Source organism: Somniosus microcephalus, chromosome 32 (genome assembly GCF_052327205.1).
Source record: "Somniosus microcephalus isolate GS21.2 chromosome 32, FLI_Smic_1.0, whole genome shotgun sequence".
Classification (NCBI taxonomy): Eukaryota; Metazoa; Chordata; class Chondrichthyes; order Squaliformes; family Somniosidae; genus Somniosus; species Somniosus microcephalus.
Window position 1 is genome coordinate 16,191,335 of NC_141018.1, and position 121,896 is coordinate 16,313,230.

Here is a 121,896-nt window from a genome sequence, read left to right on the forward strand (position 1 = left end):
GTTGGATGAATTGGGTGAGTTGGATGAGTTGAGTGCGTTGGGTGAGTTGTGTGAGTTGGGTGAGTTGGGTTGGGTGAGGTGGGTGAGTTGGGTGAGTTGGGTAATTTGGGTGGGTTGGTTGAGTTGGGTGAGTTGGCTGAGTTGGCTGAGTTGGGTTCAGTTAGTTGGTTGAGCTGGGTGGGTTGGGTGAGTTGGGTGAGTTGGGTATGTTGAGTGGGTTGGGTGAGTTGGGTGAGTTGAGTGAGTTGGGTTGGATGAGTTGGGTGAGTTGTGTGAGTTGAGTGAGTTGGGTGGTTTGGGTGAGTTGGGTCAGTTGGGTGGGTTGGGAGTGTTCGGTGAGTAGGGTAAGTTGGCTGAGTTGGGCGGGTTGGGCGAGTTGGGTGAGTTGGGTGCGTTGGGTGAGTTGGGAGAGATGGGTGAGTTGGGAGAGTTGAATGCGTTGTGTGAGTTGAGTGAGTTGGGTTTGGTTGGGTTGGATGAATTGGGTGAGTTGGATGAGTTGAGTGCGTTGGGTGAGTTGTGTGAGTTGGGTGAGTTGGGTTGGGTGAGTTGGGTGAGTTGGGTTGGGTGAGTTGGGTAAGTTGGGTGAGTTGGGTGAGTTGGGTGAGTTGGGTGTATAGAGTGAGTTGGGTGAGTTCGGTGGGTTGGGTGAGATGGTTGAGGTGGGTGGGTTGGGTGAGTTGGCTGAGTTGGCTGAGTTGGCTGAGTTGTGTAATTTGGGTGGGTTGGTTGAGTTGGGTGAGTTGGCTGAGTTGGGTGAGCTGGGTGGGTTGGCTGAGTTGGCTGAGTTGGCTGAGTTGGCTGAGTTGGGTAATTTGGGTGGGTTGGTTGAGTTGGCTGAGTTGGGTTCAGTTAGTTGGTTGAGCTGGGTGGGTTGGGTGAGTTGGGTGAGCTGGGTATGTTGAGTGGGTTGGGTGAGTTGGATGAATTGAGTGAGTTGGGTTAGGTTGGGTTGGATGAGTTGGGTGAGTTGTGTGAGTTGAGTGAGTTGGGTGGTTTGGGTGAGTTGGGTCAGTTGGGTGGGTTGGGAGTGTTCGGTGAGTTGGGTAAGTTGGCTGAGTTGGCTGAGTTGGGTGGGTTGGGCGAGTTGGGTGAGTTGGGTGAGTTGGGTGCGTTGGGTGAGTTGGGAGAGATGGGTGAGTTGGGAGAGTTGAATGCGTTGTGTGAGTTGAGTGAGTTGGGTTTGGTTGGGTTTAATGAATTGGGTGAGTTGGATGAGTTGAGTGCGTTGGGTGAGTTGTGTGAGTTGGGTGAGTTGGGTTGGGTGAGCTGGGTGAGTTGGGTGAGTTGGGTGAGTTGGGTTGGGTGAGTTGGGTGAGTTGGGTGAGTTGGGTGTATAGAGTGAGTTGGGTGAGTTCGGTGGGTTGGGTGAGTTAGGTGGGTTGGGTGAGATGGTTGAGGTGGGTGGGTTGGGTGGGTTTTGTGTGTTGGGTGAGTTGGGTGTGTTGGGTGTGTTGGATGTGTTGGGTGTGTTGGATGAGTTGGGTGGGTTGGGTGAGTTGAGTGCATTGAGTGAGTTGGGTGAGTTCGGTGGGTTGGGTGAGTTGGGTGAGTTGGGTGTGTTGGGTGAGTTGGGTGAGTTGGGTGAGTTGGGTTTGGTTGGGTTGGATGAGTTGGGCGAGTTGGGTGAGTTGTGTGAGTTGAGTGAGTTGGGTGGTTTGAGTGAGTTGGTTGAGTTGGATGGGTTGGGTGAGTTGGGTGAGTTGGGTGACTTGGCTGGGTTGGGTGAGCTGGGTGGGTTGGTTGAGTTGGGTGAGTTGGCTGAGTTGGGTTCAGTCAGTTGGTTGAGCTGGGTGGGTTGGGTGAGTTGGGTGAGTTGGGTATGTTGAGTGGGTTGGGTGAGTTGGGTGAGTTGAGTGAGTTGGGTTTGGTTGGGTTGGATGAGTTGAGTGAGTTGTGTGAGTTGAGTGAGTTGGGTGGTTTGAGTGAGTTGGGTCAGTTGGGTGGGTTGGGAGTGTTCGGTGAGTTGGGTAAGTTGGCTGAGTTGGTGGGTTGGGTGAGTTGAGTGAGTTGGGTGCGTTGGGTGAGATGGGTGAGTTGGGAGAGTTGAGTGCGTTGTGTGAGTTGAGTGAGTTGGGTTTGGTTGGGTTGGATGAGTTGGGTGAGTTGGATGAGTTGAGTGCGTTGGGTGAGTTGTGTGAGTTGGGTGAGTTGGGTTGGGTGAGTTGGGTGAGTTGGCTGAGTTGGGTGAGTTGGGTGGGTTGGGTGAGTTGGGTTGGGTGAGTTGGGTGAGTTGGGTGAGTTGGGTGAGTTGGGTGTATTGATAGGAGTTGGGTGAGTTCGGTGGGTTGGGTGAGTTAGGTGGGTTGGGTGAGATGGTTGAGGTGGGTGTGTTGGGTGAGTTGGGTGTGTTGGATGTGTTGGGTGTCTTGGATGAGTTGGGTGGGTTGGGTGAGTTGAGTGCATTGAGTGAGTTGGGTGAGTTGGGTGGGTTGGGTGAGTTGGGTGGGTTGGGTGGGTTGGGTGAGTTGGGTGTGTTGAGTGAGTTGGGTGGGTTGGGTGAGTTGGGTGAGTTGAGTGAGTTGGGTTTGGTTGGGTTGGATGAGTTGGGTGAGTTGTGTGAGTTGAGTGAGTTGGGTGGTTTGAGTGAGTTGGTTGAGTTGGGTGGGTTGGGTGAGTTGGGTGAGTTGGTCGGGTTGCATGAGTTGTGTTTGGTTGGGTAGGAGAGTTGGGTGAGTTGGGTGAGTTGGAAGAGTTGGGTGAGTTGGGAGAGTTAAGTGCGTTGTGTGAGTTGAGTGAGTTGGGTTGGATGAGTTGGGTGATTTGGATGAGTTGAGTGCGTTGGGTGAGTTGAGTGAGTTGGGTTAGGTTGGGTTGGGAGAGTTGAGTGTGTTGGGTGGGTTGGGTGTGTTCGGTGAGTTGGGTGATTTGGTTGAGTTGGGTGGGTTGGGTGAGTTGGGTGGGTTGCGTGAGTTGGGTTTGGTTGGGTTGGGAGAGTTGGGTGAGTTGGGTGAGTTGGGTGTGTTGGCTGAGTTGGGTGGGTTGGTGTGTTGGTGAGTTGGGTGAGTTGGGTGAGCTGGGTGTATTGGGTGAGTTGGGTCGGTTGGGTGTGTTGGGTGAGTTGGGTGGATTGGGTGAGTTGGGTGTGTTGGGTGGGTTGGGTGGGTTGGGTGTGTTGGTTGAGTTGGGTGAGTTGGCTGAGTTGGCTGAGTTGGCTGATTTGGGTGAGCTGGGTGGGTTGGGTGAGTTGGCTGAGTTGGGTGGGTTGGGTGAGTTGGGTGGGTTGGGTGAGTTGGGTGAGGTGAGTTGAGTGAGTTGGGTGGTTTGGGTGGGTTGGGTGGGTTGGGTGAGTTGGGTGAGTTGGTTGAGTTGGGTGAGTTGGGTGAGTTGGGTGAGTTGTGTGGGTTGGGTAGGGTTGGGAGAGTTGGGTGAGTTGAGTGAGTTGGGAGAGTTGGGTGAGTTGGGAGAGTTGAGTGCGTTGTGTGAGTTGAGTGAGTTGTGTTTGGCTGGGTTGGATGAGTTGGGTGAGTTGGATGAGTTGAGTGCATTGGGTGAGTTGAGTGAGTTGGGTTAGGTTGGGTTGGGAGAGTTGGTGTGTTGGGTGGGTTGTGTGAGTTGGGTGAGTTGAGTGAGTTGAGTGAGTTGGGTGAGTTGGGTGTGTTGGGTGGGATGGGTGTGTTGGGTGAGTTGGGTTGGGTGAGTTGGGCGAGTTGGATGAGTTGAGTGCATTGGGTGAGTTGGGTTAGGTTGGGTTGGGAGAGTTGGGTGTGTTGGGTGGGTTGTGTGAGTTGGGTGAGTTGAGTGAGTTGAGTGAGTTGGGTGAGTTGGGGTGAGTTGGGTGTGTTGGGTGGGATGGGTGTGTTGGGTGAGTTGAGTTGGGTGGGTTGGGTGAGTTGGGTGAGTTGGGTTTGGTTGGTTTGGATGAGTTGGGTGAGTTGGATGAGTTGAGTGCATTGGGTGAGTTGGGTTAGGTTGGGTTGGGAGAGTTGGGTGTGTTGGGTTGGGTGTGTTGGGTGTGTTGGGTGGGTTGGGTGAGTTGGGTGAGTTGAGTGGGTTGGGTGAGTTGGGTGAGTTGGGTGTGTTGGGTGTGTTGGATGTGTTGGGTGTGTTGGATGAGTTGGGTGGGCTGGGTGAGTTGGGTGTATTGAGTGAGTTGTGTCAGTTCGGTGTGTTGGGTGAGTTGGGTGGGTTGGGTGAGTTGGTTGATGTGGGTGGGTTGGGTGAGTTTTGTGTGTTTGGTGAGTTGGGAGTGTTGGGTGTGTTGGATGTGTTGGGTGTGTTGGATGAGTTGGGTGGGTTGGGTGAGTTGGGTGTATTGAGTGAGTTGGGTGAGTTCGGTGGGTTGGGTGAGTTGGGTAGGTTGGGTGAGTTGGGTGGGTTGGTTGAGTTGGCTGAGTTGGTTGAGTTGGCTGAGTTGGGTTCAGTTAGTTGGGTGAGCTGGGTGGGTTGGCTGAGTTGGGTGAGTTGCCTATGTTGTGTGAGTTGGGTGAGTTGGGTGAGTTGAGTGAGTTGGGTTTGGTTGGGTTGGATGAGTTGGGTGAGTTGGGTGAGCTGGGAGAGTTGTGTGAGTTGGGAGAGTTGAGTGCGTTGTGTGAGTTGAGTGAGTTGTGTTTGGTTGGGTTGGATGAGTTGGGTGAGTTGGATGAGTTGAGTGCTTTGGGTGAGTTGAGTGAGTTGGGTTAGGTTGGGTTGGGAGGGTTGGGTGTGTTGGGTGGGTTGTATGAGTTGGGTGTGTTGGGTGTGTTGGTGAGTTGGGTGAGTTGGGTGATTTGGGTGTGTTGGGTGAGGTCGGTGGGTTGGGTGTGTTGGGTGAGTTGGGTGGATTGGGCGTGTTGGGTGGGTTGGGAGGGTTGGGTGTGTTGGTTGAGTTGGGTGAGTTGTGTTTGGTTGGGTTGGATGAGTTGGGTGAGTTGGGGTGTTGGGAGAGTTGGATATGTTGTGTTTGGTTGGGTTGGATGAGTTGGGTGAGTTGGATGAGTTGAGTGCGTTGGGTGAGTTGAGTGAGTTGGGTTAGGTTGGGTTGGGAGAGTTGGGTGTGTTGGGTGGGTTGTGTGAGTTGGGTGAGTTGGGTGAGTTGGATGAGTTGGGTGGGTTGGTTGAGTTCGGTGAGTTGGGTGGGTTGGGTGTGTTGGGTGAGTTGGGTGGATTGGGTGAGTTGGGTGTGTTGGGTGGGTTGGGTGTGTTGGTTGAGTTGGGTGAGTTGGCTGAGTTGGGTGAGCTGGGTGGGTTGGGTGAGTTGGCTGAGTTGGCTGAGTTGGGTGAGTTGGGTGGGTTGGGTGAGTTGGGTGGGTTGGGTGAGTTGGGTGAGGTGAGTTGAGTGAGTTGGGTGGTTTGGGTGAGTTGGGTGAGTTGGGTGGGTTGGGTGAGTTGGGTGAGTTGGGTGGGTTGGGTGAGTTGGGTGAGGTGAGTTGAGTGAGTTGGGTGGTTTGGGTGGGTTGGGTGGGTTGGGTGAGTTGGGTGAGTTGGTTGAGTTGGGTGAGTTGGGTGAGTTGGGTGAGTTGTGTGGGTTGGGTAGGGTTGGGAGAGTTGGGTGAGTTGAGTGAGTTGGGAGAGTTGGGTGAGTTGGGAGAGTTGAGTGCGTTGTGTGAGTTGAGTGAGTTGTGTTTGGCTGGGTTGGATGAGTTGGGTGAGTTGGATGAGTTGAGTGCATTGGGTGAGTTGAGTGAGTTGGGTTAGGTTGGGTTGGGAGAGTTGGGTGTGTTGGGTGGGTTGTGTGAGTTGGGTGAGTTGAGTGAGTTGGGTGAGTTGGGTGAGTTGGGTGTGTTGGGTGGGATGGGTGTGTTGGGTGAGTTGGGTTGGGTGAGTTGGGCGAGTTGGATGAGTTGAGTGCATTGGGTGAGTTGGGTTAGGTTGGGTTGGGAGAGTTGGGTGTGTTGGGTGGGTTGTGTGAGTTGGGTGAGTTGAGTGAGTTGGGTGAGTTGGGTGAGTTGGGTGTGTTGGGTGGGATGGGTGTGTTGGGTGAGTTGAGTTGGGTGGGTTGGGTGAGTTGGGTGAGTTGGGTTTGGTTGGGTTGGATGAGTTGGGTGAGTTGGATGAGTTGAGTGCATTGGGTGAGTTGGGTTAGGTTGGGTTGGGAGAGTTGGGTGTGTTGGGTTGGGTGTGTTGGGTGTGTTGGGTGGGTTGGGTGCGTTGGGTGAGTTGAGTGGGTTGGGTGAGTTGGGTGAGTTGGGTGTGTTGGGTGTGTTGGATGTGTTGGGTGTGTTGGATGAGTTGGGTGGGCTGGGTGAGTTGGGTGTATTGAGTGAGTTGTGTCAGTTCGGTGGTTTGGGTGAGTTGGGTGGGTTGGGTGAGTTGGTTGATGTGGGTGGGTTGGGTGAGTTTTGTGTGTTTGGTGAGTTGGGAGTGTTGGGTGTGTTGGATGTGTTGGGTGTGTTGGATGAGTTGGGTGGGTTGGGTGAGTTGGGTGTATTGAGTGAGTTGGGTGAGTTCGGTGGGTTGGGTGAGTTGGGTAGGTTGGGTGAGTTGGGTGGGTTGGTTGAGTTGGCTGAGTTGGTTGAGTTGGCTGAGTTGGGTTCAGTTAGTTGGGTGAGCTGGGTGGGTTGGCTGAGTTGGGTGAGTTGCCTATGTTGTATGAGTTGGGTGAGTTGGGTGAGTTGAGTGAGTTGGGTTTGGTTGGGTTGGATGAGTTGGGTGAGTTGGGTGAGCTTGGAGAGTTGTGTGAGTTGGGAGAGTTGAGTGCGTTGTGTGAGTTGAGTGAGTTGTGTTTGGTTGGGTTGGATGAGTTGGGTGAGTTGGATGAGTTGAGTGCTTTGGGTGAGTTGAGTGAGTTGGGTTACGTTGGGTTGGGAGGGTTGGGTGTGTTGGGTGGGTTGTATGAGTTGGGTGTGTTGGGTGTGTTGGTGAGTTGGGTGAGTTGGGTGATTTGGGTGTGTTGGGTGAGGTCGGTGGGTTGGGTGTGTTGGGTGAGTTGGGTGGATTGGGCGTGTTGGGTGTGTTGGGTGGGTTGGGAGGGTTGGGTGTGTTGGTTGAGTTGGGTGAGTTGTGTTTGGTTGGGTTGGATGAGTTGGGTGAGTTGGGGGTGTTGGGAGAGTTGGATATGTTGTGTTTGGTTGGGTTGGATGAGTTGGGTGAGTTGGATGAGTTGAGTGCGTTGGGTGAGTTGAGTGAGTTGGGTTAGGTTGGGTTGGGAGAGTTGGGTGTGTTGGGTGGGTTGTGTGAGTTGGGTGAGTTGGGTGAGTTGGATGAGTTGGGTGGGTTGGTTGAGTTCGGTGAGTTGGGTGAGTTGGGTTGGGTGAGTTGGGTGAGTTGGGTGTGTTGGGTGAGTTGGGTGTGTTGGGTGTGCTGGGTGTGTTGGGTGGGTTGGGTGTGTTGGGTGAGTTGCGTTGGGTGAGTTGGATGAGTTGAGTGCGTTGGGTGAGTTGAGTGAGTTGGGTTACGTTGGGTTGTGTGTGTTGGTTGACTTGGGTTGGGTGAGTTGGCTGAGTGGGATGAGTTTTGTGTGTTGGGTGAGTTGGGAGTGTTGGGTGTGTTGAATGTGTTGGGTGTGTTGGATGAGTTGTGTGGGTTGGGTGAGTTGGGTGAGTTGGGTGAGTTGGGTGGGTTGGTTCAGTTGGGTGAGTTGGCTGAGTTGGGTTCAGTTAGTTGGGTGAGCTGGGTGGGTTCGGTGAGTTGGGGAGTTGCCTGTGTTGTGTGAGTTGGGTGGGTTGGGTGAGTTGGGTGAGTTGAGTGAGTTGGGTTTGGTTGGGTTGGATGAGTTGGGTGAGTTGGGAGAGTTGGTTGAGTTGGGTGGGTTGGGTGAGTTGGGTGGGTTGGGTGGGTTGCGTGAGTTGGGTTTGGTTGGGTTGGGAGAGTTGGGTGAGTTGGGTGAGTTGGGTGTGTTGGGTGAGTTGGGTGAGTTGGGTGGGTTGGTGAGTTGGGTGAGTTGGGTGAGCTGGGTGTGTTGGGTGAGTTGGGTGGGTTGGGTGTGTTGGGTGAGTTGGGTGGATTGGGTGAGTTGGGTGTGTTGGGTGTGTTGGGTGGGTTGGGTGTGTTGGTTGAGTTGGGTGAGTTGGCTGAGTTGGGTGAGCTGGGTGGGTTGGGTGAGTTGGCTGAGTTGGCTGAGTTGGGTGAGTTGGGTGGGTTGGGAGAGTTGGGTGGGTTGGGTGAGTTGGGTGAGGTGAGTTGAGTGAGTTGGGTGGTTTGGGTGAGTTGGGTGAGTTGGGTGGGTTGGGTGAGTTGGGTGAGTTGAGTGAGTTGGGAGAGTTGGGTGAGTTGGGAGAGTTGAGTGCGTTGTGTGAGTTGAGTGAGTTGTGTTTGGCTGGGTTGGATGAGTTGGGTGATTTGGATGAGTTGAGTGCATTGGGTGAATTGAGTGAGTTGGGTTAGGTTGGGTTGGGAGAGTTGGGTGTGTTGGGTGGGTTGTGTGAGTTGGGTGAGTTGAGTGAGTTGGGTGAGTTGGGTGAGTTGGGTGTGTTGGGTGGGATGGGTGTGTTGGGTGAGTTGGGTTGGGTGAGTTGGGTGAGTTGGGTGAGTTGGGTGAGTTGGTTGAGTTGGGTTTGGTTGGGTTGGATGAGTTGGGTGAGTTGGGTGAGTTGGGAGAGTTGGGTGAGTTGGGAGAGTTGAGTGCGTTGTGTGAGTTGAGTGAGTTGTGTTTGGTTCAGTTGGATGAGTTGGGTGAGTTGGATGAGTTGAGTGCTTTGGGTGAGTTGAGTGAGTTGGGTTAGGTTGGGTTGGGAGAGTTGGGTGTGTTGGGTGGGTTGTGTGAGTTGAGTGAGTTGGGTGAGTTGGGTGAGTTGGATGAGTTGGGTGTGTTGGGTGTGTTGGTGCGTTGGGTGAGTTGGGTGAGTTGGGTGTGTTGGGTGAGTTGGGTGAGTTGGGTGGGTTGGGTATGTTGGGTGAGTTGGGTGGATTGGGTGTGTTGGGTGGGTTGGGTGTGTTGGTTGAGTTGGGTGAGTTGTGCTGGTTGGGTTGGATGAGTTGGGTGAGTTGGGGGTGTTGGGAGAGTTGGGTGAGTTGTGTTTGGTTGGGTTGGATGAGTTGGGTGAGTTGGATGAGTTGAGTGCGTTGGGTGAGTTGAGTGAGTTGGGTTAGGTTGGGTTGGGAGAGTTGGGTGTGTTGGGTGGGTTGTGTGAGTTGGGTGAGTTGGGTGAGTTGGATGAGTTGGGTGGGTTGGTTGAGTTGGGTGAGTTGGGTGTGTTGGGTGAGTTGGGTGGGTTGGGTGTGTTGGTGAGTTGGGTGAGTTGGGTGAGTTGGGTGTGTTGGGTGAGTTGGGTGGGTTGGGTGTGTTGGGTGAGTTGGGTTGGGTGAGTTGGGTGAGTTGGGTTGGTTGGGTGAGTTGGGTGAGTTGGATGAGTTGAGTGCGTTGGGTGAGTTGGGTGAGTTGGGTTAGGTTGGGTTGTGTGTGCTGGGTGACTTGGGTTGGGTGAGTTGGCTGAGTTGGATGAGTTTTGTGTGTTGGATGTGTTGGGTGTGTTGGATGGGTTGGGTGGGTTGGGTGAGTTGGGTGAGTTGGGTGGGTTGGTTGAGTTGGGTGAGTTGGCTGAGTTGGGTTCAGTTAGTTGGGTGAGCTGGGTGGGTTGGGTGAGTTGAGGAGTTGCCTGTGTTGAGTGAGTTGGGTGGGTTGGGTGAGTTGGGTGAGGTGAGTTGAGTGAGTTGGGTGGTTTGGGTGAGTTGGGTGAGTTGGGTGGGTTGGGTGAGTTGGGTGAGTTGAGTGAGTTGGGAGAGTTGGGTGAGTTGGGAGAGTTGAGTGCGTTGTGTGAGTTGAGTGAGTTGTGTTTGGCTGGGTTGGATGAGTTGGGTGATTTGGATGAGTTGAGTGCATTGGGTGAATTGAGTGAGTTGGGTTAGGTTGGGTTGGGAGAGTTGGGTGTGTTGGGTGGGTTGTGTGAGTTGGGTGAGTTGAGTGAGTTGGGTGAGTTGGGTGAGTTGGGTGTGTTGGGTGGGATGGGTGTGTTGGGTGAGTTGGGTTGGGTGAGTTGGGTGAGTTGGGTGAGTTGGTTGAGTTGGGTTTGGTTGGGTTGGATGAGTTGGGTGAGTTGGGTGAGTTGGGAGAGTTGGGTGAGTTGGGAGAGTTGAGTGCGTTGTGTGAGTTGAGTGAGTTGTGTTTGGTTCAGTTGGATGAGTTGGGTGAGTTGGATGAGTTGAGTGCTTTGGGTGAGTTGAGTGAGTTGGGTTAGGTTGGGTTGGGAGAGTTGGGTGTGTTGGGTGGGTTGTGTGAGTTGAGTGAGTTGGGTGAGTTGGGTGAGTTGGATGAGTTGGGTGTGTTGGGTGTGTTGGTGCGTTGGGTGAGTTGGGTGAGTTGGGTGTGTTGGGTGAGTTGGGTGAGTTGGGTGGGTTGGGTATGTTGGGTGAGTTGGGTGGATTGGGTGTGTTGGGTGGGTTGGGTGTGTTGGTTGAGTTGGGTGAGTTGTGCTGGTTGGGTTGGATGAGTTGGGTGAGTTGGGGGTGTTGGGAGAGTTGGGTGAGTTGTGTTTGGTTGGGTTGGATGAGTTGGGTGAGTTGGATGAGTTGAGTGCGTTGGGTGAGTTGAGTGAGTTGGGTTAGGTTGGGTTGGGAGAGTTGGGTGTGTTGGGTGGGTTGTGTGAGTTGGGTGAGTTGGATGAGTTGGGTGGGTTGGTTGAGTTGGGTGAATTGGGTGTGTTGGGTGAGTTGGGTGGGTTGGGTGTGTTGGTGAGTTGGGTGAGTTGGGTGAGTTGGGTGTGTTGGGTGAGTTGGGTGGGTTGGGTGTGTTGGGTGAGTTGGGTTGGGTGAGTTGGGTGAGTTGGGTTGGTTGGGTGAGTTGGGTGAGTTGGATGAGTTGAGTGCGTTGGGTGAGTTGGGTGAGTTGGGTTAGGTTGGGTTGTGTGTGCTGGGTGACTTGGGTTGGGTGAGTTGGCTGAGTTGGATGAGTTTTGTGTGTTGGATGTGTTGGGTGTGTTGGATGGGTTGGGTGGGTTGGGTGAGTTGGGTGAGTTGGGTGGGTTGGTTGAGTTGGGTGAGTTGGCTGAGTTGGGTTCAGTTAGTTGGGTGAGCTGGGTGGGTTGGGTGAGTTGAGGAGTTGCCTGTGTTGAGTGAGTTGGGTGGGTTGGGTGAGTTGAGTGAGTTGGGTTTGGTTGGGTTGGATGAGTTGGGTGAGTTGGGTGAGTTGAGTGAGTTGGGTGTTTTGGGTGAGTTGGGTGAGTTGGGTGGGTTGGGTGGGTTGGGTGAGTTGGGTTCGTTGGGTGGTTTAGGTGAGTTGTGTTTGGTTGGGTGGGTTGGGTGGGTTGGGTATGTTGGGTGAGTTGTGTTGGGTGAGTTGGGTGAGTTGGGTGTGTTGGGTGAGTTGGGTGGGTTGGGTGTGTTGGTGAGTTGCGTGAGTTGGGTGAGTTGGGTGTGTTGGGTGTGTTGGGTGAGTTGGGTGGGTTGGGTGAGTTGGGTGTGTTGGGTGGGTTGGGTGGGTTGAGTGGGTTGGGTATGTTGGGTGAGTTGGGTGGATTGGGTGAGTTGGGTGAGTTGGGTGTGTTGGGTGTGTTGGGTGAGTTGGGTGGGTTGGGTGAGTTGGGTGTGTTGGGTGGGTTGGGTGGGTTGAGTGGGTTGGGTATGTTGGGTGAGTTGGGTGTGTTGGGTGAGTTGGATGGGTTGGGTGGGTTGGGTTTTTTGGGTGATTTGAGCTGGATGAGTTGGGTATGTTGGGTGAGTCGGGTTGGGTGGGTTGGATGAGTTGGGTGGGTTGGATGGGTTGGGTGAGTTGGGTGTATTGAGTGGGTTGGGTGAGTTGGTGGGTTGGGTGAGTTGGGTGAGTTGGGTGAGTTGGGTGGGTGAGTTGGGTGTGTTGGGTGAGTTGGGTGTGTTGGGTGGGTTGGGTGAATTGGGTGAGTTGCGTGTGTTGAGTGAGTTGGGTGGATTGGGTGAGTTGGGTGAGTTGGGTGGATTGGGTGAGTTGGGTGAGTTGGGTGGGTTGGTTGAGTTCGGTGAGTTGGGTGTGTTGGGTGTGTTGGATGTGTTGGGTGTGTTGGATGAGTTGGGTGGGTTGGGTGAGTTGGGTGTATTGAGTGAGTTGGGTGAGTTCGGTGGGTTGGGTGAGTTGGGTGAGTTGGGTGGGTTGGTTGAGTTGGGTAGGTTGGGTGAGTTGGGTGTGTTGGGTGAGTTGGGTGGGTTGGGTGAGTTGAGTGGGTTGGGTGATTTGGGTGGGTTGGGTGGGTTGGGTGAGTTGGGTGTGTTGGGTGGGTTGGGTGAGTTGGGTGAGTTGGGTGGGTAGGGTGAGTTGGGTGAGTTGGGTGAGTAGGGTTGGGTGAGTTGGGAGAGTTGGGTGAGTTGGTTTGTGTTGGGTTGGTGAGTTGGGCGAGTTGGGTGTGTTGAGTGAGTTGGGTGAGTTGAGTGGGTTGGGTGGGTTGGGTGAATTGGGTGAATTGAGTGAGTTGGGTGAGTTGGGTTGGGTGAGTTGGGTGAGTTGGGTTGGGTGAGTTGGGTGTGTTGGACTGGGTGAGTTGGGTGAGTTGGGTTGGGTGAGTTGAGTGAGCTGGGTGACTTGGGTGACTTGGGTGAGTTGAGTGAGTTGAGTGAGTTTGGTGACATGTGTGAGTTGGGTTGGGAGAGTTGGGTGAGTTGGGTAAGTTGGGTGGGTTGGTTGAGTTGGGTGAGTTGGCTGAGTTGGGTGGGTTCGGTGTGTTGAGTGAGTTGGGTGAGTTGGATGAGTTGGATGAGTTGGGTGGGTTGGGTGAGTTGGCTGAGTTGGTTTGAGTTGGGTGGGTTGGGTGAGTTGTGTTCGTTGGGTGAGTTGGGTGGGTTGAGTGGGTTGCGTGAGTTGGGTTTGGTTGGGTTGGGAGAGTTGGGTGAGTTGGGTGAGTTGGGAGAGTTGAGTGCGATGTGTGAGTTGAGTGAGTTGGGTTTGGGTGGGTTGGATGAGTTGGGTGAGTTGGATGAGTTGAGTGCGTTGGGTGAGTTGAGTGAGTTGGGTTAGGTTGGGTTGGGAGAGTTGGGTGTGTTGGGTTGGGTGTGTTCGGTGGGTTGGGTGAGTTGGGTGTGTTGGGTGTGTTGGGTGAGTTAGGTGGGTTGGGTTGGGTGAGTTGGGTTGGGTGAGTTGGGTGAGTTGGGTGGGTTGGGTGAGTTGGGTGATTTGGGTGAGGTGGGTAAGTTGTGTGAGTTGAGTGAGTTGGGTGAGTTGGGTTTGTTGAGTTGGGTAAGTTGGGTGAAGTGGGTGAGTTGAGTGAGTTGGGTGGTTTTGGGTGAGTTGGGTGAGTTGGGTGAGTTGGGTGGGTTGGTTGAGTTGGGTGAGTTGGCTGAGTTGGGTGGGTTGGGTGTGTTGAGTGAGTTGGGTGAGTTGGATGAGTTGGATGAGTTGGTTGGGTTGGGTGAGTTGGCTGAGTTGGCTGAGTTGGGTTGAGTTAGTTGGGTGGGCTGGGTGGGTTGGGTGTGTTGAGTGAGTTGGGTGGGTTGGGTGTGTTGGGCGAGTTGGGTGAGTTGGTTGAGTTGGGTGGGTTGGGTGAGTTGGGTGAGTTGTGTTCGTTGGGTGAGTTGGGTGGGTTGGGTGAGTTGGGAGAGTTGAGTGCGTTGTGTGAGTTGAGTGAGTTGGGTTTGGGTGGGTTGGATGAGTTGGGTGAGTTGAGTGCGTTGGGTGAGTTGAGTGAGTTGGGTTAGGTTGGGCTGGGAGAGTTGGGTGTGTTGGGTTGGGTGTGTTCGGTGGGTTGGGTGAGTTGGGTGTGTTGGGTGAGTTGGGTGAGTTAGGTGTGTTGGGTTGGGTGAGTTGGGTTGGGTGAGTTGGGTGAGTTGGGTGGGTTGGGTGAGTTGGGTGAGTTGGGTGAGGTGGGTGAGTTGTGTGAGTTGAGTGAGTTGGGTGAGTTGGGTTTGTTGAGTTGGGTCAGTTGGGTGGGTTGGTTGAGTTGGGTGAGTTGGGTGGGTTGGGTGAGTTGGGTGAGTTGGGTGAGTTGGGTGGGTTGTTTGGGTTGGGTGAGTTGGGTGTGTTGGGTGGGTTGGGTGGGTTGAGTGAGTTGGGTGAGTTGGATGAGTTGGCTGAGTTGTTTTCGGTGAGTTGGTTGTGTTGGGTTGGGTGAGTTGGGTGAGTTGGGTTGGGTGAGTTGGGTGAGTTGGGTTGGGTTGGGCGAGTTGGGTGAGTTGGATGAGTTGGCTGAGTTGTTTTCGGTGAGTTGGTTGTGTTGGGTTGGGTGAGTTGGGTGAGTTGGGTGAGTTGGGTTGGGTGAGTTGGGTGAGTTGGGTTGGGTTGGGCGAGTTGGGTGAGTTGGGTGATTTTGTTGAGTTGGTTGTTTTGGTGAGTTGGGTGGGTTAGGTGGGTTGGGTGAGTTGGGCCAGTTGGGTCAGTTGTGTGAGTTGGATGAGTAGGGTGGGTTGGGTGAGTTTTGTGAGTTGGGTGAGTTGAGTGATTTGGGTGAGCTGGGTGAGTTGGGTGTGTTGGGTGAGTTGGATGAGTAGAGTGAGTTGGGTGAGTTGTGTGAGTTGGGTGAGTTGTGTGAGTTGGATGTTTTGGGTGAGTTGGTTGAGTTGGGTGAGTATGGTGAGTTGAGTGAGTTGGGTGAGTAGGGTGGTTTGGGTGAGTTGGGTTGGGTGAGTTGAGTGGGTTGGGTGCGTTGGGTTGGGTGAGTTGGGTGAATTGGGTGAGTTGGTTGTGTTGAGTTGGGTGAGTTGGGTGAGTTTGGTGAGTTGGGTTGGGTGAGTTGGGTGAGTTGAGTTGGGTGACTTGGGTGAGTTTGGTGAGTTGGGTTGGGTGAGTTGGGTTGGGTGGGTTGGGTGAGTTGGGTTGGGTGGGTTGGGTGAGTTGGGTGAGTTGGGTGGGTTAGGTGAGTGGGGTAGGGAAGGGTTCAGCCGAAAAAGATCAGCATTCCAGTGATTGGGGGTTGGTGTGGGAATTAGGTGGGGTGTCTTGGGAACATTTGTGACATAAGAAAGTTATTCTAGCAGCGCACTGCTGTGGAGCGGGGAGCAAAGGTCAGGCTAGCGCAGTGTGTTTAACTGGAGGAGTGTGTTGGGCTCCTGGAATGGTGGATAGAGTTGGGGAAAGCAATTTGATTGAGTAGAACAGTGTATGAAGTCTGAATAAAATCTAAAACATAGCAGCTACTCAACATGGTCTGAAAACACAGCCTCAGAGCAGCATGCAAACAGATTGTAGATATTGCTCTAAATGATATGGAGCCAGTACAGTGCAGAGCGAATCCCCTCACCCCATTCTATCCCCGTGCGTACTGTACTGCAATGGATATACACAAGTCTTCCCCAAGTAGTCCCATAAATAAATATACAACTGATTATTAAAAGAGAGGAGAGGTTATCTAATTTCAGGAGATTGATGTCAGGGTAAATACATTTCATTGTTTGGATGTTTAGTTTGTAAAAGGGTTTGCATTCTGATAAAGATTTGAAGGAGCTGGAGTTCGCTGTCACAGCCTGACATTGATCAGACAGTTCTCACTGGGATTACTATGGAATTCTATTCTAGTTAGAGAGTAAGTGCCTCAGGGCTACATACTGGGTCTTCCATAAGGCAATGAACATGGGTGCAGTGAAAGAACCAATGCAATGAGCTTACTTACCCTTATTTTCCAAGCTGTCGAGAGACCACTCCTCTCCCTCTCCACCAGACTATCGCAGTTATTACCCAGTCTCTCTCCCCAGACCAGCTTGCAAACTGTTGCATCCATTGAGAATTAGAACCATTCTTGGCCAAGTTAAATCATCTCGCTCAAGTCAGATTTACTGAACTGATCCTGGCTCAGTGGGTAAGTGCACCACCTCTCGCAGAGGTCATTCAGCGGGTGCAGGAAACTAAGTTTTGACTAATTATGTGGTTGTTGCCATGCATCCTGTAATATCCCTGTGCTATTTTACTTCATCAAACTCTCCCCTTAAACTAATTGGTTGGGAGCAGCAAACCTGCACAAGTAACCTGCAACAAGCCAACAATAAGGCACTGCGAATTTCTGGGACAGTTCCTTTAATATGAGTAGAATGGAGGACACCTCAGAGTTGTCAGATGGTCAACTTGTAACCATGCAATGAGTAGCCAAAATCTCAGTACTTTGAGAGATTTCATTGGATTTCTTGGAACCAGACTGATTGCAACCTCGGAGCCCTAATTGACCCTGAGCTGAGCTTCTGATTCTCTATCCTCTCCCTCACAAAGACGGCCTACTTTCACCTCTGTAATATCACCCGTCTCCACCCCCACCTCAGCCCATCTGCTGTTGAAACCTTCATATATGCCTTTATTACCTCCAGACTCGACTATTCCAATTCTCTACTTGACGCCCTCCCATCTCCCACCTTCTATAAAAATGTCATCCAAAACTCTGCTGCCCGTATCCTAACTCACACCAAGTCCTGTTCACCCATCACCCCTGTGCTCACTGACCTACTTTAGCTCCCAGTCTGGCAACACCTTGATTTAAAAATTCTCATCCTCGTGTCAAATCTACCATGGCCTCGCCCCTCCCTATCTCTGTAACCTCTTCCAGCCCCACAACCCTCTGAAACTGTGTGTTCCTCCAACTCTGGCCTCTTGTGTATCTTACACTTCCTTCGCTCCATCATTGGCGGCCGTGCCTTCAGCTCCCTAGGCCCTAAGCTCGGGAATTCCCCCCTAAACCTCTCCGCCTCACCATCTCTCTCTCCTCCTTTAAGACACTCCTTAAAACCTATCTCATTGACCAAGCCTTTGCTCGCCTATTCTAATATCTTCTTATGTGGCTCGGTGTCAATTTTTATCTGATTATGTAACCCTACACTGGCTTCCAGGTTGATGGCCGCCACACCTGCTTTACTCTTCGGTTATTAGTTGATTGCCCATCCAAACTACTTCTCTGCACACTCCCCCTATCACCTGTGGATCACTGTTGTCAAATTTGGGTTTGTACCTTCTGTGTTCTCCAATAATATTCTGTACTAATTGTGCCCTCCACAGTGAGACTGGCTCCCAGTGCACGCTTTGTATTGCTTTAAGTGGCTATAAAGAGCAGGGTTCTTGCATTGACTTTGGGTTTGGCCATTCGTTTGCCGACTAGTTTTAAGACAACAAGCTTCCTGGAAAAGCATGGCACAAAGCTGGGCATTCCAGCAAATAGGTTGTTGCATGTAACAAGGGTACTACAGTAATCATGGGTGACTTTAATCTACATATAGACTGGCCAAACCAAATTAGCAATAATACTGTGGAGGATGAATTCCTGGAGTGTGCACAAGATGGTTTTTTAGATTATTACGTTGAGGAGCCAACTAGGGAACAGGCTATCCTAGATTGCGTATTGTGCAATGAGAAGGGGTTAATTAATAATCTTGTTGTGCGGGGTCCTTTAGGGAAGAGTGACCATAACATGATAGAATTCTTCATTAAGATGGAAAGTGAAGAAGTCCAATCCGAAACTAGGGTCTTCAATCTAAACAAAGGAAACTACGAAGGTATGAGGAGTGAGTTGGCTATGATAGATTGGGGAGCTTCATTAAAAGGCATGATGGTGGATAGACAATGGCTAACATTTAAGGAATGAATGCATGAATTGCAACAGTTATACATTCCTTTCTGGTGTAAAAACACAAAAGGAAAAGTGGCCCAACCATGGCTAATAAAAGAAATTAAGGATAGTATTAAATCCAAAGAGGAGTCATATAAAGTTGCCAGAAAAAGTAGCAAGCCTGAGGATTGGGAGCAGTTTAGAGTTCAGCAAAAAAGGACCAAGAGATTGATTAAGAGGGGAAAAATAGAGTATGAGAGTAAACTTGCAAGGAACATAAAAGCGGACTGTAAAAGTTTCTACAAGTATATAAAAAGAAAAAGATTAGTAAAGACAAATGTAGGTCCCTTACAGTCAGAAACAGGAGAATTTATAATGGGGAACAAGGAAATGGCAGAGCAATTAAACAAATACTTTGGTTCTGTCTTCACGGAAGAGGACACAAATAACTTCCCAGAAATGTTAGTGTTCTGGACTTATTACATGCAGATAGCACCCTCTGGTGGTAGTTATCATATAGCAGTGTTAGTATGCAGCAGAGGTCATTTGACCTTTCTTCCTGCTTGACCCCAGAAGTAGTTTCCCAGAAAGAAGCTTACTCAGTAATGGAGAATTCCATGTGAGAATCTCAATCTTATGCCATCTCATCTCATATGCTAGGCCAGACGCAATATCTGTGAGTATCCTTGTTTGTTAACATGATAGCAACTTTGTCAGTGTAGTATTTGACAATACTATGTTTATAAGAAGTAATAATTGGTATTTACAGAAGTCTAGCTCAAATGTTAGTTAGTTATACAATTAGTCTATTCTATTGTTATAAATATGTTTATATCTTATGTAACATCTAACGTACAGTACTCAGTTCTATGTACAAAACATACTTTGTCTTTGTTTACAGTTTCACAAATTTGTTCAAGTAAAGCTTCAAAACAGCAAACCGGCTTCTCGAGGAATTATTTGAATAAGTGTTTAACTTGCTGGATAACTAGATAGGAGCACGTCTAGCGAGACCAGTACAGTTAGGGAACCAAGGGTTTAGTGAGAAGGAGGAATTAAAGGAAATTAGTATTAGTAAAAAAAATAGTGCTGGAGAAATTAATGGGACTGAAAGCCGATAAATCCCCAGGGCTTGATAATCTGCATCCCAGAGTACTAAAAGAGGTAGCCATGGAAATAGTGGATGCATTGGTTGTCATCTTCAAAAATTCTATAGATTATGGAATAGTTCCTGCAGATTGGAGGGTGGCAAAAGTAACCCCACTATTTAAAAAAGGAGGGAGAGAGAAAGCAGGGAACTACAGACCAGTTAGTCTAACATCAGTAGTAGGTAAAATGCTAGAGTCTATTATAAAGGATGTGATAACAGGACACTTAGAAAATATCAACGGGATTAGATAAAGTCAACATGGATTTATGAAAGGGAAATCGTGTTTGACAAACCTACTGGAGTTTTTTGAGGATGTAACTGGTAGAATAGATAAGGGAGAACCAGTGGATGTGGTGTATTTGGATTTTCAGAAGTCCCACATAAGAGGTTAGTGTGCAAAATTAAAGCACATGGGATTAGGGGTAATATACTGGCATGGATTGAAAATTGGTTAACAGGCAGGAAACAGAGAATAGGAATAAATGGGCCTTTTTCGGGGTGGCAGGTGGTGACTAGTCGGGTACCACAGGGATCAATGCTTGGCCCCAGCTATTCACAATATATATCAATGATTTGGATGAGGGAACCAAATGTAATATTTCCAAGTTTGCTGATGGCACGGAGCTAGGTGGGATTGTGAGTTGTGAGGAGGATGCAAAGAGGCTTCAAGGTGATTTAGAGAAGTTGAGTGAGTGGGCAAATACATGGCAGACGCAGTATAACGTGAATAAATGTGAAGTTATCCACTTCGGTAGGAAAAACAGAAAGGCAGAGTATTATTTAAATGGTGATAGATTGGGAAATGTTGATGTACAGAGGGACCTGGGTGTCCTTGTATACCAATCACTGAAAGCAAACATGCAGGTGCAGCAAGCAGTTAGGAAGGCAAATGGTATGTTGGCCTTCATTGCAAGAGGATTTGAGTACAGGAGCAAGGATATCTTACTACAATTATACAGGGCCTTGGTGAGACCACACCTGGAGTACTGTGTGCAGTTTTGGTCTCCTTACCTAAGAAAGGATATACTTGCCGTTGAGAGAGTTCAGCGAAGGTTCACCAGATTGATTCCTGGGATGGCAGGACTGTCGTATGAGGAGAGATTGGGTCGACTAGGCCTGTATTCACTAGAGTTTAGAAGAATGAGAGGGGATCTCATTGAAAAGTATAAAATTCTGACAGGGCTAGACAGACCGGATGCAGGGAGGGTGTTTCCCCTGGCTGGGGGGTCTAGAACGAGGGGTCAGTGTCTCAGGATACGGGGTAGGACACTTAGGACTGATATGAGGAGAAATTTCTTCACTCAGAGGGTGGTGCACCTGTGGAATTCTCTACCACAGAAGGCTGTGGAGGCCAAGTCACTGAATATATTTAAGAAGGAGATAGATAGATTTCTAGACACAAAATGCATCAAGGGTATGGGGAGAGAGCGGGAATATGGTATTGAGATAGATGATCAGCCATGATCATATTGAATGGCGGAGCAGGCTCAAAGGGCCGAATGGCCGACTCCTGCTCTTATTTTTTCTATGCTTCTTTCTATGTTTCTATGTTAAAAAGGGCAAAAAGTACAGCCATTTGATGAAAAGTAATTTCAACACATTGTGCAATAAACAGACTGAAACGAGAAAGTGATATACTTTCTATAAATACATAAATCTAAGAAACAATTAAATCAGTGGCTACAGCTGTCTGAAGAATTGAAATCTTATCTCTCCAGTTAGGCTGAAAATGTCAGTGTGTGATTGAGAACCAATACTAGTGCCTCCTACCTTTATACAGATAACAGTGCTGATTCCACACAGCGTAACTACACGAGATAAAGTCACTTTGAACTAGGTCATTGGAAAGGAAATTTGAGTGCAGGACCCCAGTTCCTCTTCACCGTAACTCCCCCCACCGCCCCCCACCCCCCACCACCCCCCCCCCCACCTCACCCAGACAGGAAAATATAAAAAGCAAGATATACCCTTGTATTGGAATGCAGTGACTGATGAGGCGCTGTTTGTTGACCGCATCAAATATAATGTTTGATGAAAGCTGTTTGATCATTTGTCCTCGTTTACTCTGTAACTTCCTCCAGAACCTGCAATCCTCCGCGATCTCTGTGCTCCTCCAACTCTGGCCTCTTTCACATCCTGCGCTCCACCATTGGCGGCCATGCCTTTCAGCTGCCGAAGCCCGAAACCCTGGAATTATCTTCCTAAACATCTCCGCCTCTCTCTCTACCTTGAAGATGCTCCTTAAAACCTACCTCCTTGACCAAGTACCAACACCTCTGTCTTAATATCTCCTTATGTGGTTTGGTGTGAAATTTTGTCTGATAATGCTCCTGTGAAGCACCGAGGGATGTTTTACAACGTTAAAGGCGCTATAGAAATGCAAGTTGTCGTTGTTAATGTGTGAACAGAGACCAATATCAAATGATCTCAGCTCTGTTGTTTCTGGTTGTGGTACAGTGATTTATGTTAGCCGGTTATTCTGTGTGAATGTGATGGTTTATCATGGGCTCTGCACCCAGTATTACAAGGGAATCTGTCTTTGTCTGTCTAACCCAGGACTAGTTGGCAACTGAGGTGAAAAATAAAACTGAACAATAAGCCTTTTTAACTGGCCTTGGCTGAGAGTGGAAGATTCCTCTTTTTTTTAAATTGCATTCATCACGCCTCTCAGCAATGTCCCATCGGTTACATACAACAAATTGCTTTGAAGCGCATTTGCTGTTTTATGTAGGTAACCGTGACAGCCATTTTGCGCACAGCAAGATCTCACAAACAGCACTGAAACGAGTAACCAGTAATCTAGTGGTGTTGGTTGAGGGAAGAATGCTGGCCTGAACACTGGGCAAACTCCCTGTTCTTTGTTGAATAGTACCAAGGGATCTTTAACACGCTTTGCATTTTGCAGAGCTATGGGGAAACAGCAAGAGGAGTGTACAGCTCTTTCAAAAGAGCCAGCGCCGGCACAATGGGCCTCATGGCCTCACTTGGAGCTGTATAATTCTATCATTCTATGAATGCCCTCCGGAATCACTGGAACAGGCAGATTAAGTCTCCGACTGCGTTCCGAGCAGAAGCTCCAGGCTAATATCTTTATCTGAAAGATGGCACCTCTGACAATGTAGCACTCCTTCAGTACTGCAGCAGTGTGCAAGATTATTTATTGTGCTCAAGCTTTGGAGTGGGAGAGTTGAGCCCACAGCCTTCTCCATCAGAGATGGAACTTGCTATCAACTGAGCCAAGCTGACACTGGATAATTATATCTCATTAGTTCAAAAACTGTCAGAGATTTATGAATGTTGAACAAAATGCGAAATACTTCAGATGCTGGAAATCTGAAACCAAAATAGGGAAAACTCTCCGCAGGCCAGGCAGCATCAATGGAGAGAACAAAAGTTGCCGTCTTGGGCATAAACCCTTCCTCAGAACTGAAGGATACCACACAATGACCACATGTACAGGAAAAGAAATAGAATGAGCTGCAAAAAGTTTAGTTGGAGGACAGGAGCTGATTAAATGGCAAAAGTGATGAGACAAAAGGATGGAAAATGAGTGAAGTCTAAGAAATGAAAGACGTATATGGGACACAGAAAAAGTGTGAGTAGCTAAAGGGAGATAGCAAAGAGTCTGATAGGTAGAAGAGGTAGCATGATAAACTGGCAAAGGCTCTAGTGGACCCCTTCCCCACCTTCGGAACACTGCTGGCCGGGTGGGCTGCACCCTTGGCGTCGACCTGCTTTTTTTCTTCCACCATACTCCTGGATTACCGGAGCCTGCTTAGCTCTGCCAGTTTTTCAGACCTCTCTTTCTACTAAACAGGTTCAGATCACTAGTGTTGGCCTGATATTCTCCAACCATAGGCTCGCCCCTTAGTAGGGACCTGTGTCCACAATCGGGAGCTGAGGGGGTGGGCGGGTGATATGGAAATCCAGATGTTGGAATGGCCAAGAATTCATCGAGACCCTGTCACTGACCATTTTAGGTTTCCTCAGCCTTGCTGTCTTCAACTATCAGCTCCTCTTCACCAGATGCAAGGGCTACCGGCAACTTCTTCTGGGTGCCCCGACATTTGGATACTCACTTGCGCTCCTTCAGGAGAATTAGGTAGGTGTCCCCATTGAGACCTCTCACTTCATTACAGAAATATCCCACACAAGCATTCCACCTCTCTGGGCAATATAAAGGGGACAGAGATGCTGAGTCACAGGTCTCTGGCTCATTGTCTTCTCCTTTGTGTTTGGAAATTGACCATTCCCCAGACACCACAGAGGAGGAGAATCTACCTCATCAATGTCACGCTGACATCAAACCCTCTTTACTACCCAAGGGGGTGACAGAAAATGCACTGGCTCAAACTTCTGTACCAGATTGCAGACCATTCATAGCCAAAAGTATGAGCTAGTCGCGTGTTTCTAAACCTCTCCTAATGACATCCTACAACTGCCAGGAAGGTAGAACATGTTTTGACTTATTCCCCCTTCCTCTCTGTGAGGGAAATGCCTCATCTCCACAGGCTGCCTTTCCTGATTCCCAGTTAAGATTAAAATTGAAGTGTTTAATCCTCACTCTCTAACCATCCAAAGAAAAGGGAGCATCTCTCTCCTCTATACGCCCAAGGAAGACCAACATGTCTACCTTTTTGTTAATTCATTAGGATATGACCATCTCGAGCAAGGCCAGCATTTATTGCCCATCTCGAGTTGCCCTTGAGAAGGTGGTGATGGGCCTTCTTCTTGAACCACTGCAGCCTATGTGGTGAAGGTACTACCACAGTGCTGTTAAGCAGGGCGTTTCAGGATTTTGACTCAGTGACGATGAAGGAACAGTGATATATCTCCAAGTCAGGATAGTGTGTGATTTGGAGGAGAACGCAGAGGTGGTGGTGTTCCCATGTGCCTGCTGCCCTTGTCCTTCTAGGTGGAAGAGGTCGCAGGTTTGGGAGGTGCTGCCGAAGAAGCCTTGGCGAGTTGCTGCAGTACATCTTGTAGATGGTCGACACTGCAGCCATGGTACGCCGGTGGTGGAGGGAGTGGATGTTTAAGGTAGTGGATGGGGTGTCGATCAAACGGATTGTTTTGTCCAGCCTGGTGCTGAGCTTCTTGAGTGTTGTTGCAGCTGCACTCATCCAGGCAAGTGAAGAGAATTCCATCACACTGCTGACTTGTGCCTTGTAGGTGGCGAAGAGCCTTTGGGAAGTCATTTCTATATATTCCATTCCCTGGCAAAAGGCTGTGTCCCTGTCCCTCTCTATATAAATCTCAATGGAAATCTGTGAACAATTACATAAAAACATAGAAGATAGCAGCAGGAGTAGGCCATTCGGCCCTTCGAGCCTGCTCCGCCATTCAACGAGATCATGGCTGATCATCCAAACCCTAGCACCCGGTCCTTACACCGACAGTCATCCCACCCAAGCCCTATCCCCGTAACCCCACGTATTTAATCCCCCCTAACGCTAAGGGCCAAATTAGCGCATGAATTTATATTCTGTATCGCATCAGACTCCATGGAGAACAAATTCCCCATCATCGAAGTACCACAATACGATCATCTTCCATTGACCTCATCCCAAATCCTGAGGTTGGGGTCACTTAATAATAGGGGCAGGCACCTTCTGCTCCAAGAGGGGAGCTAGAGGTCTCGATTGGGCCAAGGAAAATGTCTTTGCCTCTCCCCTCAGGGTACAGGAGGGCCACACTGGTTGCTTCTTTTGTGCCGAGTCCTTCACTAGGCCCAGAATGGGACATACGTCTGTCGTCAGCAGATGTAGGTCGTTGCTGGGTTAACCAGAGGAGCTTTAGGTGGAATTCCCAAGGTAGCCCAGTAACACCGCCAGACACGGCTCCCTCGGAGTGTTGGAACTACATGTGGGGGAGTGAGGGGGGCAGAGAAGCGAACCCCTCCTAAGTATAATTTCTTTCAGAGTTCTCAATGGGGAAGTCCCTCCCCACCCCAGAATTAACCCTTTCATGTGAATGATTAAAAAAGTTGGCATAAATGAATTGAAACATTGAGAAAATCGCATGAACAAATAAACGTTATCTTTATTGTATTTATTACATTGACCTTTTTTGTTGAACAATGAGAAAAACAGATAAAAGATTTATGATGATCAAACTTGGCATCTCTCTGTTTCGAGTGTCAGTGCTCACAGAGCCCAAGTAATGAGTGCTCAGCTTATAGCTCACTCCCCATTTATGTTATAGTCTGTAGTATCTGATCATCAGAAATGTGTACTGTGCACACAAAAGGCTGTTGTAACCTCATACCATAATTGTGCAGTCACACTGTCCATTACATGTCTTCCTGTTATATCCAATCCCACCAGTCCTGCCAGTTCTATGCCCTCTTATCCTGCTCAGCATACACCATCTAATCGCTAAACTCCTCCGACCATACCCAGTGACAGATCATCTTGTCATGCATACTTCATATCTCCCCAACATTTTTTACCATTTCTATTACATGTCCTTCTGCCATTCTGTCTTCCTGCCATGCCATTCAGTAGATGTTCTCCTCTTAGATTTGTTATGCTCCCAGAAAGTGTCCCTCTCCCATTCGCTCCAGGACCTGTCCCTCTCCCATTCTCTCCAGGACCTGTCCCTCTCCCATTCTCTCCAGGACCTGTCCCTCTCCCATTCTCTCCAGGACCTGTCCCTCTCCCATTCTCTCCAGGACCGGTCCTTCTCCCATTCTCTCCAGCACCGGTCCTTCTCCCATTCTCTCCAGGGCCTGTCCTTCTCCCATTCTCTCCAGGAGCGGTCCCTCTCCCATTCTCTCCAGGACCTGTCCTTCTCCCATTCTCTCCAGGACCTGTCCCTCTCTCTCCAGGACCTGTCCCTCTCTCATTCTCTCCAGGACCTGTCCTTCTCCCATTCTCTCCAGGAGCAGTCCCTCTCCCATTCTCTCCAGGACCTGTCCTTCTCCCATTCTCTCCAGGACCAGTCCTTCTCCCATTCGCTCCAGGACCGGTCCTTCTCCCATTCTCGCCAGGACCAGTCCTTCTCCCATTCTCTCCAGGACCTGTCCCTCTCTCTCCAGGACCGGTCCTTCTCTCATTCTCTCCAGGACCTGTCCCTCTCTCATTTTCTCCAGGACCTGTCCCTCTCTCATTCTCTCCAGGACCTGTCCCTCTCTCATTCTCTCCAGGACCTGTCCCCCTCTCATTCTCTCCAGGACCGGTCCTTCTCCCATTCTCTCCAGGACCTGTCCCTCTCTCTCCAGGATCTGTCCTTCTCTCATTCTCTCCAGGACCTGTCCCTCTCTCATTCTCTCCAAGACCTGTCCTTCTCCCATTCTCTCCAGCACCTGTCCTTCTCCCATTCTCTCCAGGACATGTCCCCATGCCATATCATCCAATAGATGCTATCCCATTATATCGTTGAGCAAATATAATGCCTCGTTTTCATTATTGTAATGTTCATCTCAAAATCCCAAAATGGATCTTTTTATAATGTAAACAGTCACAAAAGTTTCTTCTCAGAAAGTGGAGTGTACAATAATATTCAATCAGCATCTGATAAGCAACGATTATAAATAAATTGAGGCAGTTTCTAGGCTATGTCAATGAGTAGCTTCTAGGAACAGTTAGATCAACGGTTGGTGGCTGAAACCTCTCTTTGTAAAGTGCAGACCAGGGCAATGTAGATTCCACCCCTTCAAGTGATGAAGTGCTGTCCGCGACACAGTCTGATGGATGAGACTGATACAGTCTCTTCTGCCACATCAGATAAAGTAGAGCTTTCTAGTGCTCAACCAACCCCAGTGCTCTCAATGAGCAGCACTAGAGATACCTTAGCATCAACAGCTTATCCTGGAGTTCTAAACACTGTTGTCCAATTTCCAATAGATGTAAGAACTAGTAAACCTCTCAAGTCCATTCCTACCCCAATGTTGGATCATCTGTTTCAGCTCAAGCATTGAGCTGGGACTAGGATCTCAGAAGTAAGCTCTGAAACATTTTAATCTTTTGAATGGGGTGCTATCCCAGATTGAAATTCCCTTGAAGTTATGTTTTAGATAGTCCAAAAAAAATAAATCAGGCTGCTCATCGGGTGCTATTGTCTAATTTCTACATCATAGTGAAGGCTTCGTGTTGTACATGAAGTACTGTCATCGTGCAATGGAAACACTGCTAGTCGTGGTCTCTCTGATAAAAGTAGGCAGGAAAGTGACGATGGTTTCGATCTACTCCCATCCAGAGAACCTGTGAGAGGCAATGGAGTCTCAGTGTTGCAGTGGCTTCCACCTTGCCCATTCCAGAGCCACTGTGAGCCGACAGTTTCAATGGAACCTCAAGGATGTGCTTTACCTGGAATGTAACGAGACGTGGAGGTGAGTACATCACACGGTAATGCAGCCGACATTCGAAAGGTCAATTTCAGCAAATTATTTAGTCATAGAGTCATAGAGTAATACAGCACGGATAGAGGCCCTTCGGCCCATCGTGTCCGCGCCGGCCATCAAGCCCTGTCTAATCTAATCCCATATTCCAGCATTTGGTCCGTAGCCTTGTATGCTATGGCATTTCAAGTGCTCATCCAAATGCTTCTTAAATGTTGTGAGGGTTTCTGCCTCCACAACCCTTTCAGGCAGTGAGTTCCAGACTCCAACCACCCTCTGGGTGAAAAAGTTCTTTCTCAAATCCCCTCTAAACCTCCCGTCCTTTACCTTGAATCTATGCCCCCTAGTTATTGACCCCTCTACTGAGGGAAAAAGCTCCTCAGCATCCATCCTATCTATGCCCCTCATAATTTTGTACACCTCAATCATGTCCCCCCTCAGCCTCCTCTGCTCCAAGGAAAACAAACCCAATCTGCCCAGTCTCTCTTCATAGCTGAAGCGCTCCAGCCCTGGTAACATCCTGGTGAACCTCCTCTGCACCCTCTCTAACGCGATCACATCCTCCCTGTAGTGTGGTGACCAGAACTGCACACAGTATTCCAGCTGTGGCCTAACCAGTGTTTTATACAGCTCCATCATAACCTCCTTGCTCTTATATTCAATGCCTCGGCTAATGAAGGCAAGTATCCCATATGCCTTTTTTACCACCTTATTCACCTGTTCCGCCGCCTTCAGGGATCTGTGTACTTGCACACCCAGATCCCTCTGACCCTCCGTCTTGCCTAGGGTCTTTCCATTCATTGTGTATTCCCTTGCCTTGTTAGTCCCCCCAAAGTGCATCACCTCGCACTTTTCCGGGTTAAATTCCATTTGCCACTGTTCCGCCCATCTGACCAACCCATCTATATCGTCCTGCAGACTGAGGCTACCCTCCTCGCTATTTACCACCCTACCAATTTTTGTATCATCCGCGAACTTACTGATCATACCTTTTACATTCATATCCAAGTCATTAATGTAGACCACAAACAGCAAGGGACCCAGCACCGATCCCTGTGGTACCCCACTGGCCACAGGCTTCCAGTCACAAAAACAACCTTCGACCATCACCCTCTGCCTTCTGCCACTAAGCCAGTTTTGTATCCAATGTGCCAAGGCACCCTGGATTCCATGGGCTCTTACCTTCTTGACCAGTCTCCTGTGCGGGACTTTATCGAAGGCCTTACTGAAATCCATGTGTACCACATCCACTGCGTTACCCTCATCCACACACCTAGTCACCCCCTCAAAAAATTCAATCAAATTAGTCAGACATGATCTTCCCTTGACAAAGCCATGCTGACTATCCCTGATTGATCCTTGCCTCTCCAAGTGGAGACAAATTTTGTCCCTCAGAATTTTTTCCAATAATTTTCCTACCACTGATGTTAGGCTCACTGGCCTGTAGTTCCCCGGTTTTTCCCTACTACCCTTCTTGAATAATGGTACTACATTAGCGGTTCTCCAGTCCTCTGGCACATCCCCTGTGGCCAGAGAGGTCCTGAATATATGTGTTAGAGCCCCCGCAATCTCTTCCTTTGCCTCACACAGCAGCCTGGGATACATTTCATCCGGGCCTGGGGATTTATCCATTTTTAGGCCAGCTAAAACCGCCAATACCTCCTCCCTCTCGATGTTAATATGTTCGAGCATATCACAGTCCCCCCGCCCTATTTCTATGTCTACATCGTCCTTCTCCATAGTGAAAACAGATGCAAAAAATTCATTTAGAACCCCTCCTACATCTTCCGGCTCCACACACAGATTGCCACTTTTGTCCCTAATGGGCCCTATTTTTTCCCTAGTTATCCTCTTACCCTTAATATACTTATAAAACATCTTAGGATTTTCCTTTATTTTGCTCGCCAGTGTTATTTCATGGCCCCTCCTTGATCTCCTAATTTCTTTTTTAAGTATCCCCCTGCACTTTTTGTACTCCTCTAGGGCTTCCTCTGTCTTTAGCCTTTTGTATCTACCAAAAGCCCTCCTTTTTTTCCTAATCCATTCACGTATATCCCCTGACATCCAAGGTTCCCTGTGGTTTTTGGAACCACTCTTGACCTTTACGGGAACATGTTGCCATTGTATGATCTCAATCTCCCTTCTGAAAGCCTCCCATTGCTCCGATGCGGATTTTCCTACAAGTAGCTGATCCCAGTCCATTTTGGCCAGATCCTGCCTTATCCTATTAAAATCGGCCTTCCCCCCAATTTAGAACCTTTATTTCCGGCCCATCCCTGTCCTTTTCCATGACCACCTTAAATCTTACCATATTATGGTCACTATCACCAAAGTGCTCACCTACTAGCACTTTTTCCACTTGGCCGGCCACATTCCCTAGAATTAGGTCCAGTACCACCCCCTCTCTTGTAGGACTTTCTACATGCTGGCTCAAAAAGCTCTCCTGGATGCACTTTAAGAATTCTACACCCTCTGAGCCTTTCACACTCTGACTATCCCAGTTAATATTGGGGAAGTTGAAATCCCCCATTATTATTACCCTATTATTTGCACATTTCTCTGAGATTTGCCTACATATCTGTTCCTCTATCTCCCCCTGACTGTTTGGAGGCCTATAGTACACTCCCAGCAAAGTGCTTGCCCCCTTTTTGTTTTTAAGCTCCACCCATATGGCCTCATTAGAGGAACCTGCTAATATATCATCCCTCCTTACTGCAGTAATTGACTCCTTAATTAATATTGCGACACCCCCTCCTCTTATACCTCCCCCTCTGTCTCGCCTGAAGATTCTGTACCCCGGAATATTGAGCTGCCAGTCTTGCCCCTCCCTCAACCATGCCTCCGTGATAGCAACAATATCATACTCCCATGTGTTTATCAACACCTTCAGTTCATCCACCTTATTTGCAAGACTCCTTGCATTAAAATAGATGCCATTCAGCCTTGCCCTTATATATTTGCCCTGTCTACCAAGCTGACTTGTTTTTTTCTCTATAATTGGCAGCACATCACCCCCTATTTCAGCTCCCCTCTGTATCCCATCCCCCTGCCAAGTTAGTTTAAACCCCCCCCAACAGTGCTAGCAAACCTCCCCGCAAGGATATTTGTCCCGCTCTGGTTCAGGTGCAACCCGTCCAACTTGTACAAGTCCCACCTTTCCCAGAAGCAGGCCCAGTGATCCAGGAAAGTAAAACCCTCCCCCCTACACCAACTCTTTAGCCACGCATTCATCTGCTCTATCCTCCCATTCCTATACTTACTAGCACGTGGCACTGGGAGTAATCCAGAGACTACAACCTTCCAGGTCCTGCTCTTTAATCTGTTACCTAGCTCCCTAAATTCTTGATGCAGGACCTCATCCCCCTTCCTTCCTATGTCGTTGGTCCCAATGTGGACCACGACCTCTGCCTGCTCACCCTCCCCCTTAAGAATGCCCTGTAGCCGCTCAGTGACATCCCAGACCCTGGCCCCAGGGAGGCAACAAACCATCCTGGAGTCACGTTTGCGGCCACAGAAACGCCTATCTGTTCCCCTTACGATAGAATCCCCTACCACTATTGCTCTCCCACTCTTTTTCCTCCCTTTGAGCAGCAGAAGCGTCCCTGGTGCCAGGAAGCTGGCTGCTGCTGCCTTCCCCTGGTGAGTCATCCCCCTCAACAGTATCCAACTTGGTATACTTGTTTGAAAGGGGGATGTCCGCAGCGGTTCCCTGCACTTCCTGCCTGCCTCTGTTGCTCCACCTGATGGTCACCCCCTGTGCAGCCCTACCCTGAGGCGTGAACAACTCGCTAAACGTGCTATCCACGACCCTCTCAGCATCGCGCATGCTCCAAAATTCATCCACCCGCAGCTCGAGCGCCGCAATGCGCTCTACAAGTAGCTGCAGCTGGATGCATTTCCCGCACACATGGTCGTCAGGGACACTGGCAGCGTCCCTGATTTCCCACATGGAGCAAGAGGAGCAGAACACGGGTCTGAACTCTCCTGCCATGACTTACTCCTTTAATTAATTTTAAAATTTATTCAATACCCCAGTTACAGGTATACTCTAGGGCGCTTTATTTACCAACTGTCCCCACTACACCAGAGACCCTAGAAATTTAACACCACTTAATTGCATTTTTATTATACAAATGTTAAACTAACAGAGTATACAGCCAATTATACAAAAATCAGACTCCCACAAAGGACCTCCAAATCCTAAACGCTACTGTGGCTGGGTGTCGCTGCACGAAGCCAGCAACCATCGGCATCAGGAAATTGTCAGATATCTCTTGGATCATGAAGTGAATGCTAATGATCTCGGCAGCCCCCCCCCCCCCCACCCTCTCACTGTGAAGGGATCACCCGCCTTCATGATACTTTCACCTGGAGAGGGTATCGAACAAGATTTTCTGTCCATTGATTTTAAAATTACCCCCGTATAAGTGTTCCTCTAGCTGATGATGTGGGAGTGGGCGTTGGACCAAAACCATTGCCTGATTACAGGGAGAGGCACCGGACCCATGTTCCATTGCCTGATTACAGGGAAAGGCACCGGACCCATGTTCCATTGCCTATTACAGGGAGTGGCACCGGACCCATGTTCCATTGCCTGATTACAGGGAGAGGCACCGGACCCATGTTCCATTGCCTGATTACAGGGAGTGGCACAGGACCCATGTTCCATTGCCTGATTACAGGGAGAGGCACCGGACCCATGTTCCATTGCCTGATTACAGGGCGAGGCACCGGACCCATGTTCCATTGCCTGATTACAGGGAGAGGCAGCGGACCCATGTTCCATTGCCTGACTACAGGGAGAGACACCGGACCCATGATCCATTGCCTGATTACAGGAGAGGCACCGGACCCATGTTCCATTGCCTGATTACAGGAGTGGCACTGGACCCATGATCCATTGCCTGATTACAGGAGAGGCACCGGACCCATGTTCCATTGCCTGATTACAGGGAGTGGCACCGGACCCATGTTCCATTGCCTGATTACAGGGAGGCACCGGACCCATGATCCATTGCCTGATTACAGGAATGGCATGGACCCATCCATTGCCTGATTACAGGAGAGGCACTGGACCCATGTTCCATTGCCTGATTACAGGGAGTGGCACCGGACCCATGTTCCATTGCCTGATTACAGGAGTGGCATGGACCCATGATCCATTGCCTGATTACAGGGAGTGGCACTGGACCCATGATCCATTGCCTGATTACAGGAGAGGCACCGGACCCATGTTCCATTGCCTGATTACAGGGAGTGGCACCGGACCCATGTTCCATTGCCTGATTACAGGGAGGCACCGGACCCATGATCCATTGCCTGATTACAGGAATGGCATGGACCCATGATCCATTGCCTGATTACAGGAGAGGCACTGGACCCATGTTCCATTGCCCGATTACAGGGAGAGGCACCGGACCCATGTTCCATTGCCCGATTACAGGGAGAGGCACCGGACCCATGTTCCATTGCCCGATTACAGGGAGAGACACCGGACCCATGTTCCATTGCCTGATTACAGGGAGAGGCACCAGTCCCATGTTCCATTGCCTGATTACAGGGGGAGGCACCGGACCCATGTTCCATTGCCTGGCTACGGAGAGTGGGCATTGGACCGATATTTTGGCCATCGATCAGATATTGGCCACTGGGCTTACCTCTTGTGGGCTGGTGACTGGGATACTGCGTCCAGGAGTCCCAGCTGTTGCTCCAGGGAGAAAACTCTGAACGTCATGTAAATCGACGATGCCAACAGAATAAGGACTCTAGAAAAACATACATTCGCCGTTTGATGAATCCACAGGATTTAAATTACACATATAACCCAACATTCCACACAGGAGTCAGTTTGAAATTAACTTCTTTCCTTAACAATAATAGCCAACTGCTTTTCAAACTTGGATAACCATCTACAATAGATCAAGGGATAAACTTTGTGCAACTCTGCACATATCGGAAAACCACAGGCGCATTGCCCGTGATTTTCTGTCTGTTGGAATCTTAAAGTCTTGCATATACTTGCTGTTCCTGTACGTGTCACTCCGGAATGCTGTTTCTGTTATGCCTGCCTGTCACAATTCTACATACCGACATAGGCCATACTTATACAAAAGCAAAATACTGCAGATGCTGGAAATCTGAAACAAAACCAGAAAATGCTGGGAATACTCAGCGGGTCAGGCAACATTTGCAGAGCGAGAAACAGAGTTAACATTTCAGGTCGATGACCTTTCGTCAGAGCTGGAAAAAGTTAGAGATGCAACCAATGTTCCCTCTTACATTTTTCCGTGCGCGGTCCCTTTAACTGGCTGCGCGGGGCCATTCAAATTTTCGCGCTTGCGCGGTTTCTTCTATATAAAAGCCGGTGAGCGGTCTGCGCGGGACCTCCAGACCGCTGCGTGGCCGTGCAGCTTAGCGGGAACGTTGGATGTAACAGGTTTTAAGCAAATGCAGAGGCAGGGGAAGGGGGCTGGGAGGAAAGAACAAAAGGGAAGGTCTGCAATAGGGTGGAAGGCAGGAGAGATTAAATGACAAAAGGGATGATGGTGCGAGGCGAAAGGAGACGGTAATGGGGCAAGTTAAGAAACAAAGGATGGGTCTAGAGGAGGTGTCAATGGGAACCGCAGAATCAACAGCTGCCATCCGAAAAACTGGGAGCAGTTATGATCTGAAATTGTTGAACTCAATGTTGAGCCCTTTTGTTCTTTCCTCCCCTCCCCCCTTTCCCTGCCTCCGTACTTGCTTAAAACCTGTTACATCTCTAAATGTTTCCAGTTCTGACGAAAGGTCATCGACCTGAAACGTTAACTCTGTTTCTCTCTCCACAGGTACTGCCTGGCCTGCTGAGTGTTTCCAGCATTTTCCTTTCTTTCTTTTAGGCCATACGGTAGCATAGTGGATATGTTACTGAACTAGTAATCCCGAGGCCTGGACTGAGAGATCCATGAGACGCGAGTTCAAATCCCACGACGGCAGCTGGGGAATTTAAATTCAGTTAATTAAATAAACCTGGAATAAAAAGCTAGTGTCAGTGATGGTGACCATGAAACTATCGGATTGTCGTAAAAACCCATCTGGTTCACTAATGTCCTTTAGGGAAGGAAATCTGCCGTCCTTACCCGGTCTGGCCTATATGTGACTCCAGACCCACAGCAATGTGGTTGACTCTTAACTGTCCTCTGAAATGGCCCAGCAAGTCACTCAGTTGTAACTAACTGCTGCTGCAACGGTTCAAGAGAGAGGCTCACCACCACCTTCTCGAGGGCCATTAGGGATGGGCAATAAATGCCAGCCTTGCCAGCGACTCCCACATGAACGAATAAAAAAAACGTACGCCTTATACTTACTGCCCATCGAGTCCTCCGAGGCAGGTGGCGACGCGCTCCACAAGGTCATGTGTCTACTAGAATTCTGCTCCGTGATCAGGGTTAGAGGAGAAAAATGAGCCCAAAAAAAGGCTTCAGCTTTCCCTTTAGGAGAACTACCAAGTGAACGGTCAGGAGAAAAAGAGGGTGAGAAAGGAGGACTCGCGGATGTGTAGAGAGACAGTGTTGGCAGGGAACCAGAAGGAACGATAGCTGGAAGGGCCACGAAGACAACATTTGACGATTCCTTTCAATAAGGTTACATTCAGCAGCTCCAACAGTGGACATTACGGGTAGAAATAAAATGGTCTTCAAACTGAGCAGGACAGTGGGTGGAATAGGCGGAGCCTTTACAAGACATGAAAGAATGACAGGCAGGGCTGAAGAAAAGATTCCACACCGAATCAGACAGGCAGAGAAGAGTGAGGTAGAAAACCCTGCAGACCAGTTAAAATAATATCCGTCACATCACTGGCCAAACAAGCCATAGATCTGAAGCTCCGACAGCATTTTCTTTATCAGCTCTTCATTTAGTCACTCGTTCAGTGAGGCTTCCTCATTCCCTTTAATAAAATAAGCCATTAAGCTACACCTTATACCGGAGAGCAACCAGCTCTTCCTTTGACAGCGCAGTTGAGATAGTTATCGACGGAAAACAGAAAATGCTGGAAATACTCAGCGGGTCAGTCAGGATCTCTGGCGAGAGAAACAAAGTTAACGTTTCAGGTCGATGACTTCTCATCAGAACATTAACTCTTGTTTCTCTCTCCACAGATGCTGCCTGACCTGCTGAGTATTTCCAGCATTGTCTGTTTTTATTTCAGATTTCCAGCAACCGCAGTTATTTTGCTTTAGTTATTGATGGGCTATGTGCACAGTAGGATATCGCCACAGTACAGATTGCACAGCAGCTGTACAGGGGCAAACACTTTAAGGTGTGGGATCTTCGTACTGGGGCACTTTTTCCACTTTAGGCAGCGTCAGTATCGGGTACAATGTGCAAAGTAAATCGCCATTGCTCTGCTCCAACAATGGGGTCGAGTGTCCGCCCTGGGCGTCATCGCCAATCCAGGCGCAAATGGCGGCCGTTTTGAGAAGTGTTTTTTTTAATCTCGAGTTCCCATTCAAACTCAATTGCATTTACATATCACCAAACGCAAAATCTGCCATGAACCAGCGCAATCGGGCAGCGTTTTAAAACGTAGTTTTTTTTTTTTTTAAATTGCTTCAAAAATATTCCTTGATATATTTAAAGAGCGGTAACCTGGTGCAGTGGGATCAATACAGCTGGAAAATGGGATTATCACAAAAAAAATAAGCATTTTGAATCACAGTGTGAACCCACCACCTGTGAGTAACCCGCTTTCAAATGACTTTTTAAAAATGTACAGAATCATTTGCTTGTTATATTGGGGTACAGCAGTCAGTTTCTTAGTAAATTTTTAAAAATTACATTTCTAAGCTTTTAAAACATGCCTCTTGGTGTCCTCACGCCCAAAAGAACCAGCTTGATTTTGGGATAGCAACAGAAAATGCTGGAAATACTCAGCAGGCCAGGCAGCATCCGTGGAGAGAGAAACAGAGTTAACGTTTCAGGTCTGGGACCCTTCATCAGAACTGGAAAAAGCTGGAGATGTGACAGATATTAAGCAGGTGCAGAGACAGGGGGGATTTAGGAGGGGAGGAAGGAATTGAAAGAACATACTGTGAAAATGTTGCAAATGGGAATGGCAAAATCACACAGCATGAAAAATGGGGGCAGGGATTATTATCTGAAATTGTTGAACTCGATATTGAGTCCGGAAGGCTGTAAAGTGCCCAATCGAAAGATGAGGTGCTGTTCCTCGAGCTTACGTTGAGCTTCACTGGAACAATGTAATAGGCCAAGGACAGAGAGATCAGAGTGGGAGTGAAGCGGTGAATTAAAGTGACAGGCGACCGGAAGCTCAGGGTCACCCTTACGGACTGAACGGAGGTGTTCCGCAAAGCGGTCGCCCAATCTGCGTTTGGTCTCCCCAGTGTAGAGGAGACCGCATCGTGAGCAGCGAATACAGTATACTAAATTGCAAGAAGTTGATTTTGGGAGCCTCCTCGAAGGCCTGCAAACGAGCGCAATGAACGGAAGCTCGCCGTGGCGATTCATTCACCCTGGGGATGCGGCCAGTTTTGTGCCTTAACACCAACCTCAGGACAGGGTTTGTTGGTCCTGACACACAACCACATTCCTTTCACACCGTATAACAAATGAAGCCGTGTCAATAACAACAGGATCCATTGTCTAATACTTACATGACAATTAATATCCTGAGGAGTCCATATTCCACTTTTCCAATCCCCTCAACAGAGTCCAATTCAAATATTTTTTCTTTCTTCGCCACTCTTTCTGAACAAAAGAAACACAGAGAATAAACACCTACTCAGTAGGAGTGAGAGGCAGTGAGGAGCCCATTTTACGTATTTTGTTGGTGAGGGTACATATGCCTCTACTTTATTTTTCAGATTATTTTCTCAGTTCTCCCTTAACCTCCATCCACCAACTGAAGCCAAGTGCAGAGGCTGTGAATCAGTTCCCACCCCGGTGCTTGCTGGCCTCCATTGGCTCCCGGTCCGGCAACACCTCGATTTAAAAATTCTCACCCTCGTGTTCAAATCCCTCCATGGCCTCACCCCCTTCTTATCTCTGTAACTTCCTCCAACCTTACACTCTGCATTCCTTCAACTCTGGACTCGTGCTCCCCCACTTCCTTCACCCCACCATTGGAGGCCGTGCCTTCAGCCACCTAGGCCCTAAGCTCTGGAATTCGCTCCCCAAACCTCTCCGCCTCGCCAGCTCTCGCTCGTAGAATGGTTACAGCGCAGAAGGAGGCCATTTGGCCCGGCGAGTCCTCCCATAAGATGCTCCTTAAAAGCCTACCTCTTTGGCCAAGCTTTTGGTCACCTGTCTTAACATCTTCCTCTTTGGTCCGGTGTCAACTTTTGTTTGATGACGCTCCTGTGAAGCGTCTTGGGATGTTTTACTACATTAAGGGCGCTATATAAATGCAAGTTGTAGTTGTTGTTGTTGATGATGCGGGCCTCCATTGATGCCGCGGTTAAGCCGGTTTCTAGGTGAAGATTGACTTGCCCGCTCCCGGTGAGCAAACACCTGACCTTGACTTGGAATCTTGCTACAGCAGTGCAGCCGAGATTGATGGCAAGTGAAGAAACGGAGTCCTGGTGCAAACCCGGCTCACCGCACCGTCGTGCAGCGGTGTGAGTTCGTGTGCCATGTTATTGCGCCACTTGCAATCCTCGGCTCTTACTTCACGTGTTTTTTTTCCCCGGATCTCTGTGTCCCTCTTCTTCCTCACTAAGAAGATGGACGAGCTTCCATTCGTCTGCCATTGGGCCTCAGAAACCAGCCACTAGGAGGAACTGAAGAGCAGTGTGCGGTGACTCACCCCTATCTGTGTGTCACCTGGTCACCGCTCAGCCGAGACCCAGTTCTTGCCACACTGAGGGGGCACAGTCATTCGCTTACACTGTCACACCATTCAGTAAATGACTGTGTTAACTGTTCCCAAAATATTACACCACTGGTTACCTCTGACAAGACTTTATATTACGTGCTTTTCCACTGGTTACCTCTGACAAGACTTTATATTACGTGCTTTTGTCTTGTCTGACTGCTTGACCAACATCCCGCTCTGAATGATCCGCAATTGCTTCCAGTTAAACTTTGGGATGACTCGAGCCATTGTCTTTAGCCCCCACCATAAATGCCATACCCTAGCCATCGATTCCATCCTTCTCCGAGGCCCACTGTTGAGCCACACTGATCGCAACCTCTGTGTTCTATTTGACCTCAAGCTAAGCTTCCAATTGCGTATCCTCTCCATTACAAAGACTGCCTGCTTCCACCTCCGTAACATCTCCTATCTCAGCCCAACCGCTGCTGAAACCCCCATCCATGTCTTTATTAGCTCCAGACTTGACTATTCCAATGCTCTCTTGGGTGACCTCCCACCCTCCATAAACTTCAGCTCATCCAAAAATCTGCTGCCCACATCCTGTCGCACATCACCCCTGTGTTTGCTGACATAAATTGGCTCCTGGTCCCCCAACACCTCAAATTTAAAATGTCCATCCTTGTGTTTAAATCCTTTCACGGCCTGTAGTCCTACAACCTTGTGAAAACTCTGTTCCTCCAACTCTGGCCCCTTGTACATCCCCCTTCGCCCACCATTGGTAGTTGTGCCTTCAGCCATCTAGGCCCTTTACGCTGCAATCCCCTTCCTAAACTTCTCCAGCTCCCTCTCTTCCTTTAAGACCCTCTGTAAAACCCACCTCGTTGACCAAGCTTTCAGTCAGCCTTACTAAAATCTCCTTCTTTTGCTCGGTGTCGATTTTTCTCTGATTACACTCCTGTGAAGAACCTGGGGACAGTTCCTGTTAAGGGCGCTGTATCTGCTGTTGTCCCTCCAGTACAGACAGTACTGGAGTGTAAAGCCAATGAGGATATTGGGCATAAAATATTGGCACCTCTCAAGTGGTTAATAATATTTCAACTTTGCCAAAAGGGGCACAACAATTAGGACAGGTGCTAAACTTTTACAAAATATGCCGTATTAGAATACCATGAACCAGCCAACACTAGGTGTAATAATCCTCGGGCAATTGCACAGTCTCAGCCACATAATTGCACAGATGCTCATATGTACTGAAGCACACTCGCAGATATACAAACACATAAGCACACACGCTAGCGTCCTCACACACACATCCCACACTCACACGGACACACATGCTGGTTGAAGCACAATGATGCACCATCGCCTATACATCACGTTTGGCACTAACCTCTAAAGGTGCGACTGCTGTAACTGGCGTGCTCGGCCTCTGGAGCACTTAAGCTGCTGGTGGAGTTCTCTAGCAGGGACTGGTACTCAGTTTCTGGTAGTGAGGAGGAGGAGCCGTTGGATAGTTTCCTCTTCCAGTCCAAATGTAACCTATAGTCTTCCTGAGAAACAGTAGAGAAAGTGCTTTCACCCAGTCACTCAATCACAGGCTCTAGGGGTTAGGACAACACCTCATCACTGTGGCCAACACAAATCTCCCATGGGGAAGGATGCACTATGGAAAAGTTAATAAATGCAAAACCAATCAAATTAAATATGGGGTAACTGCGATCCTGTGCTGCCCATTGGGAGTCATGCTCACACGGAGTGCGAGTAGGAGATAGGAGAATTGGGGCCAGATATTGTGGTCCTAACTCCGACCTGTGCCCCTTTCAGGCATGGAGTCCCCCTGGCCTCATGGAAACACCCCAATATACTGTTATTTACATTCTAGTTACGGTAAACTTTTCTCACACAGAGAGAGCAAAATGCCTGTTTGACGAGAGAATATTGAATCAAGTCAATGGAGTATTAAGGAGTATGCTACACTGTTGTATTTTGTCAGAAAGGCTTGGAACTTGGAGCAGTTGGTCCGATTCTCCACAAGGCGAGTCCCCAGGTTTATATGGGGAGCAGTGCTCGAGGTCAGTGCAGGGCAGGTACTTTTCCACAGGGAGGGCACGTCAACCTCAGGTGCTCTCACGAACCTCTCCAAGTTGAAATTCCACTGTGCTTTCACCGTCCCGTGTGTGTTATTTTAGTGATGTTGTCGGCCCATTTGTAATAAAGAGGTCAATGACTTTGTCAGAGTAGCGCACAGGAATTTGGCGCGTCAATTAAAAATGGGATTTCAACACCGTCAATGCACAGCCCAACAACAGCACTGGGAGAGGCCTGGGAGCAGAGCTCAGCTCAGCTATTGCAGTACCGATGAGAAGCACTTTACATAAGCTATATCGAAAGAGGGACTGTCACTGTACCCCAGAGGGACTTGCAGTTACAGTGACGTGGGGCCCACTCAGCTGTGGTGAGCTTTGAGGACAGGACTGTACCTGGATTCCACTCTTCCAGCGCTAACGGGCCACATACGATATGTTGCACTAGGACGTACTGCGTTACGTTGCACATATCCCCCACATGGCTGCTGTAATCATGCACTATATCTGTGGAAGCACTTTAATGTCACTATTATGATTGTCCTTTCAAGTTCTCTAACTTCTCCACATCCTCTTTACCTCAGACAGCCAGCTCACGTCTGGCAAACTTCTCTTTGAAAACATAAGAAATAGGAGCAGGAGTAGGCCATACGGCCCCTCGAGCCTGCTCCGCCATTCAATAAGATCATGGCTGATCTTCTACCTCATCTCCACTTTCCCGCCCGATCTCCATATCCCTTGATTCCCCTAGAGTCCAAAAATCTGTCAATCTCAGCCTTGAATATACTCAACGACTCAGCATTCACAGCCCTCTGGGGCAGAGAATTCCAAAGATTCGCCACCCTCTGAGTGAAGAAATTCCTCCTCGTCCCGGTCTTAAATGGCCGACCCCTTTTCCTGAGACTATGTCCCCTAGCTCTCGACTCTCCAGCCAGGGGAAACAACCTCTCAGCATCTACCCTGTCAAGCCCCTTCAGAACCTTGTAAACTCCACAGAGTACAGGGGAAGCTTAAATACGAATTTTAGTCATGACTGAGGCTCAAACCAGGCCTAGGCTAAGAGCTACCAGGCTGTCTAGAGTGAGAGGTGAACTCAGGACTCCTAGTTGATTACACAGGATATACGGCACAGAAACAGGCCATTCGGCCCAACCAGTCCATGCCGGCGTTTATGCTCCACTCGAGCCTCCTCCAGTCTTTCCTCATCTAACTCGATCAGCATAACCCTCTATTCCCTTCTCCCTCATATATTTGTCTAGCCTCCCCTTAAATGCATCTCTACTATTCGCTTCAACCACTCCCTGTGGTAGCGAGTTCCACATTCTCACCACTCTCTGGGTAAAGGGGTTTCTTCTGAATTTCCTGTTGAGAGTCTCAGGTCAAATCCAGGGTAGGATTCAAACACGGGACTCCCAGTTGAGACTCCAAGGCCATCCTAGATTGGTTGAGAGTCCCGCGTTCTCGTGTTGTACCGAGGACGGGGGGGTCGGGGGGGGGATCAATATTTCGAGACAGAAATTTGAATGCGTGTATTCTAGTTGAATTCTCGGCCAATGCTCTAGTGCTGTAGCTGTTGGCTCAGCACTAACATTCCAGCTTAGGGTTTCTTGAGAAAATGGAGGGAAGCGGCTCCAAAAATAGCTAAAGAACGTAGAAAATTTAAACCAATGGAAAACAACTTACCAAGGGTAGGGAATCACACGTGTCTGTGCACAGGCTCACACTCAAACTCTTCTTACTGTTATCCTGAAGGCAAAGAATGGCACAGCAAACCAAATATTAGGAAGAGAGCTTCCAAATCAACCATTGCGGTTGCTCCTCCTCCACTTCAATATGGAGACTGCAGCTCAGGACCGAGACTTGGACAACTTTATGATACGAATTAATTAAATTTCGCCAAAGTTCTCGAGTTTGGCCTTTTCAAAATCAGCTTGTGCCCTTTAAACTACCCAAATTTACATTAAAAAAAAATTCAACAGAGTGACAGACAGTTATAACAGACTAAGCCTGTAGGCGTCACTATTTGCAAATGTTTCTGACAAAAAGTGACAGCTACAAACCCGCTGTGTCACAACACACAACATCGAGCAAAGCGCGGCCACGGGGTCTTTGCCCCTTGTTGCTCTCGGAACGTTTGTAAATTTACAATATTGAAAATATAATACTGACACACACAATTCCACAGGGAAGGGAACAAGTAGGTGTTGTGGTGCCATATTGATCTCAATGGCAGTCACTCAGCGAATCTTCCACTCTGTGTTCTGGGCCTCCCCTAATGCGTCGGCCTGGATCTGAAGCGCAACACATGGAACTCCAGGAGGAGAAATGCACACGGTGCAATTAACTAACAGAGCGCGTTAGTGGGTTCGCAATACACATCCCCCCCGTCCCCCTCCCCCCACACCCCATAATTAACTAACAGAGCGCGTTAGTGTGTTAACAATACACATCCCCCCCCCCCCCCGGTTCCCACAGCCCCCCCCGTCCCCGGTCCCCCCCTGCACCCCGTAATTAACTAACAGAGCGCGTTAGTGTGTTAACAATACACACCCCCCCCCGGTTCCCACAGCCCCCCCCGTCCCCCCCCCCCATGTCCCCGTTCCCCCCCTGCACCCCGTAATTAACTAACAGAGCGCGTTAGTGTGTTAACAATACACAGCCCCCCCCCGTCCCCAGTCCCCACCCCCCGTAATTAACTAACAGAGCGCGTTAGTGGGTTCGCAATACACATCCCCCCCGTCCCCCTCCCCCCACACCCCATAATTAACTAACAGAGCGCGTTAGTGTGTTAACAATACACATCCCCCCCCCCACCCCGGTTCCCACAGCCCCCCCCCCCCGTGTCCCCGGCCCCCCCCCGCACCCCGTAATTAACTAACAGAGCGCGTTAGTGTGTTAACAATACACAGCCCCCCCCCCCGTCCCCAGTCCCCACCCCCCGTGTCCCCGTTCCCCCCCTGCACCCCGTAATTAACTAACAGAGCGCGTTAGTGTGTTAACAATACACATCCCCCCCCGGTTCCCACACCCCCCCCCCCCCCCGTGTCCCCGTTCCCCCCCCTGCACCCCGTAATTAACTAACAGAGCGCGTTAGTGTGTTAACAATACACATCCCCCGCCCCCCCCCCTCACAGTCACATCAATTCGTATGGACATTTACAGGGTTCACAATATAACACTGAGAATCGTAGGTTCATAGAGCTCATAACGAGGCCATTCGGCCCATCGAGCCTGTGCCTGCTCTTTTGAAAGAGCTCTCCAATTAGTCCCACTCACCCTGCTCTTCCCCCATAGCCCTGCAAATTTCTGCTTTTCAAATATATGTCCAATTCATCTTTAAAAGTTACTCTTGAATCTGCAGTGCATTTCAGATCATAATAACACACTGTGTAAAAAAATTCTCCTCATCTCCCCCCTGGTTCTTTGCCAATGATCTTAAATCTGCGTCCTCTGGTTACCGACCCTCCTGCCAGTGGAAACAGTTACTCCTTATTTACTCTTATCAAAACCCTGTCATAATTTTCAACACCTTTATTAAGTCTCCCCTGAACCTTCTCTGCTCTAAGGAGAACAATCCCAGCATTAAGAATTGCCCACCATCTGTTAGGTTCCTATACAGAAGCTTTCTGGCCTCAATAGAAACCAATCAGGCAGTCCTCACTGTACAGAATCCCATTGTTGGACTGGACCAAGCTCACAAGCTGCAGGGAGATGAATTCTCAGGAGTTTTGGACACACCAGCAATACATTTCTCATACACATCTGTGCCCAGGGTGTTCTGTCACAGCTTTCTGTTTAAGGGTTCCAAAATCCTGTAAGTTATTTTTTAATCTTCCATTATTTTTTCCAATTGCCCCCACATATTCTTTCTCACCAGGAGGTCCCGTCTGTGGCAACGGTGTGGGAGCCAATGCTCTTTTCTGTGTGACTTGTTCCAAATTGTGATCACCAAGTTTGACAAACCTTTAATTTATATTTATTTATAATAATGGAAACTGCCTCTGCCATCTTGCCATGGTGTAATTACAGCCTCCTACCAGTGGTGGAGCTCCAGTACCTTCACAGGGAGTGGGGGCATTTAAGGTGTGTCAAGTTCACATTATTTCTCTCTCCGGGGACTTGAGCTCATAAAGCTAGGCTGACACTCCCAGTGCAGTACTGAGGGAATGCTGCACTGTTGGAGGTGCCGTCTTTCAGATGAGACATTAAACCGAGGCCCCGTCTGCTCTCTCAGGTGGACGTAAAAGATCCCACGGCACTATTTCGAAGAAGAGCAGGGGGGAGTTATCCCCGGTGTCCTGGCCAATATTTATCCCTCAACCAACATAACAAAAAACAGATTATCTGGTCATTATCACATTGCTGTTTGTGGGACCTTGCTGTGCGCAAATTGGCTGCCGCGTTTCCCACATTACAACAGTGACTCCACTCCAAAAAATACTTCAATGGCTGTAAAGCGCTTTGAGATGTCCGGTGGTCGTGAAAGGCGCTATATAAATGCAAGTCTCTCTTTCTTTCTTTTACATTATAACAGTGACTCCATTTCAAACGAGCACTTCAGTGGCTGTGAAGTGCTTGAGGCCATCCTGAGGCTATGAAAGGTGCTGCAGAAATGCAAGTTCTGTCTTTTGTGCATGAGTGCTGAAATGTGAAAGGAGTGTCTTTGAACTTTCAGCGATCTGTACACTGATCTGCCTCAGTTCACATAGTGAGCAGAGAAATGGCATTTCAAATCAAAACACTGCAGTCATTTCTAGGTTATACTTTTCTCAATATGGTATATGTATCACTGTGTGAAACATATGCGGCTCCTATATGGTGTATGTATTGCTGTGTGAAATATATGCAGTTCCTATATGGTGTATGTATCGCTGTGTGAGATATATGCAGTTTCTATATGGTGTATATGTTATGTGTGAGCTATATGGAGTTCCTATATACTGAGTGTGTTACTGTATGGGCTGCCTCTATTTCCCATCACATGTATATATTTCATTACTAAATACTACACTTCTTTTCAATCATCGCTGTACTGCTGTGTGCCACAGTGAGTTGAAGCAGTGAATTGTTGAAGCAGTAGATTACTGTGATGGTGTGTCATCTTTAAACTCATCGGCCCAGAATTTGCTGGAGTGGGGTATCTCGGGACGTGCCTTGTTCGTTAGATTTTTTTTTTTTTCCCCTCACCCTTAAGCCCGTAAAAAATGTGCACCGCAAATTGCCAGAAGTGCGAGCTGATAGCAATGAGGGCAACGGGGTATCTGGGGCCTTAGTTAACGATGGTAATAGTCTATCTCCTTAACCAATGGGATTTATGGATGGAGAAAAAAAACAGAGGAACAATGGAGAAGGAAATAGGGTGAATTAGAGTCAAATCAGGTACAGAAAGAGAAATAAAGAGAGGGAAAGAAAGATTGGATTAAGAGGGAGAGAAGAAGAGACTGAAAGGAAAAATAAGAAAGAAATTAAACATTTTAATTTTAAAAACCTCTAGAGACAATTTACTACCTGCAGGAATGAGAGTCCACAGTTTCAACTGTTCCCTTTCTGGGCCGGAGAGGTTGAGCGGCATTGCAGGAACATAAATCTCATCATTTAAAGGGTCCTTAAGCTCTTAAGTACCAGTCTTAACTTGCCGTGGCGAGTTTCATTGGTAATTAATGTGCAAATGCAGCGACTGCTTGAAACTCACGGGAAGGTTGAGGGCGAGCTGCCGTTTCCGTCAGGCTAACAGCACAGCGGCGCAAACCATCCAAAAACTTGTGGCGATTTGCAACTCACAAGAGTATCTCTTCCGCGCAACAAGTGGCTGGGTTATTTATACATAATAACGGAGAGCGCGGCAAACTCGCCGTGACTTTCCCTGCAAATTCTGGCCTACTGTCTTTTTGACTGAGTAGATAAATCCAGCGGACAATGGGTTAACCTTTACTGGAACCTCGGCCACGTTCACCCGAAGCATTCTAACCTGTTACACCTTTGCAGTGCTGGAATGCACGCCACAGGGATACATCAATAATGAACTCACCTACCTCGTCTGTCCCAATAAATAATGTACACTCCACATCCAGCAAGAGTCCTTTACACCAGGAACCTTGCCACATGCGGAGTGTATGTTTGGGTACTGGTGCAGCCGGTTGGAGAACAATCTGTGTGAGTGTTCAGAGACGTGGAGAATCAAAGCCTGGTGCAATTTGCTTCAGTATCGAGGACACCATTAAAAGACTGCTCAACGCTCTTAAAATCTGAATTACTTTATTCTTAACTACAACCAACTGCATTTTACATAAATTAAATTAGACTGATACCTGGGATAGCAGGAATGACGTATGAGGAGAGATTGGGTCGATTGGGCTTATACTCACTGGAGTTTAGAAGAATGAGAGGGGATCTCATTGAAACTTATAAAATTCTAACAGGACTAGACAGACTAGATGCAGGAAGGATGTTCCCGATGGTGGGGGAGTCCAGAACCAGGGGTCACAGTCTAAGGATAAGGGGTAAGCCATTTAGGACAGAGATGAGGAGGAATTTCTTCACCCAGAGAGTGGTGAACCTGTGGAATTCTCTACCACAGAAGGCAGTTGAGGCCAATTCATTAAATATATTCAAGAAGGAGTTAGATATATTTCTTAAGGCTAAAGGGATCAAGGGATATGGGAAGAAGGCAGGAACAGGGTACTGAGTTTGGATGATCAGCCATGATCTCATTGAATGGCAGAGTAGGCTCGAGGGGCCGAATGGCCTACTCCTCCTATCTTCTATATACCATATAGGAACTGCATACGGCTCTCATAATAATCTATATGCCATGCAGGAACTGCATATACCCCACAGCAACACACACACCCCCCATGAAGGAACTGCATATACCCCACAGCAACACACACACCCCCATAAAGGAACTGCATATACCCCACAGCAACACACACACCCCCATGAAGGAACTGCATATACCCCACAGCAACACACACACACCCCCCATGTAGGAACTGCATATACCCCACAGCAACACACACACACCCCCCATGAAGGAACTGCATATACCCCACAGCAACACACACACCCCCCATGAAGGAACTGCATATACCCCACAGCAACACACACACACCCCCCATGTAGGAACTGCATATACCCCACAGCAACACACACACCCCCCATGAAGGAACTGCATATACCCCACAGCAACACACACACCCCCATGAAGGAACTGCATATATCTCACACAAATTTCACACCGTTCTTTCCTCCTCTTCTATAAGGTTATGAGTTTAGAGCCAGATTTCACATAGCAGTAAATTCAGTGCTCCCGGTGGGGAGCCAGGCGCAGGTCCTCACTCGTCTGGCTCAAAGCTCATAACCCTATAGACAATGAGGGAGGAAGTGTGTGAATTTGTGTGAGGCATATGCAGGTCCTATATGGTGTGTAGGTTATTGTGTGAGTTGTATGCAGTTCCCATCTGGTGGATATGTTGTGCGAGATATATGCAGTTCCTAAAAAGAAAGACTTGCATATATATCGTGCCTTTCACAACCTCAGGATTTCCCAAAGTGCTTTACAGCCAGTGAACTACTTTTTTTTTGAAGTGTAGTCACTGTTGTAATGTAGGAAACAGGAAACGCGGCAGACAATTTGCACACAGCAAGCTCCCACAAACAGCAACGTGATAATGACCAGATAATCTGTTTTAGTGATGTTGGTTGAGGGATGAATATTGGCAAGAACACCAGGGAGAACTCCCCTGCTCTTCTTTGAAATAGTGCCATGGGATCTTTTACGCCCATCTGAGAGAGCAGACGGGGCCTCGGTTTAACATCTCATCTGAAAGACGGCACTGCTGACAGTGCAGCACTCCCTCAGTACTGCACTGGGTGTGTCAGCCTAGATTTCTGTGCTCCAGTCTCTGGAGTGGGACTTGAACCCACAACCTCCTGACTCAGAGGCGAGTGCGCAGCCCACTGAGCCACGGCTAACACTTACATATCCGAAAGACAACTCCTTCGATATAGTTCCTATATGGTGTGACTGTTGCTGTGTGAGCTATATGCAGTTCCTATATGGTGTATATGTTGTGTGAGCTACATGCAGTTCTTATATGGTGTATATGTGTGAGCTATATGCAGTTCCTATACAGTGTGCATATTGCAGTGTGAGATATAGCATGTATGTTGCTGATAAAATAGGCAATCTGGACAATAACATGAACTGAGAGCCAACACATCGAAGCAGAGAGGAAAGGACTGAAGGGGCGTCGATGGAAGGTGTTGTGGTTTTGTCTTGGTTCAGTGGTAAGACTCACTGATCAGTCACTCTCGCATCCCGAGCCAGAACCCAGCAGCGTGTCTGGGGCAGGAAACGACCAGCTATGGTTCTATGAGTCAGATCCTACCTGTAAATGCGAGCAGACTTGCTTCAACACGTCATAGACGCTGTCTCTCGAGATGAAGGAGACAAAGATGTACTGCGGCAAAAAGCAGAGAGCCTCATTAAATAGGGCACAAATCAAAACAACAACTTGCATTTATACAGCGCTTTTAACGTAGTAAAACGTCCCAAGGCGCTTCACGGGAGCGTTCTCAAACAAAATTTGACACCGAGCCACATAAGGAGATATTAGATGAGGTAGGTTTTAAGGAGTGTCTTATAGAAAGAGAGAGGGGTAGAGAGGTTTAGGGAGGTAATTCCAGAGCTTAGGGCCTTGGCAGCTGAAGGCACGGCCGCCAATGGTGGAGCGATTAAAATCAGGGATGATCAAGTGGCCAGAATTGGAGGAACGCAGAGTTTGCGGAGGTTTGTAGGGCTGGAGGAGATTAGAGATAAGAGGTGAGGCCATGGAGGGATTTGAAAACAAGGATCAGAATTTTAAAATCGAGGCATTGCTTAACCAGGAGCCAATGTAGGCCAACGAGCACAGGGGTGAAGGGTGAACGGGACTTGCTGCGAGTTAGGACACGGGCAGATATTTAGATGAGCTTAAATTTATGTAGGGTAGAATGTGGGAGGCCAGCCAGGAGTGCATTGGAATAGTCAAGTCTAGAGGTAACAAAGACATAGATGAGGGTTTCAGCAGCAGATGAGCTGAGGCAGGGGTGGAGTCGGGCGATGTTACAGAGATGGAAATAGGTGGTCTTAGTGATGGAGCGGATATGTGGTCGGAAGCTCAGCTCGGGGTCAAATTTGACACCTTCTTTCAGTTGGTTGCAAAACTCACATCGTTGTCACATCTAGCTGCACTTCTTATTTTAAAATGTCTTATTCTTTATACAGGAAACTCTTTTTTTATCCGGCACCGACGTGGTGCCGGTTGATCAAAAAGTCCAGATTACAGAGAGGTATACTTACCAAGGTACGAGAGCCCCGTACACGGCCACAGGTGCAGGAGCCCCGGTTACACGCACTTGTGCAGGAGTCCTGGTTACACGGCCACAGATCCAGGAGTCCCTGTTGCACAGCTACAGATCCAGGAACCACGGTTACATGACCACTAATATATAGTAAAACTTACCTGAACCTACTCCTGAATTTTGCCGGTTAAGAGAGATTTCCAGATATTTAGGTGCCAGTAAAAAGAGAGTTTCCTGTCCATAGAATGACACACAATGTACAGCGCAGGAACAGGCCGTTCAGCCCAACAGGTCCATGCCGGTGTTTATTCTCCACATGAGCCTCTTCTTCATCTCACCCCATCAATATATCCTGCCATTCTTTGCTCCCTCCTCTGTTTATCGATCTTCTTTCCTTCCTTTCTGTCTCATCGCTTCTTCCTTCTAACCTCTCCCTGCTTCTTCTGATGTGGATCACTTCATTTTGTCTCTTTATTATATTTTATTACATTGTTAAATTTGAACAAAAAAAGATCCCCATTCTTTAATCCCTTTTCATCCTCATCATTTCTCTTTTACTTCCATCTGATTTTGTTTCTTTTTTGTATTCGCGTTTCTCTCGTTTATTGGGCCGATAATATGTCGTTGAGGTCTAGCAGTGCCACAGAGCTTCAAGCCCCAGGGTCCTGAGTAGTTGCCGAGGGTAAGAAACAGCTATTAGATTCATAGATGAAGTTTGACTCTTAGAACAGAGATTAAGCTGCAGTCAGGAACAGATGGGGGGAAGTGTCAGCAAAGCCAGTTAACAAACATCAAAATGATAAGAAGGTCGTAAAATGCAAAGAAACACGGGAGGATAGCACTAGCTAGACAATACGAAGCCATAAAATGCCCTTGAAGAAACTTGACAAAACATTCCTCAGAAAGATAAGAGGAAAGGGCTTGGCAGCCATGCAGAAAGAGACAGTGGGAGATGTTTTCCTGCATCACACTTGGGATATAGATGAGTATAGGTGATTGACATTAAATAAATCACAGCCCACCGAAATAACTATAAATATAGTGGGCTGAGAGCAGAAGACACACAGCGAGGGGCGAAGGCTTCTTCAAGGTGGAAATCAATGCTGGTTCAGGCCTAACACCTTGACTAAGTTTAGCCTCTGAGGTGGATCAACGCTGGCTTATGCCCAACACCTCCAACAGCTCGGGGGACGAATCAACAGAGGTGACCGCTGTTGCTGACTGCAGAGACCCGCTGACCCGAGACCTCCACACCGCCTCATCAGACGTCCAACCAACCATCCGTCTCGTCGTGGCGTTCCGATTCGGGAGTTGTAGATCACTTTCTACTGTCACGGGTTGTATGTCTATTATACTTAGCTTAAACCATATGTAATATCTGATTATGCTTTAAAACTGTAGCTCTTTAATAAAAAGCCTTACAACTTCTAAAGCCCTGTTGGGTAATCTGTGTGAGCCTGTGATCCTAATCTTACACGAGGATTGAGGTCCATTCAGCGCCTGCTGTACTCTGCGCTCCATAACGTGTGCTGCCTCAGTAACCTGCGCAGTGAATGTGCGCAGGGCTCATTAGGCGCCCCCCGTGTCCATACAAATGAGGCCGAGGCCCCACAACGAAGGGTCCTGACGAAGGGTTTCAACCTGAAACGTTGACTCTATTTCTCTCTCCACAGACGTTGCCTGGCCTGCTGAGTTTTCCCAACATTTTCTGTTATTTCTAAGGCCCCACAATGTGGCTGGGGTGCCCGAGTGCTGCTCCAGCCATTAGGAAGCCATGTGGAACAGGCACTTCAGGAGATGCCTATTGACAGTAATTTGACTCCTGCGTGTCCCACTCCTCGACAAGGGGCTTCCCTTCCTTTCTGCCACTGTTTTCTTTTAACCTCTAAATGTTACATCTCGCAGGGGGGAGGGGGAACTTAAATCCCCATCTGCAGGCCGAGAGGCCCAAGGCCCTGAATTTCCTCGGACTTCCTGCCGTAGCTTCGCTGGCAGCACGGCGGCAACCGATTGCACGCATGCGCAATGGCACTCCCGCCAGCGCAGGGGCAGAGCGTCCAAGAGAGTTCAGCGACCCAAAGGCTTTTCCTCGCGGACCTCCAACACTAGGGAATCAGCCTCATGGAACTGCTCGGAACTGGATCTAACCGCCTCTCTCCAAGGGGCTTTTATTTGCCACCAGCCACTCCACTCGAACCCGGAGAAGGGCCGAGAGGTCGAACAGGAGTTGGCCTCACCTTTTCGCTGGAGCTTGTCCTGATCACGAGACCATTGGGCAGCAGTCCGCCGGTCCGGTGCTTCTTGACGAGCACAACTGATGTAACCGAGACCCTGACCTGAAAAGAGTCGGAAGCAACGACCGTTAAGATTTGTCTGTCTGTTTTTGCTGCCTCGTGTCCGTGCCAGGGACTCCAGGGGGGAGGTGTGAAATTGAACACGGGCAGGCCAAAGAGCCAAATGACTTTTGCTGCCCGTTATACGACACGCCCAATATTCAGATCTATTGAAGTTAACGGGACTGAGTAGCAGGTGAGGCGTATAACAGACGACCAATGCAATACTGTCTGCTTTGCGTCCCCATCCATGTCTTATTTCACCTCCCTTCAGTACCCCTGACAAGTGATCAGCACTTATTTAAAAATATATAAAATGAACAGAACGTTGTTAAAGTTAATGGAAATTTCTCCTAATCGTTTAACTTCTTACGATGACCCTTTAAATCACGTGTGATTTTTTTCATCAGATTTTGGAGTTAATGGTGAAGCTCTAATAAACATAGAATAAGCTGAATGTCGCTCCGATAGGTCACACACCTTAATGTCTTTTCCAAAGAAGCTGGCATAGAAGCACAGCCAGTTGCTGGAGATGTAGAAACGACCTTGGATCAGGATGTCTTTCTGGAGAGCGCAGGAGTAGACTGCACAGGAAGCCAGAAGGAACAGAGAGATAGCGTCAAACATAAATCCCTCTATACATTTCTTGTTCTGGTCAACTTTGTGCCTTTCGAGCTGAGCACTGGAACACTTTTCCCAGTTATGGTCCCTTGGAGTTGTTATTTGGACAGTGAGGTCTCACACCAGGAATCAGCCTCTAACCTATAAAATTCTAACAGGACTAGACAGACTAGATGCAGGAAGGATGTTCCTGATGGCGGGGGAGTCCAGAACCAGGGGTCACAGTCTAAGGATAAGGGGTAAGCCATTTAGGACTGGGATGAGGAGGAATTTCTTCACCCAGAGAGTGGTGAACCTGTGGAATACTCTACCACAGAAGGCAGTTGAGGCCAATTCATTAAATATATTCAAGAAGGAGTTAGATATATTTCTTAAGGCTAAAGGGATCAAGGGATATGGGGAGAAAGCAGGGACAGGGTACTGAATTTGGATGATCAGCCATGATCTCATTAAATGGCGGAACAGGCTTGAGGGGCCGAATGGCCTACTCCTATCTTCTATGTTTCTATCCCTTCAGCCTTAAGAAATATATCTAACTCCTTCTTGAATATATTTAATGAATTGGCCTCAACTGCCTTTTGTGGTAGAGAATTCCACAGGTTCACCGCTCTCTGGGTGAAGAAATTCCTCCACATCCCAGTCCTAAATGGCTTACCCCTTATCCTTAGACTGTGACCCCTGGTTCTGGACTCCCCCGACATCGGGAACATCCTTCCTGCATCTAGTCTGTCTAGTCCTGTTAGAATTTTAAAAGTTTAAATGAGATCCCCTCTCATTCTTCTAAACTCTAGCGAATATAAGCCTAATCGACCCAATCTCTCCTCATACGTCATTCCTGCCATCCTAGGTATCAGTCTGGTGAATCTTCGCTGCACTCCCTCCATGGCAAGAACATCCTTCCTCAGATAAGGCGACCAAAACTGCACACAATACTCAAGGTGTGGTCTCACCAAGGCCCTGTATAACTGGCCCTAATCCAGGGATATGGGGAGAAAGCAGGGACATGGTACTGAATTTGGGTGATCAGCCAAGGTCTCATTAAATGGCGGAGCAGGCTCGAGGGGCCGAATGGCTGACTCCTTCTCCTACCTTCTATGTTTCTATGTTGTGTCATGGTAACTCACTCCTACATCTTGTATAAACGGCCTCTACTCTGTCCCAACAGCTGAGTCCCAAAGAGTACTTCATCTCAGGGCGACTGTGTAGCAATCATGGGTTCGAAGGCTACCGAACCATCTCTGGGACATGTGTTTGAATCTATCCCAGTTGTGTGAGATCAAAGTCTCCCCCTGCCAGCTGTAAGGGTCATTGGTGAGAAACAACATTCAGCAGCTTCAGCCAAACAGCCAGTGGGGACGGGCCAGCCACACGACTCAGCATAAATTGTCGCTAACTCGTGAGTCTCAATTTGGATCACAAGGATGGGAGGAGAAAAGTGGGAAACTTCAAACTAGGACGGCAATGGGTGCTCTTAGGCGGTTAGGGCTAAGGCACATTGGGCTAAGAATACGGTTGCTCGCTATGTGTAGCAGCATCGTAAATGTGTCTCAGCTGTCCTCTGCTTGGTACTTGTAATGAGTTTGCAGACGCGTCGTAAAAGATGTTCTCCCTGTTGTATCAATGGTATTCTTGATGTGGGAGCAAGCAATCTGGTGATGTTGGACAGCAGGGGGTCCAGAGGCCTGGCAACCCAGCACAAAATTTCCTAGCAACCTAGTTCCATTTACTTTCATTTTCTTCTCTTATGGTTTGTCGTGTACGACACATTTGAACAGAGGAAACTTTTGTAAACGCGTTTGTAAACCTCGTACAATCTTCCGAGAGCTCTGCGTCCCTCCAAATCTGGCCCATTTGTGCATCCCCCAATCTCTTCGTCACATCACTGGTGGCCGTGCATTTAGTCTTCTAGGCGTTAAACTCAAGAATTCTCTCCCTAAACCTCTCCGCCTTTAAGACGCTCCTTAAAGCCTATCTCTTCCACCATGTTTGTTCACCTGTCCCAATGTCTCCTTCTTTGGCTTGGTGTCAATTTCTGTCTGATTACCCTGCTGTGAAGAGCCTGGGAACAGTTTCTAAAGACGTTACATAAATGCAAGTAGTTGTTGTTGTTTATGATCTCGCTCCGTGGCCCAGTAATGAATTCTTGCAAATGTGCTCCCAGGACCCAGGGCCTCTCCTAGTGGGAGCGCCCAGCAGGAAATCGGATGTGCCTGCATTCTCCAAATGCACTCCCTCGCACACAAAGCTGTGTGCTGGGAATGTGAAGCTGTAACATTAACCCTTCGCTTTCCAGTCAAGTGGGCAGTGTCTATGACTGCATGGAGCAGGTATAATATCAAAAATATGCCATGAGTTAAGGCTCACACACATCCAGTCGATGGAGAGGCTTCACACAGAGGCCTGAATCATACAAAAACAGCCACCGAGCCAAAGAAGGAGATAGTTAGGAGGGGCGATCAAAAGCTTGGCCAAAGAGGTGGGTTTTAAGGAGGGTCTTAAAGGAGCGGAGTGAGGTGGAGAGGCTTAGGGTGTGAATTCCAGAGTGCGGGACCTATGCGACTGAAGGCACGGCCGCCAATGGGAGTGGGGGATGGACTAAACACTTTTTATGACAGTAAAGTGTGGCACTTGTAACAGGCAACTGGAATCTGATCTATGAAAGAGGGACAGGGGCTGTTAGTCTTTTCCTGTTTCTAAAAATTCTCATGCTCCGAGGAATTATTTATACAGCAACAACCTCGTTGCCTCTGTCCCATGAGAATGTTTTGCCGTCAACATCTTTCCGCGTGCAGTTAACCAAAGATTATATCCGCCTTCCCGACAGCTTGAAACCCCTGGGGAAAGGAGGAGCGACAGACAAATTCAACCCGTGACTCGGTATTTCTTTCTTCCACCTTTCCTTCCCCCGCAGTAACCCAGAGAGGATGGAGCACAGGTTGTGTAGGGTTGGAGTCATTTTTAAAGAGAAATCGGTTATGTGTGAGTAAGAGGAAGTAGTATTCACATAATAAAAACAAACAAAGGAAGAATAAGGGCTGAGCAGAAGTGCTAAAAATTCAGTTTTGATATTTTGGATTTTAATATTCTAGCAATAAGCCCACTGGCATTAGAGTAATAACGGCACAGAAGGAGGCCATTCGGCCCATCGAGTCCGTTACTTGAGCCATTTTATTACTGTAATATTAGGGTTTATTTCAACATCAGACGGAGACAAAAGCTTTCAAATCTGGCCAGCCCAGAGGGGCTTGACTTCCCCCGGGGAGGCCCCCAGTGTAATCATTAAGCAAAATTCATTTCAACATACTAACTTTATAATTTTTGGTTACGCAAGATTGCACACTAATTTCTCTGAACTATTTCGGTGCGAATATCGATTTCACTCTCTGTCCCAGCGACTGACTCTCACTGGACATCAGAGACTCACCTTTCCTCAAGGTCTCGTGCTCAGGGATATCCTTGAAGAGTTTGTGATACTGAGAATTGTATTTTTTTATTGTCTGAAAAGAAAGACAGACTTGCGTTTATACAACACCTTTCATCACCTCAGGGCGTTTCACAACCAATTAAGTACTTTTTTTTGGTAATGTAGGCAGCTACTTTGCGCACAGCAAGGTCCCACAAACAGGAATGAGATCATGACCAGATCATCTGTTTTAGTGATGTTGGTTTAGGGATAAATGTTGGCCAGGAACTTCCCTGCTCTTCTTCGAATAGTGCCGTGGGATCTTTTACGCCCACCTGAGAAGACGACGGGGGCCTCGTTTTAACGTCTCATCCGAAAGACGGCACCTCCGACAGTGCAGCACTCCCTCACTGGGAGTGTCGGCCTGGATTATGTGCTCAAGTCTCTGGAGTGGGACATCCTACTGCATGAACAGTGCATCAAAAAGACATAAATATATAAAATGGAGCACCGAGACTCAATTGTTTTATCTAAGACACCAGTCAGTTGTCATTGTGATCATTGGGGTTAATAATTGGAGAGTAATCAGTGAGATAGACTGAAACCACCAGATCCACCTGATTCTCCAACCACAATTGATTGTGAATTTCCTAACCTGTAAGGAGAGCCCAAACTGAAGCAAGGATTCAAATATGTAACTTTTTGGCAGGTGAGTAATATATGGGGAAAGGTCAGAGTCACAGCACTCTGTAATCAGAGGGGTGAGGGGTCAGGGGAGGGGTTAGAGTCACAGTGTTCTGCACTGTCGTGGAGTCGGGTGGGTCAGAGGGACAGAGCCTCTGCAGTGTGTGGGGTTGGGGGGTCAGAAGGTCAGCACACTAGTGTGGGAGATGCCGGAGGTCAGTGGGACAGCAATCTGTAGTATGGGAGGGATCGGGGGTCAGAGGGGCAGTGCTCTGTATTATGGGAGGGGTCGGGGTCGGGGTGGCAGTGCTCTGTAGTATGGGAGGGGTCGGGGGTCAGAGGGGCAGTGCTCTGTATTATGGGAGGGGTCGGGGTCGGGGTGGCAGTGCTCTGTAGTATGGGAGGGGTTGGGGGTCAGAGGGGCAGTGCTCTGTAGCTTTGCTTTTGGCCGCCATGGGGTGACGTCTCGGGGAGCTGCTCAGACAAGGCCTCGGCCTCCCCGGCTCCATTCCACATCTGGATTTCTCAGAGGGGCGTTCATGTCCCCAGATGTTTACACTGTCGTGTAGCCTCTCTAGGCCTAAAGTCAATATTCAGCTGTGGTTTTGCCTAGCAACGGAAGAGTTTGAGGAGGGAAAAATGGGGAACCGATAGCAACGAGGTGATTTCACTAGGATTTGTCTACGATCTCACAGCAGTATGTCATCTGTATGAGAATTGGCTCCAGGCCTTCACTGGCACACAGTAGATGTAGGAACTAGAGTTGCCAACTCTGGTTGGATATATTCCTGGAGGTTGCATCACATGACCTCCCCCCTCCAACCGCCCAGCCAGTTAAACAGCCATTTTCTGTATCCTTCAATATTTTTATAACTAATAAAATGAAAACTACACACAATCTTGTTTTTTTTTAATGTTCCTATGGCTTTCTCTCCCAGGCGTTGCTCACTGCAGTGTCCAGGAGATCCATCTACAGCTCCTGGAGACTCCAGGGCAATCCTGGAGGATTGGCAACCCTGGTGGGACCTCAGACTCGGCGACAGTGCAGAGTTTAACGGTGGGAGATCAGGACGGATACTCACAGATCCACGGTGAAACCTCTTGAAGTCGTCAGAGTTCAGGGACTCGTTTAACTTCACGTCTCTGAAATTAAACAAAGCGGAATGCTGATCGATTGTAAAGAGACAAATTGGCGAATCTACTTAACCAGGCTTGCTTCTCATTAATTCCGACACTGCCATTTAATTTGCCTGTGTGAGTACACATGTATACAGATGCTTATCTATCTGCATGAGATTACACATTTCTAATGTGAAAGCGTTTCATGTTACATCAAGGATTCTACACAAGGAAATAGGTTTTGATCTTATTTTAATATTCATTTCTATGTAAATTGAAATAAATATACCATCAACAGCCATCATCAGAATGAACCCTGTCTTTCGAAGGCTCAGTGGGCAGCACTCTGGCCTCAAAGTCAGAAAACTGTGGGTTCAAGCCCCACTCCAAGACGTGAGCTGCTAATCAAGGCTGGCCCCTCAGTGCAGTTACTCGGAGTGCTGCGCTGTCGGAGGCACTGCCTTTTGGAGAGATGATAAACTGAGGCCTGTTTGGGTGAAGATGAAAGGTCCCGTGGCATGAATCAAAGACTCGCTCAATCAACACCATCAGGAAAAAAAACGATTCATCTGCTCCCCCCCATTCATGGACAGGCTGGTGAAATGGGTGGACACGTGGCAGATGAAAATTAACGCAGAAAAGTGCAAAGTGATATATTTTGGTAGGAAGAATGAGGAGAGGCAATATAAACTAAAGGGTACAATTCTAAACCAGGTACATGATTAGAGAGCCCCGGGGGAATGTGTGCACAAATCGTTGAAGGTGGCAGGGCAGGTTGAGAAAACGGTTAAAAAAGCATACGGGATCCTGGGCTTCATAAATAGAGGCATAGAGTACAAAAGCAAGGAAGTTATGACGAACCTGTGTAAAACACTGGTTCGGCCTCAACTGGAGTATTGTGTCCAATTCTGGGCACCGCACTTTAGGAAGGATGTGAAGGCCTTAGAGAGGGTGCAGAAAAGATTTACAAGAATGGTTCCAGGGCTGAGGGACTTCAGTTACGTGGATAGACTGGAGAAGCTGGGGTTGTTCTCCTTGGAGCAGAGAAGATTGAGAGGAGATCGGATAGAGGTTCAAAATCATGAGGGGTCTGGACAGAGTAGATAGAGAGAAACTGTTCGCATTTGCAGAGGGGTCGAGAACCAGAGGACACAGATTTAAGGTGATTGGCAGAAGAACCAAAGGCGACATGAGGAAAAATGTTTTTACTCAGAGTGGTTAGGATCTGGAATTCACTGCCTGAAAGGGTGGTGGAGGCAGACTCAATCATGGCTTTCAAGAGAGAATTGGATAAGTAACTGAAGGAAAAAAATTGCAGAGCTGAAGTGCTCTTGCAGAGAGCTGGCACAGGCTCAATGGGCCAAATGACCTCGTTCTTTGCTGTAACCACTCCATGATTCTATGATTCTACTCAGCTGTGGCTCAGTGGGCAGCACCCTCGCCTCTGAGTCAGAAGGTTGTGGGTTTCAAGTCCCACTCTAGAGACTTGAGCACAAAAATTTAGGCTGACACTCCAGTGCAGTACTGAGGGAGCGCTGCACTGTCGGAGGTGCCGTCTTTCAGATGAGATGTTAAACCGATAGCCTGTCTGCTCTCTCAGGTGGACGTAAAAGATCCCATGGCACTATTTCAAGTAAGAGCAGGGGAGTTATCCCCGGCGTCCTGGCCAATATTTATCTCTCAATCACCATCACTAAAACAAAGATTATCTGGTCATTATCATATTGCTGTTTGTAAGAGTCATACGGCACAGAAGGAGGCCATTCGGCCCATCGAGTCCGTGCCAGCTCTCTGTAGAGCAATCCAGTCAGTCCCACTCCCCCGCTCTATCCCCGTAGCCCTGCAAGTTTATTTCCCTCAAGTGCCTATCCAGTCTCCCCTTGAAAACAGTGAGTGTCTCCACTTCCGCCACTTCCGTCGGCAGTGAGTTCCAGGTCATCACCACTCGCTGCGTAAAAAAGTTTTCCCTCACGTCCCCCCTGTATCTCTTGCCCAAAACCTTAAATCTGTGTCCCCTAGTCCTTGTACCATCAACTAGTGGGAACAGCCTTTCCCCGTCCAGCCGATCCAAAACCGTCATAATCTTGTACACCTCTATCAAATCACCCCTCAACCTCCTTTGCTCCAATGAAAACAAATCCAGTTTCTCCAACCTGTCCTTGTAGCTAAGATCCCCCATCCCCGGAACCATTCTGGTAAATCTCCTCTGCACCCTCTCAAGGGCCTTCACATCCTTCCTAAAGTGTGGTAACCAGAACTGGACGCAATACTCCAGTTGTGGCCTAACCAGTGCTTTATTAAGGTTCAGCATAACTTTTCTACTTTTGTACTCAATACCTCTATTTATGAAGCCCAAGATCCCATATGCTTTGCTAACCACTCTCTCAATATGTCCCGCCACCTTTAGGGACCTATGCACATTAACTCCCAGGTCCCTCTGTCCCTGCACACTCTTTAAAACTGTGCCATTAAGTGTATATTGCCTCTCCCTGTTCCTTCTGCCAAAATGCATCACCTCACACTTCTCTGTATTAAATTCCATCTGCCATTTGTCTGCCCATTCTGCTAGCCTTTCTATGTCCTGTTGCAGTCAATTGGTATCATCCTCACTGTTTGCCACACCCCCAAGTTTGGCGTCATCAGCAAATTTAGAAATTCTACTCTGTATTCCGATATCCAGGTCATTTATATATATCAAAAAAAGCAGTGGCCCCAGCACTGACCCTTGGGGAACATCACTGACTACCATCCTCCAGTCTGAAAAACAGCCATTTACCACAATTTGCTGTTTTCTGTCCTTAAGCCAATTCCTTATCCAAGCTATGTGCAAATTGGCTGCTGTGTTTCCTACATTACAACAGTAACTTCAAAAGTACTTCATTGGCTGTGAAGCGCTTCGAGACGTCCGGAGGTCCTGAAAGGTGCTACATAAATGCAAGTCTTTCGTTCTTTCTTACAGTACTGCTGGTGGAAGGTGGAACAGTTGACTGGGGACTTTTGACTTGTTCAGGCACAGCGGTGCAGAGATCAAGCTCACTCCTCGGCGGTGCTACCTTAGAGAGACAAAAGCCTCAAAATATCTCTGTGAATGACTTCCTGTTTTCATGTGGGGCATCGAATGAGATGTGGCCCGAAAACTCTCACATCAGCAACAGGCTGCAAGTTGGTGAGATCCAATCAGCCTCTTCACCAACCCACTACTTGGGTCACTGGAATAACAACAGAAAATGCTGGAAATACTCAGCAGGCCAGGCAGCATCCGTGGAGAGAGAAACAGAGTTAACGTTTCAGGTCTGGGACCCTTCGTCAGGACTGGAAAAAGCTGGAGATGTAACAGATATTAAGCAGGTGCAGAGACAGGGGGGTGGGGTTAGGAGGAGAGGAAGAAATAGAAAGAACATCCTGTACTTTTGTAAGAGTCAGGAAAGATAAAATGTTGCAAATGGGAATGGCAAAAATCATACTGCATGAAAAATGGGGGCAGGGATAATTATCTGAAATTGTTGAACTCAATGTTGAGTCCGGCAGGGCACTTTACAGCCTGCCGGACTCAACATTGAGTTCAACAATTTCAGATAATTATCCCTGCCCCCATTTTTCATGCAGTATGATTTTTGCCATTCCCATTTGCAACATTTTATCTTTCCTACCTCTTACAAAAGTACAGGATGTTTTTTCTATTTCTTCCTCCCCTCCTAAACCCCCCCCCCCCCCCCCCCCCGTCTCTGCACCTGCTTAATATCTGTTACATCTCCAGCTTTTTCCAGTTCTGATGAAGGGTCCCAGACCTGAAACGTTAACTCTGTTTCTCTCTCCACGGATGCTGCCTGGCCTGCTGAGTATTTCCAGCATTTTCTGTTGTTATTTCAGATTTCCAGCATCCGCAGTATTTTGCAATTATACTTGGGTCACTGGCTTCAGCTTACGACTACCCGTGATCTGTCTGAAGATCGTTGTACCATTGTCATCCCACAAGGTCTCAAAGACTTTTCCTTGTGGCCATGCGTCTCCTCGACGTCAGCACCCTTCTGTTGCTTACAGTGGAGGTGATCATTTTCAGAGTATAACAATTAAAAATTAATTGAGGGAACGCTCACAGGAGGAGAACTCTAATCAAGCATACACGATGGGGAATCCTCGATAGTTTCCTGCAACTTAACTTCCCAGTGAGAGTTAAACAATAACTACAGGGGCCTGGGATAGTGTAGGATTCTACAAAGTGCATTGATAAGGACCCAAATTAGTCCCCCATCCCCTCCCCTAATGCTGTCTGCCCCACTGTTGGCAATTTCTCAATTATATTATTTGAAAAGTTTTTTTATTTGTTTATTTGTTTAATTTGCCTCGCTGGCAAGGCCAGCATTTATTGCCCATCCCCAGTTGCCCTTGAGAAGGTGGTGGTGAGCAACCTTCTTGAAGCGCTGCAGTCCGTGTGGTGAAGGTGCTCCCACAGTGCTGTTAGGGAGGGAGTTCCAGGATTTTGACCCAGCGACGATGAAGGAACGGCCGATATATTTCCAGGTGTGTGTGACTTGGAGGGGAACTTGGAGGTGATGGTGTTCCCTTGATGGGTTACTCGATGGGTTTACTTGACGTTTGCTTATTCCCGTTACTCAAAGTGAAATATTACAATGTACTCTTTACGTGACCCACAGGATCGCACCTCTAATCTCGTCACTGTCTGTCTGGCAGTTTGACACGACAGCAACAACCCGCTGACCTTTGTCCTCAGAGAATCGTTCTAATTGAACTAATTAGGCAATGATTAACGTGAAGGTGTATGTATATTGGAGGCATAAAAAAAAGCTATAAGGAACATAGGAACAGGAGTAGGCCTTTCAGCCGCTCGAGCCAGTTCCACCATTCAATTAGATAATGGCTGATCTGTATCTTAACTCCATCTACCTGGTTCCGTAACCCTTAATACCCTTGTCTAACAAAAATCTATCAATCTGAGTTTTGAAATTTTCAATTGACCCCCCAGCCTCAACCGCTTTCTGGGGGAGAGTGTTCCAGATTTCCACCACCCTTTGTGTGAAGAGGTGCTTCCTGACATCACCCCTGAACGGCCTGGCTCTAATTTTAAGGTTCTGCCCCCTTGTTCTGGACTCCCCCCCCGCCAGAGGAAATAGTTGCTCCCTATCTACCCGATCAACTCCTTTAATCATCTTAAACATTGGAATACCGGGTTTTATGGCAAGAGGTATATAATTTAAAAGTTGAGATGTAATGATGAATCTATATAAAACTTTAGTAAGACCACAGTTGGAGTACTGCGTGCAGTTTAGGACACCACACTTTAAGAAGGAGATTGAGACAATAGATAAGGTACAGCGCAGAATCACACAGATTCACAGAAACCCCACAGTGCAGATAGAGGCCATTTCGGCCCATCGACCCTGCACCGACACATATCCCACCCGATCCCCGTAATCCCTACACCAACACATATCCCACCCTATCCCCGTAACCCCACGTATTTAATCCCCCTAACACTAAGGGTCAATTTATCATAGCCAATCAACCTAACCCGCACATCTTTGGACTGTGGGAGGAAACCGGAGCACCCGGAGGAAACCCACGCAAACACGGGGAGAATGTGCAAACTCCTGGGATGTTGCCTGATTTGAAAGGTTTTTAAAAATCAATCAGAGTTGTTTTCATTAGAACAAAGGCGATTCTGGGGTGATGTGTTAGACCGGTTTAAAATTATGAAGGGATGGGATAGGGCAGATAGGAACAGACTGTTTCCAAGTGATTGAGGGGGCATGGACACATGATTAAAAGGAAAGAGATTTAGGACAGACTGCAGGATACATCTTTTACACAGAGTGCGAGGATAAGGAGTGCACGATTGGTGTTAGTGATTGACGCAGAGACTGGCAGCATTTAAGAATAGGACAGATAAATGGTTGAAGAAAAGGGGGATAAAAGGATGTGGGTACAGGGCAGTATTTAGAATAGGACTACTGCTCACAGGAAGGATAAACATCAACACTGGTTGTGACAAAAGGCCTGTTTCCATGTTGTAATTTCTATATAATGCTATTTTTTTTGTCTTAAAATATTCCTGTGAAGCGCCTTGGGATGTTTTACTACATTGAAGGTGCTATATAAATACAAGTTGTTGTTGTAGCACTCCGATTCTTGCTCTGGCAGCAACTAACAGGTGCACCTTCTCATCCCTCCCTACCGTTGGACTTCGGTTTATAAACTAATATGCCAGAGCTTATGGCCCAGTCGTGCAAAACCTCCTTTCAAATGATGCGTGTGAATAGTTACTAAGTGTTAGTCCCAGCAGCTCTTGGCAGAGTGTGGTAGTGGAACTAGAAGAGCGCGGAGATTCCAATAGCACGCTCGGTCAGTGCACCAGGGCCTTTGCTGCATCAGCTATAGCCTCCCCATCTATTACTAACTTCCAACTGAAATCCTACCATTCAGGGCAGGAATGACCGGACTATGTCCCATGTGCCAAGTGTGCCCCCCGCCCCCACCGAGCCTCGTCACATAGAATTACACAGAATCTACAGCACAGGTACAGTCCATTCAGCCCAACTGGTCCACACAAACCTTCTCTCACTCTAATTGCCTCTTCCCACTCTACCCCTCCCCCCACCATCCTCACCGCTCTATTCCCTTCTACCACCCCCCCCACGTATGCATCAAGCCTCCCCTTAAATGGTCCGTCAATCCAGTCCGCAATGCCTTGGCAACTCAGTTCTACTGACGCTCATTTTATTTGCTTTGGGCTTTGTCCCCTTTGCCGTTTGTGGGATGGGATGTTTGGAAAGGGCTGTTTTTTTTTTTAGCACTGCTGCCTCATTGGGTGGATGAATGGATAAACGAGGTAGAGGCACAAAGGGATCTAGGGGTACAGATACACAAATCATAGCAACACAGTTTAACACAGCCATCAAAAGTGAAAACACAGCACTGGGATTCATTTCTAGAAGAATAGAATTCAAAAGCAGAGAAGTTATGTTAAGCTTATATAGAACCTTGGTTAGACCACACTTAGGGCCCGATCTTGCCAGCCCTGGGGAGGCGGGTATGGAGGCGAGACTGCCGGGAAAATGGCAGAATTTGGGGGCGGGTGCCCATCCCGCCCCAGACCCACCTCCTGGCCATCTTGCCAGGAGGCGGGTAGCCGACCCGCGCCGGGTCCCGTCTCCTTGGAGGCAGGAAGGGATTACAGCCACTTAACTGCCTGTTAACAGGTGGTTAACAGGCAGACAAGAGGATTATCCCCATTTTACCCACACAAGTGCGGGCTTCCTGAAGGCTGCGAACCCCGCCAGGGTCACCGAGGCGTGTTGTGGGTCTGCGGGGGTCGGAGGGGTGCAAAAGTGCGCTGTGAAGGTAAGTGATGGGTGCAAGTGTGGAGAGGTGAATATGTGAGATAAGTGGAAAGTATTAATAAAAGTTTACTTATCTTTGTTTCTTCCTGCAGGCTTCAAGAGTTGGGTATGCGGAGAGTCTCGCACCTCCACGGTAGAGATGACAGGTGGCCGTTGCATTCTCCAATGCAGCAACCATCTAATTTCTGCTAAATAAAGAGGTTTGATGAGTCTTGAATTCAAGAACTCATCAAACTACAGAGAATGTCAGTGTTTGACAGCTTCACAGAGCTGTCAAATGATGACAATTCATCTGTCAAAAGTTTTTGACAGATGAAACGTCATACGTTGACATGCTCTGTAACCGGCTTTTCCTTAATTGGCCTGCTCAGCCCGCTGGGTGGGCTCAACAAGGTCAACATAACATAAGAAATAGGAGCAGGTGTAGGCCAATCGGCCCCTCGAGCCTGCTCCGCCATTCAATAAGATCATGGCTGATCTGATCCTAACTGCCAATCTACTATCACTGAACCATCTCCTGAATCTAACAGAATTAGACACACGAAATAGGAGCAGGATCAGGCTACACGGCCTCTGGGCCCGCTCCGCTAACCACAGGGCCATGACCGATCCGAACCTAGACTCATGTCCAAATTCCTGCCCGTTCCCCATAACCCTTTATTCCCTTTACTTCTAGGAAACTGTCTATTTCTGTTTTAAATTTATGTAATGATGTAGCTTCTACAGCTTTTTGGGGCAGCATATTCCATGGACCTACCACCCTCTGAGTGAAGTAGTTCCTCCTCATCTCAGTTTTGAAAGAGCAGCCCCTTATTCTAAGACTATGCCCCCTAGTTCTAGTTTCACCCATCATCGGGAACAACCTCCCCGCATCCACCCGATCCAACCCCTTCACAATCTTATATGTTTCAATAAGATCGCCTCTCATTCTTCTGAACTCTAATGAGTAGAGTCCCAATCTACTCAACCTCTCCTCATATGTCCATCCCCTCATCCCCGGGATTAACCGAGTGAACCTTCTTTGTACTGACTCGAGAGCAAGTATGTCTTTTCTTAAGTATGAACACCAAAACTGTATGCAGTATTCCAGGTGCGGTCTCACCAATACCTTGTACAACTGAAGCAATACCTCCCTATTTTTATATTCTATCCCCCTAGCAATGAAAGCCAACATTCCATTGGCCTTCTTAATCACTTGCTACACCTGCATACTAACCTTTTGAGTTTCGTGCACCAGGACCCCCAGATCCCTTTGTACTACAGTACTTTCCAGTTTCTTGCCATTAAGATAATAACTTGCTCTACGATTTTTCCTGCCAAAGTGCATAACCTCACACTTTCCAGTATTAGCCTGTCTATGTCCCCTTGCAGGTTTTTTATGTCCTCCTCACTCACTACTTTCCGTCCCATCTTTGTATCATCTGCAAACTTTGATATGTTACACTCGGTCCCCTCCTCCAAATCGTTAATATAGATTGTAAAGAGTTGGGGACCCAGCACTGACCCCTGCGGAACACCACTAGTTACTGATTGCCAGTCTGAGAATGAACCATTTATCCCAACTCTCTGCCTTCTGTTAGATAGCCAATCCTCTATCCATGCCAGAATATTACCCCCAATCCCGTGATTTTTTATCTTAAGCAATAATCTTCTGTGTGGCACCTTGTCAAATGCCTTTTGGAAGTCTAAATACACTACGTCCACTGGTTCCCCTTTATCCACCCTATATGTTACTTCCTCAAAGAACTCCAGAAAATTTGTCAAACATGACTTCCCCTTCATAAAACCATGCTGACTTTGTCCTATTAAATTATGATTATCCAAATGTCCTGTTACTGTCTCCTTAATAATGGACTCCAAAATTTTACCTACCACAGATGTTAGGCTAACCGGTCTATAGTTTCCAGCCTTCTGTCTGCTGCCCTTTTTAAATAAGGGTGTTACATTAGCAGTTTTCCAGTCTGCCGGGACCTTTGCTGAGTCCAGGGAGTTTTGGAAAATTATTAGTAATGCATCCACAATCCCTACCGCCACTTCCCTCAAGACCCTAGGATGTAAGCCATCAGGTCCAGGTGATTTATCCGCCTTGAGTCCCATTATTTTACCGAGTACCACTTCCTTAGTGATTTTGATCGTGTTTAGCTCCTCCCCCCCTTTAGCCCCCTGTTTGTCCAGTGTTGGGATATTCTTAGTGTCCTCTACTGTAAAGACTGATACAAAATATTCATTCAGTGTTTTTGCCATCTCCATATTTCCCACCATTAATTTCCCGGTCTCATCCTCTAAGGGACCAACATTTACTTTAACCACCCTTTTTCTTTTTATATAACTATAAAAACTCTTACTATCTGTTTTTATATTTTTTGCTAATTTACTTTCATAATCTATCTTCCCTTTCTTAATCAATCTTTTTGTTATTTTTTGCTGTCTTTTAAAGTTTTCCCAATCCTCTATCCTCCCACTAGATTTGGCTACCTTATATGCCCTTGTTTTTAGTCGAATACTTTCCTTAATTTCTTTACTTAGCCACGGATGGCTGTCTTTTCTTTTACACCCTTTTCTTCTCAGTGGAATATATATTTTTTGGAAGTTGTAAAATAACTCCTTAAATGTACACCACTGATCATGTATCGTCTTACCCTTTAATCTATTTTCCCAATCCACTCTACTCAATTCCGCTCTCATACCTTCATAGTCTCCTTTATTCAAGCTTAGCACGCTTGTTTGAGATCCAACCTTCTCACCCTCTAATTGAATATGGAATTCAACCATGATATGGTCACTCATTCCAAGGGGATCCTTTACTAGGACATTTTTAATTAATCCTGTCTCGTTACACAGGACCAGATCTAAGGTTGCTTGCCCCCTGGTCAGTTCAGTTACATACTGCTCAAGAAACCCATCCCTAATACACTCAATGAACTCATCCTCAAGGCAGCCCTGCCCAATTTGATTTATCCAATTAATATGATAGTTAAAATCCCCCATAATTATAGATGTTCCCTTATTACAAGCCTCAACTATTTCCTGATTGATACTCCGTCCAACAGAGTTGCAACTGTTCGGAGGTCTATAGACTACGCCCACTAGTGGTTTTTTCCCCTTATTATTCCTTATCTCCACCCAAACTGTTTCATTATCCAGATCTTTTGACCCAATATCATTTCTCTGTATTACAGTGATTCCTTCCTTTATTAACATAGCCACCCCACCTCCCCTTCCTTCCTGCCTGTCCTTCCTGATCGTTAAATAACCTGGTATGTTTAATTCCCAGGCATTGTCACCCTGCAGCCATGTTTCTGTAATGGCCACAAGATCATACCGATATGTAGTTATTTGTGCCATTAACTCGTCTATTTTGTTACGAATGCTACGTGCATTCAGATAGAGAACTTTCAAATATGTTTTGTGACACTTAGTTCCTGCTTTTGCCCTTTTTATTACTTTACCTTTTACTCCATACCTTCTGCCCCTTCCTAACATGCTCTGTTTTTTAATTTCCCCACTGCTACCTAAGTCTATGACCTTCGCTGTTGTCATTTTTATTATTTGCTCTCTAGGAACCTCCCCCCCACTAGTTAGTTTAAAGCCCTCTCTACAGCCCTAGTTATATGATCCGCCAGGACTCTAGTCCCAGCACTGGCCAAGTGAAGCCCGTCCCAACGGAACAGCTCCCTCCTGCCCCAGTACTGGTGCCAGTGTCCCAGGAAGCAAAACCCATTTCTCCTACACCAGTCTTTGAGCCACACATTTAACTCTCTAATTTTATTTGTCCTAGCCAAATTCGCTCGTGGCTCAGGTAATAATCCAGAGATTATTACCCTTGAGGTCCTGTTTTTTAATTTGACCCCTAGCTGCTCAATCAAGGGAAAATAGCGTGGGTTGGCCAGAAGTTGATGGAGGCGGGACTGAAACCCGACAAGCGGGAGTCCCGCCTCCAAAAGCTCCCCATTGGCAAAATCCAGCCCATAGAGTGCCGTGTACAGATCTGGTCTCCATATTATAAAAAGGATCTCGAAGCCCTGGAGGAAGTGCCAAAAACATTTACAACGATGATACCAGAACTCAGAGGGTAGAACTATTAGGAAAAACTGAATAGGACAAGGGCTCTTTTCTCTAGAAGTGACTTGATAGAAGTTTTTAAAATATTTGGAGGGGGAGAATTCCAAACTTCTACTACCCTTGGTGTGAAGAAGTGCTTCCTGCTTTCATTCCTGAATGGCCTGGCTCTAATTTTAAGATTATGATCCCTCCCCAACCCTCAATTCTTGAATCCCCCACCAGAGGATATAGTTTCTCCGTTATCTACCCTATCGAATCCTTCTGGCGTTTTAAACACCTCGATCAGATCGCCCCCTCGATCTTCCATCCAGCCAGGTTTATGCAGCCTGTCCACATAATGGAGCCCTCTAAGCCCCGGTATCAGAATTAGAGAAGAGGTCCTGCTGCGGGATCAGTTCAGTGCAAGTCATGGGTCGGAGGGGATTTACCTATAGCGTGAGCGGGACTCGAAGCTCTCCTCTTCCACCGAGGTCTCAGGTGCATCCAGGTTTGGGGAGGGGCTGCAGTCAGTCTGCGGAGGCACCATTTCAGGTGGTGGTTTCGACCTGTGAGAAGAGAAGCAATTAACTGGTATTCCATCTGTTGATAGCCTCATTTCATTGGCTATAACCGATGCCTTATTTCAGCAACGACTTGCATTTATACAGCACCTTGTAACGTAGTAAAACGTCGCAAGGCGCTTCACAGGAGCATATTCAAACCAAAAAATTGACACTCGGCCACTTAAGGAGATATTAGGACAGGTGACCAAAAGCTGGGTCAAAGCGGTAGGTTTTAAGGAGGGTCTTAAAGGAGGAGAGAGAGATGGTGAGGCGGAGAGGTTTAGGGAGGGAATTCCAGAGCTTAGGGCCCAGGCAGAAGGAAGAGCCACCAATGGTGGAGCAAAGAAAGTAGGGGATGCACAAGGGGCCAGAGTTGGAGGGACGCAGAGATCTCGGAGGGTTGTAGGGCTGGAGGAGGTTACAGAGATAGGGATGAGTGACACATGGCAAATATCACACCGTCAGACCATTATGCCCAGGTTAAAACTAAGAGTTAAATTTATTTACAAGTAAGATAATTACACAGATATAGAATACAGAAAAAGAGCAAGAGTATAACACTTGATTTACACAGAAAATAAACTGTTCCAAAACAATAAGAAGTCCAAATGTAGCAGTTCTTTTCAATAACTTTTAACTATGAGCCTCTGATCAAACATTACATGGACGATGATTTCACAATTGGCTCTCGCAGGATGGGCCGTGCCAAGCATAGAAATGAGGACCACAGGGTTACTGCCTCATTCTAGATCTGTCTTTTCCTCAATGTTAAAGCTAGCTTAATGGGAAAAACAAGCAAATACTTCTCAATGGCCGGGCAATTAATCAATTGAAGTAGTTATGGTTAGATTGGCAGTCTCCTGGCCATTAACTGGTTCATTTGATTTTCCCTCCTGACCGCAACAGCAACTATGCGACGAGGGACTGTAAATAAAGTACACGTTGTCCTTCCAGGGATTTCTAATTCCATTACGCGCTTCGAAGCAAGCCACTGTATTCCATCTGATTTATCTAATCAATCAATCTGCCTGTTCTCACATAGACAATCATAAAAATGATGGATACCGTCCAGACGGTTTTGTAAAGTTGGCGGCTGCCTGGTGACGAAGGCAAAAGAACTTTCTTAAAGAGGTGCAGCCGACCAAAGTCTATTTTGGATCCAGAATAAAGCCACAGAAAGAAAAATCCAGATATTATCCTTACTTGGTGTGTGATGAAGGTTCATAGACTTTCCACACAATTGGAATACAAATTGACTGGTGTGTAGTTTCTAAGTATTTCTCTTGATCTTTTTTTAAACAGTCTTATTTACTTTCCAATTCTCAGAAATTTCTCCTGAATTTAGCGAACTTCCAACGAAAAAACGGTCATCTAAAGCTCCACTAATTTCGGTCACCAGATACTCTCGGGTGCAAGTTGAATGGAGCAGATACTTTGTCTATTTCTAAAAGAACGAACGAACTTGCATTTCGGTAGCGTCGGTGCATTGGTGTTTACCAAGAAAGAGGACATTGGTAAACAAGGAGGTTGCTGGGATACTGGATGAGATAAAACTAGATAAAGAGGAGGTAACAACAGAAAACGCTGGAAAAACTCAGCAGGCCAGGCAGCATCCGTGGAGAGAGACACAGAATCAACGTTTCAGGTCTGGGACCCTTCATCGAGGCTGGAGGTAATTAAAGTGGATGAGTCACTCAGTCCGAATGGGATTACTGAGGGAAATAGGGGTAGAAATTGTGGAGGTCCTGGCCACAATCTTCCAATCCTCCTTAGATACAGAGGTGGTGCCAAAGGACTGGAGGATTGGGAATGTTACACCCTTGTTCAAAAAAGGGGAGAAGGATAAACCTGGCAATTACAGGCCAGTCAGTTTAAAGTCAGTGGTGGGGTAGCTTTTAGAAATAATAATCCGGGAGAAAATTAACAGCCACTTGGACAAGCACGGACTAATAAAGGAGGGCCAGCACGGATTTGTTAATCATGTTTGACTAACTTGATTGAGTTTCTTGATGAGGTAACAGAGAGGGTGGATGAGGGCAGTGCAGTTGATGATGTGTACATGGACTTTGAAAAGGTGTTTGATAAAGTATCACATACTAGGCTGGTTAGCAAAATTGAAGCCCGTGGGATAAAAGGGGCAGTAGCAGCATGGATACAACATTGGCTAAGGAATAGAAAACAGAGAGTTGTGGTGAAAGACTGTTTTTAGACTGGAGGGAGGTATACAGTGGAGTACCCCAGGGTTCAGTACTAGGACCACTGCTGTTTTTGCTATACATTAATGACTTGGACATGAGGGTACATTGCACAATTTTGAAATTTGCAGATGACACGAAACTTGGAAGTGTAGTAAACAGTGAGGAAGATAGTAATAGACTTCAAGACTTAGACAGGCTGGTGGAATGGGCAGAGACATGGCAGATGAAATTTAATGCAGAGGAGTGTGAGGTGATACATTTTGGTAGGATGAATGAGGAGAGACTATACAAACTAAATGGTATCATTTAAAAGGGGGGGGTGAGAGGGGAGAGAGACCTGGGTGTGTTTGTGCACAAATCTTTGAAGGTGGCAGGACAGGTTAACAAAGCAATTAATGAAGCAGATGGGATCTTGGGTTTTATAAAGCAGGCATAGAGTACAAAGCCAGGAAGTTGTGCTAATCCTTTATAAAACACTAGTTCGGCCCCAGCTGGAGTATTGAGTCCCATTCTGGGCCCCACACTTTAGGATGTCAGGGCTTTAGAGAGGGTGCAGAAGAGATTTACTAGAATGGTTCCAGGGATGAAGGACATCAGTTATGTGGATAGACTGGAGAAGCTGGGGTTGTTCTCCTTGGAACAGAGAAGGCTAAGAGGAGATTTGATAGAGGTGTTTAAAATCATGAAGGGTTTAGATAGAGTAAATAAAGAGAAACTGTTTCCAATGGCTGAAGGTTCAATAACCAGAGGGCACAGATTTAAGGTGTTTGACAAAAGAACCAGAGGCGAGATGAGGGAAAACTTTTTTATGCAACGATTGGTTAGGATTTGGAACGCGCTGCCTGATAGGGTGATGGATACAGAGTCAAAAGGGAATTGGATAAATACTTGAAGGAGAAAAAATTGCATGGATATGGAGAAAGAGCGGGGGAGTGGGACTGACTGGATTGCTCTTCGAAAGAGCCGGCGCAGACTCGATGGGCCGAATGGCCTCCTTCTGTGCTGTACTATTCTGTGATTCTATGACACTTTTCAAGGCATCCCAAAGCACTTTACAGCCAATGAAGTACTTTTTGAAGTGTAGTCACTGTTGTAATGTAGGAAACGCGACAGCCAATTTGCGCACAGCAAGCTCCCACAAACAGCAATGTGATAATGACCAGATCATCTGTTTTACGTGATGTTGGTTGAGGGATAAATGTTGGCCAGGACACCGGGGAGAACGCCCCCGCTGTTCTTCAAAATAGTACCATGGGATCTTTTATGTTCCTCCGATAGGGCAGAGGGGGCTTCAGTTTTAATGTTGAATCTGAAAGACAGCACCTCCAACAGTGCAGCACTCCCTCAGCACTGCATTGGAGTGTCAGCCTGGTTTTTGTGCTCAGGTTTCTGCACCATTTAACCTTTTTAGAAGCCATATCCAACCACCAGGCTGCCCACATTCCAGCTCCTCCACTGCCATTCCTGGATATCTGAGGTAAAAGTTCATGAATGTGCCCTCCCAGTTTGGAGTCTTGCCCGCTGGGAGCAGATATTGAGAATTCCCCCCCAATGATTTTTTGGCCTTTAAAATGAATGCGATTTCTTGATACGCGCTCCGAGTGGGCGAGGCTCCACACAGGGAGCACCCTCTGATATCTGATTTCGGTGACTTTCTATCCTGTGTCAGCTGTGGCTCAGTGGGTCGCTCCCTCGCCTGAGTCAGAAGGTTGTGGGTTCAAGTCCCACTCCAGGGACTTGAGCACATAAAGCTAGGTTGACACTCCAGAGCAGTGCTGAGGGAGTGCTGCACTGTCGGAGGTGCCGTCTTTCGGATGAGACATTAAACTGAGGCCCCGACTGCCCTCTCAGGTGGACATATAAGATCCCATGGCACTATTTCGAAGAGGAGACGGGGAGTTCTCCCCGGTGTCCTGGCCAATATTTATCCCTCAACCAACATCACTAAAATTGATTATCTGGTCATCATCACATTGCTGTTTGTGGGAGCTTGCTGTGCGCAAATAGGCTGCCGCGTTTCCCACATTACAACAGTGACTCCACTTCAAAAGGTACTTCATTGGCTGTGAAGCGCTTTGAGAGGTCCAGTGGTTGCGAAAGGCGCTATAGAAATGCAAGTCTTTCTTTAATTAAACGCACGTTACAGAAAGAAAGACTTGCATTTATATAGCACCTTTCAGGACCGCCCAAAACCAAGTTACTTTTGAAGTGTAGTCACCGCTGTAATTTAGGAAACACAGCAACCAATTTGCAGGCAGCAAGATCTCACAAACAGCAATGTGATAACACACACAGACCATCTGTGTCAGCGATGTTGCTTAAGGGATCAATATTGGCCAGGACACCCGAGAGGGCAGACAGGGCCTCGGTTTAACAGCACTTCCTCAGGACTGCACTGGAGCGTCGGCCTAGATCTTGCGCCCAAGTCTCTTGAGGTGGGATTTGAACCCAACGACAAGAGGGCAACCGACTGAGCCACGGCTGACACCGCGGATAGGGAGGTAACAATATCGCACGTGATAGCAGACGTCACTAACAATGCAAAGTTTAAACTACAATGTTCAGCTAGAGACACACACAGATAACCAGGGCCTCAGCTCTTGGCAGCTGCACATCCTCCTGCTGATCCCAGCATCCTCCTACAATGGAGGAACCCACTTCACATTAAAGCAGCCAGCAGCTCCTTCCAAAGCACATTGCACACCAAATCTAAACAAACTGCAGGCCAGCTACCTGCATCAGGCTCAAACTTCAACTGATGGTATTAGCCCGACAAGCCCCATTTTAACCCTTGCACAGTGACACAACTAAAGTATTTCCAAATGTCTCCGGGCTACACTCCCAGCCTTCAACAATTCTCTATACAAAATGAACCAGCCATCTCTTATCTGTGCAACATCTCCCAGCTATCATTTACTCTCTATAGGCAACAGCGCTGGCCATCTGTTATTTGTACAACACCCCGTTATTCTGTGTAACGTGCTCTCTGTGGCTCAGTGGGTAGCACCCTCGCCTCTGGGTCAGAAGGCTGTGAGTTCATAGTCCCACTCCAGAGACTTGAGCACAGCATCTTGGCTGACACTCCCAGTGCAGTACTGAGGGAGTGCTGCACTGTCGGAGGTGCCGTCTTTCGGATGAGACGTTAAACCGAGGCCCCGTCTGCTCTCTCAGGTGGACGTAAAAGATCCCATGGCACTATTTCGAAGAAGAGCAAGGGAGTTATCCCTGGTGTCCTGGGCCAATATTTATCCCTCAATCAACATCATAACAAAAACAGATTATCTGGTCATTAACACATTGTTGTTTGTGGGAGCTTGCTGAGCACAAATTGGCTGCTGCGTTTCCCACATTACAACATGGACTACACTTCAAAAAGTAATTAATTGGCTGTAAAGCGCTTTAGGACATCTGGTGGTCGTTAAAGGCGCTATATAAATGCAAGTCTTTCTTTCTCTCTGCTGCCTGTTATTCGCTGTGTAGTGTGAGGTTTCAGAATAGCTCAGTTCCATGAATCCTTTGCACTCAGCACATTAGCAAGCCCTGTGCTGGAGCAGGCATCAGCTGCACTGTGAAATTTACAATGCGATTTTCAAGTTGCAGCATTGGGTTTTCCTGGAACAGGGCATCTTGCGCCGCATGTTAGACTTTTTCCTGCAACCTTCAACTCAAAAATGTTTTGCGCTGTAACTTGCTGGAACTGCGAGCTGACAACGGCGTGACGAGGGCCCAGAGTGAACGGCAGGGACCGATGATGCATCTCCATAACCAACAAGATTTAAAGATCGAGAAAGAAACAGTGGAACGATGGAGAAGGAAATAGAGTCAAATAGCCAGAGAAATAAAGAGAGGCCAAGATATATTGGATTGAGAGAAAAGAGACAGAAAGGAAAAATAAGGAAATGTAAAAATTTGAAACTTGACATTTTAAAAATCTCCAACAACAATTTACTACATACAGGAATAAAATTGAACTCTTTAAATTGTTCCCTTTCTGGGCCAGAGGTTGATTGGCTTTGCATTAACAATTGTCACGTTGTTAAAAGGGTACTTACGCTCTTAATTACCAGACTTAACTGTCTGTGGTGCATTTAATGGACAATTAATGTGCAAATGCAGCAAGTTCTTAAAAATAGCGGGGAAGCTAAGGGGGGGGGGGGTTGCCGTTTGTGCGAAGCAGATGGCGGAGCGACGTTAATCAACCAGTAAGTTCTGGAGATTCGCAACTCACGCCGTATCTCTTAATCCCCCTGAACTTGCTGGCCGATTTGTCCATTAATAACGGCGTGCTTCGTTAACACACCATTATTTTCCAGCAAGATCAGGCCCATTATGCTTTTTTTTAAGCAATGCTTTAAAAAAAAAATTTATCGCACATGATCACTGCGCACGAGGCTGAACGACATAATTAGGTGACAGATGGAGTCGCTCTTGCTGCATATCTGTTCACCGGGAAACTAAAACATGCCTTTAGTTAGAAGTACACAAATTCCTTTCTATAATACTTTCCAATAGAGCGTTCCAAATAGCTCAAACATAGTTTATCAAACAGCCATATCACGGTTACAGAAGCTCCTGGGGGGCGGGGGGGGGGGGGGGGGGGGGGGGAGGGGGGAAGAGGAGGGTCCGACAAAAGATCTAAGCATCATTCTCATCCCAAAGGGAGCATGAAAAGAAACACAATCATGGGTTTCATCATAAACTGTACCAGCACATCACAGCACTTGGCACACACAGAAAAGGATTTGCTAAACATGTCTCAATCGAGGCAGTTCCCCTTTAAATAGCGTGCCACATAAAATAACAAAGCGACTCGAATCAAATACAGCGACATTAAAAAGTGTCAAATAGCAGTAGATGAAGACGAATCAAGTATTTAAATCCGTCTCCTTCTCTCGGTACCTGTGAGTAACAGTGGAGGAGATTGGCCCCATTGTACTGATCCAGCGCTGCTGTACAATGGAACCAGTGTCCTCCCCGAAGCTCAGGCTCCCATCTGCTACCGAGGGTCCAATCAGAGCATGCAAAATGAGGAATAATCTATCATTCACTACTCAGAAGGGGGAGATGGAAATTTCCACTGCAACTGCATCTTAGAGAGGAGGGTTTTGTGTAAAGTTTCTATAGTGCACTGAAGCAGGGGTGATGTGCAAAAGGTTTTGCTAAGCTTTTTCTCAGTTGGAGATGCGGTAACCCAGAAGAGCCACAATCAGCGGTGTCATATGTGCAATTTATATATGGATCCAGTTTCCAATAATTTGCATAATCGCGCCGTGTGTGAGAAAAGGTTTGCCGAGCACCTTTTCATGGTGATGCCCCTCTAAACTGAAGGGTGCAAAACTCACCCCAACACAGGCATCCCGACACACATCATAACACTGAGCCAGCTGAGCTACTCCATTGTCTGTCCTAAGACCGAGTGCTGTGCTCCAATCTGCGGGGATGGATTGAGTGAGGTAGTGCTGCGAAGCCGCCTCCATTCAGTGCCGCTGATTCATGGAAATTAAAATGGTCAAAATTCCATTTTTTATTAGGTGGAATCACGGTACCTTTTGGAGATTCCATTCCATGCGGAAATCCGTGCAAGCATTCTTTTTTTTTTTAATTCGTTCCAGGGATGTGGGCGTCGTTGGCCAGGCCAGCATTTATTGCCCATCCCTAATTGCCCTTGAGAAGGTGGTGGTGAGCTGCCTTCTTGAACCGCTGCAGTCCGTGTGGTGAAGATGCTCCCACAGTGCTGTTAGGGAGGGAGTTCCAGGATTTTGACCCAGCGACGATGAAGGAACGGCGATATACTTCCAAGTCAGGATGGTGTATAACTTGGAGGTGGTGGTGTTCCCATGCGCCTGCTGCCCTTGTCCTTCTAGGTGGAAGAGGTCGCGGGTTTGGGAGGTGCTGTCGAAGAAGCCTTGGCGAGTTGCTGCAGTGCATCTTGTAGATGATGCACACTGCAGCCACAGTACGCCGGTGGTGGAGGGAGTGAATGTTTAAGGTGGTGGATGGGGTGCCAATCAAGCGGGCTGCTTTGCCCTGGATGGTGTCGAGTTACTTGAGTGTTGTTGGAGCTGCACTCATCCAGGTGTAGGTGCATCCAACATAGAAGCTGCTAAAAAGGCATTGGGGATCCTTGGCATTATAAATAGAGGTCTAGAGTGCAATCGCAAGGAAGTTATGCTAAACCTTTATAAAAGTGGTTACATAGACTTACATAGAACATACAGCACAGAAACAGGCCATTCAGCCCAACGAGTCTGTGCTGGTCTTTATACTCCACGTCAGTCTCCTCCTATTCCGTCTACCTCATCTCAGCCTTTCAGCATATCTTTCTATTCCCTTTTCTCTCATGTACTCGTCTAGTTTCCTTTTGAAAGCATCTAAGCTATTTGCTTCAAACACTACTTGGGGTAGCGAGTTCCACATTCTAATCACTCTGAGTAAAGAAATTTCTCCTTACTTCCCTATGGGATTTATTAGTAACTATCTTGTACTTATGGCCCCTAGTTTTGGATTCTCCCACAAGTGGAAACATTTGCTCCACATTTACCCCATCCAACCCATTCCTAATTTTGCAGACCTCCATCAGGTCATCTCGAAGTCTTCTCTTTTCTAAAGAAAAAAGCCGGAACCTGTTCAGTCTTTCCCGAGCTGTAATCTCTCAGTTCTGGTACCATCCTTGTAAATCTTTTTTTGCGCTTTCTCCAGGGCTTCTATGTCCTTGTTATAGTGTGGAGACCAGAACCGTGCACAGGACTCCAAGTGCGGCCTGACCAGACAAGATTAACATAACTTCACTACTTTTGAATTCTATACCCCTAGAAATAAATCCCAGTGCTTTGTTAGCATATTGATTTGCTTTGCTGACCTGTGATGCTGCTTTTAATGATTTGCTCACCTGTATTCCTAGATCCCTTTCCACTTCTACTCCATTCAGTTTTATTTATTTTCTAAGGTGCAGGAGATGTTTCTGCTTTTCCTACCAAAGTGCATCGCCTCATATTTATCTACGTTAACGTTCACTTGCCACTTAACTGCCCAATCTGCAAGTTTTCTAACATCTTCTGAGTTAGGCCCCATCTGGAGCAGTATGTTCGGTTCTGGGCACCACACTTTAGGAAGGATGCCAAGGTCTTAGAGAGGGTGCAGAGGAGATTTACTAGAATGGTACTGGGGTGAAAGACTTCAGTTACATGGAGAGACTGGAGAAGCTGAGGTTGTTCGCCTCAGAGCAGAGAAGATTAAGGGGAGATTTAATAGAGGTGTTCAAAATCATGAAGGGTTTGGATAGAGTAAATAAGGAGAGACTGTTTCCAGTGCCAGAAGGTTCGGTAACCAGAGGACACAGATTTAAGGTCATTGGCAAAGAACCAGAGGGGACACAAGGGGAAAAACATTTACGCAGCGAGTCATTATGATATGGAATGCTCTGCCTGAAAGGGTGGTGGAAGCAGATTCAGTAGTAACTTTCGAAAAGGAATTGGATAAAAATATGAAGTTGAAAAATTTGCAGGGACTAATTGGAGAGCTCTTTCAAAGAGCCGCACTGGCACGATGGGCCGAATGGCCTCCTTCTGTGCTGTATCATTCTAGGATTTTATGTATATGCATTCAACGTACATTTGCATAAATCTATCGTTTCTTCCAAAGAATTAATACAAGTGTCTCTTATACAGCCTAATAAACAGGTCGCCTCCGCATAAGCCATCTGTTATTCTCTATACTTCGTGTACACTTCTTAGCATGAGACTTCCCCAGCCTTTTATTACTCTCCTCATAACATGCTCCAGCCATGGATTGTTTTCAGTCTAACTCTTAGACAGCTATTAGACACTCCCATCCATCTATTCTCAGTATACACCTGCCCTTGGCTCTCTGTTTTTCTCAGTATAACAGCTTCCTCATCCATCTACTATTTCCAACTCTCGCTCAATAAGCCTAACTTATATTTTCAAATACAAAGATCCAATAGCACTTTTTTTTTTGAAGAGCTGGGGAATTCTCCCCAGAGTCCTGGCCCATTTTCATCTCAACCAAAACCATCAAAACAGATCAACTGCTGAATCATCTCACTGCGGTTTGTGGGAGCTTGCTGTGCGCAAATTGGCTGCCACGTTTCCCCTACGTTGCAACAGTGGCTACACTTCAAAAGTAATCTATTGGCTGTGAAGTGCTTTGGGATGTCCTGAGGTTATGAAAGGCACTAAATAAATACAAGTCCTTTTGTTATCGCATTTGAAATTAAATCTATTTGTTTAAGATTGAACAGAACGAACAAACAGTTTGGTACCAGTCCCTTTCGGAGTAGATTGGAGTATGTGGTAAAATACTAAACAAATTAAAACTAAAAATAATTACTGAAATTATCTGATTTTATAACTAGTAAAATCTGTTTAATTAATAATCATTAATAATGATTGATATTTAAATTGATATAAGATAGCAGTGTTTAAGATATATTTACATAGAAAACTTGCCTTTCTATAGCGCCCTTCACGATCTCAGGACGTCCCAAAGTACTTCACAGCCAATGAAGTACTTCTGGAGTGTAGTCACTGTTGTAATATAGGAAACGTGGCAGCCAATTTGCGCACAGCAAGCTTCCACAAACAGCAATGTGATAATAACCAGATCACCTGTTTTTGTTATGTTGAGGGATAAATATTGGCCAGAACACCAGGGATAACTCCCCTGCTCTTCTTCGAAATAGTGCCACGGGATCTTTTACGTCCACCTGAGAGGGCAGACGGGGCCTTGATTGAACGTCTCATCCGAAAGACAGCACCTCCGACAGTGCAGCACTCCCTCAGTACTGCACTGGAGTGTCAGCCTAGATTTATGTGCTCGTGCCCCTGGAGTGGGACTTGAACCCACAACCTTCTGACTCAGAGGCGAGTGTGCTGCCCACTGAGCCACGGCTGACACCTCACACCTATCCTGTGTAAATACCTGGGGTTCCACGGGACAATTGATGCCAGTGATGGGCCCTCAGTCGATCCTGCTGAGGTCCAGCGCTGACCCCACCACAATTTGCAGGGTCAACTTATTTGCATATCCTTTGGCAGTTCAATCGCGCACAAGCCGTGTACCAAGGGAGTATTGTGCTGGGGGAGCTTGGAAATCAGCAATTGAGCCTTTAGAAGACCAGGAATGAGTGACGATTGCAGCAGCAACAACCAGAGGGAGGGAGGGGGAAAGGAGGCTCTGCTCGGCAATGCAGAGAGCCCTGCAGGTGGAGAAGAATGTCAACCAGAGTCTGCTGGATCTGCACAAACTCTCCACTGGGAGCGCCGACCCTCATTTGTGTGAATTCCTGGAGACCCACTATCTGGATGAACAAGTGAAGATGATCAAGAAGCTTGGAGATCACATCACCAATTGAAGAGACTGCGACCCCTGCCTTGTAGGGAATGAGGGCTTGTGACTTTGTACAAAGAGCTGAGACTTGAGCTCTGTAAATGTCATTTACTGTAAAGAAAATGTTCAAATTTTAATTTTTTTTTAAAAACCAGAGGGAGCAGCAGGTTTGTGGTAAACCTGTTCTCAGACCGCGTAGACTGGTGTCCGTCGTAAAGGGCTCATGTGAGACTTTGTGTCACTTTTAAAGTGTGTCTTTAAGTGGAGAACCAGACACAGGCCAGTGGAGCGAGCACAGCATTGCAAGGGAAGAAGGGTTCAGCTTTTTACAGATGGTCCTGGAGGCTGTTTCGTACCTGTCCCTTGGAGGACAGTGTGGCAGGCTGTGATGTGAGTGCTCCTTCCATGGCCGTAACCATCTTTATACCAGCCGCTGGGGGCAGCAGGGGGGATTAGTGCTATACAGCGGGAGGGTTATATGGGCACCCACAACCTATACAAGGGGTCAGGGTGTGGGGGTGGGGGGGGGGGGGGGAGCGGTGTCACCCTCACTCGCCAGATGCGAGTATCCCACTGGATGTCAACCCGGATTTCAGAGTCTCGGAGCTCCGGTCTCGGCCTGCCGGCCTGTCTGGAGTGGGGTTCGAACCCCGTCCCCTTTCAATTAGGAGCGGGAATGCCACCAGTAAGCCAGAGCCTCACTCCTGGGTGCGGATTCAGCCAAGGAAAAAGAGCTCACGACCGATGAGAAACAGGCCATGGACCCGGCGGGGGAGGGCGAGACACACAGCCGCTGCCGTGATGGGACATGATGAGGTCGGTGGGAAAGTGCAGGCTGCAAGCTATTGGTAGTACACCTAGACAGTCGCTGTGGCATCCCTGTGACATGGCTGCCAATCACAAGCTTCCACACCGTTCTCTGTCTCCCTAATCCCAAGGGAGTAATGGTCGCCAACTGTCCATTTGTACCCACCATTCCTGCAGACCCATGACAGCAATGAGGGGCAGAGAAAGAGGAAGAGGAGCGGGAGGGCAGACATTCCTTCCTCGTTGACTATGCTGATGATGAGGAAGAGGATGATGAGGACCAGGTCACTCAAGAGTCCAAGATTTTCAGAAGGCCTTTGATGAAGTCCCACATAAGAGGTTAGTGTGCAAAATTAAAGCACATGGGATTGGGGGTAATATACTGGCATGGATTGAAAATTGGTTAACAGACAGGAAAGAGAGAGTAGGAATAAATGGGTCTTTTTCGGGGTGGCAGGCGGTGACTAGTGGGGTACCGCAGGGATCAGTGCTTGGGCCCCAGCTATTCACAATATACATCAATGATTTGGATGAGGGAACCAAATGTAATATTTCCAAGTTTGCTGGCGACACGAAACTAGGTGGGATTGTGAGTCGTGAGGAGGATGCAAAGAGGCTTCAAGGCGGTTTAGACAAGTTGAGTGAGTGGGCAAATACATGGCAGATGCAGTATAACGTGGATAAATGTGAAGTTATCCACTTCGGTGGGAAAAACAGAAAGGCAGAGTATTATTTAAATGGTGCTAGATTGGGAAATGTTGATGTACAAAGGGACCTGGGTGTCCTTGTACACCAGTCACTGAAAGCAAACATGCAGGTGCAGCAAGCAGTTAGGAAGGCAAATGGTATGTTGGCCTTCATTGCAAGAGGATTTGAGTACAGGAGCAAGGATGTCTTACTACAGTTATACAGGGCCTTGGTGAGGCCACACCTGGAGTACTGTGTGCAGTTTTGGTCTTCTTACCCAAGAAAGGATATACTTGCTATAGAGGGAGTGCAGCGAAGGTTCACCAGACTGATTCCTGGGATAGCAGGACTGTCGTATGAGGAGAGATTGGGTTGACTAGGCCTGTATTCACTAGAGTTCAGAAGAAGGAGAGGGGATCTCATTGAAACGTATAAAATTCTGACAGGGCTAGACAGACTGGATGCAGGGAGGATATTTCCCCTGGCTGGGGGGTCTAGAACGAGGGGTCACAGTCTCAGGATACGGGGTAGGACATTTAGGACTGAGTTAAAGGAGAAATTTCTTCACTCAGAGGGTGGTGAACCTGTGGAATTCTCTACCACAGAGGTTGTGGAGGCCAAGTCACTGAATATATTTAAGAAGGAGATAAGTAGATTTCTAGACACAAGAGGCATCAAGAGGTATGGGGAGAGAGTGGGAATATGGTATTGAGATAGAAGATCAGCCATGATCATATTGAATGGCAGAGCAGGCTCGAAGGGCCTACTCCTATTTTTCTATATTCTATGTGCAAACTCCTGCCCCATGTTCCTCTGTCTAACTACCCTCGATCTCACTCCCTGCGTCATCTGCTTTAGGCCCCCCAAGCATCAGCTCCGATACTGCCAGTCGCGCAGAACTAGGCAATGTTAGAGAAATGTGGCACCAGGTGATTTACAGAGCACAACAGAACTGGAGGAGTGAGGAGTGGGTGAGGAATCCAAGGAGGAGGATTCCTGTGGCTTCAGAGTCACGGGAACCAGAACACATGGGTTATGGCCACGGCTCTGTGGTAGCTCACTTGTCTCTGCGTCAGAGGGTTGTGGGTTCAAGTCCCACTCCAGATAGTCGAGCAGAAAATCCAGGCTGACACTCCCAGTGCAGTGCTGAGGGAGTGCTGCACAGTCGGAGGTGCCATCTTTCAGATGAGACTTTAAACCGAGGCCCTGTCTGTCCTCTCAGGTGGACATAAAAGATCCCATGGCAGTATTTCAAAGAACAACAACAACTTGCATTTAGATAGTGCCGTTAACATAGTAAAACATCCCAGGGTGCAATATCAGCGTGTAACAGGAGCGTTATCAAACAAAATTTGACACCGAGCCACGAGGAGATATTAGGACAGGTGACCAAAAGCTTGGTCAAAGAGGTTGGTTTTAAGGAGCGTCTTAAAAAGGAGGAAGGGGAGACTTAGGGAGGAGATTCCGCAGCCTAGGGCCCAGGAAACTGAAGGCACAGCCGCCAAAGGTGCAGCGATTAAAATCAGGAATGCGCAAGAAGCCAGTATTGGAGGATCGCAGAGTTCTCGGGAGGTTGTAGAGCTGGAAGAGGTTACAGAGATAGGGGGGTGAGGAAATGGAGGGATTTGAAAACAAGGATAGGAATTTTAAAATCAGTGTTGCTTAACTGGGAGCCAATGTAGGTCAGTTAGCACAGGGGTGATGGGTGAACGAGTCTTTTTTTTTCGTTCATGGGGTGTGGGTGTCGCTGGCAAGGCCAGCATTTATTGCCCATCCCTAGTTGCCCTTGAGAAGGTGGTGGTGAGCCACCTTCTTGAACCGCTGCAGTCCGTGTGGTGAAGGTGCTCCCACAGTGCTGTTAGGGAGGGAGTTCCAGGATTTTGACCCAGCGACAATGAAGGAATGGCGATATATTTCCAAGTCAGGAAGGTGCGTGACTTGAAGGGGAACTTGGAGGTGGTTGTGTTCCCATGCGCCTGCTGCCCTTGTCCTTCTAGGTGGAAGAGGTCGCGGGTTTGGGAGGTGCTGCCGAAGAAGCCTTGGCGAGTTGCTGCAGTGCATCTTGTAGATGGTACACACTGCAGCCACGGTACGCCGGTGGTGGAGGGAGTGAATGTTTAAGGTGGTGGATGGGGCGCCAATCAAGCGGGCTGCTTTGTCCTGGATGGTGTCGAGCTTCTTGAGTGTTGTTGGAGCTGCACTCATCCAGGCAAGGGGAGAGTATTCCATCACACTTGGTGCGAGTTAGGACACGGGCAGCAGAGTTTTGGAGGAGCTCAAGTTTAGGGTGGGTGGAATGTGGGAGGCCAGCCAGGACAGCGTTGGAATAATCAATTCTAGAGTAAACAGAGGCATGGATGAGGGTTTCAGCAGCAGATGAGCTGAGGCACAGGTGGAAAGATGCCATGGAAGTGGAACTAGGCGGTCTTGGTGATGCCGTGAATATGCGATCGGAAGCTCATTTCAGGGTCAAATAGGATGCCGAGGTTGCGAACAGTCTGGTTCAGCCTCAGACAGTGGCCAGGGAGAGGGATGGAGTCGGTGGCTAGGGAACGGAGATTGTGGCGTTTTCCAAAGAAAATGGCTTCGGTCTTCCCAATGTTTAATTGAAGTAAATTTCTGCTCATCCAGGACTGGATGTCGGACAAGCAGCGTGACAAATCAGAGACAGTGGAGGGGTCGAGAGAGGTGGTGGTGAGGTAGAGCTGGGTGTCGTCAGCGTACATGTGGAAACTGATGATGTGTTTTTGGATGACGTCGCCGAGGGGAAGAAGTGCTTGGCAATTGTCCACAGTAGTACGTTTGGAAAATTAGGGGTTCACTACACGGGGACACTCAGAGGCACAGAGCCATAACTTATTACTCCATAGTGTGACATTTCTGAAAGTCGCCCCTGAGCAAGGTATCGGTTGGGTAGGTAGCTGGGTAGTGAAGCTTTCATTACTGGCACCAGTACTTTGAGTCTCCGTGTGCGTTGCGGTTAATTAAGATCCAACACACCCCACCCTATACACCCTTCAGTCGGCAAGAGCCCAATTCCCACATACTCAAGTGACTTTTGAACCTTAACAGCAAACAAACATATGCTTTGCATGTCAAACATAAAATCTGAATTGAAAAGGGTTCGGAATGCAAATCCCTCCCGAGCAAGCTGGGAAACTAGTCAATAATTCATAGAATCAGAAGGCGGCCATTCGGCCCATCGTATCTGTACCAGCCGACAAAGAGCTATCCAGCCTAATCCCACTTTCCAGCTCTTGGTCCGTAGCCTTGTAGGTTACGGCACTTTAAGTGCATATCCAAGTACTTTTTAACTGTGATGAGGGTCTCTGCCTCTACCACCCTTTCAGGCAGTGAGTTCCAGACCCCCACCACCCTCTGGGTGAAAAAAGTTCTCCTCAACTCCCCTCTAATCCTTCTACCAATTACTTTAAATCTATGCCCCCTGGTTATTGACCTCTCTGCTAAGGGAAATAGGTCCTTGCTATCAACTCTATCTAGGCCCCTCCTAACTTTATACACCTCAATTAAGTCTCCCCTCAGCCTCCTCTGCTCCAAAGAAAACAACCCCAGCCTATCCAATCTTTCCTTAGAGCTAAAATTCCCCAGCCCAGGCAACATCCTCGTAAATCTCCTCTGCACCCTCTCTAATGCAATCACGTCTTTCCTGTAATGTGGTGACCAGAACTGTACACAGTATTCTTGCTGCGGCCTAACTAACGTTTCATACAGTTCAAACATAACCTCCCTGCTCTTGTATTCTATGCCTCGGCTAATATAAATCTGGTCATTTGTGGGCAAGCACCAGTTATAACAACCCAACTGGTTCACAAATGGTCTTCAGGGACGGACTTGCAACTCTTTCTCCAGTCTCACACTCAGTGATTCACTGTCAGCCGTGGCTCAGTGGGCAGCACTCACACCACTGGGTCAGAAGGTTGTGGGTTCACAGCCCACTCCAGGTGACTTAAGCACATTATCTCGGCTGCCCCCGCAGTGCAGTGCTGAGGGAGCGCTGTCAATGTCAGAGCTACTGTCTTTTGGAGGAGACATTAAACCGAGGCCCCGTCTGCCCTCTCAGGTGGACGTAAAAGATTCCATCGCACTATTCGAAGAAGAGCAAGGGAGTTATCCCAAGATGTCCTGGGGCCAATATTTATCCCTCAACCAACACGTAAAACAGATTATCTGGTCATTATCACGTTGCTGTTCGTGGGAGCTTGCTGTGCACAAATTGGCTGCAGTGATTCCTACATTACAACAGTGACTACACTTCAAAAAGTAATTAATTGGCAGTAAAGCGCTTCAGGATGTCCTGAGGTCATCAAAGGCGTTGTATAAATGCAAGTCTTTCTTTCTTTATGGTAAAGTCTGCACTGTCTGAGGTGGTCAAGCAAGCTACTCAATTGTAACACGACATGGTGGCTCATTGTCTTCTCAGGGCCACTAGGGGTGGGCCATAATGAAAGTGGAAATGTTATGTGTCCACTAAATGTCTCTCATCCCTGCGACTCTAATTCTTTCTGTGTCACTCTTCTGTTATCTTCCATTCTTTTTGCTCTCTATAAAGCTCAGACACACTTCTGCTTGTGTTGTCCATCTCTCTGTTTGTCTCCGACCCTTCCTCATTCTTTCTCTCACATTGTTATGTCTCTCTTTCCCTCGGTCTCTTCTCAGAGTTTCCCAACCTCTCCGTATAACACTCATACGTTTCTTCATCAATGGAGTATTGACAACTAGAGGGTTTGCAGGAAGATGACAGCATACATGTGGGGATCGGGGTCAGTGGGTATCCGGGTCAGTGGGGATCGGGGTCAGCGGGGATCGGGGATCAGGGTCAGCGGGGATCGGGGTCAGTGGGGATTGGGGTCAGTGGGTAAGATAGTTTGAAAGCTGTTGGGACACAGAGAGAAAGTGGAACAGTCTGGGAGGGCTTGGACTTGGAGTTTGTAGGGTTGGACTTTCACAGGTAGAAGTGGAGGGGGGCGGCCTGGCCTTGACGTGTTAGGGACAGAAGGGGTAAAGCCTGGGGGTACTTAGCTCTGGGGGAGCTAGTGTCTGGGGCTTGTCAGCACTTGTGGGTGCTGGGCCATTACAGGATGAAGTAGGAGACAGATAAAGACTGGGAGCACGCTTTAGTGATTGGGAGGAGGAGGTTGGGTTGGGATGGGATGGGGTGCATTGTAAGCAGTCAGGCTGGGAGCTGGGGTTTAGGAACACCTGGTGAGCTGATGTCTAGGAGTTCGGAGGTGGAGGGGGGAGGGAAGAGTCTGGAAGAACTTGGGGAGGGTCTGGAATCAGAGAACGCTGATCAGGTGTCAGCCATGGCTGAGTGGGTAGCACTCACATCTGAGTCAGAAGGTTGTGGGTTCAAGTCGCACTCCAGAGACCAGAGCACAAAAATCTAGGCTGGCAATCATGTGCAGTACTGAGGGAGTGCTGCTCTGTCAGAGGTGCCGTCTTTCGGATGAGACGTGAAACCAAGGCCCCGTCTGCTCTCAGGTGGACGTAAAAGATCCCACAGCACTTTTTCGAAGAAGAGCAGGGGGTGTTATCCCCGGTGTCCTGGCCTGTACTCATCCTTCAACCAACATCATCAAAACAGATTATGTGGTCATTTATCACATTGCTGTTTGTGGGAGCTTGCTGTGCGTTAATTGGCTGCCACGTTCCTTACATTACAACAGTGACTCCACTTCAAATGTACTTCATTCAATGAAAAGCGCTTTGGAACATCCTGAGCTTGTGAAAGGTGCTATATAAATGCAAGTCTTGAATTTTTAACAAAGGGAGCAGAGGTGTAGAACCACTCAAGGATTCAGAAGCTTGGACTTGGACTGGAGTCTGGATTCATGGGGATTGGTGCAAGGAGCACTCAGGGCTCCCTGGGTTCTGGGATTGGGAGTATTGCAGGCGTTTGGGAAGTGTAAGGATTTGGGAGCAAACTTGGAAGATTGGAGATTGGGAGCAATTTCAGGAGGGGGGGGGGGGGGGAGGTGGTTGACATCCGAGAAGACGGGGTGGGGAGTTGGAGGGTGGCGGTGGGAGGCCAGTGCACACCCAAGGCACAGGAGAAGAAAGCGTGGCTGGAGGGGCTTGGAGCAGTTGAAAGCGGAAAGCCAGGACATAGCTAAGCCACTGGGAGCAGAGATGGAGCAACAACCACCAAAAGGAGACAGGGACCAGGGGGACAGATCCATCCATAGCTGGCAGGAAGAACCGCTGGGAGCATTTCAGGGGGGAGGAGTGGACACATGAACAAACTCTCTCCCAATGTTTTAAGCTGAGGCACACATGCAAAGGACACTTCCCACAAACAGACCCACATGGCCTATGAAATTAAACTTGCTTCCTTATATGTGGCAGGGGTTCGAATAGCTGTAGGACAAACCGCTACCCTTTCACTTCAGTATTTCACAATGGAGATTATCTCTAATTTACCAATTTCACTCAAATAACCCACAGGCAGACTGGTTCAGGAAGTGGGAATGTGGCACAGGTAGAGTCTGAGATTGGAGTGAAGGTACACAGAGGGTCTATCTATCCTGGAACATTCGATTCTTTGTCTGGATACACAAAGTGAAAGAGTGTCTGTAATTCCTTAGAACCCAACGTTTGGACACAAACTTACGTTCCAAAAGAAAGAAGAAACACAGAAGGATTCTGAAACAAGCCCTATACTGTGCTCAGCCCTGGCTCAGTGGGTGGCACGGTCACCTCTGAGTCAGAAGGTTGTGGGTTCATAGTCTCCACTCCAGGGACTTGAGCACAGATTCCAGGCTGACACCTTCAGATGAGACGTTAAACCGAGGTCCTGTCTGCCCTCTCGGGTGGATGTAAAAGATGAAGTCGAGCGGGGGAGTTCTCTCCCCGGTGTCCTGGCCAATAGTTAGCCCTCCACCAACATCATTCAAACAGATTATCTGGTCATTGCTGTTTGCGGGAGCTTGCTGTGTGCAAATTGGCTGCTGAATTTCCTACATTACCACAGACTACACTTCAAAATTGGCTTTGGGATGTCCTGAGGTTGTGAAAAGCTATATGACGCAAGTCTTTTCTTTCATTATTTAAGGTGCGTTGTCTACATGAAAACAAAGTGTTTGGAGACGAGCCAACGAACCCTGGCATTGACGGCACCAGGTGATAATATGATCAGATATATTCTCTGTTTGACTCCTGAAGGCTGCGCCTTTTTTTCATGCATTATATTGAAACTTAGGCTAGCATTTGATGGTATGCCTCAGTCATGCTCAACCAGCACTCGCTGGTATTCTACGGAAAGGCCCAGTTGAAGATGTTTCCTGTATTTTACCGAAATCCCTTGCAAGCTCTCAAAATAGGTGAAAACAGAAGCCTACAAATCCACCACCTTAAACATTCACTCCCTCCACCACCAGCGCACCGTGGCTGCAGTGTGTACCATCTACAAGATGCACTGCAGCAACTCGCCAAGGCTTCTTCGGCAGCACCTCCCAAACCCGTGACTTCTACCACCTAGAAGGACAAGGGCAGCAGGCGCATGGGAACACCACCACCTCCAAGTAACCCTCCAAGTCACACACCATCCCGACTTGGAAATATAGCGCCGATCCTTCATCGCCGCTGGGTCAAAATCCTGGAACTCCCTCCCTAACAGCACTGTGGGAGCACCTTCACCACACGGACTGCAGCGGTTCAAGAAGGCGGCTCACCACCACCTTCTCAAGGGCAATTAGGGATGGGCAATAAATGCCGGCCTTGCCAGCGACACCCACATCCCAGGAATGAATTTTAAAAATTCCAGCAGCGAATCCCATTCGCCATCGCAATGGTGGTGAGGCAGAACTACTGCCCTGACCTCACCGTGACCCCATTCCAAATTCCAGGGATGGGATCGTTTAAATGACATGCACCGGTACCGGCACTCATGGGGGCTCATCCCGCAGATTGGCAAGATGTCGGTTTGGTGACTTACATAGAAACATAGAAGATAGGAGCAGGAGTAGGCCATTCGGCCCCTCGAGCCTGCTCTGCCATTCAATGCGATCATGGCTGATCATCCAAACTCAGTACCCTGCCCCTGCTTTCTCCCCATCTCCCTTGATCCCTTTAGCCTTAAGAAATATTTAACTCCTTCCTGAATATATTTAATGAATTGGCCTCAACTGCCTTCTGTGGTAGAGAATTCCACAGGTTCACCACTCTCTGGGTGAAGAAATTCCTCCTCATCTCTGTCCTAAATGGCTTACCCCTTATCCTTAGACTGTGACCCCTGGTTCTGGACTCCCCGACCATCGGGAACATCCTTCCTGCATCTAATCTGTCTAGTCCTGTTAGACTTGTCGCTCTGGAGGAAATGGGGGGAGTGGGTGGGAGAGCTGGTAGATCTGGCTGAAGACTTCACTGGACCACATCTTCACTGCTGCTGCTCCCTCGCTGGTAGCCCCCCACCCGCCACGCGCCCATATTCAACGATGTGGAGATGCCGGTGTTGGACTGGGGTGGACAAATGTGAGAAGTCACACAACACCAGGTTATAGTCCAACAGCTTTATTTGAAATCACAAGCTTTCGGAGCACTGCTCCTTCATCAGGTGACTTCACCTGACCAAGGAGCAGCGCTCCGAAAGCTTGTGATTTCAAATAAAGCTGTTGGACTATAACCTGGTGTTGTGTGACTTCTCACATATTCAACGAGGAATGCATCTTCCTGGGGTCGAATGCCATTTGAGTAGGGCATTGCAGGGTGCCCACCTATGGCCCTGTATGCAGGCGTACTTACTGCTGGCCCACAGGGGCAGCGTAACCTACGGGATTTCACGGGGTGCCCAGGAGCCTGCCCCCTAAAAGTGATGCTCGGACAGCGGAGGGAAGGGGATGGGCAGAAGGAGCGCCCTGACCCACTCCGCTGTGAGCTCCTGGTGCAGCGAGCAAGGGTCGAAACCGTCGCTCCAGCTCCACTGGGTTTCCGCCCCGAGCGAACAGCAGAATTTCCAAAATAACAACCGAAAATGCTGGAAAAACTCAGCAGGCCAGGCAACATCCGTGGAGAGAGAAATAGAGTCAACATTTTTTCGGATTTCCAGCATCTGCAGTATTTTGCTATGGTAGCAGAATTTCCATGCTGCTGCCGTCTTGCTGGACAAACCGGCTTGGCATAACGCTAAAGAACACGCTACAACACCTCCCCTTCAGCAGAAATACTTGCTGGGCTGCTCAGAGCTGTCAACGAGCCAATCTGAAAAGTCACATTCTGCTTGCAGCTAAAAGCACGCTCAGGCAAATGACATTAAAAAAAACTTTCTGGTTACAGCTGGAAGTGGGGCTGCTCGCGGCAAGAATGGGCCAGCTCAGAAAAGCCGAGTTTAATACCCACAGCAGCAGCACTGGGATTCAGAGACTCTGCTCCCCTCCTATGGTTCAGATCGGCCTCAGGAATCTATACTGCGGGGTCGCAACTTGAAATTTGTTCACACATTAGCTGATCTGTTCCCATTCTGGTACAATCTCTCGTCCCTAATCCTCCTCGCTAATCTCTCTCTCGCACTTTCCCCGGCTGGTTCTTGTTGTTAATCTCTCTACTTTATTTGATCTCATTTGTCTCGGTCGCTCCTTTTTTTCCTCTGATATCCATTTGGTCTCTTAGTAATGAATCCTCTCCCTGGTTGATTTCCCTCTTCTATTTGATCTCCCTCTCATCCGCTGTTGGCCCACTCTGCTGGGGAATCGTCAGTCCACAGAAATCACAGAAACCCCACAGTGCAGATAGAGGCCATTTCGGCCCATCGAGCCTGCACCGACACATATCCCACCCGATTCCCGTAACCCCTACACCAACACATATCCCACCCTATCCCCGTAACCCCAGGTATTTAATCCCCCTAACACTAAGGGTCAATTTATCATAGTCAATCAACCTAACCCGCACATCTTTGGACTGTGGGAGGAAACCGGAGCACCCGGAGGAAACCCACGCAAACACGGGGAGAATGTGCAAATTCCACACAGACAGTCACCTGAGGCCAGATTCGAACCCGGGTCCCTGGCGCTGTGAGGCAACAGTGCTAACCACTATGCCACCGTGCTGTCCTCTGTTCTTTTCACAGAGAGTCGTCGATTGCTGAACTGGATTGACCAGTTTGTGTGGTGTCAATGTGAATTCTCTGCAGGTTTCCAGAAGGGATCTGGATGAGTTCCTGCGGGTGGAGTTATAGAAGGTGGGCGGGTTAACTGGGGACTAGAGCCATCAAGCTTCATGGTCTCCTGGAGCTTCCTCGATTGCCTCTGGAGGGGAATTTCACAGAATGTCTTTTTCCTAAATTAGCCTAAGGTTTTTTTTTCCCACATCTCCCGGGAGATTGTATGAGTGGGACACTGAATGGAGGTGGTTTCCTAGCGGCGCAAACAGGACAACCTCACTCAATCCATCCCCGTAGATTGAAGCACAGCACTGGGTCTGAGGACAAACGAACAATGGAGTAGCAGAACTGGTTCAGTGGTCTGACGTGTGACGGGGTGCGGCTGTTGGGGTGAGTTTTGCGCCCTTCAATTTAAAGGGGCGTCATCATGAAAAAGTGCTTGGCAAAAAGAGAAAGAAAGAGCGAAAGAAAGAAAGAGAAAGAAAGAGAGAAAGAAGGAAAGAGAGAGAGAGAAAGAAAGATAGATAGAAAGATAGAAAGAAAGACTTGCACTTATACAACGCCTTTCATGATCTCAGGATGCCCCACAACACTTTGCTGCCAATGAAGTACTTTTTGAAGTGTAGTCATTGAATATATTCAAGGCGGAGATAGACAGATTTTTGAAAAACAGGGGAGTCGAGGGTTATGGGGAGCGGGCAGGGAAGTGGAGTTGAGGCCAAGATCAGATTAGCCATGATCTTATTGAATGGCGGAGCAGGCTCGAGGGGCCGAATGGCCGACTCCTGCTCCTATTTCTTATGTTCTTATGCCACTGTTGTAATGTAGGAAACGTTAAATGCACCCGTAAACTGCTGAAAAAACAGCCGCAAAAGTACAGAACTGTTAAAAATCCAGCCCCCGATTTCTAACTGTTAATACAATATTTCAGCAGGTCACTTTATTCCTCAGTAATATTGTGCCTCGGCATGGAGTCCATCAGCTGATTTGTTCAGAGGGCGTGACTTGTTCTTTCACAGATGAGAGCACAATGTAATTGTTAGGAATAGCCTGAACTGTATCAAACATTGTACAATCTCTCGCCCTTCCCAGGGTAGACAACACAGGGCCTTTCATACAAGTGACTGCCTCCTTCCCATTCCATGCTCTCTTGCTTTGTGACTGGATTTGTGTGTTAAACCTTGTTAGCACAAACCTATGGGAACCAGTAAAGTAGTTCTCATTACTGATTAGATCTGTGCTGTATAGTTCTTACTATTGTTTGTTCCTTTCTTAATTCCCTTCATCCTCTTTTTTCTCAGAATTCACATACTGAAGCTTATGACTCCTAATAAACTGATTTCAGGCAGGTAGCAGGGCCCCTCCTCTATTGTGTACAATTTAGGTCACCACACTTTAGGCAGGATGCCAAGGCCTTGGTGAGGGTGCAGAGAAGATTTACCAGAATGGTACCAGGGATGAGGGACTTCAGTTATGAGGAGAGACTCGAGAAACTGGGGTTGTTCTCCTTAGAGCAGAGAAGGTTAAGTAGGGATTTAATAGAGGCGTTCAAAATCATGAGGGGCTTTGATAGAGTAGATAAGGTGAAACTATTTCCAGTGGCAAAAGGGTTGATAACCAAAGGACACAGATTTAAGATAATTGGCAATTTTTTTAACACAGAGAGTTATGATAATCTGGAATGCACTGCCTGAAAGGGTGGTGGAAGCAGATTCAATAGTAACTTTCAAAAGGGAATTGGATAAATACTTGAAAAAGAAAAATTTGCAGGGCTATGGGGAAAGAGCAGGGGAGTGGGAGTAATTGGAGAGCCTCTTTCAAAGAGCCAGCACAGGCACGATGGGCCGAATGGCCCTCTGTGCTGTATCATTCTATGATTCTATATGCACCTCATATTTTATGGATAGTAAATTCTTGTGGAGTTGACAGTGAAGATCACAAACCACACAGCACAACTTCAATAAAAGCATCTATGTACTGTGTACATCAATAAATCATTAAAAAACTGCATGCACTTCTCATCTACAAAACATTTTTTCTGTTGTCACACCTCTTGTTTCCATGTTAAATTGTTACGTCCACATTTGTAATGGGAATGGCCTATGTAAACTTGTCACGGCGTAATTACACCCTCTCATCAGTGGTGGCGCTGTAGCACTTCAGTGTTGTGTCTCCCAGTGCCTCAATCTGTACTGCAGAGCAAACCCTGTGCTCTGACCAACTTTACAGTATTTACTCAACAGTAAATATCAAAATATTGTATCACAATACAGACAGAATGCATGATTTTCAAATGCGATTATGTCTGCACGCCCTGGTTCAATGAAAGAGCAGACGGGGCCTCGGTTTAATGTCACATCCAAAAGACGGCACCTCAGACAGTGCAGCACTCCCTCAGTCCTGTACTGAAGTGTCAGCCTAGATTTTTGTGCTGAAGTCCCTGGAGTGGGACTTGAACCCACAACCTTCTGACTCTGAGGTGAGGGTGCTACCCACTGAGCCACAGCTGACACCATAAACATAGAAACATAGAAGATAGGAGCAGGAGTAGGCCATTCGGCCCATCGAGCCTGCTCCGCCATTCAATGAGATCATGGCTGATCATCCAAATTCAGTACCCTGTCCCTGCCTTCTCCCCATATCCCTTGATCCCTTTAGCCTTAAGAAATATATCCAACTCCTTCTTGAATATATTTAATGAATTGGCCTCCACCGCCCTCTGTAGCAGAGAATTCCACAGGTTCACCACTTTCTGGGTGAAGAAATTCCTGCTCATTTCAGTCCTAAATGGCTTACCACTTATCCTTAGACGATGACCCCTGGTTCTGGACTCCCCGGCCATCAGAAACATCCTTCCTGCATCTAGTCTGTCCAGGCCTGACAGAATTTTATAGGTTTCGATGAGATCCCCTCTCAATCATCTAAACTCCAGTGAGTATAAACCCAATCGACACAATCTCTCCTCATATGTCATTCCTGCCATCCCAGGTATCAGCCTGGTGAATCTTCGCTGCACTCCTTCCATGGCAAGAACGTCCTTCCTCAGGTAAGGCGACCAAAACTGCACACGATACTCAAGGTGCAGTCTCACCAAGGCCCTGTACAACTGTAGCAAGACATCCTTGTTCCTGTACTCGAACCCTCTCGCTACGAAGGCCAACATACCATTTGCCTTCTTAACCGCCTGCTGCACCTGCATGCTTACCTTCAGCGACTGGTGCACAAGAACACCCAGGTCTCTTTGCACTTCCCCTTCTCCCAATCTATTGCCATTCAAATAATAATCTGCCTTCCGGTTTTTGCCACCAAAGTGGATAACCTCACATTTATCCACATTATAGTGCATTTGCCATGTTTCTGCCCAATCACCCAACCTGTCCAAATCGTACTGGAGTTTCACGACATCCTCCTCACAGCATACCCTCCCACCCAGCTTTGTGTCGTCTGCAAATTTGGAGATATTACATCCAATTCCTCGTCCAGATCATTAATATATATTGTGAACAGCTGGGGTCCTAGGACCGATCCTTGCGGTACCCCACTAGTCACTGCCTGCCACTCGGAAAACGACCCGTTTATTCCAACTCTTTGCTTTCTGTCCGCCAACCAGTTCTCTATCCAAGTCAATACCTTGCCCCCAATCCCATGTGCCTTAATTTTGCACACTAATCTCTTATGCGGGACCTTATCGAAAGCCTTCTGAAAGTCCAAATACACCACATCCACTGGTTCTCCCTTATCTATTTTACCAGTTACATCCTCAAAAAATTCCAGTAGATTAGTCAAGCACGATTTACCTTTTGTAAATCCATGTTGACTTCGTCCGATCCTGTCACTGCTTTCCAAGTGCTCTGCTGTTACATCTTTTATAATGGACTCTAGCATTTTCCCCACTACCGAGGTCAGGCTTACCGGTCTATAATTCCACGCTTTTTCTCTACCACCTTTTTTGAATAGTGGGGTAACATTAGCTACCCTCCAATCCATGGGTACTGTTCCAGAGTCTATCGAGTTCTGGAAGATGACCAGCAATGCATCTACTATTTCTAGGGCCACTTCCTTAAGTACCCTGGGATGTAGATTATCAGGCCCTGGGGATTTATCGGCCTTCAGTCCCATCAATTTTCCTAACACCATTTCCCTACAAATACTGATTTCTTTCAGTTCCACCCTTTCATCAGGCCCTATGTTCCCCGGCATCTCTGGGAGGTTATTTGTGTCCTCCTTTGTGAAGACAGAACCAAAATATGTATTTAGTTGGTCAGCCATTTCTTTGTTCCCCATTATAAATTCCCCTGATTTTGACTGCAAGGGACCTGCGCTTGACTTCACCAATCTTTTTCTCTTCACATATCTATAAAAGCTTTTACAGTCAGTTTTTATGTTCCCTGCAAGCTTACTCTCATATTCTATTTTCCCTTTCTTAATTAATCCCTTTGTCCTCCTTTGTTGAATCCTAAACTGCTCCCAATCCTCAGGATTATTGCTTTTTCTGACCAATTTATATGTCCTCTCCTTGGATCTTATGCTATCCCTAATTTCCCTTGTTAGCCACGGTAGAGTCACCTTTTTTGTTTTATTTTTATGCCAAACTGGGATGAACAAATTCTGTAGCTCATCCATTCGGTCTTTGAATGTTTGCCATTGCCTATCCACCGTCAACCCTTTGAGTGCCATTCCCCAATCAATCCTACCCAACTCACTCCTCAGACCATCGTAGTTTCCTTTATTTAAATTGAGGACCCTAGTCTCCGAGTCAACTACTTCATTCTCCATCTTAAATGAAGAATTCGATCATATTATGATCGCTCCGACCAAAGGGGCCTCGTACAACAAGTTTGCTAATTAATCCTTTCTCGTTACATAATACCCAGTCTAAGATGGCCTGATCTCTGGTTGGTTCCTCAACATATTGGTCCAGGAAACCATCCTGTAAACACTCCAGGAATTCCTCCTCCACAGTATTGTTGCTAATTTGGTTGGCCCAATCTATATGTAGATTAAAGTCACCCATGATGACTGCTGTGCCCTTATTGCACGCTTCTTTAATTTCCTTTTTAATGCCATCCCCAACCTCCGCCTTACTGTTTGGAGGTCTATATACCACTCCCACTAACGTTTTTTTCCCCTTAGTATTTCTCAATTCTACCCATACAGATTCCACATCATCAGAGCTAATATCCTTCATTACAATTGTGTTAATCCCTTCTTTAACCAGTAATGCTACCCCACCTCCCTTTCCTTTTTGCCTATCTTTCCTGAATATCGAATACCCCTGGATGTTGAGTTCCCAGTCTTGACCATCCTTGAGCCACGTTTCCATAATCCCAACCAAATTGTATTCGTTTACCTCTATTTGCGCAGCCAATATATCCACCTTATTACAAATGCTCCTCGCATTAAGACACAAAGCCTTCAGGCTTGTTTTTTTAACGCTCTTAGACCTATTAGAATTATTATTTACTGTGGCCACGTTTGATTTAAACCGTTGCTTTCTCTGACTGCCACTTTTGTTTTTCTCTTTCCTATCTTTTGCTTTTATCCTTGTTTCCCTTTCCTCTGTCTCCCTGCTCAGGTTCCCTACCCCCTGCCATTTTAGTTTAAACCCTCCCCCAGAGCACTAGCAAACACTACCCCTAGGACATCGGTTCCAGCCCTGCCCAGGTGCAAACCGTCCGGTTTGAACTGGTCCCACCTCCCCCAGAACCGGTTCCAATGTCCCAGGAACTTAAATCCCTCCCCCTGGCACCATTCCTCTAGCCACGTATTCATCTGAAGTATCCTTCTATTTCTACTCTGACTAACACGTGGCACTGGTAGCAATCCTGAGATTACTACCTTTGAGGTCCTGTTTTTTAATTTATCTCCTAACTCCCTATATTCCGCTTTTAGGACCTCATCCCGCTTTTTACCTAGATCGTTGGTGCCTATATGCACCACGACAACTGGCTGTTCACCCTCCCGTTCCAAGATGTTCTGCAGCCGCTCGGAGACATCCTTGACCCTTGCACCAGGGAGGCAACACACCATCCTGGAGTCTCGTTTGCGGCCGCAGAAACGCCTATCTATTCCCCTTGCAATAGAATCCCCTATTACTATAGCTCTACCCCTCTTTTTCCTCCCATTCTGTGCAGCAGAGCCACCCCTGGTGCCAGGAAGTTGGCAGCGGTGCAGGGGATTGGGGGGGGGGGGGGGGGGTGGGAAACAGCTTTAATAAATAATAAAACTGGGCGGTTGACGGTGAACTGAAGACAGTAATCCAATCTAGTGTCCAGCATTCAACACAAAGCACTTGAGCAGTGCGCTTGCTATTTATAATGTTGTCTGAATAATAGACTGACAGGCATCCAATACCTTCTATAGAGACAGCAGACTGTGACGCATCCAGCTTATTTCTCCTGTTCGATTGTTAATCGCAGCAAGAATCCATTTACAACATAATGGCCATCAGATTTCAGTCTGCTCTCAGGATAACATTGTGCAATAACTCAAGGTTCCAGCGTGTTGTCTAACATCAGAGAGCCCATTGGCCGTGGGTTCTGGGCTGTGCTCTAGAAACGATTCTATCGATGCAAACTGTGTTGATGGCACAGTTGGGGGAAAAAGATTTGCATTTTTTTCAAGCTCCAGTAACTTGAATTGAGAGCATCTGCCCTCCCCCATACAGCCTTAAATACAACAAATGGTTCTTTTAGTGATCACTGTCCATACCGACCATGTAGATATCAAACTCACATTGCTCTTCCCAACACCCATTTGCTTCCACTCTATGCCCTTTCCATCGGTTTTACTGGTCAGCTTTGTGCAGGGCTGTTTGCCCCACGCTGATAGCATTTCCTCCTCACAGCCACCTTCTGATATCGCGTCAGGGCGTTGCTGAGCAGATTGTAGAGCAGCTGATGGGTGCTCACAGAACTGTGTAAAAAACCCAATGTGCTTCTCAGCCTCTCCTCCCCAATGTGCCTCAGTCCCTCCTCCCCAATGTGCCTCAGTCCCTCCTCCCCAATGTGCCTCAGTCCCTCCTCCCCAATGTGCCTCAGTCCCTCCTCCCCAATGTGCCTCAGTCCCTCCTCCCCAATGTGCCTCAGTCCCTCCTCCCCAATGTGCCTCAGTCCCTCCTCCCCAATGTGCCTCTCAGTCCCTCCTCCCCAATGTGCTTCAGTCCCTCCTCCCCAATGTGCCTCAGTCCCTCCTCCCCAATGTGCCTCAGTCCCTCCTCCCCAATGTGCCTCAGTCCCTCCTCCCCAATGTGCCTCAGTCCCTCCTCCCCAATGTGCCTCCGTCTCTCCTCCCCAATGTGCCTCTCAGTCCCTCCCCCGCAATGTGCCTCTCAGTCCCTCCCCCCCAATGTGCCTCAGTCCCTCCTCCCCAATGTGCCTCAGTCCCTCCTCCCCAATGTGCCTCAGTCCCTCCTCCCCAATGTGCCTCAGTCCCTCCTCCCCAATGTGCCTCAGTCCCTCCTCCCCAATGTGCCTCAGTCCCTCCTCCCCAATGTGCTTCTCAGTCCCTCCCCCCCAATGTGCTGTCCAGTCATTTTGAAACAATGTCAGTGCTATAGAAGCAATTTGACCTTTGGCTTTTATGTTCCATTCATTGCCCTCGGGCCAACACAAGCACTCTGACCAGAACACTCTTCTTCGGCTGTTTGAAGTGCCAATGAGCAGCCCTCTTCCTAGACAGACTATAAGCTGCAGCTATATCAGGACGTGGCAACCTTGTGGCCCAGAGGACATTGTCACCTTCTGCTACACTCATCACACAGTTAGAAGAAAGAGAATTTGCATTGATATAGCATTTTATCATGGGCCTGACCTAAAGCCCATAAACAGCCAATAAATTGTGGTCACTGGTGTTTCGGCAAATGTAGAAGCCAAGTGCAACAAATATCAAATGAGATTACGGACTAATTCATCTGTTTTGATTTTGGTTGAGGGAGGAATGTTGGTCCAGGGTCTTCCTCAAACTGTGTCATGGGATCTTTTACGTCCACCCGAGACGGCCTCAGTTTAACGTCTCACCCAAAAGATGGCACCTCCGACTGTGCAGCACTCCCTCAGCATTGTGCTGAGATTACGTACCTCAAGTCCCAGAGTGGGGCTTGAACTCACAATCCTTGGAATCGACAGAGGGTAGAGTGCTACCAACTGAGCCAAGCTCACACCCAATCGGCTGAGGGAGTGCTCAAAGCCAATGACTATAACCAGATTCCCCCGTTCATCATCTTCACTGACACTCCAGTGCAGCACCGAGGGGCGTTGGAGGTGCCGTCTTTCGGATGAGATGTTAAACAGCTGAGACTGAGGCCTAAAAAGGTCACAGTTTAGTGGGCCTGTATGGAGGGAGAGGAGCCCATGACCAGGCAGGGTCATTATCATCACTGCCCAGGCCTTCCACCAGATGGCCCCAGGGAGCAGCAGATGCAAGACCAACAACATCTATATGCAGGGGGGTAATGGCAGCCAGCGACAGTCCCAGCGAGGGCGGCAAATGCAATCGAAGTCTGCGGGGGCGGAGGTGGCAGTAGGCAGGGGAGGGAGGAAAATTCAGCCCACATTGTATTTCCAATACTTCTGTCTCTATTTCTGATTTTCACAATTTATTCCCCTTACTTTAGCTGTTCGCGATGAACAGTAATTACTTTCACGATTGTGGGTTTTCTAATCTTTTGCAGTAAAGTATGGGCTGTCTTTGGATGAAGTCAGAGATGGTCTCAGCACTGTGCTCTGGGACGAGTGGTGCAATCTGCTAGAAAAGGACTGACACTTCCATGTAATCTTAGTGATAAACTGTGCATTCCAATTTGTCACTTAACCTGATTTTAAAATGCAAACAGAAGAGAAAACAAATGGAACCGACTATGGTGTAGCGCGTTACAGTTAAATATAAATTTTCCTGGCCCTTGATTTGAGCATTTTGGATTGCTTGGGCACCGGGAATGCAGGAAAATGGGGTGAGGGGTGGTGGGTGTTGTTTGTAAAGCTGGGGTGCAAAGTGGATCAGCTGCCTGTTATACAACCACCCCACCCAATGTTCCCGTCAGGCTGCACGGCTCCTCGGCGCTCTGGAGGTCCGGCTCAGTTGCTTCTCAATGGAAAAAAATGCGAATGGGCCGCGCAGCCCATTAAAGGGGCCCAAAAACAATTAGCGGGAACATTGCCCCCTACCCTCCCGATTTGACCTCAATCAGACTGGGTGTAGAACAGGCAGCCAATCCAGTACCGCCCATTTCTGTACCCATGCCAATAGCTGAATTTCCCAGCAGCATTATCAGACAAAAATCGACATTGAGTCATATAAAGGAGATATTAGGACAGGTGATGAAAAGTTTTGTTAAAGAGGTAGGTGTCTTAACACAGTGGCAGAGACAAGCTGCAACAGGAACTGCCAGAAAAATGTCAGTATTAAATTGTAAAATTTGGAAACAAAGCCAAGGAAGGTTAAGGCGGGGGCAATATTCATTAGGATTGAGCGGAGGGCAAGACGGTCCTTGGTGATGGCAGGGGGCAACAGCAACATAGTGAAGAAACATGGGAACAGTCAGGGCCAGCCTTCGGGAAAATGGCGCCCTGGCCGAACTTGTATTTTGGCACCCTTTCTTTGAGTTTAAGTATGTAGTATTAGTGAAAGTTTCAGAAATACAGCTGTAATCGCCAAACCTTTTTTATAATTTAAATAATAAACGATGGAAGTCAGAAAAAATATTATAACCAAGTGACAAATAAACTAAACATTCAATTAAACTCTGCACTAACAAATAAAAAACTTTGTTCACCAAGATATTTTGAGCCACATCATTCTCGACAGACAGTGAAGATGGCCTATCGTCTCCCATGGTCGATCGCAAATATGTTTTTATGAGCTTCAACTTTGAAAAGCTCCGTTCACTGCTCGCCACTGATATGGGCATGGTGAACAGGATCCTGAGCGCTCTCCGTGTGTTTGGGAACTTGCTCTTGAAACTTAAAGTTTGTTCTTCATAACGCTACAGTCCATTGGAAGCTGACTTTGGAGACAGCCAAGTTCTTCGCAGAGGTTGATGCCGTTAACGTCAGACCCTCTTGAACGCAGCGCCCCTTGATCACGGCGCCCCCCTGACCACGACGCCCTGGGCGGTCGCCCATGTCACCCACCTGTAAGGCTGGCCCTGGGAACAGTAAGGCAGTGCTGGAGGCTACTACTGACAGTCAGTAACTTAGGGAAGGAGCTGGGCAGAGCCAGGAAATACACGGATAGAATCAGCTTACTGAGGTCAATGGGAATCGGGGGGAAAACTTTCCACTGACTGGAGTCATACCTAGAACAAAGGAAGATGGTTGTGGTTGTTGAATGTCAATCATCTCAGCCCCAGGACATCGCTGCAGGAGTTCTTCAGGGCAATGTCCAAGGCCCAGCCATCTTCAGCTGCTTCATCAATGACCTTCCCTCCAACATAAGGTCAGAAATGGGGATGTTTGCTGATGACTGCACAGTGTTCAGTGCCATTCACAACTCCTCAGATAATGAAGCAGTCCATGCCCGCATGCAACAAGACCAGGACGATGTTCAGGCTTGGGCTGATAAGTGCCAGGTAACATTCGCCCCGCAGAAGTGCCAGGCAATGACTATATCCAACAAGCGAGAGTCTAACCACCTCCCCTTGACATTTAATGGCATTACCATCACTGAATCCCCCACATCAACATCCTGGGGGTCACCATTGACCAGAAACTTAACTGGACCAGCCATATAAATACTGTGGCTACAAGAGCAGGTCAGAGGCTGGGTATTCTGCAGCAAGTGTTTCATCCCCTGACTCCCCAAAGCCTTTCCACCATCTACAAGGCACAAGTCAGGAGTGTGATGGAATACTCTCCACTTGCCTGGATGAGTGCAGCTCCAACAACACTCAAGAAGCTCAACACCATCCAGGACAAAGCAGCCCGCTTGATTGGCACCCCATCCACCACCTTAAACATTTACTCCCTCCACCACCAGCGTACCATGGTTGCAGTGTGTACCATCTACAAGATGCACGGCAGCAACTCACCAAGGCTTCTTCGGCAGCACTTCCCAAACCCGCAACCTCTTCCACCTAGAAGGACAAGGACAGCAGGCGCATGGGAACACCACCACCTCCAAGTCACACACCTTCCTGACTTAGAAGTATATCGCTGGTCCTTCATCGTCGCTGGGTCAAAATCCTGGAACTCCCTCCCTAACAGCACTGTGGGAGTACCTTCACCACACGGACTGCAGCGGTTCAAGAAGGCGGCTCACCACCACCTTCTCAAGGGCAATCATGGATGGGCAATAAATGCTGGCCTCGCCAGCGACGCCCACATCCCATAAACTAATTTTTTTTAAAGCTTCTTGAACCTGGAGGCAATGGGCAGGAGACAGCAGGTTGGGCAGCTTTGAGAAACAGAGAGGCCAGAAGGAAGAGATAGTGGGAAGAGCTGCAACAAAACAACCGAGAAACATCAGGTACAAAGAAATCTAGGAACTGGAGGAGGCCAATCAGCCCCTCCAGCCTGTTCAATCAGATCATGGCAGATCTGTACAAAAGCAAAATACTGCGGATGCAGGAAATCTGAAATAAAAACAGAAAATGCTGGAAATACTCAGCAGGTCAGGCAGCATCTGTGGAGAGAGAAACAGAGTTAACATTTCAGGTCGACGACCCTTCTTCAGATGTAACAGGTTTTTAAGCAAGTGTAGGGGCAGGGAGAGGGGGGAGGGGAGGAAAGAACAAAAGCGATGATGGTGCGAGGCAAAAGGAGATGGTGATGGGACAAGTTAAGAAACAAAAGATGACTCTAGAAGAAGTGTAAATGGCACTGGCAGAATGATCGACAGCTGCCAAGTGAGAGAGAGAGAAAAAAGATAGGGGCAGAGGTTATAGTCTGAAATTGTTGAACTCGATGTCGAGTCCAGGGGGCTGTAAAGTGCCTAATCGAAAGATGAGGTGCTGTTCCTCGAGCTTACATTGATTTTCATTGGAACAGTGTAAGAGGCCGAGGACAGAGAGGTCAGAGTGGGAGCGGAGAATTAAACCAGTTACATCTCCAACTTTTCCCAGTTCTGACGAAGGGTCACCGAGCTGAAACGTTAACTCTGTTTCTCTCTCCACAGATGCTGCCTGGCCTGCTGAGTATTTCCAGCATTTTCTGTTTTTATGGCCGATCTGTACCTCAGTTTCATTTACCCGCCTTTGATCCATACCCCTAGTTACCCTTACTTAATAAAAATCAGTTGATCTCAGTCGTGAACATTTCTATGGACTCCTAGCCTCCGCTGCCTTACGGGGGGAGAATTCCAGACTTCCAACTCCCCTTTGCATGAAAAAGTGGTCGCTGATTTAACCCCTGAACAGCCCAGCTGTAATTTTAAGATCTTGCCCCCTTTTTCTGGATTCCCCTGCCCCCGAGTGGAACCAGTTTCTCTATATCTACCCTATCGAATCCTTTCGTCATTTTGAACACATCAATTTGATCACCCCTCAACCTTCTAAACTCGAGGGAATACAAAACAAATTCATAATTTAAGCCTCAGTATCATTCTGGTGAATCTGCACTGTACCCACCCCGTCCCCGCCATCCTGCCCCCCAATATATCCTTCCTGAGGTGCGGTACCCAGAACTGAACGCAGTTACTCCAGGGGGAGAGGACAACAGGGCAGCAGCAAAAAAAAGATCAGGACAATGTGGGAGGCAATAGGAAATACAGGAGGTGGCAGGTCCAAGACAGCTCAGGACAGGCCAGAAGCTATCGGGTGAGCCATGAGACAGAGAAGCAGGGCCAGAGAAGATCTGGGTGGTGAAGAAAGGCAACCGAACTGCAGTTCAATATAATTGTCTTGGACTGGCTTGTTGTAAACTCTTGAGTTATATTTATTTAGAGTTTAGGATTCTTTCATTTATTGTGTTTGCTATGTCTATTATATTGGTTCATCTTCTATCGGTTCCTTTGTATTATTTATATTCCGCATTGAGGTGATATTACTACCTAGCAACTAGTAGCCATTACAGAGCACCACTGTGTCAGCCGTGGCTCAGTGGGCAGCACTCCTGCCTCGGAGTCAGATGGTTGTGGGTTCAAGTCCCGCTCCAGAGAGTCAAGCACAAATTTCTAGACTGACACTCCAGGAGCTGCACTGTCGGAGGCGCCGTCTTTCGGATGAGATGTTAAACCGAGGCCCTGTCTGCTCTCTCAGGTGGATGTAAAAGATCCCCTGGCACTATTTTGAAGAAGAGCAGGGGAGTTCTCCCCGGTGTCCTGGCCAATGTTTATCCGTCAATCAACATAACAAAAAAAAGGATTATCTGGTCATTATAACATGGCTGTTTGTGGGAGCTTGCTGTGCACAATTGGCTGCCACGTTTCCTACATTACAACAGTGACTACACTTCAAAAGCACTTCATTGGCTGTAAAGTCTTGAGGTCATGAAAGGCACTATATAAATGCAAGTCTTTCTTTCTTTATTACAAACCCACTTAACCTCTGTTACAGACCAGCTATCCAAACTCTGGCCCCGATACTGACAGCGGCGGGTTGCACAGGCGGGGGAGGGGGGTGGAATTTCAGACGGGACTGCCCGCGACTTTTTTCCTTGACAGGATTCCCACCCGTAAGTCAGTCTGATTAACAGGCTCGGCTGCCAGTCGAGAAGGGAGGACTCTGGAGCAGGCCGCAGTAGCAGGGTAGGGAGTCTGCAGCTGCCAGTGGTAGCGTGGGGGGGGGTCGATCCCTGGTACTGGGTGTGGGTCCAAACCCCAACCCTGGGGGGATTCTGATCCTCAGGGGTCCAATCCTCGACCCCGGGGGGGCAGGGGGCTGTGATCCCCAGCCCCAGGGATCCAATCCTCGGGGTCTGGGGGTCTTTGTATGGGGAGTGCTGATGATGGGGGGGGGGGGGGGGGGGGGGGCGGCGGGGGGGGGAGCACTCCTGTCCTGGCCCACAAGCAGTGCTGGAAAAGCACTTACCTTCTCCCCGAAGCTGTCCTCGCCTCCCTCCTGGCCGGGCTTAAACCTGCAAAGCAGGTTAAATCAGAGGCTGCCAGCCTTATTAAAATATTGAACTTGCCAGCCCGCCTCCTGGGAGCAGAATGGCTGCCTGCCCCTTGTCCCACCTCCATTAAACCCAGAAGGATTGGATGCGGATTGGGGTCAGTTTTGAGTTTCTTTAAATGTCAACATCTGGCCCAACCCCGACCCCGACCCTCCCATTTTGGGGGGGGTTAAAATTCACCCCTCTGTTTCAGACCAGCAATACAACCTCTAGTACAGACCAATATCACAGTTCTGTCAGTCTCCATTTCAGGCCATTAACACAGTCTCAGGTGGACCTCCTTCAGTCTTACCTGGAGAGTGGCAAATGTTGTCCCTGGACTAGATTCCACCCCCATTCTCCATTTGTCAGAATTTACATTTTCCAAAGCCCCTTTCTGTCGGGTGAAGAAGGTATTAGTTGCCATTGAGGCTCCTTCAGCATCTGTTGAAGGTCAATGTTTGTTCTCCTTGTTTACTATTCCAAGCTGTACACCATCACATGATCCTGTGCCACACAGCTGTTCCTGGGTGACAAGAGACATTCTGTTGATTGAAAGGGGACATGGCCACGTGTCCTGTTTGCTAACGGCAAAGTGCAGGATCAAGTTTGGGAGAATTTGGCAAATGTTGCCGGGGGCAGACCCTCCTCCGTGTACCACAGGCTGTCCCGGAGTGCAGTCCGCACTCACAGGTCCTCCCTGGGGATTAAAGTGTTCAAACGTCGGCCAAGTACCCGGGTCACTTTGGGCAACTCACAGGAAGGTTCAGCGTAAACCAATAAAGCGCACAAGTTAAACACAGAACATCTCAAAACAGCCTACCGGACTAAAAATAAAATAAACCGCACACATCATCAGCAGGGGGCACTTGGCTTGGAGTTTGCAGCCTGCAAGGTCTCTCTGTTAAGGATTTACAAAGATAGATCAATTGTCCCGCTGAACAGCTTGAGTGGGGAGGTGGGATTATTTTCCAATGCGATTGCAGACACGAGTTGAATTCCTTCTCAGCTTCGACAGATCCGAAGTGGCCAGCTCGAGTTCCCAGCTGCAAGCTTTCACAGGGCGATAACCTCACAAGTCACCGACTGAAAGTGCAACGTGAACTGAGGCAACTAGAACAGCAGGCAGACAGGCAGACAGACAGACACCCCTGCAACACAGTGCCAAAGGGGAGAGGGGGGCACACACCAGTAACCACACAGACACAGTAAGACTGTCACTCACCTGTGGCTGTTCATCTTGCCTCGACTTTTCGGAGTAGTCATTCCATACTCTCTGCTCAGTCCCCAGGAAGCACCAACCTGCACACAGCCAGCTAGCCAGTCAGTCAGTGTGGCCACAGCGTGATGTGTCAACAGAGCTGGGGTTAGATAAAAGGAAATCGGATCTGAGTCGACCGGGCAGGGTGTGGTTAGAGAAAATATTCAGACACATTTCAGCCAGCTAAAAGAACCTCCCACACAAAACCACAGACTGCAAAAATAACACTTCAGCACAAAATACCTGCATCCCACCTGACTCCACAGCAACTGGCTGAAGCAGGCAGAACTTTTAACACCTTTGGACGAGGCTTCTGAGAAAGGCACAGCACTTTTGTATCAAATTTCAAAACTTAATAATGGGGAAATATTTTTGAAGTGAATGATAAAAAAGGAAGCTGAAAAGGCAATGCTGTTCTGCCAAGGAGGTCCCAGCGGAGAGATTTCTAATTTAAAGGGTGTCCTAGGGAACTGAACCTGGCAGGGAAAGCAACTCACGGGTTTGGCTGACATGAATGCAATTATAGTCAGTCTTGACTAGGGACCCGGCGCAAAACTATAATTGTCTCAGTGACAGAGCTAAGGAGCAGGAAAAACTAAGACTCCTCTTAGAAATATAGAAAAATAGGAGGAGTAGGCCATTCGGCCCTTCGAGCCTGCTCCGCCATTCAATATGATCATGGCTGATCCTCTATCTCAATACCATATTCCCACTCTCTCCCCATACCCCTTGATGCCTTTTGTGTCTAGAAATCTATCTATCTCCTTCTTAAATATATTCAGTGACTCGGCCTCCACTGCCTTCTGTGGTAGAGAATTCCACAGGTTCACCACCCTCTGAGTGAAGAAATTTCTCCTCATCTCAGTCCTAAATATCTTACCCCGTATCCTGAGACTGTGACACCCCGTATCCTGAGACTGTGACCCCTCGTTCTAGACCCCCCCCCACCCCAGCCAGGGGAAACATCCTCCCTGCATCCAGTCTGTCGAGCCCTGTCAGAATTTTATACGTTTCAATGAGATCCCCTCTCATTCTTCTAAACTCTAGTGAATACAGGCCTAGTCGACCCAATCTCTCCTCATACGACAGTCCTGCCATCCCAGGAATCAGTCTGGTGAACCTTCGCTGCACTCCGTCTATGGCCAGTATATCCTTTCTTAGGTAAGGAGACCAAAACTGCACACAGTACTCCAGGTGTGGTCTCACCAAGGCCCTGTATAACTGTAGTAAGACAAACAATAACTAAAAGATTAATTAAGAAAGGGAAGATAGATTATGAAAGTAAACTAGCAAAAAATATAAAAACAGATAGCAAGAGTTTCTACAGCTATATAAAAAGAAAAAGGGTGGCTAAAGTGAATGTTGGTCCCTTAGAGGATGGGACTGGGAAACTAGTGGTGGGGAACATGGAGATGGCAAAGACGCTGAACAAATATTTTGTATCAGTCTTTACAGTAGAGGACACTAAAAATATCCCAACACTGGACAAACGGGGCAATGGGGGGGGGGGGGGGGGGAGGAGCTAAACACGATTAAAATCACTAAGGAGATGGTACTCAGTAAAATAATGGGACTTAAGGCAGATAAATCCCCCGGACCTGATGGCCTACATCCTAGGGTCTTGAGAGAAGTGGCGGTAGGGATTGTGGATGCATTGGTGATCATTTTCCAGAACTCCCTGGACTCAGGAAAGGTCCCGGCAGATTGGAAAACTGCTAATGTAACACCCTTATTTAAGAAGGGAAGTAGACAAAAAGCTGGAAACTATAGACCAGTTAGCCTAACATCTGTGGTTGGCAAAATGTTGGAGTCCATTATTAAGGAAACAGTAACAGAGCATTTGGATAAACATAATTTAATAGGTCAGAGTCAGCATGGTTTTACGAAGGGGAAGTCATGTTTGACAAATTTGCTCGAATTCTTTGAAGGTGTAACATACAGGGTGGATAAAGGGGAACCAGTGGATGTAGTGTATTTGGACTTCCAAAAGGCATTTGACAAGGTTCCACACAAAAGATTACTGATCAAGATAAAAAATCACGGGATTGGGGGTAATATAATGGCATGGGTGGAAGATTGGCTATCTAACAGAAAACAAAGAGTTGGGATAAATGGTTCGTTCTCGGGCTGGCAATCAGTAACTAGTGGTGTTCCGCAGGGGTCAGTGCTGGGACCCCAACTCTTTACAATCTATATTAACGATTTGTAGGAAGGGACCGAGTGCAACATATCCAAGTTTGCCGACGATACAAAGATGGGAGGGAAAGCAGTGAGTGAGGAGGACATAAAAAACCTGCAAAAGGACATAGACAGGCTAAGTGAGTGGGCAGAGATTTGGCAGATGCAATATAATGTTGGAAAGTGTGAGGTTATGCACTTTGGCAGAAAAAATCAAAGAGCAAGTTATTATCTAAATGGAGAGAAACTGCAAAGTGCTACAGTACAAAGGGATCTGGGGGTCCTGGTGCATGAAACAAAAAAAGTTAGTATGCAGGTGCAGCAGGTGATCAGGAAGGCCAATGGAATCTTGGCTTTTATTGCAAGGGGGATGGAGTATAAAAACAGGGAAGTCTTGCTGCAGTTATACAGGGTATTGGTGAGGCCACACCTGGAATACTGCATGCAGTTTTGGTTTCCATATTTAAGAAAAGATATACTTGCTCTTGAGGCAGTTCAGAGAAGGTTCACTCGGTTGATTCCAAAGATGAGGGGGTTGACGTATGAGGAAAGGTTGAGTAGGTTGGGACTCTACTCATTGGAGTTCAGAAGAATGAGAGGCGATCTTATCGAAACATATAAGATTGTGAGGGGGCTTGATCGGGTGGATGCGGTGAGGATGTTTCCACTGATGGGTGAGATTAGAACTAGGGGGCATAATCTTAGAATAAGGGGCTGCCCTTTCAAAACTGAGATGAGGAGAAACTTCTTCACTCAGAAGGTAGTAAATCTATGGAATTTGCTACCCCAGAGAGCTGTGGAAGCTGCAACATTAAATAAATTTAAAATGGAGATAGACATTTTCCTAGCAGATAAGGGAATTAGGGGTTACGGGGAGAGGGCAGGGAAGTGGACGTGAGTCTAGATTCAGATCAGCCATGATCCTATTGAATGGCGGAGCAGGCCCGAGGGGCCGTATGGCCTACTCCTGCTCCTATTTCTTATGTTCTTATGTTCTTATCCTTGCTCCTGTACTCAAATCCTCTTTCAATGAAGGCCAACATACCATTTGCCTTCCTAACTGCTTGCTGCACCAGCATGTTTGCTTTCAGTGACTGGTGTACAAGGACACCCAGGTCCCTTTGTACATCAACATTTCCCAATCTAGCACCATTTAAATAATACTCTGCTTTTCTATTTTTCCTACCAAAGTGGATAACTTCACATTTCTCCACATTATATTCCATGTTCTTGCCCACTGACTTAGCCTGTCTATATCCCCTTGAAGCCTCCTTGCATCCTCCTCACAACTTACATTCCCACCCAGCTTTGTATCATCAGCAAACTTGGATATATTACATGTGGTCCCCTCATCCAAATCATTGACGTAGATTGTGAATAGCTGAGGCCCAAGCACTGATCCTTGCGGTACCCCACTAGTTACAGCCTGCCAACCAGAAAATGACCCGTTTATTCCTACTCTCTGTTTTCTATCCGTTAACCAATCCTCAATCCATGCTAGTATATTACCCCCCATCCCGTGAGCCCTAATTTTGTATAATAACCTCTTGTGTGGCACCTTATTGAAAGCCTTCTGAAAATCCAAATACACCACATCCACTGGTTACCCCTTATCTATTCTGCTAGTTACAACCTCAAAAAACTCTAATAGATTTGTCAAACATGATTTCACTTTCATAAATCCATGTTGACTCTGCCCAATCCTATTATTATTTTCTAAGTGTCCTGTTACCACGGCCTTAATAATAGATTCTAGCATTTTCCCTACTACTGATGTCAGGCTAACTGGTCTGTAGTTCCCCGTTTTCTCTCTCCCTCCTTTCTTAAATAGTGGGGTTACATTTGTTACCTTCCAATCCACAGGAACCGTTCTAGAATCTATGGAATTTTGGAAGATGACAACCAATGCATCCACTATCTCTATAGCCACCTCTTTCAAATCCCGAGGATGTAGGCCATCAGGCCCAGGGAATTTATCGGCTTTCAGTCCCATTAATTTCTCCAGTACTATTATTTTACTAATACTAATTTCTTTCAGTTCCTCATTCTCGCTAGATCCTTGGTTCTCCACTATTTCCCTATTCCCCTCTTTCTAAAGGGTCCTGATGGTGAGAATCCCTCTTCATAAAGGTCCTGTTGGTAAGACCCCTCTTTCTAAAGGGTCCTGTTGGTGAGACACCCTCTTTCTAAAGGTCCTAATGGTGAGACACCCTCTTTCTAAAGGTCCTCATGGTGAGACCCCTCTTTCTAAAGGTCCTGATGGTCAGACCCCTCTTTCTAAAGGTCCTGTTGGTAAGACCCCTCTTTCTAAAGGTCCTGATGGTCAGACCCCTCTTTCTAAAGGTCCTGATGGTGAGACCCCTCTTTCTAAAGGTCCTGATGGTGAGACCCCTCTTTCTAAAGGGTCCTGATGGTGAGACCCCTCTTTCTAAAGGGTCCTGATGGTGAGAGCCCTCTTTCTAAAGGTCCTGATGGAGACCCCTCTTTCTAAAGGGTCCTGTTGGTGAGACCCCTCTTTCTAAAGGTCCTAATGGTGAGAGCCCTCTTTCTAAAGGGTCCTGATGGTGAGACCCCTCTTTCTAAAGGTCCTGATGGTGAAATCCCTCTTTCTAAAGGGTCCTGATGGTCAGACCCCTCTTTCTAAAGGTCCTGATGGTGAGACCCCTCTTTCTAAAGGTCCCGATGGTGAGACCCCTCTTTCTAAAGGGTCCTGATGGTGAAATCCCTCTTTCTAAAGGCCCTGATGGTCAGACCCCTCTTTCTAAAGGGTCCTGATGGTCAGACCCCTCTTTCTAAAGGGTCCTGATGGTGAAATCCCTCTTTCTAAAGGTCCCGATGGTGAGAGCCCTCTTTCTAAAGGGTCCTGATGGTGAGACCCCTCTTTCTAAAGGTCCTGATGGTGAAATCCCTCTTTCTAAAGGGTCCTGATGGTCAGACCCCTCTTTCTAAAGGTCCTGATGGTGAGACCCCTCTTTCTAAAGGTCCCGATGGTGAGACCCCTCTTTCTAAAGGGTCCTGATGGTGAAATCCCTCTTTCTAAAGGCCCTGATGGTCAGACCCCTCTTTCTAAAGGGTCCTGATGGTGAAATCCCTCTTTCTAAAGGGTCCTGATGGTGAAACCCCTCTTTCTAAAGGGTCCTGACAGTGAAACCCCTCTTTCTAAAGGGTCCTGATGGTGAAACCCCTCTTTCTAAAGGGTCCTGATGGTGAAATCCCTCTTTCTAAAGGGTCCTGATGGTCAGACCCCTCTTTCTAAAGGCCCTGATGGTGAGACCCCTCTTTCTAAAGGCCCTGATGGTGAGGCGCCCTCTTTCTAAAGGCCCTGATGGTGAGGTGCCCTCTTTCTAAAGGCCCTGATGGTGAGGCGCCCTCTTTCTAAAGGCCCTGATGGTCAGACCCCTCTTTCTAAAGGTCCTGATGGTGAGGCGCCCTCTTTCTAAAGGCCCTGATGGTGAGGCCCCTCTTTCTAAAGGTCCTGATGGTGAGGCGCCCTCTTTCTAAAGGCCCTGATGGTGAGGCCCCTCTTTCTAAAGGACCTGATGGTCAGACCCCTCTTTCTAAAGGTCCTGATGGTGAGACACCCTCTTTCTAAAGGTCCTGATGGTGAGACACCCTCTTTCTAAAGGTCTTGATGGTGAGACCCCTCTTTCTAAAGGTCCTGATGGTGAGACCCCTCTTTCTAAAGGTCCTGATGGTGAGACCCCCCTTTCTAAAGGTCCTGATGGTCAGTCCCCTCTTTCTAAAGGTCCTGATGGTGAGACCCCTCTTTCTAAAGGGTACTGATGGTGTGACCACTCTTTCTAAAGGTCCTGATGGTGAGACACCTGATGTGCCTCAATGAATCCGAGACTCAACGTTAACGGAGCAAAGCAAGGCTTTTATTAACTCAGAAAGTAATACACAGAGAAGTGTCTCTCATCCAGAGATCTGCTGTACTGCCTGTGAGACACGCTGGGGCCTGCTTAGGTAGGGGCCAGGTATGGGCGGAGCCCTACACACAATACAATACAGGTAAGGAAATGAAACTGAAACTAAACTCCCCTGCTTGTCACAGTCACAGGCACAATCAAACACAGAGAATACAGAGTGCCTGATGAATGGCATATTTCATCACATTCACCCCTTCTACAGATTTAGTCTGTTCGGGGGTTTGATAGTCCTCTGTGACCGACGTAGCTGTTGTGGTGCCGCGGGTGTCGGCTGGGTGTCCCCGGTGGCCTCCTGGGTCTCTGCCGGGGGCGCCGCCAGGGTTGTTGAAGGGGTAGTTGGTGGGGGCACCGTTGGTCGATGTTCTTCCGGGGGTGATGAAAGGATAGTGGGTGGGTAAGCGTTGCTGTGATCGTTGTTGCTGTTGTCGTGGTTGTTGTCATTACCAGCTGGGGCGACGTCTTTTATGGACACGGTGTCCTCCCTTCTGTCAGCGTGCCGGACATACGCGTATTGGGGGTTGGCGTGGAGTAGGTGCACTGACTCCACGAGAGGGTCCGTCTTGTGGCCCCGCACATGCCTTCGTACAAATACCGGACCTGGGGTGGAGAGCCATGACGGCATGGATACGCCTGAGGTGGATTTCCGGGGAAAGACAAACATTCGTTCATGAGGCGTGGCATTAGTGGCAGTACACAATAGCGACCGTATCGAATGGAGCACACCTGGGAGGACTTCCTGCCAGCGGGAGATAGGGAGGCCCTTGGTCCTTAGAGCTAGAGTGACTGCTTTCCATACTGTCCCGTTCTCTCGCTCCACCTGGCTGTTACCCTGGGGATTGTAGCTGGTGGTACGGCTCGTGGCGATCCCCCTGGACAGCATGTACTGGCGTAGCTCTTCACTCATGAAGGACGCCCCCCTATCCGTATGGATGTAGCTCGGCATACCGAACAGGCAGAACAGGCTGTTGAGGCATTTAATGACCGTGGCGCTGGTCATGTCTGGGCAGGGGAAGGCGAATGGGAAACGGGAGTATTCGTCCACAATGTTCAGGAAGTAAACATTGCGGTCGACTGACGGGAGGGGGCCCTTGAAATCTAAGCTGAGCCGCTCAAAGGGCCGTGTAGCTTTGATTAAGTGGGCTCTATCTGGGCGGTAGAACCGAGGCTTGCACTCAGCGCAAGTGCGGCAGTTCCTGGTCAGAGACCGAACTTCCTCAATCAAGTAGGGTAAGTTGCGGGACTTTATGAAGTGGAACAGCCGTGTGACCCCTGGGTGGCAGAGGTCGTTGTGGAGGGTCTGTAGCCGATCCCCGGTGGCGCTGGCACACATCCCTCGTGAGAGGGCGTCAGGGGATTCGTTAAGGGCCCCTGGCCGGTAAATGATGTCATACTCGAAGGTGGAGAGCTCGATCCGCCACCTGAGAATCTTATCATTTTTAATCTTCCCCGTCTGTTTATTATTAAACATAAACGCTACCGACCGCTGGTCGGTAAGTAGGGTGAAGCGTTTGCCGGCTAGGTAGTGGCGCCAGTGGCGCACTGCCTCCACGATGGCTTGGGCCTCCTTTTCCACGGAGGAGTGTCTGATCTCGGGCCCTTGGAGGGTCCTCGAGAAGAAAGCTATGGGCCGTCCCGCCTGGTTGAGGGTGGCCGCCAAGGCAAAGTCAGACGCATCACTTTCCACTTGAAAGGGAGTGTTCTCGTCCACTGCCTGTAGCGTGGCCCGCTCAATATCCCGCTTAATGCTTTTGAAGGTGGCGTGGGCCTCAGCAGAGAGCGGAAAAGAGGATGCTTTCAAGAGGGGGCGGGCTTTGTCGGAGTAGTTGGGGACCCATTGGACATAATAAGAAAATAACCCCAGGCACCTTTTCAGGGCTTTGGGAGTGTTGGGCAGGGGCAGCTCCCGTAGGGGGCGCAATCGGTCGGGGTCTGGTCCGATTTCCCCATTCTCCACCACGCTGCCTAGTATGCAGAGGCGCGTGGTGTTGAAAACGCACTTGTCCTCGTTGTAAGTGAGGTTGAGTTTTTGTGTGGTTTTCAGGAACCTCTCGAGGTTCGAGTCGTGATCCTGCTGGTTGTGACCGCAGATGGTGACGTTGTCGAGGTAGGGGAAGGTTGCCTGCAAGTGGTGGTCATCAACCATGCGGTCCATCTCCCTCTGGAAGACCGAGACCCCATTCGTCACCCCAAAGGGGACTCTGAGGAATTGGTAGAGGCGTCCGTTCGCCTCGAAGGCAGTGTACGGGCGGTCCTCTGGTCTGATAGGGAGCTGGTGGTACGCTGACTTGAGGTCGGTGGTGGAGAACACCCGGTATTGGGCAATTTGGTTCACCATTTCTGATATGCGGGGTAGCGGGTAGGCGTCTAGTTGGGTGTACATGTTGATCGTTTGGCTATAGTCGATCACCATCCGTTTCTTCTCGCTACCCCTCACCACCACCACTTGGGCGCACCACGGGCTGTTGCTGCGTTCAATAACGCGCTCCCTCAGCAGTCTGTCCACCTCGGTCGCGATAAACCGCCTGTCCTCCCAGCTGTACCTCCTGCTTTTGGTCGCTATTGGCCGGCAGTTGGGAGTAAGGTTCGCGAATAGCGAAGGCGGCTTTACCTTCAGGGTAGCCAGACCGCACACTGTGAGGGGCGGCTGGGACCCACCGTAATTGAGCGTGATGCTTTGGTGGTGGCACTGGAAATCCAGGCCCAAGATCACGCTCGCACATAGACTCTTCATGATTAGTAATTTAAAATTATCGTATACAGTTCCGTTAACGGACAATTGTACCGCGCAGTAACCCATAATGGTCGAAGTCTGGGTTTTATCAGCCATAGAGATGGTGCCCCGAGCAGGGACCACCGTTAGAGAGAGTTGTTGTGCTAGTTCAGGGTGGATAAAACTCTCTGTGCTTCCACTGTCAATTAAACATTTAACCCCGCACCCGTTTACCTCGATGTCCACCATTGATTTGGATAGCGGGTGCGGTCTGGTCTGGTCCACTGTGACCGATGCCACTGTAGGGCCCTGATCGAGACAAGATGGCGTCCACGCTGTCTGCTCACAAGATGGCGGACCCCACGAGGTCGGGCAAGATGGCGTCCAAGATGGCCGCTCCCACGGCACACACGCGGCGGTGGCGGGTTTTCCAGCGGGGTTCCCTCGACACACCTTCCCGAAGTGCCCCTTCTTACCGCACTTAAAGCAGGTGGTGCCTTTCGCCGGGCACAGGTTTCTGGTGTGCTTCGGCTGCCCGCAGAAGTAGCAGTTGGGGCCCCGACGTATCGCGGCTGTCGTAGGGCTTCTGGGGGGAGAGCGGGGTCCCGACGGTGTCGGGCTGCCGGGCGGGGAAGATGCCTTCCAAGATGGTGGCGTGGGCGGCGCGGGCTGAAGAGTAGGCGTCCGAGTTTCTCTGGGCCACATCCAGGGATCGCGCTGTGTCCACAGCCTGTTTCAGGTCCAATCCCGTTTTTTCCAGTAGTCTCTGCCGGATGTAAGTGGAGCTGAGGCCTGTGATAAAGGCATCACGAACAAGCTCGTCAGTGTACACTGCGGCTTTTACATCTTGGCACTTGCAGTCTTTGCCAAGCGTTTTCAGGGTGACTAGGAACTCATCCAGCGATTCCCCAGGTCGCTGTGTGCGAGTAGCGAGCAGATGCCTAGCGTACACCTCGTTCGTAGGCTGCTGGTAATGCGCCTTTAGGATGTCGCAGGCGGCCGGGTACGTGTCGGCGTCTTGGATGAGGGGGTAAACCCGGTGGCTTACCCAATTCCGCAGGATTCCGAGTTTCATACTTTCAGCGTCCGTAGTGTCTGTGATGGCTGCGGAATTGTTCAGGAAGAATTCCATACACTTAAACCAGTGTCCGAATTGTGCCGATGCGTCCGAAGCATGCGGGTCCAAATCCAAATGTTCGGGTTTCAAGAGTTGATCCATTGCGTTGAAAATTGAGTTAATAAAATTGATGTGCCTCAATGAATCCGAGACTCAACGTTAACGGAGCAAAGCAAGGCTTTTATTAACTCAGAAAGTAATACACAGTGGAGAAGTGTCTCTCATCCAGAGATCTGCTGTACTGCCTGTGAGACACGCTGGGGCCTGCTTAAATAGGGGCCAGGTATGGGCGGAGCCCTACACACAATACAATACAGGTAAGGAAATGAAACTGAAACTAAACTCCCCTGCTTGTCACAGTCACAGGCACAATCAAACACAGAGAATACAGAGTGCCTGATGAATGGCATATTTCATCACAACACCCTCTTTCTAAAGGGTCCCCCCAATGGTTTAGACCTCTTTTAAAAGGGTTCTGAAAATGTGACCTGTTCTTTTAAAACAGTGCTCCAACACTACATTTTTCAGTAGAATTATTCAGCAACAGCTGACCTTCAATAAAATGACTGGTCGGTCTACATTAGTGAAGGTAAATTTTGTGAGACGCCGCTCCTGGTGCAGAGCCACGTGTGACAGGAATTTGAGCCGGATGGGAAGCTCCTGATTTTCCAGCAGATAAAGTTAATCCCAGCGAGCCAGGGTTGGTTCTAGAGCCTTATCTCACAAGTTCACCCTGTGAAGTTAAATAGCCCATAGGAAGTGGCAGTTTACTGTTGTTTTCACTGTGGAGTGTGGTAAATTATACCACATGTTCTCTGATTCATCCTGAAACTTGCATTTTTCATTCCAGGAACCGTGTGACAGGTTAAACGACCCACACACAAACACATCTGATCACATCAACCTTTGAACTGCCCTCCCTTCAACCGTTAACACTAGTTCCAATTATTTAGTATTTCCATTTATTGAAGATGACGCAAGAAACACTTTGACCAGTGACCCTTCAGTGTACCAACTGCACAATGTACACTCCGCTCACTGAAGCGCTGGGGGGCCAGATCACTCAGTATCACACAGCATGTCATAGCTTTATCCTCTACTAAGACCCCACGTGATAAATTGGGAAACAAGAACCTAAATAAAGCCAGCAAGTCAACTGCTGTGTGACAAAGACTTGATGCTTTCCATAATTGTCAGGTACACTCTGTACTCTATTGACTACATATTGTAAATATTATAGATTCTATTATACGTCACAAATGAAAATTGATAATATACTGCATAATAATGCACTATGCAACATTAAAGAAATAATATTCTTCAGTATGTGTTATACCATACATTGCTCTACGTTAAAAGAAAAAAAAAAGACTTGCATTTCTATAGCGCCTTTCATGACCACTGGATGTCTCAAAGTGCTTTACAGCCAAAGAAGTACTTTTTGGAGTGTAGTCACTGTTGAAATGTGGGAAATGCAGCAGCCAATTTGCGCACAGCAAGCTCCCACAAACAGCAATGTGACAATGACCGGATAATCTGTTTTTTTGTTATGTTGGTTGAGGGATAAATGTTGGCCAGGACACCGGGGATAACTCCCCTGCTCTTCTTTGAAATAGTGCCATGGGATCTTTTACGTCCATCCGAGAGGACAGGCGGGACCTCGATTTTAACGTCTCATCCAAAAGACGGCACCTCCGACAATGTAACACTCACTCAGCACTGCACTGGAGTGTCAGCCTAGCTTTTTGTGCTCAAGTCTCCGGAGTGGGACTTGAGCCCACAACCTTCTGACTCAGAGGTGAGTGTGCTACCCATGGCTGACACTAAATTGTGACAGGTTGTGTGATAATATAGCGTACATTATAGAATTGCTATAAACCATATATCACAGATGCTATTTAATATACAGTAGACTGAAATGCAATGATCACCATGTACGTGTTAATATTATAAAATATTAAATGCACTATACGGGTCACTTTCCGACTTTGAGCTCCCAGCGGATGAGTCTCACCCGTCGTGACCGCACATCGGAAGTTCAGACGCGCTCCGGCGCGACCTTCCAACCAAAGTGGAGGAGAAGCATCTGGGAAGGTGCCGAACACCTCGAGTCTCTTCGCCGGGAGCAAGCGGAAGCCAAGCGCAGGCAGCGCAAGGAGCGCACGTCAACCCAAGCACCCCGCCCACCCGCCCCTTCAACCACCGTCTGCCCCACCTGTGACAGAGACTGCAGGTCCCGCATTGGACTCATCGGTCACCTGCGAACTAATTTTTAGTGTGGAAGCAATCCATCCTCGGTTCCGAGGAACTGCCTAAGAAGAAGATTGTGGCCGAGGAATCGAGCACACCCACCCCCGGAGTTGCAGCCGCACTGGGTGAGGGTCCCACCTGAGGAGCTTGAAGTGAGTAAACCCCCCAACACCCCCCTTACATTGTCCCGAGGTAGAGTGAGGGCTCAGTATCTATGACAACACCCTAAAGGCGACACATCTCAGACCATCCCACCAGCATCTGATTGTGACCCCCTTGACCACTTGGCTGTAATATTTCTGAGTCCAGATCAGCGAGCAAGCAGTAGGAGTTTATAAGGAATGTCCCTTTACCTGTGCCACGCTGCTCCTCATGAACAACGTGTGGAACAGTTGTTCAGTCGCTCCTGGTTGAGGTAAGGAGCCCCATGTATCTGCAAGCCTCTCAGTGCTGCACACACGCCCTCAGCAGACTCTGAGCACTGAATCCAAAGATGTTTTTAAGTCACTTGCTTCAAGGGGAGCAGGAAATAGCGCAAAAAAAACCCCGGTCTGTGGTCAGCATTGTATCAAGAACACGATTATACAAAACAACACAAACTCTCACAGCTTGCGCACAAAGGCCCCATCTGTAAAAAATAAAGTAGACAGCACTTTGCATCGAACAATCTTGTGCTGTTACAATTCAGTAAAAAAAAATAGCAACGCGCTTCTTGTTGCACCCTTGAAAGAGCAATCCTCCGTTTCTCAAAGACTTCACACTGGCATGTTGCTGCGAGATGCTGATCCGATCTCTGGCACCCCGTCAGGATTGAGTAGCATCAATTACACTGACAGAATCTTGGGCTGATGCTAAATGTCTTTGCATGGTTGCACAGCCAGCCCCGAGCAGCTTGGTTCGGCTGACGGACAACCAGAAGGATATTAATGTCTCCAGATCGTCACACTGCCACCATTGAGCAGCTCTCTGTTGCACTGTGGCGTTGTTTCACTTTCAGCCCTGGCATGCTCACCTCTGAGTCAAAACATTGTGGGTTTAAATCCCACTCCAGGGACTTGAGCACATTAAAGCTAGGCTGACACTTCAGTGCAGTGCTGAGAGTGCCACACTGTCGGAGGTGCCGTCTTTCGGATGAGACGTTAAACCGAGGCCCCAGTCTGCTCTCTCAGGTGGACATAAATGATCCCATGGCACTATTTCGAAGAAGAGTAGGGGGGAGTTCTCCCCAGTGTCCTGGCCAATATTTATCCCTCAACCAACATAACAAAAACAGATGATCTGATCATTATCACATTGCTGTTTGTGGGAGCTTGCTGTGCGCAAAATGGCTGCCTTTCCCACATTACAACAATAAAAGTACTTCATTGGCTGTAAAACGCTTTGAGACGTCCGGTGGGCGTGAAAGGCGCTATATAAATGCAAGTCTTTCTTTCCTTCTTCCCTGTTTGACTGCTCACAGGGCCTGTTAATGAATGGTGCCAAGCTCCACTTCATTTACCCCAACTGATACACAGGTGTGACATTTCACCAATTACACTAATAGTGGAAAACCAATCCCTTCCACAACTCGAGAGAGAGCGACAAAGGACTCATTACCAGGATGCAACATGATATGAAGGATTGTCGGAGTCTCATCCCCTGAATAAGTTCCTCTGAATTCTCTCCTAATCGACATCCTTTCCTGGTCTACCAGTTTCAGGCCACCTGTGAAAGCTTCGTGTCGTCTTGCTCTTTTGCCAGCTCCATGACGCATTACCCAGTTCCTTTCAACATCAGTCGCTTGGGCCAGGTGAGACCTGCCGGCGACAACATCTGCACCATATTCATTAGCCTGCTAAGCCGTCCCATTGTTTTCTGACTCTCTTTATGCTTGTCGTTTGTTGCGATGGGGTTTCACTTTGTTACAGTTTCCAGTTTCGGGAGCCAGGATTCACATTTTGCGCTCTGTCTGACCTTTTCAGAATGAAAGGGTTAAATTACGAGGACAGGTTGCAGAGACCAGACTTGTATTCCCTTGATTATAGAAGATTAAGGGGTGATCTAATTGAGGAGTTTAAGATGATTATAGGATTTGATTGGGTAGATAGAGAAACTATTTCCTCTGGTGGGGGGAGTCCAGAACAAGCGGGTTAGAATTAA

At 48.0% G+C, this 121,896-nt stretch overlaps 1 protein-coding gene across 7 annotated transcripts; it reads right to left on the reverse strand.

Moving 5' to 3' along the window:
- Positions 1 to 24,447: 24,447 nt before the first annotated feature.
- On the reverse strand, positions 24,448 to 120,727 carry LOC147097294 (GRAM domain-containing protein 2A-like). 7 transcript variants are annotated; one of them, XM_085972129.1, is made up of 13 exons: positions 120,111 to 120,724; positions 107,538 to 107,673; positions 69,015 to 69,131; positions 57,130 to 57,190; positions 55,385 to 55,457; positions 51,820 to 51,923; positions 51,244 to 51,342; positions 48,052 to 48,123; positions 41,345 to 41,407; positions 38,968 to 39,127; positions 36,418 to 36,511; positions 32,422 to 32,529; positions 24,448 to 26,732 (listed from the first exon to the last, which is right to left on the reverse strand). In XM_085972129.1, the coding sequence occupies exons 2-13, from the start codon at positions 107,576 to 107,578 to the stop codon at positions 26,729 to 26,731; spliced, it is 996 nt and encodes a 331-aa protein (XP_085828255.1). In that variant the 5' UTR covers positions 107,579 to 107,673; positions 120,111 to 120,724; the 3' UTR covers positions 24,448 to 26,728. The 7 variants fall into 7 exon arrangements, with proteins under 7 accessions (XP_085828255.1, XP_085828256.1, XP_085828260.1 ...); XM_085972130.1 differs by lacking the exon at positions 120,111 to 120,724 and having other exon boundaries at positions 107,538 to 107,679; XM_085972134.1 differs by lacking the exons at positions 107,538 to 107,673; positions 120,111 to 120,724 and adding an exon at positions 107,136 to 107,363.
- Positions 120,728 to 121,896: the final 1,169 nt, after the last annotated feature.

Coding starts and splice junctions, on each gene's coding strand:
- LOC147097294 (XM_085972129.1), bottom strand. CDS start 107,578: ATGACTACTCCGAAAAGTCGAGGCAAGATGAACAGCCACAG. Junction 41,408..48,051: donor AAGTCTGCTCGCATTTACAG/GTAGGATCTGAC, acceptor CTTTGCCTTCAG/GATAACAGTAAGAAGAGTTT. Junction 32,530..36,417: donor CTCAGGATATTAATTGTCAT/GTAAGTATTAGA, acceptor ATGTTTTTCTAG/AGTCCTTATTCTGTTGGCAT.